Source organism: Glandiceps talaboti, chromosome 2 (assembly GCF_964340395.1).
Source record: "Glandiceps talaboti chromosome 2, keGlaTala1.1, whole genome shotgun sequence".
Classification (NCBI taxonomy): domain Eukaryota; kingdom Metazoa; phylum Hemichordata; class Enteropneusta; family Spengelidae; genus Glandiceps; species Glandiceps talaboti.
Window position 1 is genome coordinate 1,663,289 of NC_135550.1, and position 144,179 is coordinate 1,807,467.

Sequence of the window (144,179 nt, forward strand, 5' to 3'; positions counted from 1 at the left end):
AATTTGTAAGAACGTCTATACGCACTACATACTCGTGTAAGATAATCGAGTAGGTCTTGTATCGTTTTAATATTTGCGGTAACTTGGTCAATCATTTTATAGTATCACCTGTATCACTTTATAATTATGCTAAAGGTTTGATAATTAAAGTGGAACGCCAGGTTACTTTTGAATAACTAGGATCGTAAATTATTAAAGTAATAGTGACTTTAACCTTAGTTAATATTTTAAAGAACCGAGATATAGTTGATGGTACAACTTTTTTATTTACAACGTATGTTGAATGAGATATTTTAACTTTACCATCGAATCTTATAATAAAGGTAATTATTTCGGAATTTTCAAGTTTCTTAAAAAGACTATCAAATTCTATAAAATGTTGAATATGATAACTTCCTGGTAGAATAAAGAAACCATAATCACCAAATATTACTTTATCCGTATTTACTACATAAGACCATTCATTTACAAATAGTTTAACAATTTTTTTTTTATTTAATTCAATTATTGCAATTTCTTCTCCTCTTTCTTCTGTTTTAGGTTTTGGAGGTGGAATCGGCTTTAATTTAAACATATTATTTTCATATTCTATCCGATATTTAACACCTGGGGTTATTTTCGTAGGTTTAAAATCCCTAAGATCTTTGAGAGATAAGTTGAGAGATTTATTCATTTTTTTAATCTATATTAAATACTAATTTAAAAATGCTAATTTAAAATACTTTTAAATCTATAAGAATCATACGTTTCAAAGTTATTGTTTTGATATCTAGAAACTTTAACCCTTGTGTTATTGCATGTAACACTTCATTTTCTTGTAATGCTTCTGCTAATTTAGATGACACTTTATTTTCTGTAAAAGTAACATTAATATTCTCGAACGCAATATGAATTTCAATAGTTAATAATGTATGTCGGTCACACTTTATTGAAAATCCATCTAAAAGAGTATCGTATTCATCCTCAGTATTTAATTTAATACATTTAATAATAATGATACCACTGCTTACTTTCTTTATATTGTTCGTCATCGAATCATTAAAAGTAACTTATTTTAATTTAGCCACATCAATAGGTTTCAAACCAAGTACATTAAACTGCGCATCATAAAATAAGTTAATAATTCCTTCGTCAAGGTCATAACTACAATACCATTCCCCTGAATTCATAATTCTTTTAAAAATTATGTTTTCCCTCACTACTGTATTTGTAACATCTAATTTTAAATGCATCTTTGGTTTCAACAGGTTTAGTCTAGGATCTGGTTCCGGTAAATAGTGTCTGATATCAGCTAAATTAAATGTCTTATTATTATCATTATAAACCAACACATAAGGAACTCGATCAAATAAACCATGATCATTAGTTAATGGCTTTTCAAGCATTTCAATAAAATCTCGTGGTAATTCAAAAGCATAGAACGTAGCATCTCTGTTGCTATACGCAAAACCAAATGGTACATGATGTTTAGATACTCTATATTCTTTGATTGTCTCATCTACATCATTTAGGTCTACTAAATTATTGGTATGTTCATGTGGTTGAACTGCCGCTTGTTCTAAATTAAATGATTTAGGTTCATTTTTCCATCTTAAAACAAAATCTTTATTATTATGTCGTCCGGATAAATTCGACACGTTAACATCTCTGAGATCATCAAGTGCATATCCTAGAGATCTTCCAATACCTAGTCCAAAATTTGATGGTGTTGGCATATTATATTATTTATGTATTTTGTATATATTTGTATATATAAATAAATATAATAATATACTATACTATTAAAACAATGAAGTTGTATATAAACGAAAAATCTAATGATATTACTATCAGTTTTACAGAAACGTTGATTGGTTATTCACATATACGATTGTTGGAGTGTAAACTATATAATTCTCGGTATAATATTACGAAAGAAAACAATGAAATTGCTTTTACTGTTGATAAAAAAACGTCAGTTAAAAAAGTAGAACCAGGTAATTACAATGTAGATACATTATCGCAAGCGATTGGTAGATCAAGATTTTTTAATTTTAAGAAAATTTTACCAACAGGAAAAACACAGATGGTGCTCGGTGAAAACGTTAAAGTAGACTTTTCAAAGCCTAAGAATTTTGCGAAAATACTTGGTTTTGAAGAAAAAGAATATATTTCACCGGGTATTAGTCCAAACAAAGCAGATTTTCTTCCTGTGACTGAATACGTAGTCTATTGCGATATTATAGATACACCTACTAATTACATCAATGGGAAAAGGTCTAATTATTTACAAATTTTAACGATACAAGACCGAGGTGAAATAGGAGAAGCTGTCACTTATTCATTTCCTGCTAATGTTCCAGTACCCATCAAGAAAATGAATATAACTAATCTTCGAATTTGGATAACTAATCAAAATAACGAACCAATAGATTTTAGTGGTTGGCCAATTTCATTTCAACTCGAGCTAATTTAAAAGTACTAAATTACTTACAGTTACTAACGTTTACTTAAAGGTTGGCGTGCGCTTAATTAGAGAGATAACAACACAGGGTATATATACATATTCAAAGTATTTACGAATATACAATGCGAGTTAAATGTGATTCTTGTAATCGTTCAGCACCTGAGTATATATGTGAAATATGTAATAGACATTTTAAACATCAGCATAATTTAAATAAACATGAAAACACAAGAAAATGTTCTGAGAAAAATAAAATCCAATATATTGATGCATGCCCAACATGCGAACGTGTTTTCCCTGAGTTTACTTGTGATAAATGTAAATTTGCTTACAAATATGAATGTCATTTAAATAAACATTATAACAGAAGTACACCTTGCGTTAAACAACCTAAGAGATATATTTGTGAATGTAGCTTAGAATTAGGTAGCTATTTTGCGTTGTATAGACATAGAAAAAAACTTGTAATTTACAATTAAATAAATAAATACTTTAATGGATATAAATCTTTTTTTTACATTCTATAACATGACAAAGATTTTGAACCCACGCACTAACCGAATGATAACAGTTGGTAGACGTGTAATAAATACAATAAACTTATACGGAATGGCGATTTACAACCTTTGCCTAAAAATATTTTGGATTGGTCAATACCTGATAATCTTCCTCGACCATTAATGAAACAATATATAATGAATCCTATTTCCAAACGTATGGTTAAAATAGGTAATGATACATATCAAACTAATAATAAAGGCTATCATCATGTTGGTGGTGTTCTAATACCACCTAAATATCATGAACTTGAGAGAGCTTTTAATGGATATGTGAAGTCGTATGAAATTGTTATTACTGAAAAGGAACTTTATTCACAGTTAAATGAAAATAAATATTTAATAAAAGAACTCTTAAAACAAAATTTAGAAGATCAAAGTGGAATAAAAGCTATATTAACCTTAAAAATAAAATTTGTTAAATATGATCAAAGTATGGAGACAGAAATAACAAATGATGATTATTTTAATAGTAGTTCATTGCAAATTATAAATATTGATCTAATAGATGAACAAATTAATTCAAGTTACGAAAGAATAACTGAACACATCGCTAAATGGTTACGTGAAGGTTCTGGTTGGCAAATAAAAACACTTCTTAAATGTTATGTAAATATTGTAAGATACGAACCTTTACAAGGTAACTCGTATATCAAATTACCAAAAGAACTACAACACCCAATGAAAGGCCTCATTAACATTCAAAATAATGACAATGAGTGTTTTAGATGGTGTCATTTAGCATATAAATTTCCAGTTGAAAATGATAAATATAGACCATCTAAATACAAACAACATATCGATGATTAAGATTATAAAGGTGGTTAGCTACTATAACTATTTAGGACTGTTGTTATCATGTAGAAATAAGTGGTCTAAGGCAGTTAGTAATCTAGCTGATCAGGCCCGTAAAGCAATGTTTTCTATATTTAGTTTTGAGCGTAAAGTTGGCGTTATAACCCATGAGGTTTATTTTAAATTGTTTGATAGTCTAATCTTGCCTATTCTTTTGTATGGTTCTGACCTTTGGGGATTTCAGCAGTTTATGCAAATTGAAATGGTACAACTTAAATATTGTAAACATTTTCTTGGAGTGCGACAAAACACTACAAATGAAGCGGTACTTGGGGATTGTGGCAGAACGCCAATTTTTGTAAAATCATTGACGAGATGTATAAAGTACTGGCTACGTCTTACTGAACTCCCCGATAACAGAGTTGCCAAACATGCTTATAAATTGATGCTGAAAATTGACGAAAGTGGTCACACGTCTTGGGCAACAGAAGTAAAAAATATTTTGCAATACTACGGTTTTGGTATAGTTTGGGTGTCACAGGGAGTGGGAGACACTATTTCTTTCGTAACGGAGTTCAGTCAGCGCGTATCCGATATTTATAAGCAAAATTGGTTTTCTGATGTTTGCTCCAAGGAGTCTTTAAATACATACTGTAATTTCAAGAGCGTATTAGAACCAGAAAAATATTTGTTGCAGCTTTCAGATGTAAGATACAGACATGCATTAGCGAGGATTCGATGTGGGAGTCATAAGTTACGTATACAGGAAGGTCGTCACAGCGGCTTAGATGTTACTGAGAGAATATGTGAAGTATGTTCAGAGGGTATAGAAGATGAATTTCATTTTCTATTAGTATGCCCTTTGTATCAAACAGTGAGGGAAGCTTTACTACCTCAGTATTACTGGATATTTCCTACACGTCAAAAGTTTTTCAATTTAATGAATGTGCAGTCTGCAATATTACTAAGAAACCTTGGTAAATTTATATACAAAGCAATGTACTTAAGAGAGGAATTCTATTCCAGCTAATGTCATTACACTCTTTCTGCTTATTATATTATGTTTTGGTCACGTCGGCCTGTGGCCTGTAGTGATAATAAACATATTATATATTATAAAGGAATAACATTCCCAGTAACAATAAAACAAATACCTAAAATTGAAAACCAAAATAATATATCTATTTCCGTATTTGGTTATAACAAAAAAGCATATCCAATTTATGTTAGTAAACAAACTTGTGAAGATCATCTTGATTTACTACTAATAACTTGTGATGATAGTCCAAAACATTATGTTTGGATTAAAGACTTTAATCGGTTCATGCATGGTATTACAAATCATGATGAAAGAAAGCACTTCTGTAGATATTGTTTACAGCACTTTACAACTGCAGAGATTTTAAATCGACACATTCCCATTTGTTTTTAAATAAATAAGACGCAAGCTATACGAATGCCAACTGAGGAAATATAAATGGTTGTCATTTAAAAATTACCCAAAACAATTAAATGCACCATTTGTTATTTACGCAGATTTCGAATCGATAACTGAAAAAGTGAATACTATTAACAATAATACGGTATCCACGCAACATTACCAAAAACATGAAGTATGCAGTTTCGGATAATAAACTTGTTTGTTGTTACGATGACACATTCAGTAAAGAACGTGTTATTTATAGAGGACCAGATGCATCTAAGAAATTTATGGAAATTATGTTATCGGAAGTTGATTATTGTAATGATATTAAACAACAACATTTTAACAAACCTCTGTGTATGAGTAAAAATGATGAAAACTGTTTCCAAAAAGCGACGCAATATCATATTTGTGAAAAATTATACAAAAAAGATTGCATACGAGTCCGTGACCATTATCATATTACCGGTAAATATCGTGGTTCAGCATATGAATCCTGTAATATTAATTTTCAAGTAACGAAGAAAATACCCGTTATATTTCACAATTTATAAGGATATGACTCTCATTTCATCGTACAAACTCTTGAAAATTTTGATGAAAAGATTAATATTATCCCACATTCTATGGAAAAGTTCATGGCTATAATAGTTGGTACTCATTTAGTCTTCATAGATAGTTTAAATTTCTTGAATGCTTCTTTAGAAAAACTCGTCAGTAACACAAGTGATTTCAAATACACAGAACAGGAATTTCCTAATAGTTTAAAATTATTAACGAGAAAGGGTGTGTATCCTTATGATTATATGGATTCCACCAAAAAATTCAATGATATTAATCTTCCACTAAAGGAAACATTCTATTCTATTCTAAATGAGACTGGTATTACTGATGAAGATTATAAGCATGCGCAAGATATTTGGAAGCATTTTAATATGCAAACCATGGGTGATTATCATGACTTATATCTTAAAACTGATGTATTATTATTAACGGATGTATTTGAAAATTTCCGAAAGACCTGCAATCTATATTATAATCTCGATCCCTGTCATTACTTCAGTGCTCCAGGATTATCTTGGGATGCCTGCTTAAAAATGACTAAAATTAATCTCGAACTATTAACCCATATAGATATGCATCTCTTTATAGAAAAAGGTCTCCGTGGTGGTATCTCTTATATATCCACTGGCCATGCAAAGGCAAACAATCCATACATGAAAGATTATGATCCTACTCAAGAACCAAAATATATCATGTATTTAGATGCAAATAATCTATATGGTTGGGCAATGGTTCAATCTTTACCAACGGATGGATTTAAATGGGTTGATGTAAATGAGCTTGACTTAAGTAATTATACCAATGAAAGTGACCGTGGATTAATCCTTGAAGTTGATCTTGAATATCCTAGCGAGTTGCATGATCTCCACAATGATTATCCTTTAGCACCTGAGAGATTATGTATTACTGAAGACATGTTATCACCACATAATAAAAAGATACGTGACTTATTTAATATCAAATGCGGAAATATAGAGAAATTAACTACAACTTTGAAATCAAAAAGGAATTACGTACTTCATTTCCAAAACTTAAAACAATATTTATCACTCGGTTTAAAAGTCACTAAAATCCATAGAGCTATTGAGTTTAATCAATCAAAGTGGATGTCGCAATACATTTTATTTAACACGGAAAAAAGAAAAAAAGCTAAAAATGCCTTCGAAAAAGATTTCTTCAAACTAATGAATAACTCTGTATTTGGACGAACCATGATGAATGTACGCAAGCATCGTAATATAAAATTATGTACAACAGAAAAACAAATAAAAAAATAAGTATCTAAACCAACGTTTGAACGCAAAAAATTTTAACTAAAGGATTGGTTGCTGTTGAAAATAAAAAGGAAAGATTAACTTTAAATCAACCTTTATATGTTGGGATGAGTATTCTTGATTTGTCCAAAACTTTAATGTATGACTTTCATTACAACTATATCAAAGAAAAATATGGTTCATTAGCAAAGTTGTTATTCACAGATACCGACTCATTAATGTATGAAATTAAAACTGTTGATCCATACAAAGATTTCTATCAAGACAAAGACCTGTTCGATAATAGTGATTACTCATCTGAAAGTCCATACTATTTTGATTATAATAAAAAGATAATCGGTAAAATGAAAGATGAATGTGCTGGTTTACCAAAAACTGAATTTATTGGACTTTGAAGTAAAATGTATTCTTATATCACAGAAACTTCATCAACTCGAAAAGCAAAAGGAATGAAAAAGATAGTTGTTAAAAAGAATATTACTCACGAAGAATATAAGACTGTCCTTTTTGAAAATTTACAAATAAAACATTCCATGAATACTATACGATCAATAAATCATCAGATCGGTAGTTATACAATCAATAAGACTTCTTTGAGTTGCTTCAATGATAAACGTTATGTTCTCGATCATCGTAACACGTTAGCATATGGTCACGTTGATTTAGGTAAACGTTAGTCATAGTATACTATATATAGTTTGATGGGTAGTGTTACTATGTTTATGTTATCAATATGTTTAAAAAAAAATTTAAAAAGAAACCCAGTGCACTGTTGTAACAGACTTTTTTCTTTTCTATTTTTTTGGTGTCAATCAAATCTCAATTTACTCTCATACAATTAGTACGGGTTTTAATTACTTTTAGTTAATTGCCAATTTCAATTATTTATTGAGATCGAGACTTTGCTACGCCTGTCTTAGGTCGGTACCCACACTTACCCGTCGTCGGCTGACAGTTTCTGAAACCATAGCAGGCGCTTTCGCATGCACCAATTTATATATAAGTTGACTTTCTATATATATGATACTCTTCACAGTAAAACTCTATCTACGGTTTGGGTGTAGTTTGGATGTTTTAATACTTTTATTAACAGTTAATGTTGTTGAAAATACTGTACAAACATACAACTAATTATAGATTAATAATTATATAATTAAAACCATTAAATTTTAATTAAATTTGTGTAATTCTCATTAATTTGGGGTTTTTTCTTGTTCACAATAGCCGAATAGCATTATGGGTACATTCTATGTAAATTAGGTTACACTGTTAGTCAGTGAGTATATAACACCAGCGACCTTATTTTCAACATTTTCAACTTGCTGTAATTTTCAATAGAGTCCACCATTTTAGATACTGTAAACATCCAAACTTTTATTGACATCTCTTCATTCATGTTAGCAACATAAATTTTGAAATTACATTTAAAAATACTGATTTTATACCGAATTCGGGACGCATACTTAAACCCAAAGTAAAAAGTCACGGTGAGATGATTTCTACTCCAGTGGTACACACTATTATCAAACAAGTCACGAACTATAAATAGTTTTTATTGTAAACAGTGTATTGAAATTTATTAACCTTTGACTGAACATCTTTGAAGTGTCACGTTTCAAGAATGTTCATACAAATAATGAATCATGACTAAACAACAATGTATTCACAATAGACTACACTGCACTATTCAAATGGCTTACAATGGCTTTTCAATAGATTATACCATTTATTTTTAGGTAAAGCAGGACAGATCTATTGAAGCGAAGCTAGCTATGTGTTACTAAGATTTATTTTGGCTTAGAATTGATTAAATAAGAGGTATGTCGTCTTAAAACTGGTTTAAACTGGTTCAAAATTGATCTAAATACAGTTTTAAGACTTATTTTGCCTTATCATAGGTGAAAAATGGGGGATGTCGTTAAAGTGCGTCAAAACTTCTAAATACTATACTAATCAGTCAGACAGTCCATACTGAGTCACGATAAAAAAAATACCTGTCATGTGAATATTATATATATGGGGGGGGGGTCATCATGTTTTAGAATTAAGTGATAGGGGGTCAGCCTGTTTTTGGTTTTACAGATGGGGGGGTGTCAGTGACTTTTTGTCGGCCCGATTTAAGAATCCATCACCCCTCCCCCAGGCTGGAGAAACTGACCGGTCCCTAAGAGGACATGTGAATAAAATACTGTCCATTGATGGTAGAGCACGTCTTTGTGTGTCACCATTTACTTGTATAATGTTCATCATTATATTGTCATGTAAACCAGCAGTTATGTTTTGCATTGAATTTCTAACATTGAGCAACTGTCTTCCTTACCCCTTTCTTTCTCTTACTATATGTATGTATTGTCTACACGAATTCTTCCTCTGCACTGACTTGATCATTTTGCATCAACAGCTTCTGTTGCTTGGTTACGTGTCTTGCGTATATATATAAAGTTGATCAGGACGTTGCTGTTTGATATGTTTATCGCCCTCGGTGACGTTTTTCGGGGAGAAGCTTCCGCCGTATGAATTGTTACCATGGAGACTAGTTTGAGACCATTTAGTATCATGATATATTCCTATTTGAACTGGGATAGGGTATTGACCCCATATTATACCAACGCCTGGAAATTTAGGGACCCCAATGTGTACTATAAATAAATGGTATCGTCCAACTTAAGGGACCGGTCAGTTTCTCCAGCCTAGGGGGGTGAGGTTGGGGGGCTGGTAGATTCTTAAATCAGGCCGACAAAAAGTCACTGACCCCCCTATCTGTAAAACCAAAAACAAGGTGCCCCCCCCCCCTCTATCACTTAATTCTAAAACATGATACCCCCCCCCCCATATATAATATTCACATGACAGGTATTTTTTTATTGTGGACTGCTTGACTGTCTTGCATCTACTAAGATCCTGGGTTAGCACTATCATAATTATAATTATTGACTACACAGGGTAAATATATTCCAAAAGGAGTCTAGAAGCCTTGGAGCTTTTTTTACTCTAAAAAGTCAATTTTGAGACTATGCAGACCCTTTCATACAATAATTTCCAAGCTTTACAAGACAGCACCAACATATGTAAAAAGCATGTTAGGGTTGAAATACCATACAAGACAGCACCATCAAGTATCAGAAACTATTCTATTATAACTTACATAGGGTTGAACTATGTTCTTAAGAAGTTAACTGGCATCATTATATGCATGTAGTAAAGGTCAGCATATTTAATGGTAGTAGGGGAGATTTGGAGTTTAAGGCAATTTTAGACTTGGCAAACATGTCACATCTGTAAAAGACAATATCATATCAAATTAGAATAGGGTGAAAATATTCAAGAAAAGTTTAATACCATTATGTCAGTAAAAAGGTTGCTGGTGCATCTGATTGTTGGTTGAATGCTTGGGTGACCTCTGGGGGTTATAGGGAGTCCTTGGGGTTTTCCCCTGGCAGATCTTCTGTTTATTCTTCTATTAAGGCAATGTTTAGGTTATTCATAGCCTTTGAGGTAACATTCCCAAGCTTCGAAAAGCTAGCGTAAATGTAAGTTTTAAATGAGTTTCCCATGTCACTCAAAAATGGGCCCGTAACACTTGGTATAGGGGCATTGATATTGCATGTATATTAAAGTCACCGGTATGTTAGAGAATTTTAGGTGTTCATACATACCTAGTGTATAATAGAAACTGGAATCTGATGAGATGTGGTGATTTGTAGTGTCAATAACATGTAGTGTCCAACATAGAAAGTGTATTAATCCCTTTTGACAAGTTCATACTGACAAGTAGAACAAATTAGATTAACTTCTTTTATAAACTATCTATCTATGAAGATTACCATTACGAAACCTTGAAGTTCACTTTTGCCCCAAAGTGCAATATAAGTGAAGCATTGATTGTGAAACAGCCAAGCATTTACATAACATGTTCTGTAACTAGTGTGGTAGCTAGGTAATACATGTATATGTATATGTATATGTATATGTATATGTATATGTAGTTATGGTTGAACTAAATAAGTAATATTAAAGAATTTATGTAAGAAACAGGGAGAAGAACAAATATTTACGAGTTCAACATTTAAAACAAAGCTGTATGCCATTGTAGAAAAGGATTTTTTTCTTCTATCACATTCCAAAACACAATACCCCCCCCCCCTCCACAATTTTCAAAACAGCATGACCCCCCCCCCCTCTGCCAATTTCAAAAACAGAGTGACCCCCCCCCCAGGCCGAAGAAAATGACCGGTCCCTTAGAATTGTAGTATTACAATCAAGATTATTTACAATTTGGCTGATATGTAGGGTAGTGAACACCCCTCGAGATTAGAACTGGCAACATCTAAACACAAAACAAATAGGCGCATAAAACTAAACAATTGGCTACTAAATATTAAAACAGCTGTTCAACGGGTAAACAAGAAGATAAAGATAAAAGTTATTTAAAATAGTTTGACTGTTTTAGCCGTGTACATACGTCTGCTGTCTGTTATTGTCTCCGTCTACAAGGATGCACAACAGTTTGTTTATATTCTTTGGCAATACATTTCTATAGCCATATCATATACAATCGCAATTACAAAACACATAATAAAGTACACATCTATGTAAAAATGTAATTAAACTAGAATATATACTAGTGAAGACAAGTATAGATTACTTTGTTAAAATTACACTTCGACACTTTCACCAAAGATAAACAATAACATATTAGAGCTGATGTTATTTATCTGTTGTTATGTTCGTCAAAATTCAGAAAACATTTGTTGTAAAAAGTAGTGAAAATAAAACGGTACACTCCTTTGACGAATTTGAAAGCAATATGAAACGTGCGTTACACTTTTGCTTTTGAAAACAAAGGACGGGAGACAAATTTGTCTGTGTGGCTCCGTTCAGCAAGGGGTGGGTTGCTAGAATTTAACATCGTCAGTGATGGGTATATTCAAAGTATTTGACGGACATTGTCAGTGGTCGATATATTCAATGTATTTGATACTGTCAGTGGTCGATATATTCAATGTATTTGATGGACAATGTCTGTAGTCGATATATTCAATGTATTTGATGGACATCGTCTGTGGTCGATATATTCAATGTATTTGATGGACATTGTCTGTGGTCGATATATTCAATGTATTTGATGGACATCGTCTGTGGTCGATATATTCAATGTATTTGATGGACATCGTCTGTGGTCGATATATTCAATGTATTTGATGGACATCGTCTGTGGTCGATATATTCAATGTATTTGATGGACATCGTCTGTGGTCGATATATTCAATGTATTTGATACTGTCTGCCAGTTTGTGTCAGGATTGGATGTGTTTATGCCATCGAAGATGGATGCAAAGTATGAATATACGTTTATGTATTCTGTTGCTCGCTATGTTCACCGTAGTCTCAACAAACGGTGACTTTTTATCTAGACCAAGTATACTGCAATACAATATGGCCGAACTGATTTCCATAAGGTCGCAACTCCCATCGACTTACAGTCACCCATCTTTGCCAAATGGTTTACCAGTAGAAATGAAACTAAGGAAAAGAGGTGAGAGGGGTGGTCTGAGACAGAGAATTCGTAACCGAGAGCACATACCATATCTTCCGGCACTTATAATTGGAAATGTCCAATCTCTAAACAACAAGGTTGACGAACTTTCAGCTCAAGTAAAATTCCTTCGTGACTTTCGGACTAGCAGTGTCACGTGTTTCACTGAAACCTGGCTGAATGAGTCCATAAGTGATTCACATGTATGGATTGATGGCTTCAAGTTGATCAGGGGAGATCGGACAAAATTATCTAGAAAAAAGAAGGGCGGTGGAGTTTGCGTGTACGTCAACGGAAAGTGGTGTCATCCTAACAATGTCCATGTCAAAGTGCGTTCTTGTACACCTAATGTCGAAACTCTGACTCTCAGTCTAAGACCTTACTACTTACCAAGGGAATTTACACAAGTTCTTCTTACCACTGTTTATGTTCCACCGAGTGCCAATGCTAATTCTGCGGTAGATGAGATCAGCAATATCATTCATGATTTAGATACATCACCGTCATCAGACCCAGATGCTATTCATGTAATTAATGGTGATTTTAATCATTCTTCATTGAAAACGTCAAACAACAGTTATTATCAACATGTTAGCTGTTCAACACGGAAAGATAAAACTCTAGACTTATGCTACACAAATATCCGTGATACCCACAAATCTCATCAACTCGCTCTATTGGGTCGGTCAGATCACAACCTGGTACATCTTATTTCTAAATACCGCCCTATTGTCCAAAGAGAACCTGTAAAGACTATTAGCATACAACACTGGACACCAGATGTGATTCAGGACTTACGTGAATCTTTACAATGCACAAACTGGGATATGTTCGTAAATACCATCACTTCAGTAAATGAACTTGTCGAAACAATTGGAGCATATATCAATTTCTGTATTGAAACTGTGGTGCCGACCAAAATAGTCAAAATATTTCCAAATAATAAACAATGGATTACTACAAAAGTGAAAGAACTTATCAACAGAAAAAAAGGTATCTTCGCACTGAAGAATAAAGACCAACTGAGGGAAGTGCAGAAAGAAATAAAACGTGTCATAAAGATTGAGAAGGAGAAATATAAGCGGAAAGTAGAGGAAAAGTTTATTGGAAATGATATGAGACGTGTGTGGGCTTCAATGAAACTAATGAATGGTTATACCAGGAAAAACAGTAATTTGAACTCTTCTGTACCAAAGACATCAATTGACTATGTGAACGATCTCAATTGTTTCTATAATAGGTTTGACTGTCATGATTTTAGTCAAGAACTTACAGACTTGAAGACTATATGTAATAATTGTGCAAACACTGATGAATCGGTTTTTATCACCACAGAAGAAGAAGTCAGGCAACTGTTTCTAAAAGTAAACCCAAACAAAACTGTAGGCCCGGACCTAATTCCGCCCCGTATATTGAAAGTATGTGCCCACCAGTTAGCCAGTATTTATAGCGTGATTTTTAATATGTATTTCAAAAGTATGTCTGTTCCTTCCATCTGGAAGAGGTCCTGTATTGTCCCAGTCCCTAAGAAGAGCACTTTGACGTGCATGAATGACCTCCTGTTGCTCTCACGTCAGCTCTTATGAAGGTGTGCGAACGCATTGCCCTTAAACAACTGAATTCCTTGGTGTCAAATTTCACAGATCCTCTACAGTTTGCATACAGACAAAACAGAAGTACTGATGATGCTATCCTATTTGCATTGCATAAGATCTATTCACATTTAGATAAGGCAGGTAACTCAGTCCATATAATGTTTTTTGATTTTTCAAGCGCATTCAATACCATTCAACCACATCTGTTGGGTAGGAAATTAATGCGAATGAATATACCAGCTTCTATGATTACATGGGTTATCGATTATCTCACGAATTGGGCCCAATATGTTAGATTTCATTCACTGACATCAAATGATATTAATTCAAGTACAGGAGCCCCACAGGTTACAGTATTGGCACCTTTTCTGTTCACACTATACACAGCCGATCATAGATCTTCAGTGCAAACATGCCCTCTAATCAAATTTGCTGATGACTCTGCCATGATTGGGTTACTAGATGATGATGATGATGATGATGATGATGATGATGATGATGATGATGATGATGATGACGACGATGATCATGATGATGATGATGATGATGATGATGATGATGATGATGATGATGATGATGATGATGATGATGACGACGATGATGATGATGATGATGATGATGATGATGATGACATCAACTACCTTCATCAAATTGATCGTTTTGTTGAATATTGTGACCAAAACCACCTAATATTAAATGTTGCTAAGACCAAGGAAATGGTAATTGATTTTCGCAAAAGCCGGGGTGATTCCAGCTTAGTCTCGATTAAGGGTGTTGAGGTAGCCAGAGTTGACAATTATCAGTACTTGGGGCTTGGCTTAGACTGTAAACTAAATTGGCAACACCATATTGATATTCTTTCCAAGAAGCTTAACTCTAGGTTGTACTGTTTGAGAAAGTTGCTGTCTTTTAATTTTAATCAGGATATACTTTCATTGTTTTATGGAGCTGTCATAAATAGTGTTATAATAAGTTACTGCATTGTTTGCTGGGGTGGAAATATTACACAAGCAAATGGCAGACAAAGTGTTGCGCATAATGAGGGACGAAACAAACCCACTAAGACAGGAAATCAATGTCAGGAGAATTGATAGGAGTGGTAGATTTAGACAGTTAGCTACTCGTACTACCCGTTATCATAATTCATTTATACCTCAAGCCATCACACTCCTTAACAAAACTTTTAATAGAAACTAATGTATCGGTCTGTATTGTTAATGTATTTATATTTCTTTTAATCGCTACACATATTGTTTTAGATTATGTTATTCATAACAATACTGTATGTACATTTTATTGTTTTTAATAATCTTTCGTAGCAGATAACTCAATTACCCTAAAAGGGACTCAATAAAGTTTTATCTTATCTTATCTTATCTTATATTCAATCTATCTGATACTGTCTGTGGTCGATATATTCAATGTATTTGACATTGTCAGTGGTCGATATAGTCAATGTATTTGATACTGTCAGTGGTCGATATATTCAACGTATTTGATGGACATTGTGGTCGATATATTCAATGTATTTGATGGACATCGTCTGTGGTCGATATGTTCAATGTATTTGATGGACATTTTTAGTGGTCGATATAGTCAATGTATTTGATACTGTCTGTGTTCGATATATTCAATGTATTTGATACTGTCTGTGGTCGATATATTCAATGTATTTGATAGTCAGTGGTCGATATATTCAATGTATTTGATGGACATCGTCTGTGGTCGATATATTCAATGTATTTGATGGACATCGTCTGTGGTCGATATATTCAATGTATTTGATGGACATTGTCAGTTGTCGATATATTCAATGTATTTGATGGACATTGTCAGTTTTCGATATAGTCAATGTATTTGATACTGTCTGTGGTCGATATATTCAATGTATTTGATAGTCAGTGGTCGATATATTCAATGTATTTGATAGTCAGTGGTCGATATATTCAATGTATTTGATGGACATTTTCTGTGGTCGGTATATTCAATGTATTTGATGAACATCGTCTGTGGTCGATATATTCAATGTATTTGATGGACATTTTCAGTGGTCGATATAGTCAATGTATTTGATACTGTCTGTGTTCGATATATTCAATATATTTGATACTGTCAGTGGTCGATATATTCAAAGTATTTGATGGACATTGTCTGTGGTCGATATATTCAATGTATTTGATGGACATTTTCAGTGGTCGATATAGTCAATGTATTTGATACTGTCTGTGTTCGATATATTCAATGTATTTGATACTGTCAGTGGTCGATATATTCAATGTATTTGATGGACATCGTCTGTGGTCGATATATTCAAAGTATTTGATGGACATTGTCTGTGGTCGATATATTCAATGTATTTGATGGACATCGTCTGTGGTCGATATATTCAATGTATTTGATGGACATCGTCTGTGGTCGATATATTCAATGTATTTGATGGACATTGTCAGTTGTCGATATATTCAATGTATTTGATGGACATTGTCAGTTGTCGATATAGTCAATGTATTTGATACTGTTAGTTGTCGATATATTCAATGTATTTGATACTGTCAGTGGTCGATATATGCAATGTATTTGACATTGTCAGTGGTCGATATATTCAATGTATTTGATATTGTCAGTGGTCGATATATTCAATGTATTTGACATTGTCTGTGGTCGATGTATTCAATGTATTTTTTGAATCATTAACTTTTTGCATACACAGCTACTGTGCCATTTTTTCACTTCAGTCGAATACGTATTCATCAGTAATGGGTTATAATATCTTTACAAGTGTGAACACTCTGTGGCAAAATTATGAATATTGTCATGATTAAAGCCAAAATCATTGATACTGTTATTCATTCGTAGGTTTTCACGATGTCGAACTTCAACATCAGCGGTTACGTTTGTCGTATTTATTGAACTAATATTTAACGATTCGTCATTTTCTCCGTATCTAATAGTATCGTTCCCAATATTGGTGAACGCTGTCATGATTGTTTCATCCTTAGTTCCATTTCCTTCTTCTCCATCTTTAATTTCTCTTTTTTCCTCATCATCGCTTTCATCTTGTACATATATGGATTTCCAACCTTTAGGTCTATGCAAACAAAATGAAATTCAGAAATAAGCTGTTTGGATCAGAATTGAAATTTTACCAACACCTATTTATATGAAATTTTCTGATGACAAGGTTTTGTTGCTTTACGAGTTCTCAGTTTTAATGAGTCTGTAAGTAGGTCCCTAACATAACGAGTCTGTAAGTGGGGTCCCTATTGGAAAACATGCAAGTCCACCAATTATTCCGAAACAAGACGCTGTGATCTGAGTTGGAATGGGGGGGGGGGGGTATTAGCGCAATTACTTTATACCTACATTTCTTGAAGTATCATTCACGATGGCGAAGTTGTTTTTGTTTTACCAGTTCGCAGTTTCTAGGCCAAGTTGGCAGTTTCTACTACAAGTAGGCCACTATGAGGATAACTTTCAGAAGATCATAAAATTGTGTAATGTTTCACAACCAATTACATAATTTTTAATTTTATACAAAACACGTTGAAACTGTAGAACGAATTGAAAGAGGAATGGGCGGTATTACACCAATTATAATATATGCCACCACTGTAACGAATCACACATGATATAGGAAATCTTTGTATAACTATATATAGAATTATTAAACGCTGTGTCTCCATATGCGCATATCAAAGACAAAGTATAGCTACAGAAATGACTTCTCCTACCTCATGAACGATGCAAGGAGAGCTGGATCAATTTCTTTTGATTGATCTCTTTCCTTTTTGGAAAACCACCTGTGGATTTCACTTAGCAGAATGGCCACTAATATTGTTATCAGAAAGCTGAACGTGGAATACCACATGAAGGATAGCTTAAAGCAGATAGGTAGAGAGAAAATGATATATGAATATTGCCGGGCCTCAACGATGAATAAAAACGCAGACACATACACCCCCCCCCCCCCCCGCCACACACAGACATACACCATCTCTCATTCTCTGTGCCACAGGTTGCCATAGTTTTCAATTAATAGTTATTTGAAATCAATGATATTCAGTTATGTTACACACGGAGAACACATTCTTTGTTTACAGAGTTCGAAGCATCACTCCTCATACAGTATTTATGATTGAGCATCATTGTTTGAAAATCATAACTAGCTGCCGAGTGATTACATTTTAAGTGCAAACTTACCGAATAAATCCCCAGCACCTCATCAAGTCTGTCTGTGTAAATCACAGCACCAACAGCTACCCAACATCCCATACCAAAACCAGTCAGCACACCGCCAACAGTAGCCCTATATTAGAATAAACACCAATGGAAATTAATCGTCTACATCCGAGCTCATATTCAAAGCCAAATAACAGCGAAATTACTACGCAACATATGAATATTTATGAAAGTAATATAAAAAGGCTAATTATGGAGCTTCATCACGCCTTCCGTTAAAAGTTAGACGTTTCACTGATGATTGCATTCTATACAAAGAACTTTCTACTCAATCTGATACAGACACACTTCAAAATGACCTCAATACTCTTGTTCAATGGAAAAAACCTGGCAAATGTATTTCAATGCATTCAAATGTTTTAGTATGTGCTTTACCCATAAAAGGAACCTTTACCAAGACAAAATACCAAATATATAACATAGTTTTACAGGAAGTAACCCATCATCCGTACTTAGGAGTAGAACTTAGTAGTGATCTGAAATGGTCTACTCATATCAATAACATCACCACTAAGGCTAATAAAATGCTCGATCTCCTGAAGAGAAACAGTTATCATTTTGATTCACAAAGCCATAGCCTACAAATCGTTGGTCAGACTGGACTATTGCTGATATTAGGGGCCCCCATCATAAGGGAGCCTTCAGTAATTACGAGGGGTGGGGGTGGGGGAAGGGTCATGTTTTAGAAACCTGTCCAAGGGGGAGGGTCATATTTCAGAAACCCATCCAGGGGGTGGGTCACATTTTACATTGACTCCTTTCATGAACTACCTGGATTGTACCATACAGTGAGAAGATAAAATTCTTCTAAAATGCACTCTGCACTATTTCAATCAAAGTCTACAATTCTGAGAGAAACAACACAAATCCCTTCAAACTAAGGCTCATATTTAGCTAGACTGCATGAAGTTACAAGTTACTATTTCCCACATGCCAAACAAGTCCTAATGACATCTTGCGTAGCTTGGCTGTTTGGGAATATGTCATGTGACAGAGGTGCAAGTTATGAAAGCATGCACGTGCCATCTATAAACGCAAACAGATAAAAATATCTCGAGCACTCAAGATAATAAGTCATGCGAAAGAGATAATAAGTCGTACTCTCGAGATAATATGTAGTGCTCTCGAGATAATGTCATGCACACGAGACAACAAGTCAAGCTCTCAAGATTATATGTCATGCTCTCGAGATAATGTCATCCGCACGAGATAAGTTGTGCTCTCCAGATAACGTCATGCTCTCAAGATATGTTGTTCGCACGAGATATTATGTCGTGCTCTCGAGATAATAAGTCATGCACATGCGATAATAAGTCATGCTCTCGAGATAAGATGTCATGCTCTCAAGATAAGATGTCATGCTCTCGAGATAAGTCATGCTCTCAAGATAATGTCGGGCACACGAGATAATGTCTTGCTCTCGAGATAATGTCGTGCGCACAAGATAAGGTCTTGCTCTCGAGATAATATGTCCTGCTCTCGAGATAATGTGTCGTGCACAAAACATATTTTTCTCAAGGGGTTACCGAAAAAGATGATGAAGAACCTGAAAATCTAGCTGTAAAGTAGGTGCTGTGGCATATCATGAATTGAATTGCCTTTTTTATTTGGCGTATTTAAAGAAAGAATCTGTGACACCTTCAGGTCTACCATTTTGTCATAAGGAAATCAAAGAAAGCATTATTGAAATATAAATTTATCTTTGACTATGTGAATAGGGATGCTATGCGGCATTGATGGCAAAATAGTATCAAGGCTACGTACAAAAATACTGAAGCTTGTATTAGGGTCAATGATTTGTTAACAGACTGGTTTCAAACTGATAGTGGAGTTCGTCAAGGTGACAATTTGTCACCGTCTTTATTTGCGCTTTTTATAAATGGCCTTGCAACTGAATTGAAAGTTTTACAGAAACGAGTAAAAATTGGTGGAACTAATGTATCTATACTCCTCTTTGCAGATGATATTGCTCTTATTTCAGATAATGAACAAGATATGCAGTCAATGCTTGATCATGTAAATGACTGGTGTTCACAAAGGAGACGAGCTGTCAATGATTTTAAGTCCAAAGTTATTCATTTTCGCAAAAATAACTGTCCTAGAAGTGAGTTTCAGTTTGATATAGGGCAAGATGTTCTGGTATTGTTTTGAATGAACATTTAGATTTTTCTGTTACGTCTGCAACTCTTGCTCAGTCAGCCAGTAGAGCCCTGGGAGCTGTTAATAGTAAGTTTAAAATATTGAAAAACATGGGGGTTTTTACCTACACGAAACTTTACGACTCATGTGTGGCACCTATTCTTGACTATTGTTCTGGAGTATGGGGTTTTAGTAAACATGAAAAATGTGATATGGTGCAGAACAGGGCCCTTCGGTTTTATCTTGGGGTTCATAGATTTACACCAATACAACATGCTGTTACTAGGGATACTGCCTGGAATTCTTGCAGAATTCGCAGACATATTGCTATGGTCAGATATTGGAACCTTCTAATCCAATTGAACTAGAACAGACTAACTAAGATATTATTTCTTTGGGACTTTTCACTTAATTATTGTAATTGGTCTTCTGAAATGTGTAAACTTCTTGATGAGTTGAATTTAAATGCATATTTTGATGTTCTTTTTCCTCTTGATTTATCCATAGTAGAACAACATTAACGTCAGCAGCATCAATTAGTTTGGGTCAGAAATATCAGCGAAAAACTTAAGCTTCGTACATATGTTATTTTCAAAGATAATTATATCACTGCACCATACGTTTCTATGAGTCTTTCAGGAAGTCGGCGATCTTTTATGGCAAAGTTTCGATCAGGGGTTTTACCACTACGTTTAGAAACTGGGAGATATAGAAACGAACCAGTGGGTGATAGACTTGTGGATGGGGGTCATTGTGTTTTGGATTGTGATGGAAGAAAAAAATCCTTTTTCTACAATGGCATATAGCCTTGTCTGAAATGAGGTACATGTAAATATTTGCTCTTATCCCTGTTTCTTACATGAATTCTTTAATATTACTTATAAGTTCAAACATACCTATACATATACATATACATATATTACCTAGCTACCACACTAGTTATAGAACATGGCGTGTAAATGCTTGGCTTTTTCGTAATCAGTGCTTCACTTATATTGCACTTTGGGGCAAAAGTGAACTTGGGGTTTGTTAATGGCAATTTTCATAGATAGTTTATAAAAGAAGTTAATCTAAAATGTTGTACTCGTCACTATGAACTTGCCAGAAGAGATTAATACACTTTCTATTTTGGACACTACATGCATGTTATTGACACTACAAATCACCATATCTCATCATCTATTCTACACTAGGTATGATCAACTAAAGTTCTCGAACATACTGATGACTTTATTATACATGCAATATTAATGCCCCTATACCAATGTTACAGGGCCATTTTTATCTGACATGGGAAACTCATTTAAAACTTACATTAACGTTAGCTATTTGAAGCTTGGAAGTATTACCTCAAAGGCTATGAATAACCTAAACACTTCCTTCATAGAAGCACAAAACTGCAGATCTGGATTCCCTCACCCCCAGAGGTCACTCATGCATTCAACCAACAATCAATCAGATGCACCAACAACCTTTTTACTGTCATAATAATATCAAACTTTTCTTAAATATTTTCACTCAATTCTAATTTGAGATGATATTGTCTTTTAAAGATGTGAAATGTTTGCCAAGGTAGTCTAAAATTGCCTTAAACTCCAAATCTCCCATACCAATGATACTACCAGTAGATGTGCTGACCTTTACTACATGTATATAATGATGCCATTTAACTTTTTAAGAACATATTTTAACCCTATGTAACTTATAAAGAATAGTTTCTGATACTTCATGGTGCTGTCTTGTAAAGCATGGATTGAGGTATTGCTTGAAGGGGTCTGAATAGCCTAAATATTGGCTTTAAGAGTAAAAATCCTCCATGGCTTCTAGAGGGAGACCCCCCTGGACCCCCCCCCCCCCAAATGAGGTGGGCATATACCAGTCTCAAGCTCTTCCCCTCTTACTGTCAAGATGCTATCAAAGTATATTTCAAAAGTATTTCAACCCCATGTAGTTGCTTTTCACATGTTGGTGCTGTCTTGTAAAACTTGGAAATTATTGTCTGAAAGGGTCTGAATAGTCTCAAAATTGACTTTTCAGAGTACAGAACCTCCAGGGCTTCTAGGGTGAGACCCCATAGGACCCATCTACATGAGGTGTACACATTCCAGTCTCAAGCTCTTCCTCCTACCTCTTACTGTCAAGATGCTATCAAAGTATATTTCAAAAATATTTCAACCCTATGTAGTTGCTTTTTACATGTTGGTGCTGTCTTGTAAAACTTGGAAATTATTGTCTGAAAGGGTCTGAATAGTCTCAAAATTGTCTCAAAACTCCAGGGCTTCTAGAGGGAGACCCCAAGGACCCCCGTAAGAGATGTACATATTCCCTTCTCAAGCTTTCCCCCTACCTTTCATTGTCAAGATGCTATTAAACTCCTTTGAAATATATTTACCCTGTGTAGTCAATAATTATAATTATGATAGTGCTAACCTGGGATCTTATAAAATAGATGCTAGACAGGCAAGCAGTCCACACTGAGTCACGATCAAAAAATACCTGTCGTGAATATTATATATGGGGGAGGGGGTATCATGTTTTAGAATTAAGTGATAGGGGGTCATCCTGTTTTTGGTTTTACAGATAGGAGGGTCAGTGAGTTTTTGCCGGCCCGATTTAAGAATCCACCCCACCCCACCCCACCCCTCCCCAGGCTGGAGAAACTGACCGGTCCTTTAGTCATGATCAGGTAGCGAATTCAATCTATTTTCTGTATCTATCACTTATATCACTTTTTTTCTCTCCTGTCTGATCTGTGTCAGTCTTCTCTTCTAGGTTATGGAGATCCGTTGCTATAGCAATATCGTGCAACATGTCCTGCCTTTCCACTGGTCCAGCATCTCGGTCGTCTTTGGCTTTCTTGAGGCACTGAACGAGGCCTGACTTGGCCCACTGCCTTTTTCACTTTTGCTATCTTTTCAACGATATCGGCCTGCTCCTTGTTCCAAATCAGCGCCATGAACATGCTCGGCAGTGCTGCCGAGTCCCTCTCTTTCCGTAGAGCTTTCAGCATAGGGGTGAACCTCTGGTATTGTGCGTGTCGTGCTTCTAGAGCTGCATCCACTACCAGCTGTAGTCTTGCTAACGCCTCTTCTGGTTGGAATATTGCCTCCTCTCTCTCCGTATACAGTTGTAACTCAACCAGAGCCCTTTGTAATCTCTCCCCTGCCTCCCGCTGCTGTATTGCCAACCGCATAGTAGTCAGGAGTTGTTGCTGTTGTACTACCTGTGAAAGATACGAGGCAAACTCCAGTTTATAGAGCACCATATTGTCAGGGAACAAGCTCAAATACAGGCTCATAAGTGAGCTGCCAGGCTTTATATTTAAAAAAAATATAAAGCATCTCTCCACGAGACACCAATGCACTATCCTTTCACGTGTCTCTCCCTGGGACACCCCTGCACTATCCTTTCACATGTCACTCCCTGGGACACCCATACACACTCCTTCTACGTCAGCGATTTTTTTACCTGCCGTTGCTACGTACGCTGCCTCATTATCATATCCTGCTATTCATTGCAGGGCTCCCATATGCAATATCCATATTGTTACACATGTCTCGTACTTGGACATCCACAGTATCGCACACTGACCAATCACTGACACGTTCCTTACAACCCGCTGATGTGGCCACCTGTTATCCTTCATGAATTTTTCCATCTGATGTAAAGTTGATGGGTGGAGCATTCATTCACTCAGCCTATTATTTTATTTTATTTTTTTTATTTTTTTTTTTGGGGGGGGGGTCACCTTTAACGTAATTACATTGCTTTCATTCTATATTTCTGTAAGCCCCACTTCGTTCATACAACTTCATAGCCTTCTGTGAGACTTCATATTAATTGCCTTAGATACTTAGATACTTAGTATTGTGAAATTATCATTTCACAGTCCCCACATGGTAGTGGACCCGATAGTAATTTTTACTCTTGCATCCACCTTCAAGGTGAATTTTGGAGAACAGGGTATGCAACTTTAAAATAACCCGTAAAACATTCTATATACTTACCAAGGTATTAGGTTGTGGCCCTCCCTAGGTGAGCTGACCCATCTGCATTCGCAGAACTTGGAGCTGGGGTACCACTTTGCGGCTCTATGCCCTCTGGTCTGGATACATCTTGTTGGCATGGTCTTGTTTGCCGTGGCTGGGTTGATTGTAGAGACATTGTGTACAGTGAGGAGCTGTTACCAAGTGTTTGTTTTCCCTCCGTCGTGTGATGTGACAGATGGGTGTTTGCGTTTACCAATTATATACCACTATCTTATGCATATTCATATGCACTCAGCCAATCACTATGCAGTGTAGATAGTACCTTGATGGTATTGCCACACACGCGACCCTTGACTGTGTACGCGACAACTGATATTGGTGCTTGTATACAGATACAGATACAGATACAGATACAGATACAGATACAGATACAGATACAGAGACCACACCGGTCTGACACCCACACCTGTCCCCTCCTTCAGTGGTGGCATTCAGCAGTGGGCAGCAACCTATGCCAGCTGACCAACAACAGGAACGTCAACAAAAGTCAACAACTCAGGTGAGCTTCTTTATGACAAAGTTTCTTGCATCGCTTTTCTATGTTGGAAAGTGGAAACTTTTCCTCTTTTCCTTCGGGCTGCCTTTCTCAACCGAGAAAATCAGCGTCGGTCGCATTTTCCACTCACTGACATCAACGTTCCTTTTCTGGTTTCATGACTTTTAATTTGTCCTCTCCGCCTCCACATTCCACAATAGAATTTTTTTCACTAACTTTAGTCCAAAAAATTGCTGGTTTTGTGTCGTGTTTTCTACTTTGTACATCCAAATTGTCAGTTTGTGACATGCATGAGTCATGCATGCATAATTCTACAAACATCATTTCTCTTCACACCTTGCCTTGCCACATCTCCAACATCTGTAAGCACCACACCCTCACCTGTCTAGCCACATAACAAAATTTTCATTATTTTGTTGCTTTCTCCTTTGTTCCATTGCCCCTCTGCCTTAGTGGCAGGCGGTGCATTTTTCACATATGCTCGACAAGAGCGGGCAAAAATGGTATCCTTACAAATCGCTGTACATGTACTCAGTTGGTTGAAAGTTTACTAGCATACTAGAGGTATGTTTTGTATGAGTGCCAAAGCGAAGGGGCTTTAGGCTAGACAAAGCGCAGAGGCTTCCATGAAAAATTATTTGTTAGAGCGGAGAGGCTCAACAAAACAGCGGCCTAAGGAGAGGCGCTAGTGTCTGACACCGAAAACGTAGAGCGAGATCGAAGTCTCGTGACTATAGTACATGGGCCTAATCAAACAAATATATATTATGTATAATTATAAGTATGCATGGTGGGTTATATCTCAACGTGTATATTTGCTTTTATATTACGTGTGTATATCCAGTGTACAAAGGAAGGGAAAAGATATAGTAAGAATAGTTTGCGATATAGAGTGATACGAGATCAACAAATATGTCCCAAGATATAGTGAGATTCCTCATTCACAAGGACAATGACACTCGCACAAGGGTACATGAAGTCACGTGCCCTATTCTTAGAAGTTCAACAAACATCAGTGCAATCTGCGAGAGCCAAAAATTCCTAATATCATGAACAATAAAAAATGAGGTCACAAAAGTAAAATCCTTCTACAAAGCTATGTAGAACCTAGGTATTTGCCAATACAACCCAATAACCTCCATTATGGTAGAAAGATAGATAAACAAATCTGGCTAAGGCTCACATCACACCAAAACAGTCTAAGACCATGTCACCAATAGAATCAGACTTCTATTAGTATTAGAAAATATCATGAAAATACTTAGTAGGCTACTTATTTCGCCCAACAACACCCTGCGGCAAAGTAGAACAAAGTAGACCTTTGACATCACAAGCTATATACTCCCGTCACCCTGTGGAAGTAGAACTGAAACCTTTGGCATCACAAGCTTTACACTTCCGTTACCCTGTGGCAAAGTAGAACCGAAACCTTTGACATCGCAAGCTATATACTCCCGTTTGAAAAGCATATATATTTACAAGAACTAAATCTAGACGAGGGAAAACCGCACATAGCTTTATGAGTGCGTGAGCTATAATGTTAGCATTGGCGGGGACGCAGCTAGGTTAGCGATTTAATGGCACACGTGGGCTGGAAATCTGAAAAGACCGCTAACTACTACTTCCAGTCACACAATGTGACAAAAGCAGAGGCGTCAAAAATCATAGCCGCAATCGGATAAGAGACCAATATAACAGAAAGTTACGAACAAATGGAAAGGATATCCATTACATGTAAGACTGCCTTTCTCCACAAGTGATGGAATGTGGTTGAATGTAACAAAATTTACTGTATAATATAAAAATGAGAAAAGATTGATAGTTGTTCAGCCCCGTGTCGTTTATTATACAAATAGAATTTAAAGTGATAGGTAGAGGAATGGTAGGAAGTCGAGGAATGGAGGCATGGGAATGGAAACATGAGATATGAAGGAAACTGAAAGTGAAACAGGTTTCCGTTATCATTCGTTAACTACGGAGATGGCGTAACGTAACAACGGAGGGACCTACCGTCTTCACGAAGGGAGGGGATGCGATAACAGTTGGTCTAATTCGGAACTAGTTGGCCCTCCCACCCTCCTATTTTTAACTTCGCCAAAAATATAACCGCAAAACGATTTCGGACCCAATCCTCATAACAAAGGCTATATCATTGAGCGAAGTAATAAGGATAATGCCATAATATAGCTTTGGACTCAGTCAGATGGCACACATGACCATACTCGATTTGTGAGTAGCCTATATTCAAGTTGTGTGGGCAATATTGACTATCGTCTGCCTTACAGAGAGATCAAGTCCGTCTCCCTTACGGAGAGACGATGGTGAAAATCACCACACGACTTGACTCTAGGCTAATTTCTGAAAGGCTATCGTGTTTATAGAACCACAACACCATCCCACACGAACAGAAAATTGTATTTTGCATGTATCTATGTATCTAGTAAGGATAGAACTCTGACTACTTGAGGGAAATCTACTCACCATGCCGTTGATCTTTTATATATAAAGCCCAGACACAGCGCTCCTATCATCGGACCACCAGACGTTCCAAATATTGTATTTCCCATAGTTACAAAGTTTCCCATAAAGGAAGCCAAATATGCCAGGAAAATGGCAAAAAGCCCATAAGCAACAGCTGTGATGAATTACAAAGTTAGAGAATATCTGCATAACAGTGGCTACATTGCAGTTCAGTTACACACATTTCTAGTACTACTTCGTCATGGACACGTTTCAGAATACAACGTATGAATCGATGCAGTTAATGTATTTGGCTGATTTCTTTCGTACTTTTAAAATATTGTCACATCGTCAGTTTCCACTTCGACAGTTCGCAAATCATTAACCGAATTCTAAATTTATCAAATTATTTAATATTTTTACTTGTATTGCATTGAATTGTGTTGTGTTGTGTTGTGTTGTATTACACTACACTGCATTAAATTACATTATATATCATATTATATTATACTGTATGTTTTATATTATGTTGTATTATAAATGGCAAAAAGTTTTGTATTATGTTATGTTATAATATATATATAATATAACATAAAATAATATAAAACATACAATATAATATAATATGATATATAATGTAATTTAATGCAATGTAGTGTAACACAACACAACACAACACAACACGATATATATATATATATATATATATATATATATATATATATATATATATATATATATATATATATATATATAATTATAGCAAACCGACTCGAAATACTCACACCCCATTCCAATATTCTTCGAGTTTTGTAAACATACCGTAAAAGAGTACAATCACTGGATATAGTCAATTGTCGAACAGAATTATTATGATTGAAATAAGTACAGATACCATATCATGTGAATGTATCAAAACTTACACAACATTTTCCCAGCAATTGTGTCGACTCTATCGTTGACATAAACAGAATTTCCTGTACGCTTAGCTCGCCATCGTCTCCATGGTTTCACGAAATCTTCCAAAGTTACAGCTATCAGGGCATTTAAACTGGAAGAAAATGAACTGGGAACAAAAAAATGAAAATTAGTATACGAACAATATGAATAGTAATAGTGTTGTTCAAAATTGAAAAATTAAACGAGACTTACCTTGGTTAAAGTCGATGTTTAATCGTGATTCTATGAGTCATAGAATCGAAGGAGGGCTTAAATGAGATTGTGCTGCGCATGCGTGGGAATCAGACTTTAAATATGTTTTTCTTCATTATCTGACAACTCACATTTTACACCATGTACACATTAGTTTTATTTATTTAATACTCCTTTACCTGTTCATTAAATTGTTACTTCTATTCACTCGTAACCCTTGATTTTCTTCGCTACATATTTCCCGTGTTCAGTTGCATGGGTGGGAGGCATTTAAGCCCTCCTTCGATTCTATGACTCATAGAATCACAATTAAACACCGACTTTAACCAAGGTAAGTCTCGTTTAATTTTTCATTCTATTTCGTCATTATCTCAGTCGGTCTTCAATGAGACTTTAAAGTAAATAATGACAGAAAAACATCCAGATGCTAAACACAAACTGAATAACCACTTATTTATTGTCCTTTGAAAGATAGATAACATGACAGTATATCTGAACTCCTTGTATACTGTTTCAAACACAACACAAAGTTGTATATAATCTGATGTGTGATGAACACTACATACTACACTCTTACATATGTTTTATCATACTTAACTGTGTTAAACAGGATCAGTCCAACATTTTTGATATTCTACTGATATCAACTTGTATGCGATATATTTATTTGTTTCCCATTAATACTCCACGCTCAAAGTGGTCCTCTTTATCCATTTTCTTATCATAAAATTTTGCGAATGTACTCTCATTTGACCATCCTGCTTTTTTGAGGATATCCTTTATAGGAACACAATTACTTTTCACTGTGGATGTTGCTACTGATCTCACACTGTGAGACCCAAATTTACTGACATCAATCCTTGATCGTGCCATAACAGTTTTAATCCACCTTGAGATTGTACTTGTAGTTACAGCTCCAAATGGTTTCATGATTAATAGAAGCGAGTTCTTACCAGAACCATTTCGATTTTGCTTTGTTCGACATAGATATTGTTTTATAACAGTATAAATACAGAGCCTCCTGTCAGGAGGGTAAACTTTAAACGCAACATGAACAACATTATAATTTGGTCTGTTCTGTTTAAAGGACCAAGTAACTCGAACACAAACTGTGAACTTGTTTTCTTAATATTACAAACTGATAACAACTGTAAAGTTTGAGCACGAGCTGCATTAGTTAGAGCCATAAGCATTGTCAGTTTTAAGGTCAAGTCCTTCAAACTCAAGAGTTTAACTGGTGACAATGACCTCAGGTAACACAATACATGGTTTACATCCCATATCTCTGTATATCTTGGTTTTAGGGGTCGTAAAATAAAAACACCTTTCATGTATCTAACTACAAGGGGATGGTTTCCACATGTAAATCCATCATAGTTTAAACCCAATGAAGACAGTGCTGCACGGGCAGTATTCAAAGTTCCATAACCAACTCCAGTGTTATATATTTGAGTTAGAAATTCAATTATTTCTTCCACTTTAGCTGAAATTGGATCAATCTGTCTTTCGCTACAGTACTGAAACCATCTCTTGATATGAACCTCGTATTGTTTTTTGGTTCCTTGTTTCCATGACGACATGAGAATATTGGTAGATTGTTCTGAAATTCGGAAGTTTGTCCTGACACTTTGCAGACAATCAATTTTAAGCGATCCTCTAATGGGTGCTTTACTTGTTTTTTTGGGTATGGTAGTGTCAGCAATCCTTTGACTTTCTGTGTGATCACTGGTACATCCATCAATACTCCCATGAGTTTGGTAAACCATGGTTGTGTCGGCCACAGAGGAGCTACAACAATGCCCACTGCTCTGTCCGCTCTGATTTTCTGTATGCAGCGTCCAAATAGACTGAAGGGGTGGAAAAGGTAAACATTGTTAAATTTTTCATAGTTCATTGCTAATGTATGAGGTCACAGCTCGCTCACATACAAGTTCATACTGCTCTCCAACTTTTCAGTAATTTCTCGGCAAATCTGTCAAGTTAGCAACTGTAAGTACGTCAGTTACTTTTATAAACCATGGGAGTCAGCGTCCAAGCCTGGAGAACTAGGATTGGAACTTTCATTCCACCAAAAAACTGGAGAGATATTCAAGTTCATTTCTACAGCCCATACTCAAAATGGTCTCATGCAAATGAGCTTGGTTACCGGCTGACAGCATGCATTTTGGTATCTCTTTATACTGTGACTGCCACGTATTCATTACTGGTGGGACTAGAATCATTGGAAATATGGTTGCAAAGTAACGGAATGCTATTACTAGACGAGAAGGATATGGTTTCGAGTATGAAATGTGATAGTTTTGCAGATTCGTGTGTACGAAGCACCAATGGCATGTATACGCAGGTGTCATGTCATCAGTTCCCAGGCCGGCCATTTTTGACAAAACTTCTGTTATTATCAGGCGACGTCGAACTGAACCCAGGGCCACAAACTGAATCCGATATAATCAAAGCTATAGAAGCCGTAAAGAGCGACTTAATGCAACAAATCATAAGTGTTGGACAACAACTGAGTAATGAAATCGCGACTTTGAGTGAAAAGCAAACAAGCCTACAGAAGACATGTGACACTCTGAATAGTACGCTGCATGGTCTTGAACAGGTAACACACACGATGAGAAACGAAATCGACGAAATGAAAGAAGAAAGTCATGTTATTAAGCTCGATTTAGATGCCATTGATGACAAGGTATCAGATGTGATAGTACGTTTAGATACCATTGAACAAGATACTGACCAGTTAGAGTCATTTTCAAGAAGAGACAATGTAAGACTATATGGTATCAGGGAAGAAGACAATGAAACATTCGATGATTGTAAAGTCAAAGTTGTGTCAATCCTCAACGAAACTGCAACGGGTAAAGTTTGGGTCGCACGGGATATCGTCAGGGCTCATCGTGTCGGTGTTCGTCGGGGAAATAAACCACGGGCAATTATTGTTAAATTTCACCATGGTGACGATAAAGTTACCGCTCTTGCAGCAAGAGAACAATTAAAGACACGAAATATTGGTATAGGTAGTGATCTAACAAGAAGACAACAGAACACACTTGGAAATCTGAGAAGACAGGGGAAAAAAGCATATTACAAGAGAGGTAAACTGATAATTGAAGACTCGAACACAGTTGCTGGAAACGCGAGCGACGATATTACTGTCAACCTCATGGCGGAAGCGAACTCTGGGATTTCTTATAATCGGAATCGTGACTTGCATTCTTCGACAGTTTCCCAGCGTCCATGGTCAAGGGCCACAACTGACAAATAATGGTTAGGCCAAGGCCCAAAACTAGTTAAAATAATTTATTGGAATGTCAGGGGTCTTAAATCTAAGATTTGTGATTTTGATTTTGGTAATTACCTTTTATCTCATGACATAATAATTCTTGTGGAAACTTGGGCAGACAGTGATGAAGAATTCAAAAACTGTTTCCCTGGTTTCAATGTATTTACTAAACATCGACCGAGAAAATCGGCCAGAGGAAGATTTGTAGGTGGTGTATGTATCTTAGTTAGAGAAAATATTTCCCGAATGATCAAACCTGTGGACTCCAACCTTAAAGACTGTATTTTCATCCTTATTGATGGCAATTTGGTTGGAAATATTAGAGATATTTTACTTTGTGGAGTATACATTCCGCCAGAACATTCCACATTCTACAATGACCTGAATTCAGATAACGGAGTTGAACTTTTTGAAGGTCAACTAGTTGAAGTTATTTCTAAGTTACCTGATGTTGATGTTATAGTAACAGGTGATTTCAACGCACGCACTGGTTGTGAATCTGATTATATCATTGACGACGATCCCAAGTATGTAATTGATGACAACTGTGATTATGATGCAGATAGCTTTTGTGTTAGAAGGGCCTCAAAGGACAAAATTGTAAATACCTTTGGTCGCACCTTGCTGTCATTATGTGCTACTTTTAATTTGCATATTGTGAATGGGAGGTCTGGGTCAGATGTAAATAACGGAGACTTCACTTGTCTTTCAAATAACGGTGCAAGTGTAGTTGACTATGTTTTGGTGTCAACTTCACTCTTTAATTTGATAAGTGATTTTTGTATTGATTTGCGTACTGAATCTGACCATTTCCCTCTGAAGTTTAATTTGTTTACTATGAGTAAAACGTACGAAACAACAAAGCCACACATTGGTGAGATTAAATATGTATGGAAAAATGATCAAAGTGAGCGTTTTGTTAGTTTCCTCCACTCTGAACCAGTAATTAGTCGCTTAAATACTATAGTGAGAAATGTAAATTTTGATGTAAACGATTTTATTGTTGTCTGGCAAGATATTTTTGATTGTGCTGTTTCAAAGTGTGGTCTGAGCAGAAAGATATTGGTAAATCCAAAATGCAGAGTACAACCAGAGTGGTTTGACTCAGAATGTAAACGTTTGAAATTGGAGAAGTATAGATGCCTTAGACAATTCAGACGGGACGGTCAGACACGGACTCTCGATCGTTACAATCAGCTAAAGGGGGATTTTAAGAACAAGTGTCGTGATAAAAAGCGGAAGTGTATGGAAACTTATAGAAATGAATTGTCCATATGTATTGAAGATCCCAAACGTTTTTGGCACACTCTCCGTAGACTTACTATTTCTAAACCACATATACCTTGTATACAACCCGAGGCTTGGTACAAATATTTTAGTAGTCTCTACAAAGAGCAAAGTGATAATGTTCCTTTCCATATGTCAGAAGAATATACACATCTATTTCAGTCAGCTGTTGATGATGTTATACCAGCAGCAGTCGAGGATATAGATTATGATATACTTAATTGTCCAATAACAGATGAAGAAATACTTGCTAGTATCTCAAGTCTTAAAAATGGGAAGTCAGCTGGTCCAGACAACATCTTGGGAGAATTTTTTAAATCATCACCACAAGTTTTACTTCCATATCTGAAAGCTTTATTCAATAGAATTATGGATACGGGTATTTTTCCAACAGAGTGGGCAAAAGCGGTAATTGTTCAAATTCATAAAAAGGGTGCCACCAATGTACCAGACAATTACAGAGGAATCTCATTGTTAAGTATCTTCAGTAAAATATTCACAGGTATCCTCAACCGTAGACTTACATTTTGGGCAGATGCTTTCACAAAGATTGACGAAGCCCAGGCTGGTTTTAGGAGAGGTTACTCAACAGTTGACAACATTTTCATCTTACAGTCCATAATCCAAAAATACTTGACATTGAATAAGGGAAAATTTTATTGCGTTTTTGTTGACTTTTCAAAAGCATTTGACACTGTGGAACGACAACGACTTTGGTATATTCTTTTAAAGGGTGGCGTCAAGGGAAAAATGTTCCGCATACTTCATAGTATGTACTGTGGTGTCAAATCGTGTGTGAGAACTGACAAGGGAAAAACCGAGTATTTCGAGTGTCCGATTGGAGTGAGACAAGGTTGCATGCTGAGCCCTTTCCTCTTTTCATTTTTCATCAACGAGCTAGTAAGGGAAGTGCAACGTACTGGCCAAAGGGGGGTTCAACTTGCACCTGACCTAATAGAAATTTTATGCTTGTTATTTGCTGACGACATTGTTATGTTTTCTGACAGTATCTTTGGTCTGCAGAATTTATTACACACTTTGAGTAACTATTGTGAAAGGTGGAACATGAAAGTAAATCTGTCAAAGACGAAAGTAATGGTTTTTAAAAACGGCGGATGTATATCGAAAAAAGAAAAATGGTTTTTCAGAGGGCAGAGACTTGATGTTGTATCGTATTACAAGTATTTAGGGGTTCTTTTCTCCTGTCGTTTGAAGTGGTCTTATGCGACAAAAATACTTTCACAACAAGGTAGAAAATCATTTATGTACATGTGGCGTAAGTGTGGAAAAGTAGGAACATTGTCATGTAAAACATTCTTTAAAATTTTTGACACTTTCATTGTACCAATTTTAACATATGGTTCTGAAATCTGGGGTTTCCAGAGTTATGTATTATTGGAAAGGGTGCAGCTGTTGGCATGTAGAATGTTTCTTGGCGTATCAAAAAGTGCCCCGAACTGCGCTGTACTAGGGGATTGTGGAAGATACCCTATTTATTTGTTAACAGCAAAAAGATGTATCAAATACTGGGCGAAACTTTTAAACATGCCAAGTCAAAGATATCCCAGGAAATGTTACGACATGCTCCTTCAGATAGAGAACTCTGGTGTACGTACTAGGGGTACTTGGGTTAGAGAAATTAAAAGTTTACTAGAAATCTGTAACCTGAAAGATGTTTGGAATGCGCAACATGTTGAAAACATTGATTTATTTGTAAATACTTTTGTAAGTAGATTTAAAATATTTTTATTTTTGAAATGGCAGAGTGATGTATCAACTTTTGATAAACTTTTACATTACAGAAATTTTAAATTGTCATTACACCGTGAAAAGTACTTGTCTGAAATCAAGTTTGGCCAACATCGCATGATGGTTGCACGCTTTAGGTGTTCAGCACATTGGCTACAAATTGAATTGGGGAGGAGAAATAATGTACACCGTGATGACAGAATATGTACTCTCTGTGACCTTCATGAGGTCGAGGACGAATTTCATTTCCTACTTAAATGTGCATTTTTCAATCAATACCGGAATAAGTACATACCACATTACTTTTACTCTCCTCCTTCCTATACAAAATTCATTGAAATCATGCGTTCTGAAGACAGTGATACAATCCAAAAACTTGCTCTTTTTCTTTATCATGCACTATCTTTGAGAAAAGAAGCAAACACTATTTGCTGAGATTGTGACGTTTTTGTCTGACTATGTACTAATTTTCTTTGTATTTTGGGCCGATGGCCATTAAGTACAATAAAGTGACTAGAATAAATTTTCTCCAATCAATTGTGAATGCATTAACATATGATGCATTGGGATCTGGTCTCCAGGACACATATTTATCAATTTGGTCGTTTAACCTCGATGCAAAGAGATCGAGATCAATATCAGGTGTGTTCCATTGTTTACAGATCTTTCTGGAGATATTTTCATTCAGTTTCCATTCAAGCTGATGATCAAAATGCCTTGATGCCCTGTCAGCCTCAGTATTGTCACGCCCTGCAATGTGTGAACATGATAGCCAAATATCATTGTCTATGCAAAATTTCCATATATCAACACCAATTCTATTACATTGATCTGATTTGATTCTTCCCATGTTGACTACATAACTTACAGCTGTGGTATTGTCTGACAATACTTTGACATGTTGATGTTTTATCTTTGACATAAATGCCCTCAGGGCAAATTCTATAGCTAACAATTCTAATGCATTGATATGCATCTTACTTTCATCCATAGTCCAAGGACCGCCTATCCTAGTCCCCTCAAAATATGCTCCCCATCCTTTTGAAGAGGCATCACATTCTACTGTTACATCTGGGTTACTCCTGATTATTGATCTCTTCTGATCTTTTATATTCTTACTCCACCAATTTAGCTCAGTTTTCATCTTTGACGTGATAATCATATTGTGATCAAACTGTCCCTTTGATAGCTTCAAAGCTTTAATTTTCTCTTTCTCTAAATTTCTGTTATGTAATTTTTCATATTCAACTGCTGGAAAACTTGCCACTATAAGGCCAATGACCCTAGCAACTTCACGTATGGAAGCTTTATTTTTCCTGGCCAGATTTTTACACTCTTGACCAAGGACTTCCATTTTCTCTTCTGGTAAAGTAACTATCATTTTTCTTGAATCAACTTGTTTCCCTTAGAAAACAATTTTTTGTTGAGGTGTGAAAACTGATTTCTCATCATTGATAATGAATCCCAAAGAGGTCATCAAACTAACAGTATCTTTTACATTAGTCTCACACTCACTAAGAGTGTCACCACAAAGTAGGCTATCGTCAATGAAGCCTGAGTTTGTATGTCCCATGTTTCGTAACTTTGAATATACTGGTTTTATCAATTTTGTAAACAACCTGGGCCCTTCTGATACACCATTTGGTAAACATATATACTGATAAATCTTTCCTTTCCATTCAAACCTGAAATACTTTTGCTGTTCTTCAGCAATTTTAACTGAATAATAAGCATGCCTCAAATCCACTGATGCCATATATGTGTTTTTATTAATGAGAGAAAGGGCAATTTCAAAGGTATCCATCTTAAAATGCTTATAGGGTATCTTTTCATTTAACTGTTTAGCTCCGCTGTCAGCGAAAGCTGAAAGCGTAGCTTTAGGTATAGGTTGTATAGAGTATAGAGAGTAGAGTGAATCATAGGTGTCCGTCAAACTTTTATATTTTCATTATTTTCTCCGGAAGTGACAGTCAGTATTCTTAGATATTTGGTGTGCATGTTCCCTGGGGGGAGGCTATTCAGATTTGTTCATGCCAAGTTGATCTGTGCCATTTTCAATTTTTTATGATTTTTTTTCATAAAATGTCATTTTCATCATCTCCGTGAAAACTTATTGTCAGATTGCTTTGATATCTGGTGTGTTGATGCGCAGGGGGTAGCTTACTCAGGTTTGTTAATTTCAAGTCAGCACATCTTCATTTTTAATTTTTATGATTTTTTTTTTGTAATTTGAAAAAAAAATGAATATGTTAATGAGGATAATGACCGACGCCATATTGGAAATCATTCGACGAGACTTTAAGTAAACTGCCACTTTTCAAAAGACACTATTGACGTCAAACAAGCAATGTAATATGTGCTATAGTCATAATTCTACGCATTGGGCGCCCAAATGCATGAAGTGACAAGCGTTTATTCGAAACAGGGTTGTAAACTTCAAATCCAAATTCTGCACCCTTCTACATAATCAGCCAGTCCGCAACGTCCTTATTTGCATACTCTATCCTGATTCGACCAGAAGCTGAAGCTGACCTCATGTGACCGGGCGATTTTCCACAGCAAGCAACAACACAAGACGTTCTTGGTACTCACTAAAATCTCACTTCAGACCCACTATAAAAATGTGATGTTTTCAGATAACATGTAACTTGTGATTAATTCTATATTGTCGTGCAATTTGGAGTGACAGTGAACCAGAATTAAGACAACTTGCGTAAGGAAGGCATGCGGTTGAAGTTATGCAAGAGCAGTCTAACTGCGGACTGTGAATCAACCAAATTTTGTTTATTGGCCGACAGTTCACATGTAAAGTTAAACGACATGAACGTGTCTTGCCATTTCCAAAATGCAAATATTTGGCAAGTAAAAATAATTAAAATAATCACAACTTTAATTTGGCTTCAGACTTTGCATTATGTTTTGCATATCTTTCCCCGTTTTACATGTAAATCCGAAAAGGTTCTCTCGTCATGTCATCAGTGATCATACCGCGAGGGCCGAGGGGCTGCTTTGAGTACGACCGAAGTGAGGCATGTTGAGGTATTTTGTTGAGAATTATAAATATTGCGAAATGTCAAGTACAAGGTTTAAATACAATGGAATGATGAAAAAAAAATGGCCGAGTCTGCTGACAGGCGCCGCGCCGGTCACAAGAAACACTGTAAATTCCATCTTTCTTAGTTTCCGTACGGCGACAACCCCAGGTACCCGGATGCACGAGGGACTAACCCGGAAGCAAGTCGTTGTCAGCCATACGTTACAGTGGTAACATCGTCCGAGAAATCGCTGCGTTCAGAGTGTCATTATTCACAGAATTGTTGTTTTCGAGTGAAAACGCGTCTTGAATTGTATAAATCTAACAAATGAAGACATGTCAAGTTATATTTTGAAAGTTGTATCGCTAGTTTGAGACGATTTTCTCACGTACTATCGAGGCTTACTTGGACTTGGACCTTACTCCAGTTCATCGGGAAGTTTAGCCAGTCCGATAATTCTTTCTGGTTTAGTTTACAACACTTTTGATCACGCAGATTTTGTTGTTGTGATGAAAAGAAATTTAAAAAAAAAGATCACTTCAACCATTTCGTTGTGTTTTCTTTATAAAAGGTAATAGAACATGAACGAGTGTTACCACTGTAACGTATGGCTGCCAGAATGACTCTCTTTCTGGTACTTGGCGGGGATTGTCGCCGTCCGGAAACTAAGATGGCGATTAATACATTTCTTCCCTATATATATATCTACTCAACTTGTACAAGTTGAATGTTGTTGACTTGGTAAATTTGTTAGAAAATTGAAATTCAAATTGCCTCAAAATTATTTTAGATCCCTAGTTTATTTCATTCATCATTAAAATTTCCCAGGGTTAAAGCTGTAAGACAATGGAATTATTATGTCAATTTATAGCCAACCTCAAAATCATCTCTCTTTTTTTCTTTTTCTTGTGTGCATTTCCCAGTCATTTTTTTCTGAGATTTTGTGCAATTTTTCATAACAGTAGATTTTTGTTATAAAATGGTGACTATGGTATAAAAGTACAATACATTACCAACTTCTGTGTAAAATGTGTTTTACAGTGAGACATCATATGAACCACTAACCACTTTATTGCATCGCTAAAACAAAACTGCATAGTGAAGAGCTGAAGAACTGAACCACTTCTACGTGTCACCAAAATAAAAAATAAAATTAAAAAAAAAACAGCGGAGCTATTCTGACCGATAGGTCGCTTGTTCAGATTTAGAACCATTCTATGTTCTCCATTCTTTTTGGGTACAACAAAAATTGGGGACAAAAACTGTCCCTCAGTAGTTTTCACTTGAATGAGAACCTTCAATTTGAGCAATTTTTCAATTTCCTGACCAAATAATCTTTGTGTCTGTAACATTTAATTTGTAACTGGTTTGATTACTTTGTGGTAATGACCCAATGTCAATATCTATGTGACAATGTTGTACTAATACTATATCTAGTATATTGGGATCTTGTGTTATCTGTTTCCATGCCTCAACAAAATATTATAATCTACCAGCCTCAAATTTTGTGCTCACCTGTGTTACTGTGATTTGTTTCTTGGGCCCACTAAGGGTCCCTGTCTCTGATAGTTTTTTGTCTCTGGTGTAGATGACATGTATGTCCGACCATAATTATATTTATAGGTTCCTCTACCTCTCTGATATGAATAGCCTCGTCCTCTGCCTCTGGCTCTCATAAATCGATTTGCTGATCTAAAACGTGTCACACCTCTGGCTCTGTATCCAATCACCTTGTTACTAATTCTAGCAACATCTTCAATTTCCTTGGTAGTCCATGAAATGTCATCTCCAAACAACAAGTTTGTAAATGGACGGTTATGGTTACATAGATGAGCATACTGATCTTTCAATTCAGGTTTTAGAAGGTCTTTTCTCGTCATGTTTATCTGTTTATTAGCATGCCCCAACAAGGCAAGTACATCGTCACTGTCATCGATCAACTTCCCAAAGGAAGGATCTAATTCCTTTTCCATCCCTGCCATATTGTTGACGACTTTGGCTAAGATCGTCGCCGCTTTTACCACCGAGGTCTCGATATTTTGTAGCTTTTTGTCATCCGCCCGTGCTGTGGGCGATATGGCATCCCAAATTAACTGGTTTGTTTTCACTGTTGCCAAGCCCTCGCAGTTCTGCGGGCGAGCATTATTCTCACTTTTAGTCAATTCAAGGTAACGTTCCTCCCCGATGCCATTTTTGAATAGATCGGTTGTGTTCTCTGCCAACGTAACATCGATATCCTTGTCACAATATTCCTGTACTTTGAATCGTTTCGTCATAGATACAAATCTACTTGTACTTTTCTCTCTCTCACTGTTATCGCCGTCAGTGTCGGCCTCCTGTGACGTACGCTTTTGGGCACTAGGCGGGAAATCGTCATCACCACCTTCATTATATTCTAAAGACTGAGGTCCGTATTCGTAACTTTCCTCAAATTCCTTCTTTTGGTTTTCAATCTTATCTAGTCTCTCACATATGTTACCTACTGTGAGTTCTTGCCTCTGAACGGCCGATTGTATCGAGCGCATAATGGCGACAACGTCGCCGTCATCGTCTTTTTTCTTACTCGAACTTGCACGTCCCTTCGTGGCTAGTTTACCTTTGGAATTACTTTTTCCCGAACCACGTTCGGTTTTATTGTCATTGGAAGCCTTTCCTGACATCTCAGCTACACTGACTGATTCGGATCCTTCATCCGTACCCGCTTGCGATGCTGAACTCATCGTACCACGTACAATGTCAACTTTTCGGCTGTATAATTCAAATGTTTGTTAGATCGTCGATCTAAACTTTAGACTATTGTGTTCACACGACTATTCTACTTACTAGATGAGTCTCGATGCTCCTAGATGGTAGATGCAAACACTTATAAACTTCACTCATAAATTTTCACAGCCATCTTCCCACTGCACACACTGATTCCCACGCATGCGCAGCACAATCTCATTGAAGACCGACTGAGATAATGACGAAATAGAAGTCCATTTATTCCTACTTAACGTACTTAGTAAAATATTACAACAAAAATCATGAAGCCTGAAACAAATGTTGCCTGGCTGGACATAAATCTTACCAACATTTGCACCGAAGGTGAGCTTTTATTAATGTGTACATGGACAACACATGAAGGTAAACCTATAACATTGGTGCATTCATTCTGATATTTTTGAGAGTAAGTTGACTAAAATGTAACAATTGTACTTCAATTATTGTCAGGCCAGACGGTAACATGTGAAAATGTCATTCACATTTCTGCCAAGCCAGATGATAAGGTTTAGCAACGTCTTTGAGATATTCATCTGGCCAGACGATAAAATGTAGCACTGTTGATAAGATTTTTGTCGAGCCAGACGTCGTTTTGTTTCAAGTTTCGGGATTTTAGTTGTATGTAGGATGTGAAGTACAACTCAAACGTGAAAAGAATAGGCATTGACTGTAACAAATGTTCCGGAGTGAGCGGGAGGGCCGGGGGTGGGGATTAACTTGTTGATGAACGCCATATCATGAATAAAGGAATTCATGGACTTAAATTTGCACAAGATGGTGGTATATACTGAGACTATATATCACGAGTAGAAAGAACGCGAAGTGATTTGGCAAAATCAATGTCCTATGGTATGTGGTAGTAGAAATAGTGGTAATGACGAGGTAAGGGGGCATGTTCACATATCCAGAGGAAAAAATCAACTTAGGCATATCACAATGAAATAATAATATTTACAGCCATGAGATTCACGCTACATCTATTCTATCACCTTGTTACGTCGCTAGATATATGTCCATCCTCTCACCTTAGAGTTCCTGCAAATATACACGCTATAAACAACCCCATGAATCCTGGTATGTGGCCAAATTTTTCACTTACGAAGAAGATTAAAATCTGACAGAAAATAGATGCAAAAATATCAATTTAGAGTGACAAATACACAATCTATCCTATTTTCTGAAGTCATGTTATCGGAACCAAACACAAATTTTTTTATTTTACCTAATAGCAGTCACGAATAGAGCAGGTTTTGTTATTGTTAATAGCAAGCAGTTGAAAGGATAGCCCGATGCCGTATTGATGTCACCCACATGCAAGTATCAAACCTTTAATAGTTCGAGGCACTTAACAGTACACACAACTTGCGCCTTACCTGGTCTGCTGATGTGTAATATGGCTCATAGTGAGGTTTAGTATCATCATGACCATATGGAGGAAAAGTCAGTGCTGTTGAGAGAGAGAGAGAGAGAGAGAGAGAGAGAGAGAGAGAGAGGTACACAGACATAGACGCACAAAGTTAGACACACAGATAAAGAGAAAGAGTGTACACTATAATTGCTAATAAAAATATAACTTGAGATATTTCATCAAATAAAAAATGCTCTCGCAATATTAAGTAATATACAGAGAACACTTGGGGCGAGGGATTATAGGAAATAAACAATTTTAGGAGCTTCTGTTTCTTCACACAGGTGGCCTCAGAATTGTATGGGTATTGTTTCAAGAGGTTGTAAACTCCCATGATACTTGGCTTCGTGATCAAGCAAATATATTTATGAGCCATTCCATAGTGCTCTTTTAGAAAGGCCGCACGATGTAGAGTTGTTAGAATTGACTTTTCTGATATATCTCCCTTAGCATAAGAAGCGCAGCAAAGAATAAGCAACCCTCGCCTCCCATTTTAATATCCGCTTTTTTTCCACGGAACATGTAACAGTCCTGACAAGTCGTGAAAATAGTTGAAATAAACATAAAAATATCTTCTAACATCAATTATGTATTAATTGAGTTGGCATAGCAACTTAGCTAAGTACTAAGTAAGTAAGTAAGTAAGTAAGTAACTAAGCTAAGTACCATTCTGTTGTGTCTTACCTGGTGAAAAAGTGGAATTAATCGGTGGTGCTAACTGAGACAAGAAATCTGATCAAAAGATAGAAAACGAAAAACTGTTTGACACGATACATGCTAACCCAGTATAAATCACAACAAAATATGCCTTGTGTGGGCTATTTAATTTTAATCAGTAGCATGCATACACTCTTAGAAGTTGCAATGATATTGTTTCAATTCATAATTTTATCTTTAGTATGGTTAGACAGCACACATGATAATAGCAACACGTCAATTTGACAGAAGTTAATTATAGCTGCAACTTGGACATCTAATTTTCATCAAGCAACCAAAGATATAGTTAATACAACTTGTTCAATTACTTATAAAAATACATTGTACCAATTCATTAGTGGTTGATTTATCCATGGATAGCGTGCATAGCTCGGTTATAAATCCGGTGTCGTGTTAGTTTCACTTGCCTCGATACCTATTATGGTAGTGCTAATTAAATATTCAATATTGGGTCACAAGCAAAGTCACACACTTTTCAGTTATAGCAATTGCCAAATACAACCCTTACAGCAGTTGTCTAGAAGCTGATAAGAACGTCGTTTTTACCTTCCGTAAGTGTTTTGTCTGTCTGTCTGTCTGTCTGTCTGTCTGTCTGTCTGTCTGTGGACACAATATCTCAAGAACTACTACTACATCAATCATAGTGGAACGTTTTTGTTTTTGTATTTAATAACGTTTTTATGAATTGAGCTTATTACAAAGATACGAGTCTTTTCATGGGTGGAAATCTTTTCCCATTTCTTAAAATGTGCTTTTAATTTACTTTTTCTAACTGCAATATGAAACTCTACACTCTGAATATTATAGTGGAACTTGCTACACACATTTATTATGGTGATTGCAAGAACTGAATAGATTCTGGTAAACATCCTATGAATATTGATGTTATTTTGCATAATGAACAGTTTTCACACTATATCTGTGTGCAAGCTTCAAATTCTATAGAAGTTGGTACATGTATTCATGATCATACCAAAGCTCACATGTTCTGAAAAGTTTGTCGAAGTATCGTTTCATTTAAAAGACTCCACCACTGATAAAACAAAGTTCTGATAAGAGGCCTCTCTAGGCAACTGCTGCAAGGGTTGTGTTATTTCTAAACTGGTCTGTTGAATAATCGACTCATATTTTGCCAGAAAATTCAATGTGTGCTGGTCGATTGAGGTACTAGTGCTGATGTAGGGTCAGTCTCATAAAATACAAAGTCATTGCGTTTTTCAGCCGTGTTATGTGTACAGCTACACACACAAGTTTACCTATAGATGATTTAATACACCTCACTATGTATATCGTTACCAGCAAGTTATTATATCTCACAAAAAATGACAAAATGTTCCTGTAGCAGCAAGTACAGCTTTAATAACGTGCTTGAAAAGTGATGGCAAATGAGAAAGGTTGATACATCATAAAAAGGGAGGGTTCGCCAGAATATACATATACCTTTACAACAGGTTGTAATTGAGATCTTACTACCCGAATTGAATGGAAACAAAACTTTCTCCTCATTTACAAATTTCAGTAGCAAAAGTGATGTGATCTAGCAAGTAAAACAACAACCTCAACTGGCCAAATGACTATCTTTGACAATTTAATGTATATGTTACATACAGGTTAACGCTCCCTTTTTGCGCTTTAAAGTAAGACTCACTGTTATAGTGGGCATATAATACCAGACCACACACAAAAACCAGCGGCAGAAACATGAGTTGGAAAGGTAAGTTCAATATTACTGAGCTGACAAAAAAGAAACAGGAAGTTTTTTCATAAAAAAGAACATTAAACAAAAGACTGTGAGATAATGTTTCCTTTTTGACTTTCACCAGTATATCGAATTCCTTTGTAGCTTTCTGAGTGTCCTATTCCTGACAGCTCTCAGCCAAGGTAGAAAGAAATTGCAAAAAATAGATTTAATTGATTATGATTCCAAAACTGTCGTGTAGAGGAGTCTTAACAACAAGCCGTTATGCAAAAGACTATGCATAGTTAGTGAAATATATTTATGTTCTAGAGATATATACAGAATACATACATTTTAGCATGCTTCATACTTCTAGTGCTGACAAATCGTTGTATTGAGGTTTGGCTGACGAATACACCTAGAAAGTTCATACCTCCACCAATAACCATATTTATAAACGTTACTCGTGCCGTCATATCGAGTGGAAAGCTGTCCAATCAGAAAACAGTATTAATACTCCAAACAGATTAGTGTATATAGGCAGTGGATGGAAAGATGCAATGGCAACGAAGAAAGTGACTTCATAAAAGAGTAAACGTGTTTATGGAGGATGTTATCGACACGCACTCAGTTGGTATAGTGGAAGTGGATGTATAGTAAGGTCATCTTTGAATTGAACGATGTGGGTAGTGCCCGAGGGTAGTGTAAGTAGATATATTTTTGCTTACGGTCGTTCCATACATACATATATACATACATACGCACGCACACTTACATCTACCTACCTACCTATCTACACATACAGAACAAAAACTAGCATATACGTACTAGAATATACTTTCTGCCAATCTTCCATCTGCTTTGTTAACTTCCCATACATAAGAAAAACCGCCAGAGTCGACAGTTCCAAGTATAATAACGATTATAAGGTCAATTAATATGACCATGAAGAGAAATGCATCGGTCCAAATCACTGCTTTCATTCCACCCTATAAATTTGACAGATGAGGTCATCAATTCTAATAAATAAAGGATATGCATTTGTCATCAATTTGTAATTATTGTGTTTGGGTTCTGACATGACACTGTAATTACTGTGTTTGTTTGGGTTCTGACATGACATTGCAATTACTGTGTTTGGGTTCTGGCATGACAATGTAATTACTGTGTTTGGGTTCTGACATGACACTGTAATTACTGTGTTTGGGTTCTGACATGACTGTAATTACTGTGTTTGTTTGGGTTCTGACATGACACTGTAATTACTGTGTTTGTTTGGGTTCTGAGATGACACTGTAATTACTGTGTTTGGGTTCTGACATGACACTAATTACTGTGTTTGTTTGGGTTCTGACATGACATTGTAATTACTGTGTTTGGGTTCTGGCATGACACTGTAATTACTGTGTTTGGGTTCTGACATGACACTGTAATTACTGTGTTTGGGTTCTGACATGACACTAATTACTGTGTTTGAATTCTGGCATGACACTGTAATTACTGTGTTTGGGTTCTGACATGATGCTGTAATTACTGTGTTTGGGTTCTGACATGATGCTGTAATTACTGTGTTTGGGTTCTGACATGACACTAATTACTGTGTTTGGGTTCTGACATGACACTAATTACTGTGTTTGAATTCTGGCATGACACTGTAATTACTGTGTTTGGGTTCTGACATGATGCTGTAATTACTGTGTTTGGGTTCTGACATGATACTGTAATTACTGTGTTCAGATTCTGACATGACACTGTTTATATATGTTACCAAACATCTAGTTCAAGAAATGAATATCTGGCTTCGGACAAGCCTTTAGTGAGGCAGAACAATGTCATGAATCTATAATTTCCATTTTAGCGGGTAAACGTATTTTCGTCAATGTGTCTATTTCAATTGTAGTGGCTGGCGTCTACTGTTATGGCTAGACACACTATGTATTGTTGTGTGTAGACTGCCCACATATCGCATTAGTGACGCTAATTTAGGGGCCCTATTCTTCTTCTTTTGCCGTTTTTGTCGAGATAGAACTAGAAAACAGTTGCCCGTAAACCTTTCAAAGTTGGTAGGCTTATCAGGGACCATCGGTACTCATGTACTTGACCCAGGAATTTTGATCTGGTCACATGGCCTGGCCGCCATATTGGATTTCGTGAAATCTTAAAATGATTTCTTCTCAAAACATAGGGGGTCCAGTTGGCTAGAAATTTGGTACATAGTATGCATGTCCCCTGCCCTTTTAATTTTGCCAATAAAATCGCGTTCAGTGATGTGACCTTGGCCGCCATATTTGATTTTCGAAAAAAGAGCATTTTTCGTTTAAAAATCTTCTCCAGAATGAGCAGTCCACTTGGTGTGATCTTTTGTGTATAGCATCATCTAAGTGATGTCTTTCAAGTTTACGAAAATCAATGCAATCGGTTGACCCCTATGGTGGCCATATAGGATTTTACAAAAATGACAACTACTCCAAAAGCACTGCATGCACTGATTGACTTGTGAGGGGGTCACCCAGTTTTTGAAATTGGCAGTGGGGGGGGGGGGGTCATGCTGTTTTCAAAATTGTGGATAGGGGGGTCATTGTGTTTTGGATTGTGATGGAAGAAAAAATCCTTTTTCTACAATGGCATATAGCCTTGTCAGAAATGTGGTACATGTAGATATTTGTTCTTCTCAATGTTTCTTACATGAATTCTTTAATATTACTTATTAGTTCAAGCATAACTATAAATATACATATACATGTATTACCTAGCCACCACACTAGTCACAGAACATGTCATGTAAATGCTTGACTGTTTCACAATCAATGCTTCACTTATATTGCACTTTGGGGCAAAAGTGAACTTGAAGGTTTCGTAATGGTAATCTTCATAGATAGTTCATAAAAGAAGTTATCTAAAATGTTCCCTATTCGTCACTGTGAACTTGTCAGAAGGGATTAATACACTTTTTATTTTGGACACTACATGTTATTGACACTACAAATCACCACATCTCATCAGATTCCAGTTTCTATTATACACTAGGTATGACCACCTAAAGTTCTCTAACATACCAGTGGCTTTACTATACATGCAATATGTCACAAGATGGTCGAGTGACACACACAACTAAAGTACAGAATGGAGTATAGTATAAATGAAGCGACAGAGAACAACATATCAATTGAAAATACTGTATTTGACCATGAAATAATATTACATAAAATGAAACGGAACGTGCTATACATATCCCCTGATACACTTTTCAGGTTGTACAGAAATAACAAACAAGGCTTATAAATACATAGTTATGGTGATGACAGGTACTAACTAATTATTTAGCAAATTCTAGTCCACGAGGCAGCAAACCGTTGTACACGTGAAATGTGAAGTTCAAATGGCTGTCAGCCAGTCCCGTATTGTCTTGTATTCAATTATCAGCATGTCATGGACTCACCAGTTTTACACGGTACTAAGTACAGTCAATGTCCGTAGTCCATTAGCAAATTAACGTAGTGTCCCTTTGGTGTAGGTTAAGTTCTTGTTGTGGAATAATACACGCCCATGCGACAGCAACCAGTAGCCAGCAAGTCGGCAGCTCCAAACTAGCAGTATCCACCTTCCGGCCTTGATGTTCAAAGTTAGGAGAAGCATGTGTTCACTGGCTTCGAGAGTATTTATAGGATTCTCCTTAACGTTGATTGGGTACACATAAAGTTCAACAGATGTTTAGCTGTAGACATGTAAATTAGCACACTGTCATCACGAAAAGGTCCCTGACCTATACCTGTCATCACCATTCATCAAAAGGTCACTAGTTCAGTAAACTAAAGAATCTATTATTCAAAATCACCACCTTGTGACATTGCTCCCCTATTCAAGACAAAACATGGGGACCATTTCTTTGTCTAATAACTGATTTTGAAAGTGACATTTTCTAGACAATTGTTCTAAACCACAATTATCATGGAAATCAAATTATAAACTGTAGCTTTTAGAGTATTATTTATTGACTCGCTGTAGATTTCAAGCTTCGAAATTCTACACTACATGTTGGACATTGAACTTCGACTTAAAAAGTCTGCTCCAATATTGTCCTTACCCTGGATTGCATAGATTGAATAGTCAAATGACTGTAGATACAATGCCCACCTCATCAATCTACTGTTAACAACTTTGGCTCTCTGTAGATAGATGAGTGGCTGATGATCGGTTTCCAATACAAACATTTTGCCATGTAAATATTGCTGAAATTTCTGTATTGCCCAGATAATAGCTAGACATTCCTTTTCTATAACGGAATAGGCTTTCTCTCTAGTTAGTAGTTTTCGGCTTGCATACGCTACTGGGAACTTCCCATCATCATACTCTTGCATCAACACTGATCCAAGACCTACATCAGATGCATCAGTTCGTAAGATAAATGTTCTACTAAAATCAGGGAGCCTTAAAATCGGTTCCTTGCTCAATAAATCTTTCAGAACATTAAATGCTCGTTCTTGTGGGTCACCCCACAGTACTTTCTTGGGTTTACCCTTTTTTGTCAGATCACTTAGGGGGGCAGCAACAGTGGCAAAGTTTGGCACAAACTTTCTATAATATCCTGCCAAGCCTAGAAATGATTTTACTTCCTTTACACTCTCAGGACGTTTTACATTGAGTATTGCCTGGATTTTCTGTGGCATTACTTGCAGTAATCCTTTGCCCACTTCGTGACCAATAAATTCTAGAGATTTATATCCAAAATAGCATTTGGTTGGTCTTGCGGTGAGATTAGCATCTCGTAATCTAGACATAGTTTCTCGTATCGTATTAAGATGTTGTTCCCAAGTAACCGTTGCTATGAGAATGTCATCTAAGAGATTCTCAACATTATCTACACCCAACAGTAAAGTTCTCATGACCCTGCTAAAGGTTGCCGGTGCATTTTTTAATCCAAAAGGCATCTTCCTAAACTGAAAGAGCCCCGATGGCGTTAGAAAAGCGGTCTTTTCTTTCACGTCATCTCTAAGTGGAATTTGCCAATATCCTTTGGTCAGATCGATCTTAGAAAAGTAGCACCCTTTTGCTAATCGTGAGAACAATTCCTCTGGATTTGGCATAGGCTCTGCATCAAAAATTGTTATCTTGTTCAATTTTCTAAAGTCTATACAGAACCTATTAGAACCATCTTTCTTTTTAACTATTACAATGGGTGACGCGTAAGGTGAAAATGATGGTTCAATTACACCCATATGTAGCATACTTTCTACCTCATGCTTGATAGTATCTCTCATTGCAAATGGTAAGGGGTAGGGTCTGGACTTAACGGGGTCATTAGTAGTTAATTTGATATCATGCTCCCCTAACTTACTCTGTCCTGGAATATCTGTTAATACGTCAGAGTATTCCCTAAGCACTTCTCTTAATTCTCTGTGTTGGATATCATGCAATTTATCAGACACTTTCACATTCTCCACTGATTCCGTCATCTCCATCGGTACAGTCTGCACCAATTCTATTAAAGACGCATCTCTTTCATCCTCATCACTACTTTCTATAACAGCAGTAGCAACACAATTCATAATCCCCGTCATTGTAGCTATATCACTATTATCACTCTGATTAGTCGCCTCCTCTCTGTCAGTGGGTACTTTCCTTTCCTCATACTTCTTTAATAGGTTTGCATGATATATCTTAACCTTTCCTTTAACATCTATCCTATAGTCCATTTCTCCTACTACTTCCTTTACTTTATATGGACCCTGCCACTGCATCAGTAATTTATTGTAGTTAGTAGGCAACAAGATTAACACTTTATCATCTATTTTGAATTTCCTAGCCTTAGATTTATGATCGTAGTATTTCTTATATCGAACTTGAGACTTTCCTAACTCCGTCATTGCTAACTTGCATGTTTCCTCTAATCTCTGTCTTAAATCTAACACATATTGGTATGTGCTTTTCACTTCTGGTATGGCTATATCCTTAGTCCAGAGTTCTGATAGGATAGTCATAGGACCCCTGACAGTTCTACCATACAACAATTCGAATGGGGAGAATCCCATACTTTCCTGAGGAACTTCTCTATATGCAAATAGCACAGGGTCTACATATCTATCCCAGTCCTTAGGACGTTCTGCACACATTTTCTTAAGCATACTTTTCAAAACGCCATTAAATCTCTCGACTAATCCATTACAAGCAGGATGATAAGGAGTTGTAGTCAAATGTTTAATTGACAGTAACCTATTAACCTCTTTCATTATATCCGCCACAAATTGAGTTCCTAAATCAGTAAGTATTTCTTGTGGTATCCCAACTCTACTATATATGCTTACTAATGCTTCAGCCACCACCTCCGCTTGTATTCGTTTTAATACTACCGCTTCAGGGTATCTAGTAGCATAATCCATCAAGGTAAGTATATACCTATTACCCCTGTCAGTTACAGGCTCTATTGGTCCTACCAGGTCTACAGCAACTTTTTGGAATGGAACATCAATTAGAGGCATAGTACCTAATGGTACTTTAGTGACTCGACCCTTAGAAATTGTCTTCTGACAGATATCACATGACCTACAATACCTGACCACTTCACTATATATACCCGGCCAATAAAATTGAGCGGCAATTTTGTCATATGTTTTCTTAGCTCCTAAATGTCCTCCGACAATAGATTCGTGAGCTAAACTCATCACTTCGTTTCTTAATTTCTGTGGTACCACCAACTGAGTGAATACTTTGCCTAGTTCCACCCTAGGAGATGTACATTCTCGATACACCAGCCCTTTCTTTATAAAGAATCTAGCTTTATTTTCTCTACCCGTGTTTACTTCCTCGTTAGTCATTGCTAACTTCCTAACACGTTCTAATGTTTGATCTGTTTGCTGAGCTTCCTTCAGTACCTCTACAGTAATTGGCTCCTTGCTAGTGCCCTTACTTAACTCAGGAACTACTAACTTTTTTACTGGCTTCCCTTGAGCTATCCTTTGCGCCCTTGTCTGTACTGTTTGCACAACAAATCTCTCGCATTTGTCTACAACTGCCTCCCCTTGAGCGGCAATCTCAACATCATCCTTAAGTACCTGATCTACAACATTTGAAATACACTCAGATTTCTTAGTTGCTTCCATATTATGCTTAAAACTACACATAGACTCATTAGTTACTTCTGGATCAGTACCTACATTACTAGGGATACATTCAAATTCCTTAGTAACAGTAATATCAGCACCACTAGGAATACACGCAGACTCCTTCGTTATGGTACTATCAACACTACTAGGAATACACTCGGATTCCTTAGCTTTATCTACCTTTAAGTTAGCATGTAGTTTATGCCAATTCAAATCGGGGTCACTAGGCTTCCTAACACCATCCACATTTCCTAATACTAAATCATATACAGGAGTCTCCATGCACATAGCTTCTACTTCACCTACATAAAAAGGTGTGTCAACCTCAATCCTAGCTATGGGAGCCTTTCTACACGTCCTGTCTATCATGATATAGGTTCTGACTTCACCTGTCATTTGGTTATGTTTCACAAGGCCCTTCCTTATCACGACCCCATTACAACCACTATCTCTCAAAACGTTTACCTGCCGACCATTTACTTCACCCTTAACAACTGGCATATTATCGATATGATTACGGTTTGCTGCTAAGCTAGTCATACTAATTACGGGCAATATATGACCGCATCTTAATTCCACATTACTTTTACCATCTAGATTTAGACAGCCTCCTTCCTCACAACAGGGTTCGATAACTTGAGTACATGTTGCTACCTGTATGGTATCTGTCCCACTGTTAGGCTTATTATCTTGTTCAACCTGAACTAAACTTGCTACTTTGTGTGGACCCCTTGTTCCACTAGCCACTCTACTCTTACTCCAACAATTGACACTAATATGACCTGTCTTTCCACAACTAAAACATCTTTTAATTCCTGTTCGCCTAGTAGTATCTATCTCTTGGCTTCCTGTCTGTCTCCCTACAGCATTACTCTTAGCACTTACAAATTTCTGACCTTGAAATGTATTTTTCTGACTTTTCACCTGTTGTTTTGGGCCCACCTGTTCTCTTGCCTCTCTAAATCTATCTGCATATTCAGTCATGTCATTAATATTCGCAATCTCCCGTTCACGTAGGAACAATGACAAGTCTTTATCACAGCAGCTGAGAAACTGTTCCCTCACTAACATATCCTTCAACTTTTCATATTTATTTTCCACCTTGGCGAGTGCAGTCCACCTATCAAAGTAGTGTTCTAACCTGCCTGCAAAAGCTGTAGCTGTTTCATGACCTTCTAGTCTACTATTTCTAAATTTTACTCTGAAGCCTTCCTCATTCAACTGATAGCGCTTCAACAATGATTCTTTCAACTTGTCATAATCCATTGCATCATTTATCATCATACTAGCATATACAGTTAAGGCTTTCCCACTTAACAAAGCACTCAAACTCGTTGCCCAACCTGGCTTAGGCCACCCTTGACTTTCAGCAAACTTTTCAAAGCGATACAAGTACGAATCCATGTCGTCATTGTTTTCATCAAATGCTGGCAATTTTGGGGCACTGGCTTTCACCCTACTAGTATCTACTATATTTGCTCCTGCCGTGAGCCTTAACTGTTCCATTCTATACTGATGGTCCCTTTCCTCTCGGTCTCGTACTATTTGTTCCTGACGTCTTTTCTCATCTCTTTCTAACTGCCTTTCATCTCGTGCTATCCTCTCCTTTTCCCTTTCTAATTCCTTCTCTTCTCTCTCTTCAACAAACTCAATTAGAGCTATTCCTGTGTACCCTATTTCCTTTCCCAGCGCTACTATTGCTTGAGTGTCCATGATGAACGAGCCAATGCTACACCCAGAATGCCCTCCACTTTATCCAATACTCCAACTACACTTTACTCAAAATTTGAGATATTTCGAACAAATACCCCAGAAACGATCAATTTGAAACTTGAAATTGTTAAACCCACAATTTGTAGATTTAGATCCCACTTCTGACACCAATTGTCACAAGATGGTCGAGTGACACACACAACTAAAGTACAGAATGGAGTATAGTATAAATGAAGCGACAGAGAACAACATATCAATTGAAAATACTGTATTTGACCATGAAATAATATTACATAAAATGAAACGGAACGTGCTATACATATCCCCTGATACACTTTTCAGGTTGTACAGAAATAACAAACAAGGCTTATAAATACATAGTTATGGTGATGACAGGTACTAACTAATTATTTAGCAAATTCTAGTCCACGAGGCAGCAAACCGTTGTACACGTGAAATGTGAAGTTCAAATGGCTGTCAGCCAGTCCCGTATTGTCTTGTATTCAATTATCAGCATGTCATGGACTCACCAGTTTTACACGGTACTAAGTACAGTCAATGTCCGTAGTCCATTAGCAAATTAACGTAGTGTCCCTTTGGTGTAGGTTAAGTTCTTGTTGTGGAATAATACACGCCCATGCGACAGCAACCAGTAGCCAGCAAGTCGGCAGCTCCAAACTAGCAGTATCCACCTTCCGGCCTTGATGTTCAAAGTTAGGAGAAGCATGTGTTCACTGGCTTCGAGAGTATTTATAGGATTCTCCTTAACGTTGATTGGGTACACATAAAGTTCAACAGATGTTTAGCTGTAGACATGTAAATTAGCACACTGTCATCACGAAAAGGTCCCTGACCTATACCTGTCATCACCATTCATCAAAAGGTCACTAGTTCAGTAAACTAAAGAATCTATTATTCAAAATCACCACCTTGTGACACAATATTAATGCCACTATACCAATGTTACGGGGCCATTTTTATCTGACATGGGAAACTCATTTAAAACTTACATTTACGTTATCTATTCGAAGCTTGGAAATATTACCCCAAAGGCTATGAATAACCTAAACATTGCCTTAATAAAAGCAAAAAACGGCAGATCTGCCAGGGGAAAACCCCATAGGACTCCCTCACCCCAGATGTCACTCATGCATTCAACCAACAATCAGATGCACCAACAACCTTTTTACTGTCATAATGATATTAAACTTTTTAGCTCCGCTGTCAGCGAAAGCTGAAAGCGTAGCTTTAGGTATAGGTGGGTATTGAGGTATAGAGAGTAGAGTGAATCATAGGTGTCCGTCAAACTTTTATATTTTCACTTTTTACTCCGAAAGTGACAGTCGGAATTCTTCGATATTTGGTGTGCATGTTCCCTTGGGGGAGGCTATTCAGATTTGTTCATGCCAAGTTGATCTGTGCCATTTTCAATTTTTTATGATTTTTTTTCCAAAAATGACATTTTCATCAACTCCTCATAAACTTAAAGTCAGATTGCTTTGATATCTGGTGTGTTGATGCACAGGGGGTAGCTTACTTAGATTTGTTAATTTCAAGTCAGCACGTCTTCTCTTCTATTTTTTATGATTTTTTTTTTGAAATTTGAAAAAAAATGAATATGTTAATGAGCATAATGACCGACGCCATATTGGAAATCAGTCCGCGAGACTTTAGGTAAAGTGCAACTTTTCAAAAGACACTATTGACGTCAAACAAGCAATGTAATATGTGCTATAGTCTTAATTCTACGCATTGTGCGCCCAAATGACAAATATTTGTTCGAAAAAGGTTTGTTTGTAAACTTCAAATCCAGTTCTCCACCCCTCCTACAGAATGGTTCATTCCAGTATATGCACCTCATTATCATTGTGAGAAGTCTTCCATGCCTGAACTGAAGTGTATCGAACGATTTTTGACAGAGTCAGTCGTCAATAAAAACGATAATACTCTTTCTAAAATTACCACATTTTGAAAGGGAAAGTACTTTGTGGTTCATTTATGGAGTTTTGTTTTTGTACGATCAATATTGGTGGCAAAATTACAGCGTCAAAATTACCGATGTGGTACTGGTAGTTCCGTACGGCGACAATCCCAAGTACCCGGATGCAGGAGGGACTAACCCAGAAGCAAGTCGTTGTCAGCCATACGTTACAGTGCAGTGGTAACATCGTCCGAGAAATCGCTGCGTTCAGTGTCATTATTCACAGAATTGTTGTTTTCGAGTGAAAACCCGTCTTGAATTGTATAACTCTAACATGTCAAATTATATTTTGAAAGTTGTATCGCTAGTTTGAGACGATTTTCTCACGTACTATCGGGGCTTACTTGGACCATGGATGTATTAGTGAGACTAATACATCCATGCTTGGACTTGGACCTTACTCCTGCAGTTCATCGGGAAGTTTAGCCAGCCCGATAATTCTTTCTGGTTTAGTTTACAACACTTTTGATCGCGCAGATTTTGTTGTTGTGATGAAAAGAAATTAAAAAAAAGATCACTTCATCACTTAATCGAACATGAACGAGTGTTACCACTGTAACCAGGAGGGTCTATGCTGTAACGTATGGCAAGGGTTCGACATACACGTACACGCTGGTCCGCTATCCCGCGAGTCAAGTAACTTTCTTTAAGGACCAGTAAAGGTTACTAAAATGTCCATTACAGGTCCGACGGGATAGTGACTTTTCGATAGGTATATTAGGGAGATCAGAATTCAAACCACCGGCTTTATGATGAATTCACGGTTATAGTAAAATTCATTTGATTTTTAATTTGCTATTTTGACCAACTCTGGTTGTCTATTCGCGATAAAATTACGATTAGTTTGGAAACGGGGTAGATTTTCTATGATTCCGTGTCACAAAAGCATGTGTTGTGTAGTTTTCGAAAAGCACACCCGGTGGGGAAAGTCGCCCAACAGGCGATCTCGCGCCATTGCTGTACTACGTGGCACTTTATTCTGGCGGGGTGTCTCTTGAAAACGGGAATAGCGAAGGATGAGCCAATCAAGTGAGACCTTTCAAATGTAGCTAATATTATAGCCAATAAAATTAGTTGTACGATGATATGTGTATAATAAGGGTAAGGCTGGCCTCTACACTGTAACAAGTAGTAAAGTTGAAATCTTTGTCGCATGAATTCGTATTTATGTACGGATGCGTAGTCTTTCTGAACAGTAATTTTTAGATCAGTTAGTATTTAAACTACGTTTCTGAGTTAATTATTCGGTAGGTAATTGACGAGCTCCCTTTGTAAAAGCGCTGTACAAATTGGATGTCAGCGTTCGCCCGGCCACGTTCAACGGAACTAAGTGAAGCTCAATCATAACAATGGTGGCTGTCAAAATCGAAGACGCAATTTGACCGTGTTGTTATTTCAGTGAGTTTATTCAGCAAGAAAACAACGTGTTCTATGTTTTTGTACTTCCTACATGATGTGATGATCGTTTTTTTTACCGGTACAACTTACAGCCTACAATGAAACTGCTAACTTAGTAACACTAGCCCCATCCTCAGGTAGGATTTTTAGTGCCGTGTAGACGATTCCGTGTTCCGTGTTCCGTGTTCATGTTTTGGGGCACATTTCTAAATACGCGAAACCAGTTATTGAATGTGTAGTGGATATTGATATTCAGTTTGAAAAATTAAAATCCTGAACTTTATTTTGCGAACGGTTTTGTCATTTCTTAGTAATTATAGGGCCGACTGTATCACGTTTAACATTTATGTCAACCCGGAAGTACATAGACACGAAAATAGACGAGGTGACTTGTACATGTAATTAGTAACAAAATGTTGCTGTAACTGCTGGTAACCTTCAAATTTATTTATGTTTATGTTGTAAATACATTCTAATATGCACTAAGGAGAACACTATAAAGACTTGCTCCATGGGAAGGTAATTTTTTGTCTTTTAAAAATGCAATAGTTAGATCAATGTGTACCAGAAATGTTATGTAGTATTTAAGCTAGAAATAAGACCACATAACATCTTATTACTCTCCCCCCTCCAATTAAGACAAACTACTCACAGAAAGCAACAAAAAAAGAGAAGAAGTTCCAAAACATGAAAAAGAGAATAAAATTACAGTAAGGAGTTGATGATGCACAAACAACTACAAAGAAATAGACAGTTCAATTACAACACACGGTTTGAAATAATATGGGGTTTGGAAAAGTGTATTAGAAGTAGAGCAAAAACTAAGAGAGATGAAGAAAGAGCCTAAGTGAACAAGCGAAAGCACTTAAAGATAGGACCACCAATTTTTTTGCAGGACTACTACGTTATCAATTTTACTAGTCCTGTGGATAGTGACTTTTTTACTCCAGTGTCAAACCCTGTTGGCTGAGAATGACTCTCTTTCGGGTACTTGGGGATTGTCGCCGTACGGAAACTAAGATGGCGATTAATACATTTCTTCCCTATATATATATCTACTACAACTAGTACAAGTTGAATGTTGTTGACTTGGTAAATTTGTTAGAAATTTTTTTTTGTTGTGTGCATTTCCCAGTCATTTTTTTTCTGAGATTTTGTGCAATTTTTCATAACAGTAAATTTTTGTTATAAAATGGTGACTATGGTATAAAAGTACAATACATTACCAACTTCTGTGTAAAATGTGTTTTATAGTGAGACATCATATGAAACCACTAACCACTTTATTGCATCGCTAAAACAAAACTGCCTAGTAAAGAGCTGAAGAACTGAACCACTTCTACATGTCACCAAAATAAAAAATTAAATTAAAAAAAAAAACAGCGGAGCTATTCTGACCGATAGGTCGCTTGTCTTAAATATTTTCACCCAATTCTAATTTGAGATGATAGTCTTTTAAAGATGTGAAATGTTTGCCAAGATAGTCTAAAATTGAATTAAAACTCCAAATCTCCCCTACCAATGATACTACCAGTATATGTGCTGACCTTTACTACATGTATATAATGATGCCATTTAACTGTTTAAGAACATATTTCAACCCTATGTAAGTAAGAATAGTTTCTGATACTTGATTTTGCTGTCTTGTAAAGCATAGATAGAGTTATTGCTTGAAAGGTTCTGAATAGCCTAAAATTGGCTTTAAGAGTAAAATTCCGCCAGGGCTTCTAGAAAGAGACCCCCTTGGACCCCCCCCCCCACACACACACACACACACACACACATGAGGTGGACGTATCCAAGTCTCAAGCTCTTCCCCCTTACTGTCAAGATGCTATCTAAGTATATTTCAAAAGTATTTCAACTCTATGTAGTTACTTTTTACATGTTAGTGCTGTCTTGTAAAGCTTGGAAATTATTGTCTGAAAGGGTCTGAATAGTCTCAAAATTGACTTTTCACAGTAAAACCCCAGGACCTCTAGGGGAGACCCCCTAGGAACCCCCCCCCCCCCCCACTACATGAGGTGTACACATCCCAGTCTCAAGCTCTTCCCCCTAACTCTTACTGTCAAGATGCTATCAAACTTAATATTTCAAAAATATTTTTTCTTTTTACATGTTGGTGCTGTCTTGTAAAGCTTGGAAATTATTGTCTGAAAGGGCCTGAATAATCTCAAAATTGACTTTTCAGAGTAAAAAACCTCCAGGACCTCTAGGGGGAGACCCCTTAGGATCCCCCATAAGAGATATGCATATTCCCTGCTCAAGCTTTCCCATACCTTTCACTGTCAAGATGCTATTAAACTCCTTTTGGAACACATTTACCCTGTGTAGTCAATACTTATAATTATGATAGTGCTAACCTTGGATCTTATAAAGTAGATGCAAGACAGTCATGATCAAAAAATACCTGTCATGTGAATATTATATATATATGGGGGGGGGGGGTTCAAAATGTTTTAGAATTAAGTGATAGGGGATTCAGCCTGTTTTTGGTTTTACAGATAGGGGGGGTCAGTGACTTTTTGTCAGCCCAATTTAAGAATCAAACCCCCCCCCCCCAAGGAACTGACCGGTCCCTTAGGACGCCATATTTGATTTTCGACGAAATGTCATTTTTTCATTTAAATCTTCTCCAGAACAAGCAGTCCCCTTGGTGTGATATATTGTGTATAGCATCATCTAAGTAATGTCTTTCAAGTTTGCAAAAAGCGTTGCAAAAATGACAACTTTTCCAAAGCACTGCACTGATTGACTTGCATTTTGGCAAATAGAATCAACTACTTGAGAAAAAATATCATGTATAGTTTCACGGCAATCATTGATTTAAGAAATCCAGTGACAAACATGTTGGATTTTCCTCCAAATCATTTTTAAAATGTTCTTATCTGAAACCAGTGTATAGATAACCTTAACATTTGGCGTGTACAAGGAAGACTACTCCAACCTCCATGCAGCACATCATTGCCTTCTGGGCAAACTGCTTGGGCCCGGCAAACGCCGCTTGCAGCTTTAATTGTATGTTGTATTGTTTAATGTAATTTGAACAAAAGAGTTTAATAAGTTTGTATGGTGTAGTTTCTGTATTTCTGCGGAGATTTTTGATACACACTGGACAGAGAGTCAGCCTGGACAGAGCCATGTCCGATCTATCTACAGAAGTAAAGTCACATTGTTATGCTCAATATTCGGTATTCGGTCTACAAGGTGCTTCTATACATTTTACTATATATCCCACTATTTGTCACTTTAACTACATGTTTATTTTTTATTTTCCTACCGGGTGAAGAACTGAAACACTTTTTTTAATTATATTACCATAACAATCGTTTATACTCTTTGTAGTATCCCAACCTAGTAATACTTTATGACAACAAATGTATAGTAAAATAAACATAACCTACCAATGTGGTGTAGAAAATGCATATACAGGCAGTCCCAACGACGGTAGCTATAAGCGGAATGCCGTTGACTGTTAAAATAAAGATACAATTTCAGATCTGATTGAGAACCTTCATTTATCGCAAGAGTATTTATTAACAATGAGAAACAAGGCACCAAACTTCTTACTTTATACTGGGTGTTGTGTCATTCTTCTGACTTTAACCTTCACAGATTTTCTGGTCAAATATGAAGTATAGAAAACTAAAGGTAATACGGTAAGAATAATTTCTAATAGGATACATATTATCGGTCACTCCTCTTGAAGGAATACAATAGTGCATTGTCTATGTTGGTTTAAATTACTTTTGTAATAATATGAGATTTTTCATAAAAAAATGGCAAATTACTACTTCTTGTTTTTATAATTTAAAAAGGATTACCTGCTTCAAAGGCCAACGCCGGACCAATCAAAACAACAGCCATGTAAAAGGTTGTTTGGAAGATGCACAACATCGCCATCAATACGCGTAAGGTGTAATTATACCTCCATTCACAATACTAAAATTACAACAGAAATTGTCATAAGGTGATATCTCAACGATCAACATCAAATAATCACTTTCTTTATAGTAAAGACTTGGTCAGAAAAAGGCATTGATTTCGAGGGTCTTGCTTTTTGCTTGCATAGGCCGTCTGAAACCATCGACATCAACTGTAAATTTTGCATCATCGAAGGCGGCCTCTGCAGCATCAACTGAAAAATCATCATCATCGGCTCTGCAGCATCAACGGAAAATTCATCATCATCGGCAAATGCTGAAACATGCATCAACTTTTATCATCAACAGAAAATGCAGCAAATGCCAATGAAGCAAATACTTCAATGTCAACAGCTGACGTTGACGACGTAAATGCAACATGGTGATTGTCCCAACCGGCTTTACGTCACGTCAATAGTGACCGTCAATGATGCTGCATATGGAACGAAGATGAAATTTTAATATAATGCATGATTTTACACAGTAAACACCCATTGGAATGCATGTAATGTAATATAGCCTGATAGCAAGTGTGACACAGACGGAAAGTTTATTTTTCCGTCCCTTTGTACATGAACTGGCGGATTTAGCAAAAGGAGTCAGCAAAATCAGACTAGGTAATGTATTCAACTATAATATTGAGAAATCTAAACAATTTCTATTGGCTTATAAAAATGTGCTGCAGTTTAGCTTGAACTACTCTAAGCGATTTTAAGCTGTGGACGCCATTACTCATGTTAAGCTGAGATCTGGGGAGAAAATACTACTACTACTACTAGTACTAGTACTAGTACTACTTCTAGTAGTACTACTACTACTACAACTACTACTAGTAGTAGTAGTACCACCACCACCACTACTACTAGTACTACTACTAGTACCACAACCACCACCACCACCACTACTACTACTAGTACCACCACCACTACTAGTACTACTACTACTAGTACCACCACCACCACTACTACTACTAGTACTACTACTAGTACCACCACCACTACTACTAGTACTAGTACTACTACTAGTAGTACTACTACTACTACTACTAGTACCACCACCACCACTACAACTACTACCACTACTAGTAGTACTACTACTACTACTACTAGTACCACCACCACTACTACTAGTACTAGTACTACTACTAGTAGTACTACTACTACTACTACTAGTACCACCACCACCACTACAACTACTACCACTACTACTACTACTACTACTACTACTATACTACTAGTACTACTACTACTACTACTACTTGTACTACTACTACTACTACTACTAATAATAATAATAATAATAATAATAATAATAATTATAATAGTACATAATAATAATAATAATAATAATAATAATAATAATAATAATTATAATAATCGGGTTTATTCGAATATTAACCACCCTACCTGGGGTAGTTTTTTATGCTGAGTTCAAAAAAGGGGGTCATTTTATGAACATCTGTTGCCATGGTAATCAAAATCACCATAATATGTTAATCATTTTTCCAAAATTTGACATAAAACATTGAAAAAAAATAATACAGTGAAAAAATGTTCTTGTATTAGACATGTATGAGTTAGTGCTACCTGGTGTAACATAAATTGTATAAAATTGGATGGCTGTTTCCATGGAAACATGAGGTAGATGTGAAAATTATGTTTTCATTACATACACATACATCTCACAAATAACATTATAAATCTGATAAATATCTTTTTATTTGCACATTGACCCCACTACCAAGGGTAGTTTGTCATGCTGAATTCAAAAAAGTGGTCATTTAATGAACATCAGTTGCCATGGTAACCAAAATAACCATATTATGTGATTTTTTGAAAAATTATACATAAAACACTTTAAAAATTTCAAATTTAGGAAAAAATATCATTGCTGTTTGAATGTATGGGTTGGTCATATATGTTGTAACAAGGTTTCATGAGTTTTGAAATTATCTGTATCAAACCTATGCAATTCTAAAACTCTAAAATCACCAGAATAAATTGTAAATACCTAAACAGCAGTCCTTGACAATTCCATTTACGCAGCTTGGTTCAGTCTTTTATCACAAAATCTTCAAAGTAAGTGTACACACACATTTGAGTACAAGTTGACATGATCGTTGACTCCATACTGTATATCATTGTTTGTACTTGGATTTTATCCAACAAAATATCGTCTGCTTTTAAATTCTCCAACTCAACTGACAACGTGATGTGCGTATGCGTACGTACATATTTCCGGGTCCCAGTGACACATGCCAAATTCAAAAGATAAGGACACAATATAGTTGGGATCGATCACAGTATCACTACATCGATTGTTACAGGAATATCAATATTATTATCCAGAATTTCTCAGTTGTGAAGCTTGCTGACAAGTGCAGTGTTATAAAGATGGCGACTGTTATATTTTGCGCATGCAAGTCGACTGACGTCACTAGAATGTATTACAATGTAGCTATAGTTATCACGCGAATCACACATGTCATGTGCACTGAATTTATGTGTGTATGCAATGGTACGCATGTGCCATACACATATGATATACACAAGCAAGATATAGGCAGTGAAAGCAACCAGGTCACTACTTTATTGTTTACATGACTTTGCCGAACGACTAGGAATAATCAGTAATTTACAAGTTGCTAAAATTTACACGAAGTTGACTTAAAAACAGAAAGCGGCATTGCAAATATTTTGTAATGCATGCGTAGTCCGGATTGTTTGTCTTGCCATTGTTGCGTCTACCTGGAAAATTACATATATCTCGGCGAACACACATTCATATGGACAAAGCACAGTGCAGTGAATATGCCACGCTCCCACGTCAAAAATAAAAACAAAATAAATAAATAAAACAAAAATTTGCACTGTAAGACATGCCTAGCCATAGTTCTCTTCATCATGTTCAAATTTTATTTTATTTTAGGAGACAGGAATGTCGATATTATTATTTTATTTTACGAGACAAAAATAGTCGTAGATGATATATACGGCACCATGACACACTGTGTAAGCACGAGTAGTTTTTTGAAAGATGAAAAAACTGCTGCTGTGTGGATGGTAATGAACCCAATCAATAGAAAATGAAATAATCAAAAAAAAAGTGAGTACATAGTTATCAACAGAGATAGTACGTACATCCAACAACATTTCCGATGACTTTGCTATTTGTGAGGCTAACTAGCCACTTCGCTGTAACACTGGGAGTATTAATCTTAGTATATTGTACTGCGACGACACATGATACGTCTAGATCAAAGGGGAACCTAGCGTTCGTTCGATACTGACGTGGCCATTGAAAACCAGACTGTCGTATTTTTCTCAAAAGAAACAAATCAGAGATACAGCAACTTTGTAAACCATACATTTTGGAGTACATACATGTACACATAAAAAAGGATATTTCCGAGACAACCCATCCATGATCAGTGAACTCGCCCACGTTATTACATTGCCTCATGTGTTGTCTTCTCGTGAAGCCCTTTCTCATCCGATTTCTGTAAGTTCGCGAGTACGAAAATATCAGATCACTTTCGATTAGAATACAATAATAGGGAATTAGAATGTTCCATTTGGTTCATTTCAGTGACATGTTATATTTAGAAAGTAGTGTGCTGTAGGTAGAAGACACGAGACAGGGTGTGTTTACGTGTAAATATGGCCCTAAATTCATATGCTACGACAAGGTTCGACCAGGGACGTATAAACTTCACCCTTCTATTTTTTTATCGTCATTATAAACCCCTTCACTTTTTTATTTTCCTGACATGCAATTTTGAAATTACTTTTATTATATTTTAGGGCGGCCATTTTTATTTTTCTGTTTCTCATCTCCCGACCGACCCTAATTTGCAGCTCCGACATCAGAAAAAAACCTGTTTTTATTTCCGACCGACTCCTGATCCTGAGTTCAACACAGCAAGATTAGATTGTAAGGTTTGAACAAACATCAAACGTTCCACATGGCGTCTTAGACCAGTGTTCCATTGTAAGACAGATTATCTAAAATTGGAGAGTGGCTTCCATGGAAACATAAAATATGCTTACATTACAAATGCCATGTTTTAGTAAAGAAATACATCTGACATACACCTAGTACAAACGAACCCCATCTTGACATATTCTTGCCCTTTTCAGTTGCGCTGACATTTACAACCATGTACGTTAACGAAGTCATCAGCTCTACATACCTTTATCTATGAACAAAGTTCAACTTTCCTTTCTTCGCAGTGTAAATCATATATACATATATATGCACACGTAGTACATAAACTTCAGTTGAATATATGACATGATCGTGATGGATAAGCGATGTAACATTCGATTCATTTAAGATCATTTAAATTTGCCGATAAAGTCTCCCTCTAATAGCAAGCATGAAGTGTAACGACTGTGGAACACGACGTGGAGTTCGTCTATGTAATGGGGATTTAGACCTCTGCAAAGACTGCAATGCAAAAAGATTCCCGACTTCGAACTCAACACCAAGTGTCAACATGACTGCGGGTAATGATGATGCAACAGTCGACACCAAGTTTACCAGTATTCTTATGACTCTCGATACCCTTTCAAAGAAAGTCGACAGCATAGGCATACTTCAAGGTAAAATTGACACTCTACAGAACTCTGTACAGTACATGAATTCTTTTTTTTGAAGAATACCGAGAACAAATAGCGAAGGTCGAGAGCGAAAACAAAGAACTAAAACAACAGCTGTCACTGACGCAAGAGAAATTATCGACGACCGAGCGGGAAATGCAGGACTTACAACAGTACACAAGGCGTAACAATTTAGAAATTCACGGTATCCCAGAGATGGTTGATGAAAACACTGACGAGATTGTCACCAAAGTTGCGGAAAGTGTTGGAGTACAGATTAATAACACAGATATAGACATAAGCCATCGTTTACCGATAAAACAACAAGGACAACAACAACAACAACAACCTCAGATGAGACGTCCAGCGCCAATCATCGTCTGCTTTGTCAGACGTACACTCCGAAACCAATTGTATGATTCGAGGAGAAAAACAAGACCAATAAAGACATCAATATATGTGGCGAGAATGGTGCGATCAACTCACTATAAATTATATCAATGAACAGTTGACAGCCACAAACAAGCAACTCTTCTATGAAGCCAACAGAAAGCACAAGCAAGTAGGGTGGAAATTTGCCTGGACACACAATGGTAATATTTATGCCAGGAAAGAAAAAGGACAACAACATCTCTGTATCAGGTCTGTCAATGATTTGCAGAATATCATCTAATGGTAATCTGTATGTAGTTACTCAGTGTTTCAGGCTAATCTCATTGCACAATGTCAACTTTCTTTGAAAATACAGAGGATACTCATAAGTTTACTTGTCAATCATATTCTGTAGAAGATATTAATCGCTTTTATGCTACTAAATCTCAACATCAAAATCTAAATCTTTTACATCTTAACATATGTTCCTTGAAGAAGAATTTTGATGACTTTCATTTATTTCACAACAGTATGACGCAGACAACATTCCATGTTATTACCCTGTCTGAAATATGGCAGGTGGACTGTCCATCTTTGTTTAATTTACCAGATTATAGATTTGTGTGTAAACAGAGACAACCTGGCTTTATTGGCGGAGGGGTTGGTGTGTATATTCAGAGTTCTGTCAATTTTGAAGTTCTTCAGGATATAAGTATTCACAATTCTGAATCTTTATGGTTAAAGCTACACATAGGTTCAAAAAAATATCACATTAGGTGTTATTTACAGAAAACCAGGAACTCCTGTAGATATCTTCACCAATGAACTTGAAAACACTTTATGGAAGCTGAACTCAACAAAATTCGATTGCGTTATTGCAGGTGACCTTAATATTGACTTTTCAAATTGTGACAATCAACACCAGCAACAACTAATGAATTCCCTCTCTGCGTTTAATTTTAAACAACTTATCACTATACCAACTCGTATTGCAGATCACTCCAGTACTATAATAGATCACATTTACTGTAATTTTTCAAACTCCTATGTCCTAACTGTGAAACCATTGTAACAGACATATCTGACCATTTTCCTATTTTTGCGTCTTTCGACAATTTAATGTCAATATTTAATGGTGATGATTTACCCCTGGTAAGAAACTTTTCAGGATATGACAAGTCTTTGTTCTGCCATGTTTTCCAAGAGACTAATTGGTATTCAGTGTTGAATTCCAATGATGTAAACAGAGCGTATGAAATTTTCACTGACACATTCAGTGACATCTGTTCCAAACACGCACCCTTTGTTAAACCGAAGAAAAAACACACCAAACGTAGCAAACCTTGGATCACCCATGGTCTCAAAAAATCAATCAGTACCAAGTATAAACTCTATCACAAGCTTGTAGCTAAAAAGTTTGAATACGGACTGAAGGTCAAATACAAGAATTACAGAAATGTTTTGACTACCCTTCTGAGGAAATCAAAAAAGTTGTATTATAGTAACACACTTAAAGCTTGCCGTGGTGACTCGACCAAGCTCTGGAAAGAAATCAATGGCTTGTTAGGTAAAACTCATGGACCCCAGTCTCATCTTCCTAGCAAAATTAATATCGATAAAGATGTTAATCACACCTCTCACCCTGACAACACTATAACAGATCCTCTCCATATTGTACAAACTTTCAATGATTTCTTTTCAAACATAGGTAGAAACTTAGCTGACAATGTAAATAGTAATTCTAATTATAAGAACTTTATTCATTCGTCATGTAACTCATCCATTTATTTTCACCCTATCTCAAAACAAGATGTCATTAATGAAATCATGTTACTAAACCCCTCTAAAGCAACTGGTTACGATAACTTACCTGCCCGATTGCTTCGTGATGGCGCTAGTGCCATTGCTACACCACTTTGCCATATCATAGTTTAAATATGAACTAGACAACAAAAACAATGTAGGGATCATTCTAATGGATCTATCTAAGGCGTTCGACTCGATTCCGCACGGTCTACTTTGTGCAAAACTGTCAGCATATGGCTTAGAAAAGGGGTCAGTTGAGTTGATTAAAGCATACCTATCTAACCGCAGTCAAAGGGTCAAATTAAATGGTCATTTTTCTGATTGGGCGAAGCTCATCAAAGGCGTTCCACAAGGATCAGTACTGGGACCGACCTTGTTCAATATCTTTCTTAATGATATATTTTACTTCATTTTAACCTGCAAATTGAATTCTTATGCTGACGATAATCAGATATTTTATGCAAACAAAGATATTACTGATCTTATGCAAAAGCTAACTTCTGATCTATATATAGCTACACAGTGGTTTAGTAATAATCTGATGAAGATTAACCCAGAGAAATCACAGTTTATGCTTATGGGTAATGAAAGCACTGGTGAAAATAACATTAACGTCTCCAATGTTAACATTTCTAGTAGTGAAAACGTAGATCTTTTGGGGGTTAATATTGACAACAAATTAAATTTGTACTAAAGTAAACAAACACTTGGCAGTCATTAGACGACTGAAGAAATTTATCCCGACTGACGCCAAAGTACTTCTATATAATAGCCTTATCTCTCCACTTTTGAATTATTGTAGTAGTATATGGAGTGGCTGCAGTAAAAGAAATCTTGATAAGCTAGAGAAATTGAATCACAAGGTAATTAGTCTTGTCTTCCATGACTACAGTAGCAGTTATGACAGGCTCCTTAAGAACCAAAACCTTGTCAGCCTTTCAGAACAAAGAAACAACAATGTAGCTAAATTAGTTTTTAAAGCATTAACAGGTACCGCTCCTATTTACATCACTGACATGCTCACACCTAGGGCTACTACTCATAATTTAAGGGGGGATAACATATTGAAAATTCCAAGAGTTCATACCACCAAATACGGCTTGCACTCTTTTTCGTATCAGGCACCAGTAATTTGGAACAAACTGAGTAATGATCTAAGGATGGCTGATAATCTAGCGTCTTTTAAACGCAAAATAAAGCAAGGCAATGTCTCTCAACCGATGTTTTACTTGTAATTTAGTGTTGTTGGACGACTTAATACGCAATGTGTTTTCCATCATTTTATATATCAGCTCTAGGTTTTAATGTTGAATGTCTTTTGAGTCTTTGTTGTTGGTTTGTTTTGTTTGGTATATAAGTTTTTAATGTGTTGTATATTTTATCTTCATGACGGTTTTACTGTAGTTTTTTATTAATATTTTACATCTCGGATGTATTAGCACATTTGTGCTACTTTTTAAACCGAGTATAAATAAAATAAATAAATAAATAACTCTTTCACTTTCATGCGGTATTTTTCCTGATAGTCTTAAAATTGCTCGAGTAACTCCAATTTACAAAAAAGGGTCCCCATATAACACTGGTAACTATCGACCAATTTCCCTCCTTCCACAACTTAGCAAAGTTTTTGAAAAAGTTATTTACAGGCAACTAATTTCTTTTCTCGACAGACATTCCTTGATTTACCCCCATCAGTATGGTTTCAGGAAAACATATAGCACTAAACTAGCATTGGTTAATCTCCTTGAAGATATTTTACAAAAGATTGATAATTTATTTTTTTATTTTTTTATTTAATTTATTTAAAACACTGCATCCATAAATGGGTTTTCGTGCAGATGTTAAAAGAAAAAATATATAAATGTACATAAAGCAGAACACATACAATAAAAACAGTAAGGTAGAATATAAAATCTACAATGACATTAAAAAAACCATAAAGCTATTTGATTCTATTGTTTGCAACAATGGATGCCCTATATGCAAAAGATCTATTATGCGCATTTGGGATAGTAATTGCTTCTAGTATTGTGCGAATGAATTGAGGAGTTTGTAGTCAATAGATCTGAAATATAGGATGGAACTTTGTTTCTGAGACATTTGATAACAAGTTTGTTGAAATGTTTATCGTGCCTTTCTTGAATTGTTGGCCAGTCTAACGAGATTCTGGCAGCAGTAACGTGATCAGGTTTTTTCAGACCACATTGAATGCGGACTGCAAGATTGACAATGCGTTGCAAGCTGGCTTTAAGTGTAAGGTTGCAGTTTGAGTAGATGCTATCACAATAATCTAAGAGTGAGAAAACAGTGGCAGAGATTACATGTTTTCGAATATTGTCGGGTATACATCGTCTGGCCCGGGCCAGTCTGATGAGGCGGTATCCGCAGGCCCGACGAAGATAAGCGACGTGGTGTGACCATTTGAGTTCAGAGTCAAGTCTGATACCCAGACAAGTAGCAGTGGAGGTCGAGTGAATTGTATGGTCTCTGACTTTGAGAATTTTGATATGGTCGGGTACTTTTTTAAGTAGTTGACTGGTGCCGAGGAACATATATTGATATTTTGAAATGTTTGGTTTTAGTAAGTTTGAGTGAAACCAGGTTGTTAGGCGGTCGATTTCGTTGGCCATTTCACTGTGCAAGTTGTCAAGTTGTGAGATAGATGCAGACTTTAGGATGTTAATATCATCAGCATATCCGTACACAGGTGTATCTGATTTTATCCAGGTCGGAAGGTCATTGATGTACAGAGAGAAGAGAAGTGGTCCACAGACGCTGCCTTGAGGTACGCCGGTTACAACAGGAGTCTGATCTGAAGTTATCTTTCCAAGTTTAACATACTGTGTACGGTCTGAGAGGTAACTTTGAAACCAGGTCAGCGCAGTTGGGTGGATGTTGTAACGTCGGAGTTTGTGTACTAGGATTTCATGGTTAACTGAGTCAAATGCTTTCGATAAGTTCAGCATCAGAAGACATGATATTTTCTTTGTATGCATATTTTGAAGTATGTCATCGGTGATCTTTTGTAGTAGTGTTGATGTTGAATGTCGTTGTCGAAAACCGGAGAAAGTTGGATGAAGAATATTATTTGTTTCCAAGTAAGCACTGAATTGCTTACAGACAAGTCGTTCCAAAACCTTTGACAAGGTAGGCAATAATGAGATGGGCCGGTAATTAGAAATGTCTTGTTTATCCTGTTTTCCATTTTTGAAGATGGGAATGTAGTATTAGGAGTCTATCTTGATCTGGCTAAAGCATTTGATACCATTGATCACAAAATTCTCTTAGATAAACTCAACTACTATGGAGTGAGGGGTGTCCCACATAACTGGTTTAAAAGCTACTTGTCCAACAGAAAACAGTTTGTTAAGGTTGGCAGGTACAGCTCCTCACATAAACTTATTAGTCATGGAGTGCCTCGGGGATCTATTCTGGGTCCCATACTTTTCCTTCTTTATATCAACGATCTTCCTTACTATTCCTCTTACTTCAAATCAAACCTTTTTGCAGATGACTCAACTTTCTTTCATTCCTTCTCAAATAATGTGAATATCGATTATGCTAACCTTCACTTCAAAGACATTGTTAACTGGTGTTCGGCAAACAAATTAACCATTAACCAGGATAAAACTAATTACATTCTCTTTTCCACACATCAAAGCTCATTTCATCGGAACGGGTCAATTTTTATTAACACAAAAGAAGTTAAAGAGACTGAACAGGTATCACATTTAGGCATTACCCTTGACTGCCACGACGTGGAAATCGCACATAAACAATATATGTGCAAGGATCAGTCCCAAAATTGGAATAATTACCAAACTTAGACACTTTGTTCCAAGGCATGTTCTGCTTTTATTGTTTAACTCTCTTGTCCTTCCCCATATTTCATATTGCCTTGAAGTTTGGGGAAACACTTACCCCTCTAGATCTGCTGCTTTAGTCCCTCGTCATAAGCTCCTAAAGAGGTTAGTGCGTGTAATGACCTTCAGTCCTCCATGAACTCCTAGTGAACCACTATTCAAGGAATTAAATATTTTGAATATTTACCAACAATTAAATTACCAGGTTGGAATATTCATTTATGACCTCTTAACAGGCAGATTACCTCACAAATTCACAGACTATTTCACTTTTCCAAGTCATGGCTACAACACTAGATCTACAGCACACTCTCATGTCCTTATTCCAAAAAGAAATCTTCGTCTGGGTCAATTTTCACTTAGATACCATGGAGCTAAATTTTGGAATAACTTACCTGCATCAATTAAACATATCCAGATAAGAAATCATTTCAAGCGTGCCCTCAGAGATTGTATTATTCTAATGTAATTTTATTTGTATTTAATGTATTTTTCACACCCAAAATGTATATACCTACGTACATGTATTCTTCTTTTTTCTGATTAATTTATACTTTTCATGAGCCGGAGCGGGGGGGGGGGGGATGGGTGACTGGACACCCACTAGCTTTTCATTAGCTCTCTTCCAGCACCCAGTCGCATTTGTCATTTTCATTATTTTCGTTTCGATTGTATTTATTTATTAATTTGTGTTATTGCGAATAAAGAACTTATATATTACGTAGGTCTTTGAGTAATAAGGTCCGGTTTGACACAACATTGACAGTCTTGTACCAAAATATCCATCCAAAGTTGCGTTCAAGGAAACCGTTAGTTGCGTTATGATTGAACACATTGCCGCTTTATATAGTTGAGGATGAGTAGCCTTCAATGTTTAAGGGAATATTGATAAATTATCCATAATTTCACAGTTGTGTCACCATCAAGGTTTGCGCTGTTTTAGTACGCACACGCTGTGCAGATGCACATGTAAACGCCTTGTGAATGTGATACAATGTTACACAGCGTAACAATATCATCATGCCTGGAATTACGTATATCACGTGCACTCCACATGTATGCTGTACATTTCATAATTTCAGGTACGTTTTTGCATTCGGATTAATATAGTATTACATGTTATCGGCTATTCATGAAAGTACAATTTGTAGTAAATGCAACAATATTCTACAACGTTTTACAGTAGCAGAAGTTATGACAAAGGTCAAGTCAACTTTATGGCATGCCAGCACAATGGCATCGCATTTTCGATTTTGATCAAATCAAATCAAAACCATACGATTTTAGAAGAGATTCAAACGACTTAAAATCTCAAAATTGTATCGCAAGTAACGCAAAGATAAAAAAAATTAAATCAAGCGATTGTAGACTGAGTGCGAATTTGACATTTACTTCCAAATACTATGTCAGATTTCCCATAGAAAAACAATGGCCGTGTTCTTTTATGACAACTGAACTTTGCTAAAGTTCAACTTTTTCAAATGCGCACCAATCGGTCTGAAAATTCATAAATAGAGACCAAAGGGGTTTTGTAAAAAATCTCTTGGTTTTAGATTTGTCATTTTTGTAAATTCTTTTCTGGAAAATGATGTGCTATCGCTGACTATGTTGTTAAAACTCATTAAGAAAACCATAATGTTGTAATTTGTAAACCGGCACATTTTACCATGTACATCTACAGACCTCTAACTTCGTTATTCTGTAAGTTAATTACACGTAATACATACAGATTGACCTAGCATTTGCTTTCACAAAAATCAGTCTTTAATTTCATGAAAGCTGTGTGGCAAATAAAATCGAGAGTTTCGAGTTATTCCGTATATTTTAGTTTAATACCTGTCAGCAAATACATGTAATGCTATCAACAGGTCAGCGATATGTGTTCCACGGACACTCACCACAGTCAGTACAGTACTGCTGCGCGGATGACCCTAAAACAAATGACAACCCGAATGATGGAAAACGAATGACAGCATTTCCAGTATGTAAACAGTGGAATGACACCCTTTTCTACATTCAGTTAGTTGAATGACACCCTCTACACTGTAGATCCAGTGGAATGACAGCCGCCACTCTATAAAATAAGTGGAATGACAGCATTTTCAATGCTTTGGAACTGGAATGACAGCGTTACCAGTATGTAAACAGTGGAATGACACACCTTTCTACATTCAGTTAGTTGAATGACACCCTCTGCACTGTAGATCCAGTGGAATGACAGCCGCCACTCTATAAAATAAGTGGAATGACAGCATTTCCAATGCTTTGGAACTGGAATGACAGCATTTACAGTGGGTAAACAGTGGAATGACACCCCTTTCTACATTCAGCTAGTTGAATGACACCCTCTGCATTGTAAAACCAGTGGAATGACGGCCGCCACTCTATAAAATAAGTGGAATGACAGCATTTTCAATACTTTGGAACTGGAATGACAGCATTTCCAGTAGGTAAACAGTGGAATGACACCCCTTTCTACATTCAGTTAGTTGAATGACACCCTCTGCATTGTAAAGCTAGTGGAATGACAGCCGCCACTCTATACGTTAAGTGGAATGACAGCATTTTCAATGCTTTGGAACTGGAATGACAGCATTTCTAGTAGGTAAACAGTGGAATGACACCCTTTTCTACATTCAGTTAGTTGAATGACACCCTCTGCAATGTAAAACCAGTGGAATGACAGCCATCACTCTACAAATTAAGTGGAATGACAGCATTTTCAATACTTTGGAACTGGAATGACAGCATTTCTAGTAGGTAAACAGTGGAATGACACCATTTTCTACATTCAGTTAGTTGAATGACACACTCAGCACTGTAAAACCAGTGGAATGACAGCCGCCACTCTATAAATTAAGTGGAATGACAGCATTTCCAATACTTTGGAACTGGAATGACAGCATTTACAGTGGGTAAACAGTGGAATGACACCCTTTTCTACATTCAGCTAGTTGAATGACACCCTCTGCATTGTAAAACCAGTGGAATGACGGCCGCCACTCTATAAAATAAGTGGAATGACAGCATTTTCAATACTTTGGAACTGGAATGACAGCATTTCCAGTAGGTAAACAGTGGAATGACACCCCTTTCTACATTCAGTTAGTTGAATGACACCCTCTGCATTGTAAAGCTAGTGGAATGACAGCCGCCACTCTATACGTTAAGTGGAATGACAGCATTTTCAATGCTTTGGAACTGGAATGACAGCATTTCTAGTAGGTAAACAGTGGAATGACACCCTTTTCTACATTCAGTTAGTTGAATGACACCCTCTGCAATGTAAAACCAGTGGAATGACAGCCATCACTCTACAAATTAAGTGGAATGACAGCATTTTCAATACTTTGGAACTGGAATGACAGCATTTCTAGTAGGTAAACAGTGGAATGACACCATTTTCTACATTCAGTTAGTTGAATGACACACTCAGCACTGTAAAACCAGTGGAATGACAGCCGCCACTCTATAAATTAAGTGGAATGACAGCATTTCCAATACTTTGGAACTGGAATGACAGCATTTCCAGTAGGTAAATAGTGGAATGACACCCCTTTCTACATTCAGTTAGTTGAATGACACCCTCTACACTGTAAAACCAATGTAATGACAGCCGCCACTCTATAAAATAAGTGGAATGACAGCATTTTCAATACTTTGGAACTGGAATGACAGCATTTCCAGTAGGTAAACAGTGGAATGACACCCCTTTCTACATTCAGTTAGTTGAATGACACCCTCTGCATTGTAAAGCTAGTGGAATGACAGCCGCCACTCTATACGTTAAGTGGAATGACAGCATTTTCAATGCTTTGGAACTGGAATGACAGCATTTCTAGTAGGTAAACAGTGGAATGACACCCTTTTCTACATTCAGTTAGTTGAATGACACCCTCTGCAATGTAAAACCAGTGGAATGACAGTCATCACTCTACAAATTAAGTGGAATGACAGCATTTCCAATACTTTGGAACTGGAATGACAGCATTTCTAGTAGGTAAACAGTGGAATGACACCCTTTTCTACATTCAGTTAGTTGAATGACACACTCAGCACTGTAAAACCAGTGGAATGACAGCCGCCACTCTATAAATTAAGTGGAATGACAGCATTTTCAATGCTTTGGATGCATGAACAACACAAGTAAACTCTGGGCAAACAAATACGGGAATACTATACTATATACTATATACTATACTATACTATACTATACTATACTATACTATACTATACTATATAACATAGTATAGTATAGTATAGTGCATAGTAAGTGTATAGCATAGTAGAGTATATAGTATAGTATATAGTATAGCATAGTATACAGTGCATAGTATATATTGTCGGCAATGACTGTTGCCAAGTCTCAGAACGTGACTTTTGAAGTAATTTTATACGGTCAGAACCTTTTTGAAAACATTTATTGAAATAAGCCAAGAGTATGGCGTGCAGAGGCAATCTTTTCGATAATATGGCCAATGATGGAAATGAAGACCAACTGGACGTCGGACTTGATATTGACCCAGATGATATTTGTGAAATACAGGATGAAGCCCACAATATGGCAAGGAGAAAGAAGGGAAAGGCAGAAGCTGTGTGAAAGTCACAAACGACGACCAAAATGTAAGCCAAGCGCAAAAATGTAAAAGACAAAATGATAATGAACAGGTGGTAACCATGTCGAACTCATTCAAGGAAATGACTTTGATGTTGGGAAACTTCATGGTGGTGGCGTCGAACAGAAGTCATGACGCAAATGATAATTACGCTGACGAAAGTGATGGGGAAAATACCTCAAAACGACCTTGTACTGAAAAGAATGTCACTGACACTGAGGCTGCAGTTGAAGAACTGCTAGCTAACGACAGTAATAAAACTGATGGAACTATGGGACATCAGGGAAATGAATTATTGGATGACATTGCACAAAACTTGCATCTTGAATAGAAGTGTCGGGAGCAGTAAATGAAGACCTAGCTAAAATTGTGACCACCTTATTGAAGGACGGTATAAACTCTGAGGAAAAGGTGAAGAGAAGTATGACGTTTATATCAAACCTGAAGATATTGAATTGTTGGTAACCAGAATAAATCAGTTAATATGGGAACAACTGAGAGACAGTAAATCAGTTGACATTAAGATGCAAAAAGTGCATAAGTCACTGGTCAAATCTATTAACGGAGCCGTTTTCATAGACAATCTATTGAAAGTGAAGGACTCTGGAAATGTAACGAACTTGAAGGTAAATGACCTTATTAAATTAGCATTTGACTCCTTGGCCTTGGGAGCTCATGCAAACCTCCAACTTAATGCAAGACGCAGGGAGTTGATAAAACCGGAGCTAAATGACACTTGTGCTCCCCGTCGGTACCTTTCACAACCGAATTATTTGGAGATGATATAGCTAAGCAAGTAAAATGTATAGAAGAGGCTAACAAGGTTGGAAAGAAACTAAAAGGAAACAGAGGTGGTTTCCAAACAAGAGGAACTAGAGGTTTCTCAAGAGGAAGAGGCCGAGGTAGAGGAAGAGGGTACAGTTATGGTGCCAACTATGGAGGCCAGAAATTTTTTTTGGCCGGAACTTCAATTAAAGGAAATGAGGAGAAAACAAAAACAATCACACATAGAGCATTCGACCATAGACCCTCCACCAGGGGAGGGTCTATGATTCGACATTACCAAATGAGGTAAGTGCCGATGACTTGAAAATGGCAGGTAGACTGAGACACTTTGTACTTGCATGGCGACAAATAACATCTGATGATGTCATATTGAATTGTGCTCAACACTGTCGGAGGAGTAATAGTTGAAACACTACCTTCTGAGGGTCAATATATATCAAATATTCAGTAGGAAAATAGAAGAGGGAAATACAGAATGATTCGAAACTTGAAAGAATTAAATCAGTTTGTTGAATATCATCACTTCAAAATGGAGACTGCTATACAGTTAATGAAACCAAACTGTTATATGGCTTCAGTAGATTTGAGTGATGCATATTGCACTGTTCCTGTGGCAGAGGAACATCAGCAATACCTCCGTTTTATTTGGAAAAACAAATTATATAAAGGGTGATGTCACAACAAGTGGTAGGTGGACTATAACGGAACGTACAAAGCACATCAATTATTTAGAGCTTATGGCAGCACTATATGGCTTGAAACCACTCTGTAATAATGATAGTGGTAAACATGTAAATGTACAAAGTGATAACACAACAGATGTAGCATACATTAATGCAATGGGTGGTTGCAAATCGAGTGAAAGCAATGAGATTGCAAAACAGGTTTGGTCCTGGTGCATAAGTAATAACATTTGGATCACTACCACTCATTTACCAGGAGCTCAAAACATAGATGCTGATATACAGTCCAGAGTATATATCAATGTTCGAACAGAATGGGAACTTAACCACAATATTTTTGATCAAATCAAATTGTTATTTGGACAGCCAGAAATTGATTTGTTTGCATCACGGCTGAACAAACAAATTGATATTTATGTATTTTGGCGACCAGACCCAGACGCTGTGCATATTGATGGTTTTTCATTGAGGTGGCATAACAAATATATATTCATATGCTTTTCCACCTTTCATCCTCTTGCTCCGATGCTTGCAGAAAATGGAATTGGATCAGCCAACACAGGCTTGGTTTTCCAAACTGGGACAACTGTTAGTAGACAAACCCCTACAGTTACCACAAATAAACTATTTACACTCCCATTAGAAGAGACACGTCATCCTCTAAGAAAAAAGATTGTACTCCTAGCTTGCCATATGTCCGGAAATCACTGCAAAACCAGCAGATTTCTGAACGAGCAGTCAAGGTTATCATGTCGCCATGGAGACCAGGGACAACCAAACAATATGAAATATACATCAAGAAATGGGAAATTTATTGTGGTAAAACAAAGACTAATTTATTTCAACCAACTGTCGCCCAAGCACTATAATTTTTGGCAAAGCTTTTTGAAGCTGGACCCTATAGGTTACAGTGCATTGAACACAATAGGTTCTGAATTAAGTACTCTTATTACTTTGGAAGGAAATGTTATTGTGTTCCAAACTAGCTGTAGACCCTCGCAGCCAAGGTACATCCAAATCTGGGACGTAAAACCAGTGGTACAGTATTTAAAGGGTTTGTCACCCGTAGCAAAGCTCGCCCTTAAACTCCTTACATTGAAATTGGTCATGCCCATAGCATTAGTATCGGCGCAGAGCTAGAGAGGGCAGTCTATTCACTTACTTGATATTAAGAGTATGACAAAAACAAAACGTTCATATGAATTCATGATTTCAGATCATATTAAGCAAAGTAGATAGTCAATGACAAAACAAACTGTAAAATTAGTTGCGTACAGTCCTGACAGGAGGCTTTGTGTTGCAACAGTTCTGGCAGAATATCTATGTAGAACAGAGTCAATTAGACAATCAGGAACCAAACTATTTCTAAGTTAAATAAAACCCCACCGAGGAGTGGCGAGAGACACAATTTAGTAGATGGATTAAGGGAATCTTGTTTAAATCTGGAATAAACACATATATCTTTAAGCCCATAGTACAAGGGCTGCATCAACATCAGCAGCGAAGGCTAAATCTGTACCAGTTGAAGAAATATTAAAGGTTGCAGGGTGGTCTTCAGTGTCAATGTTTGCTAAATTTTATGACAGGCGTATCTATAAAGAGGACACATATGCCAGTACTGGAGTACTGGATTCTCACTCATGAGTTATGTAAAACTATTTGCTGGAAAAGGGAAATTCGCCTTATTTTATTTATGATTATGAAGAGAATAAAGTAAGAAGCACTGAATGTATGGTGATATTTCGTGATTCATGGCACATCAGTTGGCTTTGAAATCTCATGGGAACCCTTATTGTTATGGTAATGAGATAAAATATAAAAATTAAACGAAACCTACCTGAAAGGAAGTTGAAGTTTGATTGGAATTCTACCGAATTATCTGTAACAATAGAAGGGATCACATACACCCCTCCCCTTAGTTATATTATTGTCCTGGTGGACCCACTCATCAACTTTAAAGACTGAGCCAACACGAGGCGGCAATGTCATCTCATGTGATCCCTTCTAATATACAGATAATTCGGTAGAATTCCAATCAAACTTCAACTTCCTTTCAGGTAAGTTTCATTTAATTTTTATATTTTACATCAGAACAAACTTAAACACGCCAAATCCGACCAGACAACGTGGGGTTGCAAACCTTGTAAAACTGCAAGATGTAATTGTTGCTCTATTTTACAAAATACCAAAAATTCAAAGCCACAGCCACTGGTAAAATATTCCCCATCAAAGATGACGTGAACTTCAAATCCAGTAATGTAAATTTGCGCCCTCACCTGCCGGACATGCAACATACAGTATATCGGGAAAACTGCACAACCATTCCACAAACGCCTTAATAGCCATAAATGGAATGAAAATTAAAAGCTCATCTAGAACTGCGACATGCAAAACGAAATAAATAATTTCGAAAAATTGAAAGTGGATATGCACAACGTACTGGTGGCAAATGCTAGACTGACGAATACTCTCATACTTTCACTTAAATACCTGGTCCATTAGGTTGCACAGAACACCTGTACAAAGCTTGCCTCCTATTGGCTAGTAGTTACACTCTTGCCAAGACGATAATTTCCCACTTTATTTCGAACCGCGGGAAATTTAATGTCTTATCCAGACTTCACACACAAACATACGCATGACGCAAGTCATAGTGCAGCAGAAAGCGTTGCCTGAGTAATAGACTAACTAAAGAACGGGTAAAATGGTGCAAATAAATGACTTTACAAACACAATAACTCAAAAACAAGATGACATGGATTGATCACAATGTCATTACAATTCAGATTAGTTGCTTTACTTCGGTGAATGTCTAAAAGCCTATGGAAACATAATCAAGGCAAAACAGGGTCACAAAAGACTAATGAACCAGTATAAAATTATAATTGGCGCAAAGTTCGAACAACACACGATTATTGGCAATGTCATACCCTCCCCCTTACCAGGGGAGAGTCTCTTTGTAGTCTCTGTTAATTTATAACTAGTGGAAATGATGTCAACGGTGACTTCAAAAGTTCAATGATACTGTGATACCATCGTCGCTTCTGGATACTTATAGACGCCACAGCAGATTTCTGTAAGTTGAAAGAGTTCAGCTTCCACAACAAGTCCTCCCGTACTTTCTGTACAACTTCGTCCAATTTTAGACCTGCAAGCAAAAAATACAGAGTCTCGTAAAACGAGGACCACAAATTCTGGGTACCATGTCCAGAAAACGTCCGCTTGAATGCTCCAGACAACATGACATTACTATTAACGTATTAGGGTATGCGTATATAAGTAAATAATCCAAAAGTGCGACGAATCAAGTCTATTAGTATCCTGACACAAGTAACATACAAATAAGGACTTTCTACCAAAATCACGAAGCATCTCACTGAAACACGTTAGTGTAGCTCTGTTTACTGTTCTTTCCTGTCAAAAAACCCTACCTCCGGATCTTTCCTGCCATGGAAAAATCTACCAGAGCATGTTGTAAATGCTCCAACATTAAAGTCGTTGAATCAAGACATGAAAAATACCCTGGAAGACTACCATTTCTAGAGGATGTAACAAAAGCAGTCGACAGCGGACAGGCAGTTGTCATTATCTATCTCGACTTTGCCAAAGCTTTTGACAAAGTACCACATGTAAGACTTCTCATGAAAATACGATGATATGGAATTGGAGGGAATATTGCATTTTGGATCCAGGAATGGCTGAGTAACAGAAAGCAGCGTGTTGTAATTCGAGGAGAAAGTTCACAATGGCAAGATGTAACAAACGGTGTGCCTCAGGGTTCCGTTCTTGGACCAGTGTTTCTCTTGATATACATAAATGATATCGACCAGGGTTTAACTTCTAACATCAAGAAATTTGCAGACGATACAAAAGTGTACACACCAGTAGCCACAAGTCAAGACCATGAAGTACTGCAGTCTGATTTAGATAACCTATGTGAATGGGCTAATAAATGGCAAATGAGTTTTAATATAGCAAAATGCGAGGTCATGCATGTAGGCAATAAAAACACAAAAATAGATCATAAGATGGGAGAATCTACACTCACAATAGAACCAAATGAAAAGGACATAGGAGTCATTGTAAATGAGACACTGAAACCATCCGTTCAATGTGCAGAAGCAGTCAAAAAGGCAAACCGAACACTTGGAATGATTAAAAGGTCCTTCACAGTGAGGTCAAAGGAAGTAATAGTAAGGCTATATAAACAGTTTGTTAGACCTCAACTGGAATTTTCCATTCAGGTATGGTCACCATGGCTACAGAGAGACAACTCACAATTAGAGAAAGTACAAATAAGAGCTACAAAAATGGTGGTCGGTATGAAGAACCTCACATATGAAGAACGATTGAGACAGTTACAGTTGACAACACTGAGTCAGAGAAGATGTATAGGTGACATGATTCAAGTGTACAAAATTATCAACAATATTGACCAATGCAAGCTACACTTTCAGACTGCAAAATATCACTCAACAAGAGGACATTCAAATAAACTCCTGAAACCATATGCGCGACTAGACATCAGGAAACACTTCTTTACTTGTAGAGTAATACATGAATGGAACAAGCTACCGGACAGTGTAGTGTCGGCCATCAACATCTGTAAATGCTTTTAAGAATGCTACTGACTCATATTATGCTACAGAACAGAGGGATGTTTAGAATAAAGAATTACTAGGCCCTTGAATTGAACTGACCTTAACTGAACTGAACTGAACTTCTCTACAGCTACTATGCCGATTCATTCTTTCAACTCTGATGCACTGGAAAGTACGTACTAGAATAAGGCATTACAAATATCATTGGAATTTTGTACAGGTCGCTGACCCTGACAACAGTATCACATGATGATGAGGACCATGGTAACGTGTTATTATGTGAGGCACTAAACGGAGAGAAAATTTCGTTCTAATTTCTAACAACAACTAAATAATGTTGAAAGCATCGGCCTGCAACTTTGGCCGGTTTCTGTTGTTCGAATAAGCTGTTCTTTCTACACCTGAATATCCACCTCTTTTCCTTTCTGGTTAACAAGGTAACCATCATATCTCTTTGGCCGAAGAATCAATATTCGGGACAAATGTTTTCAGTATACATGTATTAATGAACGCAACACCGACTGGTTCGGTTAAATGATATCACATGCACAGCACAAAGTCAAAAGTCTAGTTCGCTTAGAACTAACAATCCACGAATCCAAACCTGCCCTCCCTTGATATGACGCAAACATATGAGTTACGTATACGAAAGTCTGAGCAAGCATGCAGACTTGTGCCGCTTTGCATCGAAAGTCTTTGGCCTGTGAGTAGGAAGGCCATCAATGCCCTCACATATTCGTGTAATCATGTAATTTGCCAGTTGCAACGTTAACGTTTGTAATATTATTTCCCATCCTGGTTAACAAGATTTCTTCAAATTCATTGGCCAAATTCGAAGAACACCTAAGCAGTAGTAGTATTTTCGAAATACAATTTATTGAGACACAGATCGGGTGTGATAACATATTACAAAGCCCAAAGTCTTGTTCATTTAGAGCCAACAATCGAGAGGCAAACTGAATCCAAACCTGAAATTTGCATGTTGCAATAATGTTCACCTACACACGCACACAAATATTTTTCCTTTTACTACTTGTTTGATAAGACAACCACCATATTACTCACACCTTGACCAACGTGTAGGAATAACTAAACAGTACCAAGGATTTTGGAATATTTATCATCGCTAGATCAGACACAGACAGACTGGTAAAAAACAGGAGATCTCACATTACAAAACTCAAAGTCTACTGTATTCACTCAGTGCCAACAATCGAGGCTGATAATCAAATCCCAACCTGCCCTCCGTACGAGGCAAACGTACAAATTACTGGTACGATATATCTGACCGCATTCGGGGCCTATGCCGACTTGCATCGATATCATTTGTTCTATGCAGGCTGACAGTGCCTCCACCTTTGCAAGTGTTACGAGTCACAGACCTAAATTATATCCCTTCAGGATATTTTGGTAATTTTCATCATAGGTCTTCGACATCTCAACATTGGGTATTTCAGAATTGTTTGTACCAGGTACGATTGAACTGTCAACAAGTTTTAATATGACATGATGTATTAATTTTAGAACTTCATTATATGACTTCATTGTTTTGTAGAAGTATAATTATAATATTACACAACTATTTTATGGTCTTTGAGATATGAACTTTTATTACTAATCTAGAGAAGGTGATTGGATATTGAATCTCAGATGATGTCTTTCATAAGACTTAAGAATACGTCATACTCTAAGAATAGAAATTTATGTAAACTTTGAAATGTATTTAAGTTGTGTGTTTAGCCCATCTGAGAAAAAACGGAGACAGAGATTGGTCATGTAATGAAATCAACCAAGTGGCTAGCTTGGCGTTCGTGAATCAGATACGTATGTTTCATTGTGAGTTTTACTCAACACAATCCAAGTCGGTATGGTACCTCGTAGAAGAGATGGTTTGAGAAGAAACTAGTTGGTCGGCTAATTCAACGTTATAGTCTTAAATGGAACAGACTGATGATTGGAACAGCAGTGCGAGTGAGTACTTCCCCGTTTGAACATTAAATATCGATAAAGTGCACAGTAAGCCGGTCACCAACGTTTCACAAGAAATTACCTGTTACAATAATGTAGAAATTAAGATACACTGAATTGCATGAACCAAGAAGTTGAGGTGATACTTGGGTTTCCAACAGTGCTATTTGAACAAATTGAAGGAGTGTAGAAAACTGGCTTACCGCAAATACTGGTAGTGGTCTTCCACGAAGATAGGTAGTAGAAACGAACGATAAAGATAATACACTCTGTAACAATATAGGTAACAAAGGCTAAAGATCTTGACCACCAGGAGTCTTCTTGCACACTGGGCTCGGCTGTTCCTGTGGCTCTGTTGACAGTGCCCCCCCCCCCCGTTAGAGGACGTACTCCCGGGGGTGCCAGTCCTATTCCACTACACTCCTCCCCATCTTAAGAGGACTGTGATGTCACCAGTGATTTAATACAGCTGAACTGAGGTACTAGTAGGGCCAATCATTCTAGGTTCAAACTGCCAACCGTGCGCACGGTAACTTGGGCAATTTGAACTTGTAGTTGACTTTGGTTGATGTATCCTTGCCCTATGGATGAGCCAGTGTGTTGATGGATGGCATTTATACTGAAGTGGGTGTTCCTTGAAGTTGATCCCCGTTTGGTGCATGATTTCAACTCCCCAGTGAACACTTTGCTGATGATTTTGCGGTTCAGTGCCCCTCCCCCCAGTTTGCCCCGTGAGTGCAGAACTGCAAGTGAGCTCTTCTACTTGGGATCCATATTCTTAAACTGAGTCTGTTGTTGCGAACTCAGTTCACCCAAGATGGCCACCAGTATTCGCCAGTGTAGAAGAGTAGCTGGTGAGTTAGGGGGATTCAGGGAGTATTGATCACTGGCACAACCCATCCCATTCATCTCTTCACCTTGGTAAACAGGTCGCTGTACTCTGGAGACAGTTTTATGTTTTGCGGGATTTTTCCAGTTAAGTTGTTGCAAACAAACTGCCACAAGTCAGCAATTGGAAGGTCATCACTGCAGATCCATGTCATTAGTTGGCAAAGCGGGTGGTAAATCTTTTATCTTTCTCCCGAGGAATTCTACCTCATGTTGGAAGAGTTCACACTTGCGTGGTTTCAGTCTTAACTGGTACTGTCTCATCCTTATGAAGACATCCTTCAAGTTCTGTAGATGTTGTTTGAAGTCTTTACCCAGTACTAATATGTCATCTAGGAAGGCTAGCACTGTTTCCCAGGGTAGCCCTCTTAATACTAAGCTCATCACCTGTGATGTGAAAAGGTAGCGGGTGCATTGCAAAGTGCCGAGTTTGCGTCTAATTTAGAAAACCAGACATTATCTGCAAGTGTATCCATGCATTCTTCAATAACTGGAAGTGGATGGACATCTTTCACTGTGATGGAGTTAAGGGCTCTGTAGTCGATACACCATCAGACACTGCCATCACATTTCCTAACCAACACTGGGGCTGATGCCCATTCCGAGGTAGAGTGTTGAATGATTGAGTTGTCTAACATCTTCCTTAGGTGTTTCCCTTCCTCTTGAACAAAGTGGAGTGGTGTACACCATAGTCTATGCTTGATGAGTTTTGCGTCCTTGGTATTGATACCATGTTGAATTGTGGTGAAATTACCAAGGTCAAAGTCATTTTTTGCAAAGACATCTTGATAGTCAAGCAATAGTTCCTGAGAGGCCCTGACTTGAACGGCTGTGTAGTTCCACTAGGTGTCCTGGTAGTGTATAGTTGGTGGTTTTCCTCACCTGGTTCACCTGGTTGTCCTGAGCTGGAATGAGTAGGACTTCTACTTCGGCTGCTTCTGCAATGATCTGGCCCTCCCCCAAGACTGCTGTGTAATCAAACGGGTTTACTAGACATTCGGTGGGGTTTTTCTCGCCACTGTACACCGTCCTAGGTATCATTACTTCTAGACCTGCTATGGGTTCCAGTACATAGTCAAATATGTCTTTATTGATATCACATTGTACTCGGACCACATGGTTGGGTGGGACTTCTGTTCTTTCCCTCAAAGACACCTTGGCTATTTTTGGAGGGTCCCTACCATGACAACCATTGCCAAGGTCATGTCCAAAGTTTCTTGCCCAAGAACTAGCTGGCCCTTATCCATGTCTACCCGGACTTTGTTGGTTCTAAAGAAATCCAGTCCCAGTAGCATATCGTCCTCAATGGGAGCTACATAAATGTTCTGTAGGAATTTCGCTCTCCCTAATTGAAGGTGGACGGGTCCTATGATGATGCCTTTCATGTCTAGATTCCGGCCAGCTGTGTGCATGATTACCGTTTTATTGGTTTGTCACGCAAGCTTTTGTAGAGTTGGTCTGAGATGAGGGTAACTTCTGCTGCAGTATCAACTATGGCATTCACCTGGTGTCCTTAAATTTTAATAGGCACAGTGCACATGGAAGATGACTTGAGTTGGTATATAGTGACTTCTTCCTGCTTGCTGTTTGCAGTTGCCTTCATCGCAGAAGGTTTTTCTGACGAGCATGTAACATCACCGTAAAAGGGCAGTGTGGTACATTGCTTTTCTAGTAGTGTTTGGTCCAGTTTGGTGTCCAGGTTATCTGTCCGGTTGCTGAGGCCTGTGGGATTGAGGGTCGGTGTTAGGCATCTGTCTCCGACCCCTGCTCATTTCAATCTGGTGCAAAGGTCACTCTATTGGTTTTTGGGTCGAGCAGTGGGCAGTCCCTCCTGAAGTGTCCTTGCCTACTACACTGGTAACAGTTTCGGTTTGGTGATGGTGACCGGCTCCTGGACCTTCGTGGGTTCTTTAGTCAAGTTGTTATTGTCTTCATCTGTGATATTATTCCATCTAGGGCAGACTGTATTGTTTGTAATTGGCCCTTCAGGTTCGAAACCTCATCCTCCAGAGATTTTTTGTATAGGAGATTTGTGTGGATACCTGTGGCCTGTTAAAAGGAGATGTTGGCGGTGGTCTATTTGATTGGAGATGAGTGGCCGCTCATACCCATGGTTGGCAGTGGTCCTCGCTGTCGTTGACATCGTTCGGTTTACAAATTCTATTTCTTTGTTATTGATAAATTGATATAAAATGCTGAGCTACACGTAGTAGATTGCGTGTTAGTTCAGGTTTAGGTCTGTGTGATATTGATGTTACTAAAATTGCAAGTACTTGATTTAAACTATAATGTCACACAGATGTAATTAATTCGAAAATACAAAATACTTGCAAGTATACAGTTGAAATAAACACTTTGAATTCGTGAAAATGACAACTACAAAAAAATTGAAATTGCATGTATAAGTACATGTTACAATTGGTTGACGGGAACTTCCGTGGCACGGCAAAATCGAAAAATGTAAAACACACAAAAAACATTTGCCACACACAAATTCTATTGCCGACTATGCCAATGTAGAAAACCGGCTTACCGCAAACACTGGTAGTGGTCTTCCATGAATATAGGTAGTAGAAACGAATGATAAAGATAATATACTCCAACAATATAGGTAACAAAGGCTAAACGTCTTGATCATCAGGAGTCTTCTTGCACACTGGGCTCGGCTGTTCCGGTGGCTCTGTTGACTGTGGCGTCCCCGGTTAGAGGACGTACTCCCGGGGGTGCCAGTCCTATTCCACATCAGGAGTTTCCACAGTCAGGCCAACACTTACTAGGGAAAAATGCACTTTTTTCTTCTTTTTTTGCGAGTAACTTGCCGAATTACATTCAACGAAAGGAACAATGGAAACAGCAGAAACCCTGTCCTCACTTGAGAACATTTTTAAAATGGTGTGAAACCAATCTTATGGTCAAGACAATAGACAAAAGAAATATTCAGCTACGAAATCTCATTTATGTATGACAGCTGTGAGCCTACCGCGAAAGCTAATAAAAGTGCTGGAATGTTACATGAATTACGACTAGGCAAGACATCTCAAACAGTAGTGACTGGCGGGAAACAAAACAAAACAAAACAAAACAAAACAAAACAAAACAAAACAAAACAAAACAAAACAAAAATAAACAAAACAAAAATAAAGACTCTGGGGCAAAAAAAAACATAGAAAATCCAACGCTCTAAGCCCGCGAGAGAACTATTACCAAACTCTCCGTCAAAAACCGAAACTAAGCTTGTATTATCCAATGCTACAAACAGAAGGTTACTTAGCTTATTTGATTGTCATTTTTTGCTATGGTACTTTGGAACATATGGCAATCCTTTCTCCGATGAGGAAAGCTTTCATGAACCTGATTTTCTCGTATTGTAGGCTGACTCCATGCTACAAACAGGAAAAGGAAACATGAGAGTTACTTTACGATCTTGCTGTAATATTTGAAACAATGACACACAGCCTTGTAGCCTGAAATAACAATGACCTAACTCTCCGAGAAATACGAAACTAAGCCTATTAACCCAATGCTACAAACAAACAAAGAAAGTTATGAAACATTTTGAATTTTTTGGCACTAAAATGGTGCATAAACCCTGAGGGGACAATTACCTGACACCCTGTAAAAAGCATAAACTAAAAAGCCTACAAAATATAATGCTACAAACGGAAAAAAGAATCATGAGTTACTTATCTTATTTGCTGTATTATTTGACACTGAGGCTTTTGTCCAAAGTCCAAATTTTCTGCAGACGAAGATGAGGGCTTGTCTTATCATTGTCAAAAGTAGGATGCCCTTATGGGATGCGGCGAGTTTAGGCCTGATTGGTTATCTTCTTATAAGCGGTCTTTGGTTTTGAAATATGTTTCTCGTTGTCGGATCCCTCTGCTAATTCGTGAGCTTCTGAGTCATTTTTGTTTACTGTTTACCATCTTACGGGCGCTGCCATATTTGAAAATAATCACGTGACCTTTGCATGATGAACGCTCTCTATGGTGGGTGGTTGCGTTCCGACTGATGGAATTCGGTTTTTCGACTTTTTAGTTTTCGGCGATGGGTGACCAACCCTTTACAGTACTGTTTGGCCACTGGAAGTTAGTTTTGAGGACGGCTTTCTCAATTGCTTAGATTCGAATGTGAGAATCGAATCTGCTGAATCATCAGCAACATTTGATTGTATATGTGTTTAAACCTGAGGTTAAAAGAGTTGCAGAATATTTCAGTTCTTTGATTGCCAACAATGGTGTGAATGCAAATTGGTGTTGACCATGCGTCGGCGATATCTTTCTTCAAGTTAGCTATCCCGGTAGACATCATTTTGCAAGGTCTCAAAGACGTTGACGTTTTGATAGTATTATGAACAACCAGATTTACGGCATGGGAATAAAAACGTTCAGGCGCTAAATTTCTGAAGGACATTATACATGTTGTTTCAAGGTAAAAGTTGAAGTGGATATGCACAGCGTACTGGTGGCAATGCTAGACTGACGAATATATACTCCGATACTTTCACTTAAATACCACTAGGTTGCACAGAACACCGGTACTGTGTAAAGCTTGCCTCCCATTGGCCAGTAGTTACGTCACGCCAAGACAATAAATTCCCGCTTTACTTCGGACCGCGGGGAAATTTAATTTCCTTTTGTTCGGACATGCGTAGTTCATTTGCTAGTAATGGTGTGTTTGTCATACCGTGAAGAATGTGTGCTAGACGCACCGAGACATCGCTTATTAGTATTCTACTTTGGGATTGGAACTTGGAAGTAAGGCCGACTTCGAACACTACTACCTGTTCATCAAGTCACTTATATATATATATATGTGTGTGTGTGTGTGTGTGTGTGTGTGTGTGTGTGTGTGTGTGTTATTTGCCAAATACCGTTCCATATCTTGCAGCTCGAGGTAATTTTTCCGGTAAAAACGGAGAGCCGTTATACCGGAAAAATTACCTCGAGCAGCAAGATGTGGAACAGTGTTTGGCAAATAACATACATATTCATCACCTGCGACTACGGATTCATTTTTGAGCTTCTAAAAATGCTGTTTCATTTTAAAATAAAATCACTTCAGCGTTATGCTGTTGAGCGTAGTATCACGCACCTCTCCGATAACTGCAATGCGGTTGTTTACACGCCAGCCTTAACTTTATCATCCAATCAGAGGGCACGTTTGCTCAGTAGTATAACGAAATGTTTACTATTTGCATATCACTCAGTGATATATTCAATCTTATAACCATGTTGGTTATACTTCCATGTTATAACCAACTTATTACCATCAGCTGAAAAATGAGTGCGTCTTTGTTTTGCGTACTGTATTCCATTAAATGTACAAAAAATGTTCGTGATATGCTTTCTTGTTCTAGTCAAGCAAAAATTGCACCCTCTGTGATGGTAATTTTGATATCTTTCATAAATTTATGTTTACGATCGTGTGACCACCGTGCGTTCGGCTTTCGCCGTTCTGATTGGAATTTTTGACTATTTCCCTGTGACAAGAAAAGTACAGTTAAAAGACTTGTCACAATGTATACAACGGTGATCTTTTAATCGTTTGACACCAAATTTGGTATTAGAAATGCTGGCTATAGCTGGATTTCTAGTTATCCGCTAGGTTTGTTTACAAGGGGGCGTACAGTGATCACGTGATACAACAAGCAAAAATACGGCTTCTTTTGTTAAAAGTGTGGGTTTACAAATTAACATGTCAATAAATCTGTTATATAAACATATACAATAAAAATATTGAAAATATTACCTCAAAGGCTATGAATAACCTAAACATTGCCTTAATAGAAGCAAAAAACTGCAGATCTGCCAGGGGGAAAACCCGAAGGACTCCCTCACCCCCTGAGGTCACTCATGCATTCAACCAACAATCAGATGCACCAACAACCTTTTTACTGTCATAATGGTATTAAACTTTTCTTAAATATTTTCACCCTATTCTAATTTGAGATGATATTGTCTTTTAAAGATGGGAAATGTTTGCCAAGGTAGTCTAAAATTGCCTTAAACTCCAAATCTCCCTTACCAATGATACTACCATTAGATGTGCTGACCTTTACTACATGTATAATAATGATGCCATTTAACTGTTTAAGAACATATTTCAACCCTATGTAAGTTATAAAGAATAGTTTCTGATACTTGATGAAGCTGTCTTGTAATGCATGGATTGAGTTATTGCTTGAAAGGGTCTGAATAGCCTAAGTATTGGCTTTAAGACTAAAAATCCTCCAGGGCTTCTAGAGGGAGACCCCCTTGGACCCCCAACATGAGGTGTACACATCCCAGTCTCAAGCGCGTCCCCTCTTACTGTCAAGATGCTATCAAAGTATATTTCAAAAGTATTTCAACCCTGTGTAGTTGCTTTTTACATGTTGGTGCTGTCTTGTAAAGCTTGGAAATTATTGTCTGAAAGGTCTGAATAGTCTCAAAATTGACTTTTTAGAGTAAAAAGCCTCCAGGGCTTCTAGGGGGAGACCCCTAGGACCCCCTATAAGAGATGTACATATTCCCTTCTCAAGCTTTCCCTACCTTTCACTGTCAAGATGCTATTAAACTCCTTTTGGGATATATTTACCCTGTGTAGTCAATAATTATAATTATGATAGTGCTAACCCGGGATCTTATAAAGTAGATGCAAGACAGTCAATCAGTCCACACGATCACGATCAAAAAATACCTGTCATGTGAATATTATATATTGGGGGGGGGGGGGTCATCATGTTTTAGAATTAAGTGATCGGGGGTCAGCCTGTTTTTTGTTTTACAGATAGGGGGTCAGCGACATTTTGTCGGCCCGATTTAAGAATCCACCGTTTGTTAAGTTCACTTCTTTTAATTTTATCAGGAACATTAACTTTTACTAAGCCAACTCATTCGTATTCTGTTTCATCTCCTTTTTTGTACATAGTTTAGTACTTCATTGTACATAAGACAAATACGAATAAATGTTCCATTTGAAAACATGATGATGATGATGATGATGATGATGATGATGTTGATGATGATGATATTGATTATGATGATGATATCACACCCCACCCCACCCCCAATATTGCAGTTGTATAGCTCTCACCTGGTATGCACTTGTCAGTGGCAAAGGTTGAAATACGGGCACAAAAAACCAGGTGACAAATGGATAAACCCAAAAATAGCTTAGTATACCAGCAGTATATCCCGTTCCGTAGAGGTAAATTTCAGCTGGCGTTCCAAGTAATGTTATCGCTGACATGAAAGAAACAAGTAACGACATAGCGACCGGTACTCCACTTAGACTACGGTTGGCAGTCAGGTATCTGAAAGACAAAATAATTAACGGTGATAGTAATCGTCGCAATGATCGAGATTTGATTCATGTTCATCCACCGGGCAAACACTATTCGCCGACCTTTGTATGAGTAGTCAGAGTCATTCGGCATCAGGCCCACCAATGTATTCTCAAGATATTTCTCCTCGAGGTAACCATATATGATTGTCAACAATTACTTTTAGACTTACTCTCTGGTTGATTTCTGCTTCTTCCATCCATGATATATTCCCTGACCAGCGACGAATAATAATATTGCACCGAATACTGCAATATCCGAAGGCAATAATTCGTAATCCGACATGGTTCATTTGTTCTTTTTCCTTGAAAAAAAATCGACCGTTACTGGTTAACCAAACTGGTTTTTTAACCCGAAACACTGAGACAATTTATGCTTTTTACTTTTTACGTTTTTACTTATCACTACTTATTATGAGCAATTATTCTATTATGAATGTGTTATGGATTTTATCATATACGCAAATGTTCTTACTATTCGTAAAGAGATTTTCTAGAACTCGTTGGTCCTGAAATACGTCATCGAATATTTACTATATCACTATCTTAGAGGGACTGCATTTTTCTATAACCGTGGTTGTAATAATTTAGACGTACATTTTGATTAAGAAAACTAAATTTCTTAGCCAACCCTTTCACATTGCCTGAAACTCAAGACATCTTAGTTGTGCAGTCGTTATGTGTGTGGTAATATTTACCGGCACTTTGGTAAATAATTATAAGAGTTTGCACGCCTCGTTTATTTAATCCTTGACTGCTGCCAGTGAGGCTACCGTTTCAACAGCGGTTTGCTGATACGATAACAAAAATATATGGGAGAACGTGGGATTGAAATTCCATCCTTTAAGGCTTTGGGGTGATACACAAGATACCGTGTATAAAGGACTGTGATCATGTTATGTGTATATTGGCGAATCGGGAAGAGAATTGAAAATACAGGATCGAGGAACATCGCAAATCTGTGACGGACACAACTGTTAGCTGAACACCCGGACTGAACACTCCCACAGCTATAATAATCTTTGTAAATCAGTTGTGTGGCCTCATTAAATAATAGTTCATATCCACAAACAAAATTCCAGTTCCCCTGGTAGTTCATGTACACATAAAGAGACCATAAAACTGTTGCTGTGTAATACAAATCTCTGCTGTTCCAACATGCTGAGTCAAGTGTTATTAATCTGTCGGTACAACACACAGGTACACAGACCAAGTACAGGCTATAGGCCAGGTATAGACTGAACATTTTTGGGATTCACATTCACATTTGGATCCAAGATCTGTCATCTGTTTTTATTTGCAATATTGGTTTTCATGGCAAATTTCACATCCTCTTTTATAAATGCTAATTCAACAATGTAAGTACTCGAATATGTTCACATTGTTGTTTTTATGACTTTTTTTTATTCCCAGATACAAATAATACAAGTCAGTGAAGAAAAAAAGAAAGTACGATTACATAAATAAATTGGAAAGGGATCAAAAATACTTGTCTGCCTAATAATCCAGTCCAATCCCACCAATACATGTGATAATAATCAGAGTACAAATATTATCTGGCATTTTCACCATTCCTTTGGATTTCTAGCATTTTCAAAACTTCTACAAATAAAGTAAGGGACAAAACATACCAAATATATAAAGTTTCGACTCAAAACAGAAGAAAAGAGACATAACACTATCTCTAAGTAAACGATATCTCTCTTGACACCCATTAATTACCAAATTGAATGTTAATTATCGCTCAAACGGAGCACGCACATTTAGATGTGTCGTAGAGTGTGTAGTAGTCTATTTGTTACATTGCATACAAAATTAAAAGAGGTGAGTATCAATGGTAGTTGGTGATCCACAATTACAAAGCTCAGAATGTACCCATCACCTGACCTGATTTTTTGCACCAACTTTCATTGACCTTTGATGCAATTTATGTGTTAGTCTGGGTAACAGCGACATCATATATGTATCAACATATATTAAAGCATAATTTGGAACATGAATAACTGAATACCCTTTCACCTTTTCAACTGGAATGCATTTATGTAAACATGAATAACTGAATACCCTTTCACCTTTTCAACTGGAATGCATTTATGTAAACATGAATAACTGAATACCCTTTCACCTTTTCAACTGGAATGCATTTATGTAAACATGAATAACTGAATACCCTTTCACCTTTTCAACTGGAATGCATTTATGTAAACATGAATAACTGAATACCCTTTCACCTTTTCAACTGGAATGCATTTATGTAAACATGAATAACTGAATACCCTTTCACCTTTTCAACTGGAATGCATTTATGTAAACATGAATAACTGAATACCCTTTCACCTTTTCAACTGGAATGCATTTATGTAAACATGAATAACTGAATACCCTTTCACCTTTTCAACTGGAATGCATTTATGTAAACATGAATAACTGAATACCCTTTCACCTTTTCAACTGGAATGCATTTATGTAAACATGAATAACTGAATACCCTTTCACCTTTTCAACTGGAATGCATTTATGTAAACATGAATAACTGAATACCCTTTCACCTTTTCAACTGGAATGCATTTATGTAAACATGAATAACTGAATACCCTTTCACCTTTTCAACTGGAATGCATTTATGTAAACATGAATAACTGAATACCCTTTCACCTTTTCAACTGGAATGCATTTATGTAAACATGATATCTCAACAAAAGATTAGGACCTACAGAGCTAGAGGGCATTGATTTTCACTATATTTTGATAATTTTTTTGCAAACTGCCAAAGGTTTACCCTCTGAGTTAGAGTGACAGATTTCCAGTCGTGAAATAGAGTCACCTGCTAGATCGTTATTTATCTTTGTGGATGACAACCCTTGGACTAATATCCCAAAACAGTTTGTTCTTGAACGAGTAATTGTCATTTCATTTAGCCAAGCTATTTTCGTACAATCTTGTCCTAAAACATCTTACAAAGGTATATTTTAGTTGTGCAAATCATCCTGTGCATGTGTTATCAATAAATACTGAAACTGCACGAAATGGAACTTAACTTTCTCATATGAATGTCTGCCATCTTTTTTTTCATGTGTAACGTTCTAAAAGTACACGCAGTTGGCAAAACGTTTTTACTCTTGAATGCACCCAATGCGTACAAGAACAATAATGAAATCTATGTGAAAAATGTAAGACAAGACACTAAATTGTGTGGCGATTTTGAAAACAAAGATAACTTTAAATAGGGAATTGCTGAGAAAAAATGACCAAACTAATCGAAGATCTACACCAAATGTAATGACAGATTCACATATTTGGATCTAAATGTTAAATAGTAAAAAACATTAGGCGATACCTGACCTGACCTGACCTGGAGTGTACCTGCGTTTTGTACCGACCGTTAGCGAATATCTCTTTGATTGCTTGATGTAAAAGAAATGCTCTAGTTGCAGCAAGTAATTAGCCCTTTAAAACTACTATTTTCATCAAGCCTTGGAAAATACAAACGTAACATCAGACGACTTTCTGACAAATCCTAACGTCTATTCGCTTAAACGTTTTCTGAACATTCAACATTATAGTTTGACCTACCTTTGATATTCACATGACTATATGACGTACGAGGGCCATGGTTGTAAACATCACGACGGCTACTCCAAAGGCAGAACTTTGAATGATCTCACAACATTAACAATTTAATCATTTAAATGTGGTCTTTATCTACCGAAGGGTGTCAGCGAAGGGTCATGTAAAGGGGAACGGTTATCTCCAATACCCAATTAATCTCACTACAAATTAATCGTGTATCAAATACTATGTTTACTATGTGAAGGACCCAGGCTTATCAATCACTCTATAAAGTAAATCAGACAATCTGTATCTCAGCTGTTTTGAATCATTTCATGGCGGGCACTAAGGGAGAACGTATTTGGTCAAAAAGAATTTCGCAGCCCCCCCCCCCCCTCCCCCTTCGCGCTCTCAATAAATTTCATGGCAACTCCCCCCCCCCGAAATGAACACAAGAAATTTTCCAAAATGCCCCCCCCCCCACCACCACCACCAAAACACCGCCCCAATCGGTTATAAATGTCCGGGCCCTACTTTCAAGAAGTTGGGGACAAGATAAAACTAAAGACAATTGCGCTAGATTTGGCAGCTATATAAAACGTCAAGCCCTTGTAACAATATTTAGTTACTGTAATAGAGTTGCCATGATGAGAAAATAACGAATGATAACAGTACAATTTTAAAATCGGGGGAGACACTAACCATGTGAAAGACTGGAGAGTGAATTGACACTGGGCAACTATTGCTACATGTATGGCATTTACAGTATGAATCGTATAATTTTGTGGCCCTATTATTTCCCTCCTTGAGTGGCTAATGTACAGTAACATTTATACTGCTGTCGTGTTTATATTTTCATTTTTACGACTTGGGACAAGCCTTGGAGGAGAAAGAACAATGTTATTAATCTGTTCGTCTCCTAGTCCTATGCGTTACTTATTGTATTGTAATTATTTGTAACGACCGTGTGCATAGCGTCGCAGGTTTGAACTTGGCTTCGGTTTTGACCGTGGAGCTGTTAGCAACTATCTCTCGTGGCTATGGCTTTGGAGTGAGGCCGTGAGGCAAAACTCCTTGCTAACACGAAATAAAGTCTATGTTCCACTTTTGCAACATATAGCGTCTTGTATGCAGTTATCCTTTTCCAAGTTACACCAGTTAGTCCTAGAGATTATTTTCGCGATTGGGAATTTTGCTCGTGCGTTTGAAATCACATTATTGAATCATCCCCTGTGTTGCTACAGTGCTGCGTCATTACTTTACTTTATACAGTCCTATGCTGCACCGTATTCATAATTGGGGCCACTATATGCAATAGGCGACACAACGTATGAGCATAAATCCCAACCACGAAAATAATCTCTAGGACTAAATGGTGAAACTTGGAAACAGTGTAAACGAATAATAGTCTAAGAATGGAATTTGCCAAACATACCTTATATTATACCTGTCATGCGTTACCTTCGATGAAGGTGGTGTGCCTTAGGCCTTGGCGTACTTGGAGGTTCTGTGTTTTTCTGTCATTTGTTCTTTTCCTTATCAAACACAATGTAAAAGAACAACGCTGTGTTGATTTAAAGTGCACACGTGATGGACTGATTTATATTGTATTTATCAATCTAGTCTATCAGGCTATCAAGTAATCTATAATAGTCAATTTTATGTTGTTCGACGAAACATATGGAATGAGATTTTAATAAACGAGTTTGACCTTCCACGTGATACAAAGTCCTTACAAATTGGATGGGCATGTGCTGTTCTTGTGTGTGACATTGACATATGCATAATAGATACTTTGTTTTGCCTTATCAAACTTAAAGCTTGTGGCATAATTTATCTTTGAATTATTAGAGTTGCATTATGATTTATACATGCTTATGTCATGTCTAGCAAACATTTCATGATTATAGACCAATACTTTATTCTATTTACATTTAACTGTTAGCAAATCAGAACATTTGAATTTGTAGATAAAGTGCTTGTATATCATACATAAGTAACTAAAACAATCACACCAATAGTCATGTCTCTTCTAAAGCAAATAAATGAGTAGCCTGCAAGAACCATCGTGACATGGCGCCTTATCGGTCAGCCAAGGCTCTCGTCTAGAGGTGTGGCTACAACTGGGGATTCGAACACATAAAATATATTATCGTCTGTGGTATCTCAGTTCGACGTTCCATAAACAAGGGCGCTCATGAATATTCACAGAAATGAAAGAACATCCTGCGCACACCATATTTAATTCTATTAATTTCAGCTGTAACAATAGTATTAAAGATAAATTACAAAAAAGTCAAGACAACTGTTGATACTCTACCACCAGGAACACGAACACACACACACACACACACACACACACAGGAGCGCGCGTTTGTATACTAATTAGATGTAATGTTTCTTATACTTCTTTTCATACTATTATTTAAAAACCTTATCCAAGGTGGTAGCTGCGTTGCTCAACATACTTTGATTTGTGAGCCGCTGCTTCAGTTAACTGCAGTTCCTCGCAAAAAAAAACGTGTGCTTTCAATAGTCTTACGTCAGTCATAAATTCTTAAGCTTTTGCAGTTGTGTTTGAGAACACACATGAAAAGAAATAACACCAAGGTTTATCGTTCTCCTTTTTAATGTTTTGGCATATCATATTACACGCTTACATTGCTTTGACCCAGACTGAGCAACAAACCGATTGTCTGGACAATGTAAATAAGACTATGTATACCTGAATGCAACATGCAAATGTTCCATCCAAATCGTTCCGCAGTGAATTGTGTCAGTCACGCCACCTTTTAACCGATGACGTACGAAAAGGATATAGTAGCTACTACACAACTTTCACACGTACACTCGGGCAACACACCAGGGAATCCATATTTGGTTTCAGATATGAGTATCTCTAAGTTGGCAGCGATTGTCAGCACTTTTCTCCTGTGCTTGGTCATTGGTAAGTTTTCATTTTCGGTCGTATGATCTTTTGCACAGTAATGTCATAACAACAGTGAGCTGTGTTTCGTTTGTTCATGAAAGTATATTCTTCCATGGTTTGTTGAACGACCAAAAGTCGTTGTGAATGAGACTATTTACTCAATGAGTGAATACAAAAATACTCAGAATTGAGGTTATTCATACCAGGCTAATTCCAACAACATGGGTTGACCACAACGTTATGAGAGATTAAGCGAGCTACACAAATCTTGTTTTTAATATGTTAGCCATGCCTAAGGCAAGTCGACCAATCATTTCTTTACCAACGTACAGTGATTTGAATACAAGAAAATACCATAGACATGTGTTGATGTTATCTAGGTCTACCACATATCACACAAACCCTAGTCATTACAAGTCGATCATCAAGAATCCTATCTGACACCCAATATTATAATCGGAATGACTAAAAGTATTTGATATGTTTACTTGTGGTCTGTCGTTTGGTAAACTTTTAGAGGGCTTGGCTCCTATATGGTAAGCAGCGTTACACAATTTGAATGTATTCAAAATCAACCACTTATCAATGCAGCACATTGTATTCAGACCAAATGCGACTAGGCAAGCCGTTGTTGCTACTTGCCGTGAGTGATTTATCTATGTTGGAATCCGACCTATGGCTTTTAGCTTTTAAGTTCTTCGCTCAATCGAGAAATTTCGCACAACTCTACTATGAAAGGAGGGTGTACTCCGGGGTGTACTTAACACCATTCAGTCCGTAGTACAGTAAGCAAACTAAGAAATATATATATTACTAACACCAGCCTAATTCTACAAAGTTCTTCGGTTGGCACCGGTGATTCAACTTTATCATATCATAGCATATCAAATTACAGCTAGAAAAGGCTAATAGCCCATATGAGCTGATCAATGTCAAATTGTCCAAAACATACATTTAGTAACAAAGTGCGTGCGTGTATGTGTGTGTGTGTGTGTGTGTGTGTGTGTGTGTGTGTGTGTGTGTGTGTGTGTGTGTGTGTGCATTAGTTCATGGTCCGAATGTTCATCACAAAGTCGAAGTTTTTCTTGCATCGTTCACGATAGTAATTACTTGTAGAGTTCAGATAAATGATAAAAATGCATATACAACTTTGAACTGAGAGATGGTAAACAAAATACTGTAAATGCTTAGTGATCAAAAACACTGGGGTTTGTTATATACTTATGGTAATTCCAATATGTGTCGACTGTTTTTGAAAGTATTTAAAGTTGGTGACAAGTAGTTTGCACATGTATTTTGAAATTCAAAATTTCACAATGTAGGAGATGCTGGTTTAACATATTTTCCATTTAGATATTTCCACACTTCAATCATATCCCCTCTTTTTCTCCTCTACAACATGCTTGGGATTTCCAGATGTACTAGCCGGTCCTCATAGCTTAAGTCACGTAGTTCTCCAAGTTGCTCGGTGACTCACCTAAGAACATTTTGAATTAAGATAGAATCTTTAGTAAACTGAGGTGACCACACACCATTGGCATTTTCAAAATGGGGACATACGACTCCGATGAGTAATCTTTTCTGAGAGTCTTTTTCAAGAAGGGTATAAGATCTTCTTCTCAATCCAAGAATCGGATTTGCCTTGTTGACATGTTTTTCAATGTGCATTGTAAATTTCAACTCTGTGTCAACGTTTACTCCAAGATCCTTCTCAAGTTCGGTGGTTTGTAGTGGTATTTGTAAATTGATGCTATACAATGTGTACGGGTACGTAGCATTGTTATGACCAATATGCATGACTTTGAATTTCGTAGCATTGAACTTCAGCTGCCACTTGTTAGACCAGTTTGTCAAATTATCAATGTCATTCTGCAACTTAGCACAATCACCTGGGGTTGGTACTGTTCTATAAATTTTGGTGTCATCAGCAGACATTAACCAGAAACTATTGATCACAGAGTCAGGTAAGTCATTAATAAAAGAAATGAATAGAATTGAGACGAGGACATTTCCCTGAGGGATACAACTAATTACTGATGACCAGTCCGATGGTGTTCCATTCACAAATAACTGTCTGGCGTCGATTAGATAAAATGTTCTATATCCATGAAAGTACATTCCAATTAATGCCATACGCCTTAAGTTTGGTAACTAATCTCACACGGGGAACAGTGTCACATGTTTTTGCAAGTCAAGATACACAATATCAGTTTGGGTGTTGGTATCAGAAGCTTGACTCCAGAGATCAAGTGCGGCTAATAAGGGAGCCTTCAGTATTTACAAGAGGGGGGAGGGTCGGGGGAAATTACACATGGTCTGTTAAGTAAAACATGACCCTCCCCTTTTCTAAAACATGACCCTCCCCATGACAATTGCATATACTGAACGTTAATCAATATTCCCATTATATGTATACATACAAATTAAATGATTTTGACTGTATTAGAAAGCAATATTTGTACACATAAAGTGAGAGGCAGTAAAAGACTGGCTAGTGACCTTTCTCTTATAATCATACACAATCTAGTTAGTATCTAAAACGAGTTTTCCATGTTGTGCACACTCTGCCTGATCTGGTCACTTGCAAAATTTTCTTACAATATATGTATTTTTATTCTTGTATTTTGGCATGTAAAGTACTCATCTCACTTTTACATCTCAAAACACACAAAACAAATTGACAATAATTGAATCTTCAATTTGGTCACAAAACTACAGATTGTAAAATGTGACCCTCCCCCGATTCCTCCGCCCCCCCCCCTGTAAATACTGAAGGCTCCCTAAGTTCGCAGTACATGAACGACCACTAAAAAACATGTTGATGTGTACTGAGAACAAATTATTGGTGTTCATATGCTTGGTAATGTTTTCACGAATGAGTTTTTCTATAAGCTTACAAATGACATGTACATCGGTTAGACTAACTGGTCTGTAGTTGCTGGCCTCAGATTTCTGACCCTTCTTAAATATGGGATTTACAAGTGCTTCCATCCAGGTTGTGGGAACTTTGTTAGATGCCAGTGAAACATTAAAAATGATCTGCAGGGGAAGACAAATTATTCCAGCCAGTTCCCGGAGAATCGTGGGATGTAGACCATCAGGGCAAGCTGACTTGTTGCAATTTTATTATATAGTTGGGACAGTTCCTTGGATATTGGAGACATCTTGTTTAGTAAAAACACTGCTGAAGAAATTGTTCAAGACTTGGGCTTTTTCACAATCAGAAGTAGCCATTCCATCAGCAGTCTTCAAGTGACCAATACTTTTACGTGCTTTAATTTACTGTTTGCATACTTGTAGAATGATTTTGGGTTGACTGTTGCTTCTTTTGATACATAATATTTCTCTCAAAGTCCCTTACTGCTCTTCTGCATTCCCATTATCTTGGTTCCTTGCCTTGGTATAGTGTTTATAATCTGTCTCATTTAAATTGAGTTCATTTTGTCCATAAAGTATCCCATGCATCATCTGTATCATTGCCATTAAGAATTTCCTTCCATGGAATTTGTTCTAGATGCTGACACATTGCATTATAATCACCTTTATCATACATAAAGTGACCCCATCTTCTTGTTGTATTGACTGGATAACATTTGAAGGAAATTATTTTACCATATCATCTTCGTTGGTAAGGACGAGGGCCAGTAAATTTGATTGAGTGTTTTGTCTGAAATGTGTGGGTTCTTTTAACATTCTGGTAGAGACAGCAATCCCTTACTGATGAGTAATAGTGATGCATTAGTGTTGGGGTCTGGTTGTACAGTACAATCATTCCAATTTGTTCCTGGAGTGATGAAATCACCAACAATCGTGACATGAGTAGCAGAAATCGATGAACGTATTATATCAACTGAGGATCACAGCTGCGTTATCGGCGTTACTATTGGGAGAACAATAAACACAGCCAAATAAGAACTTGTCGCCATGTTGAAGCTTAAGGGGAGAACCATTTGATTTCGGCGGGGGGCAGGAGGAAGTGGGTATGGCAGCAATTTTTTTCCCATCACTGTGACAGCAATTTTTTTTCTATTATCAGTCCTGCATCAAATATTTTTTACATATGCAGAAGCAATGCAAATTTGTTTTCTCGGTTACCAATTGGACTTCTACTTCTACTTCTATACTGTGTAAACATCCTAAAAAGGATTATTGGAGGCGCACTGTCTAAGATGACGCATATATTTTCAATATTTGTGAGCAAGCCTTATGGTTTTTTCCAGCGTTTATGATATAAGGCTGCTTTCACAAAAACTTCTTGGGTGTTGGGGGTCAGGAGATATGAGGGGGTCCTCGAAAAAATCTATCTAAAAAAAATGTGGATCATGGGGGTACATGAAAAGTAAATTGACTTCATGACCCCACACACATGGGAAAATTAACCTTTTAATAGTTCGTCAGCCTTTTCAACAATGACAACAACAAAAACACCAAAGTTCTTAAGAAATTAATATACATAACAAACAATTGTCTGATTTTAAAATCCTTCAAATTTCACATACGAAATAATACATCAATGTAAGAGTTGAATGGCACTTGTTGTTTTTGGTCCAACAATACCATTATCTTAAAATGTGTAGAAAGCAGCTTCAAAGTTGAACATATCCAGGACCAGAATTACTGTCAATTAGTCATTTCCTCTGCTGTGCAAAAATCAGTTTCAACAAACTTGTCAAAATGCATTTAGAGCAAAAAAGTATATCTTAGCCTATTGCCAAAGTAGAATGTCATTGACAAAGAGTCACTTGGGAGGAACATGCAACAAACGGATCGGAGTGATTGACAAATATCAAAAACTCTGTAAAACATGCTTGTAAAATTCCTCTCCTATTGACATGACTATAAGTAGAAGTTAACAACATAAACTGTAAGGCATGCTAGATACTTTCTAGAAATGGTAAGTTGAACACCCGCTGCTAAATGTGTAACAAATAATGATATTGGCAAGTTAACTATATAAGAGAAAATGGAAATAAACTACTTATACTAAACTTTGCATAAATATAAGTATTAATAAATAGATACTTAAAATACTCAGAACGTATACCCTAAAATGTGTTGCAGGGAAGGAGGTAGCGAACTTAGTCACAATATATGCAACAACTCCAATAAACATATATTCATTTTGATTTACCACTTGATGCAATATTGTGTGAGTTGAAAATATGGCTTGGCTTGTTTGAATTATACATTTATTATAAATGGTTCTCCCCTAATATGACACCAAACACTTTCATTAAAGTTTGCATATATCTTATCACTGCTGTACACTGCATTGCATTTTTTCTTGAAAAAGATGACAACACCACGGTGGGCAGATTCGATATTAGAGAAGACATCATAGTTAAGGCCATAATTTAATCAGCCATAGCGCTGGAAATATAGGCGCTACGAGGTTCCGACACGTCTTCACCCACTCCTTTAAAGTAGATGGGTGAGGACGTTGTCGGAATCTCGTAGCCTATATTTCCATAGCTAGGTCAACCTCTGTTTGACTCGATGTCTCTGTTTATATGTAAATTACCTATACTTGGTATTACCTATACCTGGCACGGACGAGGTACACGATGGAAAATAGCCAAAAAGAGAGTCTCTGTTGCGCTGACACAGCCAGAACGCAACAGATTCATTAAGACATGCAAATGCAAATTGAACTTTCGCCTAGTTCGTTACGCCATGCTACTATTATTTATTTAGTGCACATAATATATCCCAGAGAATTATTAAAGGTACAGTCAGATGAAACAAACAAGAAATATGAACAGAATCAATGTAAACTAGTCACTAAAATAGAAGACTAAAATAGAGAGAGAAAATACATTTCATTAATTTAAGATTCATTCATTCATTCATTCATTCATTCATTCATTCATTCATTCATTCATTCATTCATCAATCAGTCAGTCAATCAATCAATTGTGTAGGTCGGTACCGCTGAATGGTTAATTGAAAACATCAAATTGTTACGGATGACAGAATACAACTTTTTAATATTCGCTAAGTTTTGATGTTTTGCAAGGTCACCGTGAACTCTCAGCTGTCATGAATTAATACTTAGAACAAATGTTTGCATTTCGCCAATAGTATTCTTCTGAGATGACGACATTAAGTTATTAGAAGATGATAGTGTCAAATAATGACTGATTACACAGACAGTTGGAAGAACGATGACGTGATCACATTGTTTAGCTAGTTTTCATATTTGTCAATATCATTTGCATTGAATTAAGGCGACGACAACACTTCCGTTTTAGTCATTTATGGTGCTGATTATGTTATCACCCAATCATTTGAGTATTGTATATTTTGTGTTTATAAGAATTTAATGAAATAAAATTATGGATTCTTTCTTTGGAAGTTGGAGCTGAAGGCAACAGCTAGGCCTAGACTAGGAGCTTCCATCTGCTCCGTGACTACTTCTAAATGATCCCGGTTAACCATGAACATTGTGTGTAGTCTGAGCTAATTCCCTAAAAGTCCAAGTCGATCCCGTGTACACAGTGGAGAGAGAGAGAGAGAGAGAGAGAGAGAGAGAGAGAGAGAGAGAGAGAGAGAGAGAGAGAGAGAGAGAGAGAGAGAGAGAGAGAGAGAGAGAGAGAGAGAGAGAGAGAGAGAGAGAGAGAGAGAGAGAGTAACATTGAAGGAGGGTTACGTTAACAGTAGAGGTTACCCCTCAATTTGTTACAAAATCACCATAGGTAACGATTTCAAAAAGTTCAGATCTCGTTACTTATTTCATCGTGATATATGTTGAATTGAATAAAGTACCATCATCGTTTTAATACGAACATGTTGATAAACACGGGTATGGAATATCATCGTCCAAGTTATGAAACATGCTATTGGTCAATAAACAAGGCTCGTTTCATACCGTCATCTCAAACATAGCATCATATCTGGCACACAAAGGTGCACTTTGAATTTCATCTATGGTTTCATTCCTAAATAACACTGTCGTGTATTTGACATACCCTCCTCTAGGTACCGATGGCGTTAGTGACGTTAGTGACGAGGGGTCGAGGGCACGTGCGCAAGCCAAACTCTATAACGATCTTTTCAGGAATTATCACAATTTAGTAGCTCCTGTCAAACCTCACCCAAACGCTACTCGTGCAAAAGCTGGAGCCACATCTCCGTTAGTTGTCACCATCTCATTCGGGTTACAACAAGTTTTAAAAGCTGTAAGTATTAATTATCTTAATTGTTACTGACAAAAAATCCTTAAAGGCTTCTAGACCAAACTTCTGTAGAGTATAGACATTAAAGGCTTCTAGACCAAACTTCTGTAGACCTCCTAACCCCCTTGGGGAGCCATACAGGGTGGTTTTAGAACTTACTTATACAAGCAGGTATTCTAGACCACATGAACCCCAATTGATATAGATGTAATATTGAAAAAGAATTGAATATATACTAAACCAAAAATAAGATATGATTAGTGAAAATATAAAAGGTATCAATCAATTAATTAATTATTATTGGAATTGGTTTGTAGCGCTTACCAAAGATCATACAAATAAGCCAATTTCCATCTCACAGCAGATCTCGCGAAATATACAAATATGCCGAACAACAGTTATCAAAGGGGGTCACGCTATGAGCGAAGCATTTTCCGTCACCAAGTTTAATAGTACGCTATGCACGTAATGTGTTTCATACTGGTGTAAGCTTACTTTAATACTACACTTACACCATAACCTGTATGTACCGTTGACATTTATATTGTTGACAAATACGTGCGAAAGCTAAAAATATCAGAGAACTAATGCCCTGTTTTGGTCCTAGAGTTCAGAATTGAACTGGTGGAAATGGAGGGCGCCCTTCTGGTGCACTTTAGAACCTTTAATTGGCCACACATGCGCAGTTCCAATCATTTGTAACTTTTGACTTTCAGTGCACTGGTTGTATTCTCAAATTATCATCACCCACAATGGCATTAAACTCAGAAATGAACATCGATATTGCAACTGATGATCGAAAACATGTCGAAGACTTATCAGAAACCGTCAGTGATATCAAGGCAGAACCTACGGCTGAAATACCTGTGGTAAAACCCAAGATCAAACAATAGAACACACGCAGCCAGACCTCGACCAGTAAACCTCGAGGCAGACCGCCGTCTCGTCCAAAGGCACGTAAAGATAAGTTCTCATTTTCGCCACGTTACGGTTTCGCCGACATTTCAAGTCCGTCATAGTCCGACGATTTCGAAGAACTAAGACTAGCTATGTCTGAAATGCAGTCAAATTTTGCAGCACTAACTCAAGAAATCTGTTCACTTCACAAAGAATCGCCAACTGCCGATGACATCACAGAAAATGTTGCAAGTTTCGACCAGCCAAGCAAGCAAACAGCTGCCGCTCCATGTACGAACTTAGACACAACAAATCGTCAATAACCCACTAATTTATCTCAGCTGAAAGAATTGATGAACGCTGATACCTACCTACAAGAACAACTCCAGTCATCACAAAATCAGTACATCCCTCCGGCATTACAACAACTTAGCAGCACTTCATCATGCACGTCTACAACCAGTGGTAAGTCCAAATGATATCAAACCAGAAAAGACAATGTAAAATATTCTATCGATTGGCCTCATATGGAAGCACTACCTCACCCTACCGGAGCAGGTAAAGAAATTACGTATGACTCCTTATCCATTAGTGACTTGTAAGTTGTATAGTGTTATACTGCCATCTTACTGTCGACAAGTGTAACTGACACAGCACCTCAATGGCCTTATGAAATACGCCACAGTATACCCATGGGATGCAGTCCTGCAGTATCATTGGGCATACCTACAAGATATAGAGTATGGACATCACACTTGGAAGGATGAGCCCAACGATCTAAAGGAAATCTTCCTCTTCCCAAGAGCCAATGAGAAAGCCAAGTTCAAGCCTAGGTCAACAACATCAGAGAACTCACAACACTGTTGGTCATTCAATAACAACGGTAAATGAACAGAGGGTACCCAATGCCAATACAAACATGTATGTAGTGCTTGCCTCAAGTTTCGCGGTAAATCCGCAGACCATGGCAAGTCTTTACAACGACCCCAAATACCAGGCAGAAAAAGCTAACCAAAACAAGAAATCTGAATTTGTGAAACCACAGGTCAGTGTTAGTGTACAAACTGAAATTCCTCCAAATGCATCGCGTAATGCACAAGTTCAAACTGAACCATATAGTGTGAAACGTGTTGACTCTTCTACTTAAGTCCAGTATGGAAAGTAACACAATAAATAAACAGAGTTCTTTCAGTGTAATGAACACTCATTTGGACAACAACACTTTTCACACAGAAAGTAACACTTCCAATATTCACAATATTTGCATTGAGGATAGTACCACTGTCGATCATGATAAAGCATATTTTTCTCCTAATGCTTCATGTTCACAGCCATTCCCTTTCAGTACCAAGGTTGATATTTTCAACAATCACACCCAAATTAATTCACAAGTCGATGACCACAATAGCGTAACAAATGTATAACATCCTACTGCCCAGGTAAACACAAACCTTGCAAAGCTACCATCAGCACATAGTTGCATGTGCGTCACTACTGGCATGTTTGATACTACTATTAATAGTAATGATAGTTACCCATGTAACACCATAGTTCAGATCACTGACTACAGTAACACTCATATACAGCCACTAGCGACCAGTGTGATCTCAAAAATCAATACTAGGATCAAATTACTAGTAATGTTAGCACTGGACTTGACACGAGTTGTCATATGCCTAGTACCATACATATGCCACAGGCTTATCCGCTACATGCCATACTATTGCTTGTGATTTCTATGAATCTGCCAACAGCAGTGATTCACAGGGTATTTCGCGCACACCACAACATCAGTGCTATTCTACAAATGAATTACCAAATAATAGTAGTGCATATGGTTGCACTGGTACTCACAATGAGATTCACAATTCTATAGTTAACACACACAACTTAGATAATGCTAGTAATCACAATGTAAATGAACCCACTGTATCAAACATGGCATTACCTAATCACACGCCCACTACCACTACTGATAGTATCTCTACCCATAGTGAAGGGAGTTACTACACTAACACTGGTGATTCAAATATTACTCACGATAAGTCACCTGATCACATGAAAGGTTTAAACCCCCGTGCTGTCACATACAAGCCACTTTCTCTTCCAGCCACTCCCATTCCAAAGACAAACATCACACCAACCCAATTAATTCAAGCAGGATGACTGGTGTGCACCTGATGAAATACTTACAACAGATGCGTGTCTTCAGGGTGCAGGCAGTACCTGCTGATCTTACATTCCCCAGGATGACTGGTGTGCACCTGATGAAATACTTACAACAGATGCGTGTCTTTAGGGTGCAGGCAGTACCTGCAGATCTTACATTCCCCCGGACGACTGGTGTGCATCCGATGAAATACTTACAACAGATGCGTGTCTTCAGGGTGCAGGCGGTACCTGCAGAGATGAATATTTCCACACAACATTCCCAGAGTTAGTCCCAGCATTAGAACTACTTGCTATCGTACTTGCCTGCAAAATATGGGCCAAGAATTTGAAGAACCTTAGAATTATAGTTAACTGTGACAATGAACCAACATGTTATTAATTCAGGTCAATGTCGGTATCCAACAACGTTAATATTCCTTCGAGAATTGTGGTTCATCGCAGCCATCTATGACTTTGAGATACGAGCCATTCACCTATCTGGTATTGAGAACTGTGTTGCCGATGCACTAAGTTGTTGGTCCTTATCACCATCCTCCAAACAGCAATTTAATGCTATCACTCAGGGTACAGAAATGACACAATGTGTAATAAACACACACTTGTATACTCTAACTCATACATGGTAATATCATTATCTTCCAGGATCTGTAACAAAACCCCTGCATGAAGAACTCAAGCTAAAAGTCCAACAAAGCACTGTAATATGAAGTCACATTGGAAGAGTTACTTATTTTGTGTAATTTTACAGTTACAGCCAGTCCCAGCATCTCAAGAGACAATAAGTTATTTTCTTGAATTTCTCTCAACCTCGATCACTAATGTCGGCACAATTAAGAACTACTTAAACAGTATTGCAGTTCTTCATGAATTGAACAATTTTCCCCGCTCAGTTGTTCACAGCTTTCTCAGCAGTCTCATACTCTGCAGCATTGGTCGTTTAAACCCTCAGTTACCAAAACAGAAGATGGCAATCACACCCGAGATTCCATTAGCAATCTACAAAACCTCACACTTACCAACCCACTACATGTCGCATTGTGGGCAGCATTTCTAACCGCATTCACCTTTTCCATTGCAAATCTAACTTGGTTCCACCATCAGCCGATTCTTTCAAGCCCTGAAACTATTTAGCATGACAGAACTTTCATTTCACACATTCTGGGTTGTTATAGGCATCACATGGTCAAAGACAATCCAGTGCCATGAGCACGTCCATACCATTCCAATTGCTAGTATCCCTGGTTCACCATTGTGTCTGGTTTCAGCACTTTGGCATATGTGCAGCCTGGCCCTAGCAGTACCAACTGCACCGGCCTTCCTGTTTCCTACCCCTAGGGGTCTGTCCACTTTAACCCATAACATAGTTACTGCCCATCTAAAGAACTTATTGTCCCAAGCAGGGTTTACCCATGACTTTACTCAGGACACAGTTTTCGCAGAGGGGAGCTTCATGCGCCTTCGCTGCACAAGTTCCAGGGGAACTCATCCAGATGCATGGTGACTGGAAATTGCAAGCATAACTTTTGTATTTGCAAATCCCATTCCAACAGCATATCGAAGTCTCAAAACGTCTGATCATTTTCATTGTCAATTCCTCATGTTCACAATAATGTGTGCGCACGTTTTTCCGACCAGGAATGTATATTTAGTCCAACTCACCTTTAGTCGTGTAATTGTTTTGTTTTGTTTCATTAGAATGCCTGAATTGTTCAATTTCATACACAACCATAGATAGATCATTAGGCGCACTACATTCGCACATCTGGTAACCAATTAATGTCAAGTTTTAAAAAGAACAGCTTTTCAGGGTTTTTGATGTACACAAAGTTTGCTGGCCCTTTTCAGGCCATTTTCTTCCAAGGCAGCAGGGACACAGGCTTGGCAGCCACTTCGATTGGCCTAATTCTTTTCAGCAAGGTCCCAGTACTTAATAAAACAGGCACCTTTGCCTTTGCTGCAAACCCTGTGTCTCTGTCTTTTTGTTGTTGTTTGGCGCTGGTAATTAATTTTAAATTATCAAGACGGGTCGGGAAATCATATCAATACATGTAGTCTAGTTCCTGATGACCAATTCCAATTTTACACTACATTATCTTCATAATACTAGTCTAGTTCCTGACAACCATATTCCGATTTTATCCTACTTTATTATGAAGATAACATAGGGTAAAATCAGAATACGGTTGTCATGAACTAGACTTGTAATGTATGAAGGTAATGTTCTCCATGAGGTGTTTTAGCAGGGCACGGCATCCTGGTATCGATGGCCAGTGCACTGCTTTAATGTTTTGCGCCCTGCTTCAAATGTTGTGTGCCCTGGTATATCAGTCATGTGCCCAGTTATCATTGGCTCCCACCTCCCGTATTGTTCCATGAACGTACATGTAGTTAGAGGAAGTGCAAATACTACAAGAGATGTCTTCATGGTTACTCCAGGGAAAACCTGCTGAAGGCTCATAAGCCTGAGTGCCAAGGCATAGGTCAAACAGCAGTCTGGTTGGAGACACCAGAGGAGGGTAAAAACAAACTATTCTTCAGAATTGGCACAAGCAGCTCCCAGCCCCCTATATTATATCTTGAAGAAGAATTTTTATTAGAAACGTCGAATTTTACATCTATTTATTCGGACTGTCTCACATGTTCCTTATGCATTTCTTAGCTGCCTATATTATATATGCTGACTTTCATTACCAAGATTGCTGTGGCTACATGTGACCCAATTAAAAGCAACACCAAAAAGACTCAGCAGCATAAGGCCTGTGGCTATGGGTACATTGTGGTCAGGTGTGATGATCATACTGAGGCCCCAGTTGTTTACAGAGGGCACAATGTGGCAGAACATCTCCTAAAAGCACTACAGGAAGAGGAAAAGAAAATTGAAACAGTTCTAGCTTATCCAAAGGCAATGAAAATAACAACTTAAGACTGGTGCAAACACCATACCAGCACCAACTGCCATATTTATGATAAGCAACTCAATGGAGACTCTGTCTGGGATCACTGCCATATCACTGGAAAATATAGAGGAGCTGTTCATAATGTCTGCCATTTGTTGTGGTTGAATTTAAAAACTACAACTATTCTAGTGGTTTTTCACAACCTTCAGGGATATGATTCCCACCTACTCATGCAGGCTATCAGCAAGGTGGAAAATGTATTCCCAACAACATGGAGAAGTATATCTCTTTATCAGAGACAGCTGCATTTTATTGACAGTGCCCATTTCATCTTCGCCTCCTTGGACCAGCTTGTATCAGCCAACCGACCAGAGGACTTCTACATCACCGCTAAATATGTAACTGCTGAACAGAAGCAGCAATTACATGTACTAACGCAAGAGGCCTTCTCTACAGCAAGCTCAGTGACGAAAACATCAGTAAGAAGGACTGCGAACACACAAAAAAGGTCTGGACGAGCTTCAGGTACAGAAACATGAGACTACCATGACCTATACCTCCGCACTGATGTACTCTTGCTGGCCAATGTCTTTGAGACCTTTCAGGAGACCTGCCCCTGGCAGTATTGTCTTTACCCCATGTGATACTACACCAGTCCCTGTTTAAGCTGGGATGCCCTACTTAAGAAAACAGGTGAAGAACTGGATTTGCTAACTGCCTACGACATGCATCTCTTCATTGAGAAGGGACTTCAAGGAGGGATCTCTGTGGTTTCAAAGCATTATGGCAAGGCCTACAATCCACAGGTTGAAGGCTATTATGCAAACAGCCTCTATGGCTGGGCCATGAGCCAGCTTCTGCCCACAGGAGCTTTCAAATGGGTTGAGGGCTGTGGAGCAACAGCTCATAACAAAGCACAACAGTGGGCTACATCCTAGAGGTAGACCTGGAGTATCCAGAGGAGCAGCATGATGCACACAATGCTTACCCACTGGCACCGGAGCACATGGTCGTTCCAAAACACAAACGTGGATGTCTAAGTATCAGCTGAAAAAGCAAACAGCTGAAGCAAGGAATGCTATGTGCCCCATTACCACAATCTACAACTATACCTCTCACTTGGGATGAGGCTGAAGAAGGTCCACAGGGCTCTGCAGTTTGAACAGAGACCATGGATGGAGCCCTATATTCGGATGAACATAGAGCTTAGGAAGAAGGCAACCAGCGACTTCAAAAAGGACCTGTACAAACTGATGAATAAGTGTGTTTTTGGAAAACTATGTAGAACCTGCACAAGCATGTAGATGTAAAGCTGGTGCGCTCACATGAGGAAGACAAACTGAGATACCTGATAGCTAGTCCAGCCTTTGCCTGACAAAACATATTTGACAATGATCTGGCAGCCTTTGACATGCACAAGAGTAGACTGGTGTTGAATTGCACTGTCTATGTGGGGATAGGCATCCTTGACTTGTCAAAGTATCTGATGTATGACATCTACTTCAATTAGATGAAGGGGTTGTATGGAGACTGCTGTGAACTGTTATATACAGACAAAGATTCTCTCCTACTTGAGATCCAGACTGAGGATGTGTACAAGGACCTGGCTACTCACCATACCCTATATGACACCAGTGACTACCCAAAAGACCACCCTCTCACTCTACAGCATCAAAAACAAGGTCTTAAGGAAAAATGAAGGATAAGTGTGCTGGAGTTCCCATTGTTGAGTATGTGGGCATTAGGCCGAAGATGTACTACATCCAGAGATCTGATCACAAAGAGATCCGGAAGGCTTGTGGTGTGAAGAAGTGTGTTGTGAAGAAGCAGCTTTACCATGAGTAAAGGAGGAGGCTCTCTTTGAGACGAAGGCCTTCCCAACATGGGATGGACGTGTTGCGAAGTGAGAGGCACCAAATGTATGGCATACGAGTGAACAAGGTGTCCTTGTCCCCTTTCGACTCTAAGCAGTGGAATGCAGAAAATGAGGGTGACAACCTGGCATATGGGTATCTACTCAATGCTTCTTGACACCACCCAGTGGCAACTTTATATCAGGAGGCACCACAAGCATCTCTTCTTTTACAAACCCACATTTCGGCCCATCCTGTAAATAATACAGGACAGGTTCACATACTTTTGTCACAGGCCTTCTAAGCCTGTAAACCTGGAGTGACCACAGAGGGTCAGTTGCACAGCAGCAGCCTCCCTCCAGCTATCCTGGTTGGTAAAGGTATCTCACACCCACACCAGAGGGGAGTTTTTGCTCCTCAAGACAAACAGGGCCGCCTGCAATCACACATGGTGTTTGTGTCACCCTCCTGGCCTTGATGGAATGAGAAGGCTTTATCCCAGTCAGGCATGTTGCCTCGTTGTTCAGAGCCTAAACAGCAGTAGGTAGTTGGGTGCCCCATTCAGTTGACCTCTGACCCTCAAGGAGCCTTATCTATTGATACTGGTGCCTGAACAGTCACTCTGAACGGTGCGGTTGAAGCGCTCCACAATGGGCTGGTCATTGTGGATGTCCACACGACAACGCCTAACTGAGACACCATGCTTGGCTAACAGCTGAGACACAGAGCCCATAAATACGTGTCCAGGGTCTACCTGTATCAACAGGGGCCATTTCAAGGAACCCCTCACATATATGCATGTTAGGGCACCAGTCATTTCAGCTGAGTCCTTTGAACTGAGTGGTTCAGCCTCTTTATAGCATCGGGCTACATCAACCACAGTCAAAGCATAGTTGTAGGTCTTACGATGCCAGTGATCATTGGGTAGAAAGAGGACGTTGGCCTGGTGAACCTCATTGGGCACATCGAATTTCAACCAAGCCTGAGCCACATCTTCAGAGACCTTGGTAGCCCCAGCCAGTTTTTTTGTGGTGGCAGTACCCCTTGCATTGGGTCTGTAGCATTGCACACAACTTGATTTCAAGCTCGCTGTCCATTGGAAAGATATTCCAACATACCTATAAGACTCCAACAGGACCAACATGTCTCAGGAGCAAGGTGCTCGACTGTAACCCACTTAGCCCTCGGGTTGGTTGTCCCTAAAAACATCCTAGTTGCAAACCACTGTATTCAGCCCCATCTTCACGCCATAACTCAAGAATATCCTATGCCATTTTAATCATATGGTGACCACCAGGGATTTTGTGTTTTCAAAAGTTGTACCCAACTTTTTGTGGTGAATGCACAGTAATGATCTTCGGGAGTCTCACTTTATTTTTGAATATTCATATTTATTTAACTTGTAATTATTTTTTTAATCTGATTAAAATCTACTTGGCAAGTTTATAGGCTGCAAAGCAACAAAATTCATCCCCAAAATTATGAAGGTAATCTCATGGTCTTTTTTTGGTAAACTGATGGTGTGTAGAAATCTGAAAGGGTGGGCGAAGCAAGTGCTATTCCCGTGACCTGGGCATATTCATTGATTGTGGGATCAAAATCCCAGTAAGTTTGCATGGCCTTAACAGTGTAGCTCTTCATATATCAGAAAAGGGAAATAGTTGGGGGAGTATCATATATTACTTTCCTTCAGCAAATGGTTGTGGTAATTCATACAGATGCTTTAAATTAGTTTTACAAGTTGTAAGAATCACGATTGTCATACTTCAAATGTACTATATTTTGAAATTACATATAAATATTTCTGTGGTGTTTTTGTGTCACTTTGACATATTTTTATGATTTTATATTTGTCACTTTTTTGTTACAAGGATACTGAATATGGAGAATTGACGGGACGCATTTGGCTGTCGCAGGTAAGACTTTGTGCTGTGATTGATAATATAAGATATGATGGTGGGCCAGTGTGGCTTGCATATTACTGACTAATTTGCATGCATAGTCTATTGGCAATGTATCTTATCAAAACAGATGCAAAGGGAATACCTTCCATATGAGAAAATATGCAAGCCTTTACATGGATATTCCTCCAAACATGTCAAAATTGTGAGTTGAAATACATGACGCAATTGTGAGTTACCATACACCAAAATCACCGTAATATGTGGATTATTTTTTCCAAAATTGGACATAAAACATGGAAAAAAATAAAAATTAGTTTAAAATGTCCTTGATTTGGGCATGCATGTATGAGTTAGTGCTATATGTTGTAATACAAATTGTCTTCAATAGGATAGCTGTTTCCATGAAAACTTACAGTATGCTGAAAATGTTTTTTGGTTAAATACATATGCATCTGACAAATAACATAAATTTAATAAAAATCAGGTTTATTTACATACTGCCTACCCTACATGAGAAAGTTCATTAGGATGAGTTCAAAAAAGTGGTCATTTTCATGAACTGTACAGTTGCCATGGTAACCAAAATCACCATGTTATGTGGATTTTTTGAAAAATTTGACAAAAAAATAACATTTAGGAAAACTTCCTTGCTTTTGGAATGTAAGAATTGGTGATATCTGTTGTATCACAAATTGTCTAAAAGAGGAGAGCTGTTTCCATGGAAACAAAGACATTTAAATGTGCTTTGGTCAAATATATTCCTTTTACAATATTTCTATAATGATTAGAATAACATTATCATGTAGTAACCACATCAACTAGAGTAATCTGTTGTTCTGAGATTTTAAAAAATCATGGTTACCATGGTTACCAAAATCACCATAATATGAGGAAGTTTTTCCAAATTTGACATAAAACATTTAAACAATGAGGAAAACATTTCCTCTCTTGTGTCCTGTATGAGTTGCAACACAAATTGTCTAAAATAGACAGCTGTTTCCATGGAAGCAAAGTACATTTGAAATGTCATATTTTGGTCAACTATTACTGTGACAAAATTATAATGATTAGGATAATAACATTTTTACGTAGCATCCACAAATAACATGGGAAATTTGAGCCGAGTTCTAAAAAGTAGTCATTTCATAAACATCCATTTCCATGGTAACCATCGCAATATTATGGATTTTGCCAAAATTAGACATAAAACATGAAGAAAAAAAATTAGGAAAAGGTTTCCTGGCATTTGGCATGTTTGAATCGGTATTCTCTTGTAACACAAATTGTCTAAAAAGTAGGGGCATTATTTCCATTGAAACATACAGTGGGCTTAAAAATGTCATGTTTTGGTACAACATACGCCCTTTTCAAAAAAATGTTGCATGCCAAAAGTGAAAAAAAATGCCAAAACAAATTAAACTCAAATAAGAGTACTTAGATAAATAACCCGACTTCGTACCTTGAATCCTGTAATTTTTCATAATGGTAAAATATATTTGAATGAAATAGGGTGCAAAATTCACACAGTATGTTAGTATGTTAGTTTTCTAATTCTGTAGTCATTGGAGGGGGTATTGTTATCAGTATTACCTCAATGTAAAATATGCTAAAGCAACCTTTCAGTCAGTGAATTAACCAATCACCGAGAATTTGATTGACAGATTCCATTGACCAATCAAATGAGTGTAATTCCGCCATGTGCACTTGCACGTGTCACGTAGCCTACGACAAACAAAGCAATAACCTCCAGGGATTGTACCATCCCCACTGACTGTTCATACACTGATTCAATTTTTTCTTTCCGTAAGGAAGGAGATGTATTAGGTGGAAAGTCTGTGTGTCTGTGTGTGTGTGTTTGTGTGTCTGTATCACCATTTTCTAAAAAACAGCTGCATCAATTCAAACGAAATTTTGACAATGGCAAGAACTGATTAGGTTTTGGTAACCATATCTCAAGAGTGCAAGCTTCAAATTCAATATAATTTGGTACATACATTTGTGATACCTAAGCACAGGTCAATAAATTCATCACAATCTTTCAAACTACATTTCTTTGAGCAATATATTGAACAGGTGTAACTTTTTATCATGTTTTATTGCGTCAGTTTGCCTGCACTTTGAAATCGACTCAGTCGTGTACACCTCCGTTTCCACTCTGAGATGAACAGAGAGACTTCTGTTTTACCCCTAAGTAGTAGTTTCCTCCAGCTGTAGCATTGATCATGTAATATTTGAGTGGCGGGATTCATCAGGCTAATTCAGACATATCCGGTAAAACAAATAAAAAAAGTAAAACATGTTTCTCAATATTATAAGGTTTGATGTGAATATATTGAAAAGTCACCTATAGTAAATTTTTTCCAAAGAAAAACGTCAATGTCAATACGTAACGAAATTACAGGCTATGAATAACCGAATACATTCATCACTTGCATCGCAAATGTTTTGTTAACATGTTGCCGAACATCGCAATTTCTCAATTCAACTTGATGATTTAGGAATGTTACTGTACCAACAAACATAGAAAAGTAGTTATTTTTTAAGAACATGTAAAACAAATTTCAATTATCGACAATATAAATGTCAAAACTGTACTTCCACAAATTAACCGGAACTATGTCATCAGTGGTCATATCGCATACCGTACGTCTTTCAAATAGTGTAATAATTTCTAGTGATGTCTCGTTACTTGATACAATGTTACGATAATCATGCTAACAGGCCTACTGTTACAATAGTGCGAAGTTTTGTCGCCGATATGACTACTTGAGTACGGTAGCAATTAATATACATAGTACACAAGATCAAGCCCTCGGCGTGGAGAATGCACATAGTATATGGAAGGTGCATGCACTGTGCCGGCCTTGGGTGAATCGCCAATTTTTATCGCATAGTATATGACATGCATGCGTACTAGTCTTTGAGCCACGGCGCGAACGAATACAAACACAAACTCATTGTGGAGGTGACAGTAACACACAACAAATGCCTTTAAAACTGTCAATGTGATGGGGTCTTATGACAGAAAAATTCCATGTCCCTAGTGAGATTCAAACCCAGGACCTTTCTGACTACAAAACTTGAGCTCTAACAGCTACGCCACAAGCAGGCTGTGTTAAAATGTTTTTCATTGAAATATTTGAACAGGGGAAGGGTCATATTTTAGAGAAAGGAAATTGAGGGCGGGTCACTTTTTAGAACAACGGACTAGGGGGAGGGTCACATTTTATTCCACAGACAGTGCTCGATTCCCCCTGCCCTTTCCCCTGTGATTACAGAAGGCTCCTTGATAAATTTGGATTTTGTTTCTCAGCAATGGCAGGACCATCGTCTGGTTTGGAATGATAGCAACATTCATGTTCTGCATGTATCATCACCTAATCTGTTATGGCGGCCGGATATTGCACTTTACAACGGGCAAGTAATAATTGTTTCATCAGAGCTCTGAAAACTATAGTAAAGTTTATCTCATCAGACTTATTATGGTGCTCTGATACCACCTGAGAAACACATGACTTTCTCACCAATAGTATTTCAATAGTTCTAACCTATTTGCATTACTTTTTCATTGTTTGCAATGGTAGAACACATATGAGCCGAAAGACTACCCAGCCTTGTGAGTCTGTGAACAGTGATCTATTGATTAGACACCGGTTAAGTGTTCATTTGTTCTTTGTATGTTTCAATCTAAAATTGACATTATGTATCTATTTACAGTATATCTTTCAGTCATGTCCATAGCCTAGACCCTATGCTTGCAGTTGATTAGGGCATAGACCCTCTGATTTGGGCTAGTACCCACAATCCACAGCATTGTCATCTGTTTACTTTCCCTGTTTGTAACAAGTTCCGTTTGTAAATGTTTGCCTGTCACTAGTTGTACAAGCATAGCGTCTAGGCTGTCATCTCCATAACTGAATCATTGCATTTATGTTGAAGTTGGAGAAGTGAAACAGTTTTACTGCAAATAAGAGTAAACACTTATTAGTGAATTATTCTGTCAATGTTGTTTGTTTGTTTGATTGATTGATTGTTTGTTTGTTTGTTTGTTTGCTTGTTTTTCTTTGCAAGTAGTATTGTTAAGAATTGATTTTACTTCAAACTATGGAGAGAAGAGGTTAAAAGTTGTTCCTATACTTTCAAACAGACAACATTAGCTCATGAATTTCCATTATTTAATTTACATGTAATCATCAATAAATAAGTACATTGTATAACAGCGCTCTGTGGGCTTTGTTGAAGAAGTTTAATATAGATTAAATGAAATTTTCAAAAAATCTAATTTTATCAAATTAATTTTTTGTCACGCTTTCAGTTCACGCCTTATCCTTATTTTCTGTCTCTTTGTTTTTCTTGGCAGGGAGTTACAGGTAGAAGAGCCCTATCGTTCCGCTCTTCTTTTCCCTGATGGTTCTGTATATCATATTCCCGTTCTCAAAGCTACCACTTCCTGTGAGAAGCAGGAGAAATATTTTCCACACGACAAACTTGTTTGTAAGTTTGTGATTGGATCCTGGGGTTACGATGCTTCATACCTAGACATTCAAATGAGGGAAGATGGCTTTTGGCTAGATCACTACATCGAACATCCTGAATGGGTTGTAGTAAAACATGTTGCGGAAAGACATGAAAGAAAATATCTCTGCTGTCCTGAAACATATATTGATATAACGTATACCATAGAATTTGCACGAAATCCGTCATTCTATTCAGCCACAATGTCAACACCTGCATCTTTGATTGTTATGGCAATGATCTTCATCTTCGCGCTCCCTCCGGCTTCTCGTGAAAAGATGAACCTTGCAATTGGTATCCTCATCTCTTTGGTTATCTTCGACGCCATGTTATTAATGGTGACGTCATCAGCGACAGCTATGAGCCGCCTTATGCTATTCGGTATAATCTTAGATCTTTTCATCATTGCCGAGACATCCCTGGTGTACAACATTTACTGTCGTACTATACGTACACATCCCATTCCTGACTGGATCAGAACGGTCTTCATGGATATACTGTCACGCCCTCTCTGTCTAACTAAGCCAAACCAGAGGAGGTATGAAATGGAACTCAAGTATGCCCAAAATGGCGACGATGGCAAAGTAATGGATGAAGATCTTGACCGTAGCATTCCTAAGGTAAAGTTCTGGCATCATTTCCTTGCCATGCACTGTCAGGAAAAATCTTTTGACGTTTAATATACAACAGGAGATATGTGTGACGATATTGTGCAAATGCTAAAACTGTTCCGGGATTTGATTAGTAAAACAAACACGCATGACAATAACTTTCTTTTTCCAAGATAAATAATATATTTAGGAGCGACGTTAAAGTTAGATTATAAACATAGAGACAGACAGCCAGCCAGCCGACAAGCAAGCAAACATACTGTCTGCCAGACAGACAGACAGAGGGGAGGGGATAATAGGAGATAGTAGAGGAAGAGGGAGACCTTGATGATAAATAGGCCATAGAGTTTTACCAGCACTACCATTAGATGTGCTAGCTGTAGCAGTAGTAGAAGTATTGAAAGCAGTAATAGAAGTTGTGGTGGTAGTAGTAGTAGTAATATTGTATCATAGTATTCTCCAGTAACTCTGTGTTCCTTCATTTCTTTTATCTAAAGTTAGAGGATGCGGGAGAAGAGTGGAGATTTGTTGCAAGGGTGATAGATCGTCTGTTCTTCTGGATTTTTGTTATCATCATCATCGTTGGAGTTGCCAGCATTCTAGCCCCTACTTCCTAAGCCCAGGTGGATATAGGACACTAACTAGTATTTTAGCCCCCTACATCCTAGGCCCAGGTGGATATAGGGCACTAACTAGTATTTTAGCCCCCTACATCCTAGGCCCAGGTGGATATAGGACACTAACTAGCATTCTAGCCCCTACTCCCTAGGCCTACGTGCATATAAGGTACTAACTAACATTCTAGCTTCTACTTCACTGACCTAGATACAATAGGGCACTAGATTTACACTTCCAATGCAGATATACCTTGAAATGTAGTCATAATTCAATACTCTGATTTGTTTTGCTGACAGATTACTAATCTGTACTACAATTTATAGCTTACTTACAGCAATACTAGCAATTCTATCAATCAAATACTTTCTAATTCTTGTATATTTACTTGTGAAGAAATACACAATTACAGTTCTGTACTGAGTAAACACAACACAACATTACAGTTCTGTACTGATTACATACAACATTACAGTTCTGTACTGAGTAAACACAACATTACAGTTCTGTACTAAGTAAACACAACATTACAGTTCTGTACTGAGTAAACACAACATTACAGTTCTGTACTGAGTAAACACAACATTACAGTTCTGTACTAAGTAAACACAACTTACAGTTCTGTACTAATTAAGTACAACATTACAGTTCTGTACTGAGTAATTTACAATTACACTTCTGTACTGAGTAAACACAACATTACAGTTCTGTACTTATTTCATACAACATTACAGTTCTGTATTGATTACATACAACATTACAGTTCTGTACTGAGTAAACACAACATTACAGTTCTGTACTGAGTAAATACAATTACAGTTCTGTACTGAGTAAACACAACATTACAGTTCTGTACTGATTACATACAACATTACAGTTCTGTACTGAGTAAACACAACATTACAGTTCTGTACTGAGTTTATTCAGTACAGAACTGTAATGTTGTGTTTACTCAGTACAGAACTGTAATTGTGTTTACTTAGTACAGAACTGTAATGTTGTGTTTACTCAGTACAGAACTGTAATGTTGTCTTAACTCAGTACAGAACTGTAATTTTGTGTTTACTCAGTACAGAACTGTAATGTTGTGTTCACTCAGTACAGAACTGTAATGTTGTCTTAACTCAGTACAGAACTGTAATGTTGTGTTTACTCAGTACAGAACTGCAATGTTGTGTTTACTCAGTACAGAACTGTAATGTTGTATGTAATCAGTACAGAACTGTAATGTTGCATGTAATCAGTACAGAACTGTAATGTTGTTTACTCAGTACAGAACTGTAATGTATTCAATCAGTACAGAACTGTAATTGTGTTTAATCAGTACAGAACTGTAATGTTGTGTTTACTCAGTACAGAACTGTAATGTTGTGTTCACTCAGTACAGAACTGTAATGTTGTGTTTACTGAGTACAGAACTGTAATGTTGTGTTTACTGAGTACAGAACTGTAATGTTGTGTTTACTTAGTACAGAACTGAAATGTTGTTTATTCAGTACAAAACTGTAATGTTGTGTTTACTCAGTACAGAACTGTAATTGTGTTTACTTAGTACAGAACTGTAATGTTGTGTTTACTCAGTACAGAACTGTAATGTTGTGTTTACTCAGTACAGAACTGTAATGTTGTATGTAATCAGTACAGAACTGTAATTGTGTTTACTCAGTACAGAACTGTAATGTTGTGTTTACTTAGTACAGAACTGTCTGTTCTTCTGGATTTTTGTTATCATCATCATCGTTGGAGTTGCCAGCATTCTAGCCCCTACTTCCTAAGCCCAGGTGGATATAGGACACTAACTAGTATTTTAGCCCCCTACATCCTAGGCCCAGGTGGATATAGGACACTAACTAGTATTTTAGCCCCCTACATCCTAGGCCCAGGTGGATATAGGACGCTAACTAGTATTTTAGCCCCCTACATCCTAGGCCCAGGTGGATATAGGGCACTAACTAGCATTCTAGCCCCTACTCCCTAGGCCTACGTGCATATAAGGTACTAACTAACATTCTAGCTTCTACTTCACTGACCTAGATACAATAGGGCACTAGATTTACACTTCCAATGCAGATATACCTTGAAATGTAGTCATAATTCAATACTCTGATTTGTTTTGCTGACAGATTACTAATCTGTACTACAATTTATAGCTTACTTACAGCAATACTAGCAATTCTATCAATCAAATACTTTCTAATTCTTGTATATTTACTTGTGAAGAAATACACAATTACAGTTCTGTACTGAGTAAACACAACATTACAGTTCTGTACTAAGTAAACACAACATTACAGTTCTGTACTAATTACATACAACATTACAGTTCTGTACTGAGTAAACACAACATTACAGTTCTGTACTAAGTAAACACAACATTACAGTTCTGTACTGAGTAAACACAACATTACAGTTCTGTACTGAGTAAACACAACATTACAGTTCTGTAATGAGTAAACACAACATTACAGTTCTGTACTAAGTAAACACAACATTACAGTTCTGTACTGAGTAAACACAATTACAGTTCTGTACTGAGTAAACACAACATTACAGTTCTGTACTGAGTAAACAACATTTCAGTTCTGTACTAAGTAAACACAACATTACAGTTCTGTACTGAGTAAACACAACATTACAGTTCTGTACTGAGTAAACACAACATTACAGTTCTGTACTGAGTAAACAACATTTCAGTTCTGTACTAAGTAAACACAACATTACAGTTCTGTACTGAGTAAACACAACATTACAGTTCTGTACTGAGTAAACAACATTACAGTTCTGTACTGAGTGAACACAACATTACAGTTCTGTACTGAGTAAACACAACATTACAGTTCTGTACTAAGTAAACACAACATTACAGTTCTGTACTGAGTAAACACAACATTACAGTTCTGTACTGAGTTAAGACAACATTACAGTTCTGTACTGAGTGAACACAACATTACAGTTCTGTACTCAGTAAACACAACATTACAGTTCTGTACTAAGTAAACACAATTACAGTTCTGTACTGAGTAAGCACAACATTACAGTTCTGTACTAAGTAAACACAACTTACAGTTCTGTACTAATTAAGTACAACATTACAGTTCTGTACTGAGTAATTTACAATTACACTTCTGTACTGAGTAAACACAACATTACAGTTCTGTACTTATTTCATACAACATTACAGTTCTGTATTGATTACATACAACATTACAGTTCTGTACTGAGTAAACACAACATTACAGTTCTGTACTGAGTAAATACAATTACAGTTCTGTACTGAGTAAACACAACATTACAGTTCTGTACTGATTACATACAACATTACAGTTCTGTACTGAGTAAACACAACATTACAGTTCTGTACTGAGTAAGCACAACATTACAGTTCTGTACTGAGTAAATACAATTACAGTTCTGTACTGAGTAAACACAACATTACAGTTCTGTACTGAGTAAACACAACATTACAGTTCTGTAATGAGTAAACACAACATTACAGTTCTGTACTAAGTAAACACAACATTACAGTTCTGTACTGAGTAAACACAATTACAGTTCTGTACTGATTAAACACAACATTACAGTTCTGTACTTATTTCATACAACATTACAGTTCTGTACTGAGTAAACACAACATTACAGTTCTGTACTGATTACATACAACATTACAGTTCTGTACTGAGTAATTTACAATTACAGTTCTGTACTAAGTAAACACAACATTACAGTTCTGTACTTATTTCATACAACATAACAGTTCTGTACTAAGTAAACACAACATTACAGTTCTGTACTGAGTAAACACAACATTACAGTTCTGTACTGATTACATACAACATTACAGTTCTGTACTGAGTAAACACAACATTACAGTTATGTACTGATTACATACAACATTACAGTTCTGTACTAAGTAAACACAACATTACAGTTCTGTACTGATTAAACACAACATTACAGTTCTGTACTGATTACATACAACATTACAGTTCTGTACTAAGTAAACACAACATTACAGTTCTGTACTGATTAAACACAACATTACAGTTATGTACTGATTACATACAACATTACAGTTCTGTACTAAGTAAACACAACATTACAGTTCTGTACTGATTAAACACAACATTACAGTTATGTACTGATTACATACAACATTACAGTTCTGTACTGAGTAAATACAATTACAGTTCTGTACTGAGTAAACACAACATTACAGTTCTGTACTTAGTAAACACAACATTACAGTTCTGTACTGAGTAAACACAACATTACAGTTCTGTACTGATTACATACAACATTACAGTTCTGTACTGAGTGAACACAAAATTACAGTTCTTTACTGAGTAAACACAACATTACAGTTCTGTACTTAGTAAACACAACATTACAGTTCTGTACTGAGTAAACACAACATTACAGTTCTGTACTGATTACATACAACATTACAGTTCTGTACTGAGTAAACACAACATTACAGTTATGTACTGATTACATACAACATTACAGTTCTGTACTAACTAAACACAACATTACAGTTCTGTACTGATTAAACACAACATTACAGTTATGTACTGATTACATACAACATTACAGTTCTGTACTGAGTAAATACAATTACAGTTCTGTACTGAGTGAACACAACATTACAGTTCTGTACTCAGTAAACACAACATTACAGTTCCATACTAAGTAAACACAACATTACAGTTCTGTACTGAGTGAAAACAACATTACAGTTCTGTACTGAGTAAACACAACATTACAGTTCTGTACTAAGTAAACACAACATTACAGTTCTTTACTGCGTAAACAACATTACAATTCTGTACTGAGTAAACACAACATTACAGTTCTGTACTGAGTAAACACAATTACAGTTCTGTACTGATTACATACAACATTACAGTTCTGTACTGAGTAAACACAACATTACAGTTCTGTACTGATTACATACAACATTACAGTTCTGTACTAAGTAAACACAACATTACAGTTCTGTACTGAGTAAGCACAACATTACAGTTCTGTACTGAGTAAACACAACATTATAGTTCTGTACTTAGTAAACACAACATTACAGTTCTGTACTGAGTAAACACAACATTACAGTTCTGTACTGAGTAAACACAACATTACACTTCTGTACTTAGTAAACACATTACAGTTCTGTACTGAGTAAACACAACATTACAGTTCTGTACTGAGTAAACACAACATTACAGTTCTGTGCTGATTACATACAACATTACAGTTCTGTACTGAGTAAACACAACATTACAGTTCTGTACTGAGTAAACACAACATTACACTTCTGTACTTAGTAAACACATTACAGTTCTGTACTGAGTAAACACAACATTACAGTTCTGTACTGAGTAAACACAACATTACAGTTCTGTACTGATTACATACAACATTACAGTTCTGTACTGAGTAAACACAACATTACAGTTCTGTACTGAGTAAACACAACATTACACTTCTGTACTTAGTAAACACATTACAGTTCTGTACTGAGTAAACACAACATTACAGTTCTGTACTGAGTAAACACAACATTACAGTTCTGTACTGATTACATACAACATTACAGTTCTGTACTGAGTAGACACAACATTACAGTTCTGTACTGATTACATACAACATTACAGTTCTGTACTGAGTAAACAAAACAATTACAGTTCTGTACTGATTAAACACAACAATTACGGTTACGTACTGATTGTTTTGTAAGTAAGCTATTATCAGCTATACTATCAAAAATACAAAAGCGTAATACAATGTTTACCTAAGATGTAAGATGTAGCTGTAGAGTTTAACCGATGTTGTACTTGTCAACTTTCTTGATGATCTCATTATCAATCGGACACACCACGGCCGCCAATTCGTCTGATGTAGTTCTACGCCATGTAGCACATTAACTTTATGTATGTGTGCAGTAACTGGGGCATTTAGGGGTGGACCATTTGATATGGGGGGCTTGGAAGATTTATAGGATAATAAAGATGCCAAATGGAGTTGCTTGAAAAAGAAAATCCGGATATAAGTGGGCGACGTTTGAAAAAAGACCATTGCTGCTAGGAAAGAAATTCTTGACAGGGATATGATGCACAAGTTTGAGTGTACTGTTCAACCTGCTCGTACCTCTCCAACCAGGACATTTGTCGAATCATGACAAACATTTCAAACAAACACATGTCAGGGACCAGTCAGTTTCTTTGGCCTGTGGTACATATATATATATTTATTCTTGTCTCTATTTCTTTCCTAAATTTTTTATTACTTCATGTAAGAGTTCAAACACAACTATACATAAAATTGTACATATACATGTATTACCTAGCTACCAAACTAGTTACAGAACATGCCATGTAAATGTTTGGCTGTTTCACAAACAGTGCTTCAGTTATCTTGCACTTTGGGGCAAAAGTGAACTTGAAGGTTTCGTAATGGTACTTTTCATAGATAGTTTACAAAAATAACTTTATCTAAATTGTTATAGTCTCTTCTGTATGATCTTGTCAGAAGGGATGAACATACACTACATGTATCAACACTACAATTCAGATTCAAGTTTCTATTATACACTAATTATGACCACCTAAAGTTCTCTAACATATCGGTGACATTATTATACATGCAATATTAATGCCCCTATACCAATGTTACAGGTCAATTTTTATGTGACATAGGAAACACATTTAAAACTTATATTTACTTTAGCTTTTCAAAGCTTGGAAATATTACCTCAGATGCTATGAATAACCTAAAAATTGCCTAAATAGAAACAAAAAACTCCAGATCTGCCAGGGGGAAAACCCCCAGGACTCCCTCACCCAGAGGTCACTCATGCACCAAAATTGGCTTTAAGAGTAAAACATTTCCAAAGCTACTAGGGGGCAACCCCTATGACCCTCCATAAGAGGTGGAAATATCCCAACTCTTCCCCTACCTCTTACTGTCAAGGTGCTATCAACACTGTATTTCAAAAACTTTTCTACCATGTGCATTTGGAAATTATTGTATACAAGTATCTGTGAATAGCCTAAAAATTGGCATGATCAGTTTCACACACACACACACACACACACACACACACACACACACACACACACACACACACACACACAAGGTAGACATGTCCCAGTCTCAAAAGCTCTTCTACATCTTACTGTCAGGATGCTATGAAACTTTATTTTAAAAATATTTCAATCATATGTAGTTGCTTTTTACATGGTGCTGTCTTGCAAAGCTTGGAAATTATAGAGAGGTGTACAATTTCCCTTCTCAAGCTTTCCCCCTACCTCTCATTGTCAAGATGCTATTAAACTCCCTTTGAAATATTTTACCCTGTGTAGTCAATAATTATATGATAGTGAACCCCACCTGGCTGGAGAAACTGACCAGTCTGTCTAAATGTTGGAGCTCACCAATCAAATAATAACTGTCAAATGATGTTTATTTAAAAATCAAACATGTATTGAAACATAGTCTTTATTTAGTTTCCTAATATAATCTGTGTGTGATAGAATAGCATCTCTCTGTATTACCCTGTGCGAAAACCAAACAGACAATTGTGGCAACAAAAGTAGGTGTTTAACATTGGCGTAAAAAAAATCTGGATATCTCAAAGGAAAGACAAAAAGTTGCCAGCATAGGTGAAGAAGAAGAAAAATAATTCACAGGCAAGCAGGTGGGACAAAAATAATGACTCTCCACCAATCTTCCAAGCCAATTCCCCCCTCCCGAATATCAAATGGTCCACCCCTTACGATAGTTCTGCACAGTAACTTGGGCATTTACGATAGTTCAAAGTATAATTTTAACCAATAGGAACATTTTGAAAGAAGTCAAACCATTTATTATACAGGGCTACACAGACTTTGAGAAAACAAACAATTATACTTACTTGTTATGCTTTGTAGAAGGGCTTGATATAAAAATATTAAAAATTGTGAAACAGCACGTAGTTTAAAATGTTGTAACATGACTGAAATGTGTTTAGGGCTGGAGTCAGAATTTATGGCAGGGGGCCTGAGGAGAAATTATTTTGGTCAAAAAAAATTCGCTTACCTCCCCCCCCCCCCCCCCCAGCTTCTCGTATTTTAATGTGTAAGGATACAGTACCCACCCTCCACTTCAGAGTTATACAGGATGGTACACTACATTAAACTAACAGGGGAAGTCACCTTCAGCGTCCATACATAACAATGAGAGACTTCTTTACATATATGTGGACTTTGTGAAAAAGGTCTCACATCGGGCTGTAGTTTGAGATACTTAGTCAGCAGGTTTTTTATCTTTCAATCGTGATTCTGGGCAGAAACAGCATCCCCCATGATAGCTAGTGGGAAGGGTGTGGGAGGGGAAACCAACTCCCACAGTAAAAACTTTGTAAGAAAAAAATAAGGACACTTAGGAGTCCATTTACATGTAAAGGCATAACATTTCAAACCATACACATTATCGAAAGCCATAGAGAACTTGAAAAGTGTCATCAATACTCCAATTGTACTCGAGTCAATACACTATTATACAATTGTATATTACCTACACTTTAACTTACCTATTCAGAGATATTTTGGCAGACACACACACACACATTTGCTTGACTGTTGATTGCCTCATAATTAAATGTATGGTAGGTAAATGAAGTGTACCATTTTGCAAAGTTCAAGGTAAACGACTGCTCCTGAGGTTTGATTGTTCAAAAAAGTCTCCACAGAGAGACAGGCAGACAGACAGAGGCTAGAGACATAGACTAGAGAAAGAAAGACAGACAGACAGACAGACAGACAGACAGACAGACAGACAGACAGACAGAGGAAGGCATATACATATACACATACATTCGCATAGAATTGTTATGCCCCCCCCCCTTGAACCTCAATATATTTCATACCCCACCCTGCCACAAATACTGACTCCAGTCTTATTAGAACTGTAATAATCAACACGCTTCATATTTGATAATATGGGTGTAGGCACTTGAATGGAGTCACTTTGTATTATACATCCAAAGTTATGATGCATACGATGAAATTTAACATCAAATATGGCTGCCATTCGGCAATATTTGAATCAGTCACAAAACAAAGTGATGTGCATATGTGTCACATAGTATTGTATCTTTGTACCAGATGTGGTTGAAATCGGTTGGTGCATAGGTATAGTACGAGGGCGAACCATGAACGAACGGGCAGATGTGTATAGATTTTTCTTCACGTTGCATTCACGCCATCCATTGTTGATCGTTTCAACTCCAAATGAAGGCTGTGAAGTTGTGTCAGCATTACCAGTTGTTGAAAGGTGAACGCTAGGCCTATCTGAAAACATCATGGATGGAGGCTGCCGTCTTGCTTTTAGGACAGACTTGTATACTTCTGACTCTTACCGAATCAGCTTGCTTCCCCTGTTTGGAACACCAATCCCGTAACCTGATTCGCTCGTCGAAATGGATTTGGAGAGAGGTCTTGGAGGCGATAGTAGGGAGCCCTGCATGACACTCTCTGGAGACGGAATAGTGTGAGGTTGATTTTTGGAGTTTTATGTATGTATCACACAAAAGAACAGACGATAGTAAACGTAACAGCCAAAAAGAGAAATCGCCCCAATCTGCATCAGATTGCCTGTTCCCCAACACCTCTATTCACCCTATAATGTCAATCGCCTCCTTAATATTTTCAACACAGAGTTTTACAAATAACACACACATACATACATACATACATACATACATACATACATACATACATACATACATACATACATACATACATACATACATACATACTTGTACTCCGGCTGGGCGTTAAATTTCGACTGACAGTTACAAATGAGGGCTATTGACCAATCAGGGAAAAGCGTAAAGACAGGTGTATGAGCAGAGTAGCAAATTTATCAAATGTTAGTGGCGGGAGTGTATTTTCTGTGTATGAGATCCAATTAATGGCATCCAGGGAAGAGTGATTAGACGCAGACAATCATAACAAAAACATGACCCCAGACTGTGACTGAACAGATAAGACTTCCGTTCACACGTTGAACACTATTTTCGTAATAATAAACATTACCTCAGAAACACACTGAAAAAAATACTAGCTCATCATGCAAGTTTGGAATAGTTGGGCCGAAGATAGGGATGAAGACGGAATGGACAAAAAGTCACAATAATTGTGGACGGTATTGCATTGTAGTTTGAATGGTGTATTTTACTACAACTTGCGAGAGGTAGACGGTACTACTATTGCTTCGTAATACACGACATTTCAAAAGTTTGAATGATGTATTTCATTTGCATGTAATTAATATGCTGTTTCTTTACACTAGACACAGATAAACAATTTCGCTGAAAGTTGTATTTTTGATGTCAGTAGCCAGGTTTACGTTTTATCAGTGGCGATTAAATTTCATATCACTAGTTGCATACACATGATGGATGTGATTGTATTGAGTAGTTTGTAGTATGAATGTCCTGCATAATAATATCGAGCAAATACATAGTGGTATGAAATACACTGTACATTGGGATGTAAATTGCTATTTTCGTCGTGCAACATAGCGATATACGTGTGTGACATTGAATGTTGACACAGGCGTGTATCCAGTTTTTTGACACGTGTCAGCTTCGATTGGAAGTCACGTTGGCGTCAGGGTGTCTTGTCGAAAATCAAAACATAAACAATGGGTGTATGAACTTTTTCCTGGTAAGAATATGACACCATTGAATTATTAGCCGGGGTACAAGATAAATGCCATCCTGGCAATACACGCCTCCTACGTCGGCGTGTATTTACCCGGACGGCATTTATTACTTGTATACATACATACATACATACATACATACATACATACATACATACATACATACATACATACATACATATGCATAAGGAATAAGTGAGACAGTCCGAATAAATAGATGTAATCCGACGTTTCGAATAAATATTCTTTTTCAAGGAATTCAAGACAAGACATATTAGGTATATGGAATAGTATGTACCTTTGCATGTACACTTTAAGTTCGTCCACTCCAACATCATAACATTCAGATATATGATTATATCTGAATGTTATGGAATAGAACGACAACTACCGCGCGAGATTAACGGTTATACATGTAAAAAGTTCTAAAATTCACACACACGAAAAAGAACCCAATAGAACACGCCTGAAATATAAAATAAGCCTAGTTAGACAGGAAATGATGTGAATAATATATTAATTCCAAGGGGTTCCAGCGTCCCAAGATGGAAAATGATTTCCTCTTCCTTCAACCTCAATTGATTCTCATCGCCAGAAACCTTACAAATTCCTGAAATAGACATATCTGATACACTATGATTGTAATAAAATGCATAGATACGAGATAGTTACGATTCTTTTGTCTGGTAAGACGGAGATGTTCCACAAAACGATCACCAAGACGACGTACGGTCGAACCTATATATATATATAGTTTTGGTAGTACTGGAACTCTTTCTTGGGTGTAACTCGGAGTTTCACGCATATTGCGATCATCAGACACTCTGAGGCCTACTCTCTGGGTGTGCTGTATATATAGAGTGTAGACAATAGAAATACCATCACTATTGTCTGTGTCGGTGGGTAAGTGTTGTATGTGTGGAGGTGTTGGTTGTTATTGTGTGGGTTATTGGGTGCGGACAAGTAAGTGTTGGCGGGTTGTTACATGTAGGGCTTTGATGTTCCGTTAGTTAACGGGTTTAGTTTAGGTGATAGATGCTCTATTGAAGTTGGACAAATAAAACTTATTCTCGTGTCGGCATTTGGATATCAACTCAGTTCTTTTGTTTAGTGTGGAGCTTTTGTCTGCTTTAATAACACTTCCCAGCAGACTCTAAGTTACACAAAATATTCAACAGAAACAATGTCAAAGTCAGTTATAGCTGCATGCCAAACATGGCTACCATAATCAAAGCGCATAACGCCACCATATCCAACAGCGAAACTAAACCCACTCAAAAACCCTGTAATTGCAGACAGAAAGACACCTGCCCTCTGAACGGCGAATGCCAAACGGAAAACATCGTATACCAAGCCACCGTCCACGGAAAACAAACAAAAGTATATATCGGTCTAACAGAGAACAACTTCAAGCAGAGATACGCCAACCACAAACAGTCATTCAAACATGAAAAACACGAAAACAGCACAGAACTATCAAAACACATTTGGAAACTGAAAAGAAGCAATGAGCCTTTTTCCGTATCCTGGTCCATCAGCAAGAAAGCCCAAGCATACACCAATAAAACAAAACTATGCAACCTGTGTTTAACCGAAAAACTAACTATTATTAAAGCAGACAAAAGCTCCACACTAAACAAAAGAACTGAGTTGATATCCAAATGCCGACACGAGAATAAGTTTTATTTGTCCAACTTCAATAGAGCATCTATCACCTAAACTAAACCCGTTAACTAACGGAACATCAAACATACAATTCAAAAGATACAGAAATGTGTTAACAAACATTTTAAGGAAACTTGAAAGCTAAGAAAAAATACTATTCTGATTTGTTTAATATACATTGTAACGACATGAAAGAGACATGGCGAGTGGTAAATGATCTGCTGGGTAAAAAGAAAAATAGTAACTCTTCTATTCATACCAAAAAACGTTTCTGTAATGGAACTTCTGTTATTCATACAGAAATTCCAGATATAGTTGATGTTTTCAACAACTAAGTATTGTGTAGCACTGCCGATCTGGGTTATAATATAGAAACAAAAATGTAAATTCCCACGTCCGATTGTACATTTATTTAAAGAGAAATATGGGGGATATGCAGCTAGGAATTTTAATATATGAGTATTTTAATATATGTCATCAGTCGCTTGATTCTTCGGCAAATAATTGTGTTTGTGATATTAGATTGTTAAATGTTTTTTGTGTCCAAATTTTTTTTTTTTTGTGAGCTATGGACAAGACATTATTACTTAGATTTGTTACATGTTTGGCATGATTATTTTCTGAAAAGGTCTACCACGAACAGGAAAAATGTACAATTGAAACTTTAAAAATATCTATCTGAAGACCAACTCTGTAATAAATTATGTACCATGATTGGCATTTTTGAAAATGAACGTGAATCTAGAATATCATGATTGGCATTTTTGATTCTAGAATTGATTGCACAATAGACTTTTTGGCATGCTTGAAAGCAAAAACATCTATCGCGCAGACCAGAAATGTCAAATGTAGCTGGTCCAGAAATGACTCCAGGATAGAATTAAATAAAATGATTTCGGATAAATAGTCATAATGTAAGTCTTTGCAATTGAGAGTAGAAACCGTTTTTCATACTTGTTCCAAATGCACCATGTCAAATTTTTTTCGGTTTATATGACTTTAGTGTAATTTATCCCAGTCAGGTTACAAAAAAATATCACAATTTGGATAGTTATCCCGAACTAGTTAAATGCATGTGGACGGACGGACGGACGGACGGACGGACGGACGGACGGACGGACAGACAGACAGACAGACAGACAGACAGACAGACAGACAGACAGACAGACAGACAGACAGACAGACAGACAGACAGACAGACAGACAGACAGACAGACAGACAGACAGACAGATATCAGGATAAATATCCTGGTCGATATTCATGACAAGGCTGGGTGTGTCGTTGTTGGTGCGAATTTCTTTCAGCATGTTTTTTCTCTGTAACTTGAGACTTGTGATATTACAGTTTACAATTTTTGTGATAATGACGTTTCATGACTTTAATGAACACATAAATACGTAATTGGAGACATATATATATACACACATTGATACATATATCCATAAGATACAATATATATATATATATATATATATATATATATATATATATATATATATATATATATATATATATATATATATATATATATATATATATATATATATATATATATATATATATATATAAGGCCAAAAAAAAATAAAAATCTGGTTCTGGTCAGGGTAAACTTTCTAAAGTGGTGCGACGACGCGCGTTTTTTTTTTTTTTTCCTAATTTTTTTTTTCTTTTGGCAAATTAGTAAATACACATTTTTGACACTTTACATGCTCTCGGAAGATGTCATACAACTCTGGAAGTTGGCACTGTTGTATGGCAAGTTTTATACGATGCGGATCAATCATCCATCAGGGCATCACTAGTCACATTTACAAATTTATCTTATCGCCCAGTGATTTGCAGTTATAATCCCGATTTGCAGTTATAATCCCATCCAAGATAATGAGTCTTGCCTTGCAACCACTGTATAATGTCATTGTGCAACTTGCAACGTTAAATAACGAGAAATAGGTCTGTCCAACGGACGTAGAGGAGGCAGTGTTTTCTTTCGAGCACCGTCCATCATCAGTCTGATACGCAGTCTGTATACGGTACGATGTTTGACACGTCTTTCCAACTCATCGCAGATGGAAAGACGTGTCGAACATCGTAGCGCATACATCCAGAGCTAACTGCTTACGCTACAGGAAAATCTTTGTATTCAGAAGGCAGAACGAAACGATCACCAGAACTAAGAACACCTCGAAAGTCAGCTGAATTGATATCAACATTTCGATTGCTCACGACGTACTCAAACTTCTGACATTTTCGAAACATGTGAGCGGTTTACCACCTAGCACAGTGAACACACTATTTCCCGTGATTCCCATCAACCACGCTCATCGTACATATTACGTACACATATCGTACGGGGGATTATGGGTATGCAACAGTACTAGAAGAAAAGGGTACCCGTTACCAAATAGAAGTGCGCCATCACACGAGTTAAATTTTTTCCGCTAGCCTTGCATACAGTGTTGATCGACGGGGAATTGTAAATAAGGAACGGGAAAGCAAAAATTATCGGAAAAAAAAGGATCGACGCGGGGGTATTCAGGGCACGCGCGCGCTGACCAGAACCAGACATATTTTTTTTTTTGGCCTAACTCAACCAGCTACCAGACCCAGAATGGAACACAAAGCTATATATATATATATATATATATATATATGGTAACACTGTAGCGAGTATCAACGCATCATCAACCTCGATTAGAAATTGTTACAAGTTCGGCGCACTAGTCGACTGATACTACAAGATAGGGCTAGGGCCTAGGGAAGTGCAGTTGAATTTCCGGGTTGTGGAAGTACGGTTGTGACTTTTATTTCGTCGATAAATGGGTATTTGTGTTACATGTTCTAAAAGAATAACTACTGTTTTATGTTGTCGGTACAGTAACATTCGTCAATGGTCAAGTTGAGTTGAAATCGCGATGTTCCGCAACTCGTGGCATCCGTACATAAACATCGAGACGCTAGCGATGAATGTATTCAGTTATTCATAGCTCGAAATTTCGTTACGTAAATGACGTTTTTATTCAAAATTTTGAAGAAAAAAATTATTTTAGGTGGCTTATAAATCTAGTAAATCAAACCATACAATAACGAGGACAAACTTTAGTTTTTGATTTATTTTTCTGGATATGTCTGAATTAGACTGACGAATGCTGCGACTCAATCTTACACGATCAATGCACCAGCTTGACGAAACGGCTACTTAGGGGGTAGGACAGAGGTTTCTCCGTTAATCTTAGCGTGTAAACGTGGTTTTGAAACCAATATCTTGCATAGTGTCGATTGTCTTTAAAATGTTTTGTGACATTATGGAAACTGTTGTTGATTTTTCTCGTCCACATCAGACAATTAGATGTCATTCAAAAAATATACTTTATTGTCAACACCCCTGGAAAATGGCCAAAATCAATATGAATACCCCTGGAAAACTGACGAAAAACCCCTGGAAAGTCCTGGAATTTTGTTTTGCTTTAAGTGTACGAACCCTGGATAGAATGCATTTGTTTTCATGGCGGCACTTTGAAATCAGTTCTGATCGTTTATTGAGGAGCCCCAATTTATTTGCACTGATGATAAACATCTTCTCCATAAGGACACCTTTTTGTTGCGCTAGAGTAGGTGGCTGCATGGACAATGATAGCCCAGTTGATGGAATACTGGTGGCCCGACTCCTTTATTTTCCAGACACACTTTGAAAGTTCAGTACAATTTCCATATTTGTTAGTGGCGAAAGAACACGTGGTTGCCGTAACGCGTTTTGAAGCTGTTTTCTGTTGTGCCAAAGTAGGATTTGGTATCTCTGTTGTTTATTTTAACCTGGGTGCTGTTGACGATATTGTCTGATTGGCATTTCCCATCAAGCGGGCAAGTTGATTTATCACGACAGTTGCATGTCCCTATGGGAGCTTGTTTCCGCGTTTAAGGATCATATTATTGTGAGCTTTGAATTGTATCACTTGAATTTCCGTTAGTCATCTGAAGATCGCATTCAAGCGTGAAACTCTGAGTAACGGCTCCGTACCATAACTTGTGTATTTTGTGTAAATACAGCTCTACTTCTCAGTATTGAGGGCATTTCCCTGCAGTTTATGACTATACCTCTTACACTGAATTAGTATATATATATATATATATATATATATATATATATATATATATATATATATATATATATATATATATATATATATATAGTTTTGGTTCAAAACTATTACGCTCTGCTATATATAGTTTTGGTTCAAAACTATTACGCTCTGCCACTGCGGTATAGAGCACTGTCTTAGCAGATTGATACTCACCGAGTTATATATATATATATATATATATATATATATATATATATATATATATATATATATATATATATATATATTATATATATATATATATATATATAACTCGGTGAGTATCAATCTGCTAAGACAGTGCTCTATACCGCAGTGGCAGAGCGTAATATATATATATATATAGGAAGTCAGTGGTAAGATTTGTCCGTAGTACAGTGCTCGATACGTCTGCACGCAGAGCGGAGTATATGTTGAGGGTAGAAGAAAATTAAGTCGGGTTTTTCGTCTCTACAAGCCTGTTTCGTGAGTAAATCACTCGTCAGGAGATGTTGATGATGTACTGTACTGTAGCGCCCTCACAGTCAATTGTACAAAGGACAATTGACTGTAGGAAAGACAATCTCAAAACTTTGGCCTTACGGAAGGCATTCAGTTTAAATCTGGTTACATGTTGGTGCTGTCTTGTAAAGTTTGGAAATCATTGTCTGAAAGTGTCTGAATAGTCTCAAAATTGACTTTTAAGAGCGAAAATCCACCAGGGCTTCGAGGGGGGAGAGTCCTCGGACCCCCTCCCCTCCCCCATGAGAGGTGTACATATTGTCTTCCCAAGCTTTCCCCCTACCTTACACTGCCAAGATGCTATTAAACTTCTTTTAGAATATATTTACCCTGTATATCAATAACTATATGATAGTACTATCCCGGGATCTTATAAAGTATTTGCAAGACCGTCAAGCAGTCCACACTGAGTTACGATCAAAAAATACCTGTCATCTGAATGATATATGGGGATGGGGGTCATCATGTTTTAGAATTCAGTGATATGGGGGTCAGCCTGTTTTCGGTTTTACAGATGGGGGGGGGGGTCAGTGACTTTTTGTTCGCCCGATGGAAAAATCTACCGACCGACCCCCCCCCCCCTCCGTAGGCTGAAGAAACTGACCGGTCCCTTATTGCTGGGATATGAGAGCACTAGTGTACACATGCTGACTGGCCATGAGTGCAACAGCCTACGTCTGTATCGCTCGAGGGCCTTGGCCCGAGGGAACTAGGTTCGTTTTGGGGTGACCAACGGGCCCGAGAGGGAAACCAGCGTATGCTGTCGCCCAAATAAGTCCAGTCAACATGTGTTTTATAACACATCATCATCATCCATACCATCAAAAACTGACATGAACTTCATTAGTATAAACATATTGCCACCTTTATTCCTTCATTGTGTATGGTGTCGACGATTGACTATTTCCTTTAGGAACTCCATTTTCAAGTCTTCCTCAAGGTTCCTTTCATGCCACGACAACACTTTCTTCAATTCTTCGTCCGATAATTCGTCGATTTCTATGGTTTTTGGTTTCATTGGAGTCTGACGTTCCTTCAGCAGTTCGTCGATTTCTATGGTTTTCGGTTTCATTGGAGGCTGACGTTCCTTCAACAGTTCGTCGATTTCTATGGTTTTCGGTTTCATTTGAGGCTGACGTTCCTTCAACAGTTCGTCGATTTCTGTGGTTTTTGGTTTCATTGGAGGCTGACGTTCCTTCAACAGTTCGTCGATTTCTGTGGTTTTTGGTTTCATTGGAGGCTGACGTTCCTTCAACAGTTCGTCAAATTCTTTCATTGGAGGCTGACGTTCCTTCAACAGTTCGTCGATTTCTATGGTTTTCGGTTTCACTGGAGGCTGACGTTCCTTCAACAGTTCGTCGATTTCTGTGGTTTTCGGTTTCACTGGAGGCTGACGTTCCTTCAACAGTTCGTCTATTTCTGTGGTTTTCGGTTTCATTGGAGGCTGACGTTCCTTCAACAGTTCGTCGATTTCTGTGGTTTTTGGTTTCATTGGAGGCTGACGTTCCTTCAACAGTTCGTCGAATTCTTTCATTGGAGGCTGACGTTCCTTCAACAGTTCGTCGATTTCTATGGTTTTCGGTTTCATTGGAGGCTGACGTTCCTTCAACAGTTCGTCCATTTCTATGGTTTTTGGTTTCATTGGAGGCTGACGTTCCTTCAACAGTTCGTCCATTTCTATGGTTTTTGGTTTCATTGGAGGCTGACGTTCCTTCAACAGTTCGTCCATTTCTATGGTTTTTGGTTTCATTGGAGGCTGACGTTCCTTCAACAGTTCGTCCATTTCTATGGTTTTTGGTTTCATTGGAGGCTGACGTTCCTTCAACAGTTCGTCCATTTCTATGGTTTTTGGTTTCATTGGAGGCTGACGTTCCTTCAACAGTTCGTCCATTTCTATGGTTTTTGGTTTCATTGGAGGCTGACGTTCCTTCAACAGTTCGTCCATTTCTATGGTTTTTGGTTTCATTGGAGGCTGACGTTCCTTCAACAGTTCGTCCATTTCTATGGTTTTCGGTTTCATTGGAGGCTGACGTTCCTTCAACAGTTCGTCGATTTCTATGGTTTTCGGTTTCATTGGAGGCTGACGTTCCTTCAACAGTTCGTCGATTTCTATGGTTTTCGGTTTCAGTGGAGGCTGACGTTCCTTCAACAGTTCGTCGATTTCTGTGGTTTTTGGTTTCAGTGGAGGCTGACGTTCCTTCAACAGTTCGTCGATTTCTGTGGTTTTTGGTTTCATTGGAGGCTGACGTTCCTTCAACAGTTCGTCGATTTCTGTGGTTTTTGGTTTCATTGGAGGCTGACGTTCCTTCAACAGTTCGTCAAATTCTTTCATTGGAGGCTGACGTTCCTTTAACAGTTCGTCGATTTCTATGGTTTTCGGTTTCACTGGAGGCTGACGTTCCTTCAACAGTTCGTCGATTTCTGTGGTTTTCGGTTTCACTGGAGGCTGACGTTCCTTCAACAGTTCGTCTATTTCTGTGGTTTTCGGTTTCATTGGAGGCTGACGTTCCTTCAACAGTTCGTCGATTTCTGTGGTTTTTGGTTTCATTGGAGGCTGACGTTCCTTCAACAGTTCGTCGAATTCTTTCATTTGAGGCTGACGTTCCTTCAACAGTTCGTCGATTTCTTTCATTTGAGGCTGACGTTCCTTCAACAGTTCGTCCATTTCTATGGTTTTTGGTTTCATTGGAGGCTGACGTTCCTTCAACAGTTCGTCCATTTCTATGGTTTTTGGTTTCATTGGAGGCTGACGTTCCTTCAACAGTTCGTCCATTTCTATGGTTTTTGGTTTCATTGGAGGCTGACGTTCCTTCAACAGTTCGTCCATTTCTATGGTTTTTGGTTTCATTGGAGGCTGACGTTCCTTCAACAGTTCGTCCATTTCTATGGTTTTTGGTTTCATTGGAGGCTGACGTTCCTTCAACAGTTCGTCCATTTCTATGGTTTTTGGTTTCATTGGAGGCTGACGTTCCTTCAACAGTTCGTCGATTTCTATGGTTTTTGGTTTCATTGGAGGCTGACGTTCCTTCAACAGTTCGTCGATTTCTATGGTTTTAGGTTTCATTGGAGGCTGACGTTCCTTCAACAGTTCGTCGATTTCTATGGTTTTAGGTTTCATTGGAGGCTGACGTTCCTTCAACAGTTCGTCGATTTCTATGGTTTTCGGTTTCATTGGAGGCTGACGTTCCTTCAACAGTTCGTCGATTTCTATGGTTTTCGGTTTCATTGGAGGCTGACGTTCCTTCAACAGTTCGTCGATTTCTATGGTTTTCGGTTTCATTGGAGGCTGACGTTCCTTCAACAGTTCGTCGATTTCTATGGTTTTCGGTTTCAGTGGAGGCTGACGTTCCTTCAACAGTTCGTCGAATTCTATGGTTTTCGGTTTCAGTGGAGGCTGACGTTCCTTCAACAGTTCGTCGATTTCTATGGTTTTCGGTTTCATTGGAGGCTGACGTTCCTTCAACAGTTCGTCGAATTCTATGGTTTTCGGTTTCATTGGAGGCTGACGTTCCTTCAACAGTTCGTCGAATTCTATGGTTTTCGGTTTCAGTGGAGGCTGACGTTCCTTCAACAGTTCGTCGATTTCTATGGTTTTCGGTTTCAGTGGAGGCTGACGTTCCTTCAACAGTTCGTCGATTTCTATCGTTTTAGGTTTTTCTGGAGGTTGTTTCTGTCCTATCAGTATTTCTTTCACAATATTTATCAGCATTCTTTCTTCCATCTCTTTTTCGTTTTTCTGAAAACCCTTGTAAAAAGGGGAAACAGAGAAGAAAAATAAGATAATATCCCTAGTGTACCAAATTTACAAATTGCGGAGTTTATCTCTTAACGTTTTACATTTCTGAGAAAGTGAAACTTTTGAAAGATTTCATATGGTTCTTTACGAAGTAGAATAAATTTTACAGTTAACAAATATATACAGAGGCAAGTACGAGTTACGAAAATATCCCTTACCCATCCTCCGACAGATATCAATAAATTTACATTGTAATTTCTATCTCATCTCGACACTCCGTGACTGGAACATGAGTAAAAATTCATCAAAGTATGTGGTCGGCATTTAAAAAAATTCATAATATCTGTAATACTGAATACACAAGCTTAGTCCATCCTGTATGGCAAGCCGTTTAGGCCAAAATTATTATTTTATTTTTGCTGTAGTATTTTATATTTTTCGTACTTACAAACTAATTTTAACCGTTTATGTACTTTTATTCCATGTTCACATTATTTTAATTGAAATAAGTTTTCATTTATTTGAGAATACTGTTTTATTTTTCGTCAAACCAGAATTTTTTTTAAGGATTATATATAATTGAAAGTCAAAATATATTGTTTGTTTAAGTTTTTTATTTTTTTTTTCCACCTTTTTTTCAACTTCTTTTTTTTGGCCAGTCTGCTGACAGGCACCGGTCACGAGCACATCGTGCTCGTACTCGGCGCCTGTCACGAGTACGTCGTGCTCGTGACAGGTGTGACCTTCAACATCCATTACGACATGTTTCGGCGTCAAATACACTTTCTTATTACCTTCGAAATTGATCGCTCAAACATTATATCAGTTCAAAAAACTGTTAATTTACGTGTGATAGTATCTGTTTTTTCCAACAACCGCGACTTCAGCCGCGTACACACATGTGTACTAAGGTTATGACCGCATGTATGATGTGTTACATGATGTAGTAAGTAGGACACGATCCATGTGCAACGGGTAAAGGTAGTTAATCTAAAACAACTAAAGTTTGTTGCATCAATAACATTCATTATTGTGAAACTGACCAGAATTGAAATAAGATGGTACACTATACTGTGAGCGTGAGCAAAATAGCTTTAGGAACAAAAACGTGAGGAAAAGTGAACGCGTATTTCCAATGGGTCAGTCAGGTACTACTTCTAGTGTTACGGATAAGAGAACACAACTTTTTAATATTCGCTAAGTTCTGATGTTTTGCGAGGTCACCGTGAACTCTCAGCTGTCATGAATTAACACTTAGAACAAATGTTTGCATTGCGCGAATAGTATTCTTCTAAGATGACAACATTAAGTTATTAAAAGATCAACAGTGTCAAATAATGACTGATTACAGACAGTTGGAAGAACGATGACGTGATCACATTGTTTGGCTAGTTTTCATATTTGTCAATATCATTGGCATTGAATTAAGGCGACGGCAATACTTCCGTTTTAGTCATTTATGGTGCTGATTACTTTATCACCCAATCATTTGAGTATTGTATATTTTATAAGTTTATAAGAATTTGATGGAATAATAAAATGATGGATTCAGTCTTTGGAAGGGACGGTCTGAGACTAGGAGTTTCGATCTACTCCGTGGCCACTTCTAAATGATCCAGGTTAACCATGAACATTGTGTGTAGTTTGAGCTAATTCCCTAAAGTTCAAGTGTGATCCTGGTACGTACATACAGAAGTTGAGTCGGATACGAGATATGAGAGTGATTCGAGCGTTATTACTTGGTCTATCAGCTGTGTGCGAAGATCAGTAGTAATACTAGTACGAGCGCACATGTTGACGTCGACTTGCTGTATTACATACGTAGACGTGTTATTCTCAGCTTTTCATGATACATGTGTACTCAGACCACTAAAAGAGTGTATACTACAATGTACGATGATGTAAACTGAATCTTTACAACAACAACAACAACAACAACAACAACAATAATAATAATTATAAAATAAGTATATAATAATACTAATTTTTATAATAATCAAGTTTATTTGAATATTAACCACCCTACCTGGGATAGTTTTGTATGCTGAGTTCAAAAAAGGGGGTCAT

The 144,179-nt window shown here is 37.3% G+C and overlaps 3 protein-coding genes across 3 annotated transcripts; 2 read left to right on the forward strand and 1 right to left on the reverse strand.

Moving 5' to 3' along the window:
• Nucleotides 1–12,495: 12,495 nt before the first annotated feature.
• On the forward strand, nt 12,496–14,181 carry LOC144453491 (uncharacterized). Its single transcript, XM_078144801.1, has one exon. The coding sequence runs from the start codon at nt 12,496–12,498 to the stop codon at nt 14,179–14,181; it is 1,686 nt and encodes a 561-aa protein (XP_078000927.1).
• A 2,781-nt stretch (nt 14,182–16,962) lies between these two features.
• Nucleotides 16,963–92,556, reverse strand: LOC144453496 (sodium-coupled monocarboxylate transporter 1-like). The gene is made up of 15 exons (XM_078144805.1): nt 92,444–92,556; nt 92,022–92,241; nt 60,662–60,779; nt 60,242–60,309; nt 45,474–45,634; nt 44,997–45,134; nt 44,616–44,701; nt 42,935–42,982; nt 42,216–42,289; nt 41,868–41,956; nt 28,497–28,639; nt 27,595–27,748; nt 18,391–18,496; nt 17,922–18,067; nt 16,963–17,278 (listed from the first exon to the last, which is right to left on the reverse strand). Exons 1-15 carry the CDS (start codon nt 92,554–92,556, stop codon nt 16,963–16,965), a joined length of 1,980 nt encoding a protein of 659 aa, XP_078000931.1.
• Nucleotides 92,557–98,643: 6,087 nt separating this feature from the next.
• Nucleotides 98,644–121,813, forward strand: LOC144453588 (neuronal acetylcholine receptor subunit alpha-3-like). The gene is made up of 6 exons (XM_078144912.1): nt 98,644–98,766; nt 105,727–105,926; nt 115,614–115,658; nt 118,960–119,067; nt 120,011–120,781; nt 121,270–121,813. The coding sequence occupies exons 1-6, from the start codon at nt 98,709–98,711 to the stop codon at nt 121,387–121,389; spliced, it is 1,302 nt and encodes a 433-aa protein (XP_078001038.1). The 5' UTR covers nt 98,644–98,708; the 3' UTR covers nt 121,390–121,813.
• The last annotated feature ends 22,366 nt before the right edge of the window (nt 121,814–144,179 follow it).

Excerpts from the sequence above, each read along its gene's own strand:
- LOC144453491 (XM_078144801.1), top strand. The coding sequence starts at position 12,496 with ATGGCCGAACTGATTTCCATAAGGTCGCAACTCCCATCGACTTACAGT.
- LOC144453496 (XM_078144805.1), bottom strand. The coding sequence starts at position 92,556 with ATGTCGGATTACGAATTATTGCCTTCGGATATTGCAGTATTCGGTGCA. Across the intron at positions 60,310-60,661 it reads GGCGTTGGCCTTTGAAGCAG|TCAACGGCATTCCGCTTATA; the intron begins GTAATCCTTTTT and ends TTATTTTAACAG. Across the intron at positions 28,640-41,867 it reads ATATTTGCAGGAACTCTAAG|TTCATTTTCTTCCAGTTTAA; the intron begins GTGAGAGGATGG and ends TTTTGTTCCCAG.
- LOC144453588 (XM_078144912.1), top strand. The coding sequence starts at position 98,709 with ATGAGTATCTCTAAGTTGGCAGCGATTGTCAGCACTTTTCTCCTGTGC. Across the intron at positions 98,767-105,726 it reads TCTCCTGTGCTTGGTCATTG|GTACCGATGGCGTTAGTGAC; the intron begins GTAAGTTTTCAT and ends ACCCTCCTCTAG. Across the intron at positions 115,659-118,959 it reads GACGCATTTGGCTGTCGCAG|CAATGGCAGGACCATCGTCT; the intron begins GTAAGACTTTGT and ends TTTGTTTCTCAG.